The following is a 144179-nucleotide window of genomic DNA, read 5'->3' on the forward strand; positions in this document are numbered from 1 at the left end:
ACAAGAACTGGAAGCTATTGTCATGGACATGAAATCGGGCATGGCTCCTAGCCCAGATGGGTTCCCGGTGCACTTCTTCAAGAAATTCTGGGGCCTTGTCAAACATGGAATCCTTCACATTCTCAATGACTTCATCCTTGGGAGAATTTATATAGGGAGACTGAACTTTGGGGTCCTCTCGCTTATTCCAAAAATCCCAGGGGCCGACCAGATCACCCATTTTCGCCCACGGTTTGATCAATGTGATCTTCAAGATAGTATCCAAAACCATGGTCACCAAACTTGACCCCATTGCTAATCGTATCATCAATCCCAACCAAACTACATTTATCAAGGGCAGATTCATCCTAGACGGTGTCCTCGCTCTCCATGAGATTGTGCATGAAGTGAAATCGAAGAGACATGGGTGTATCTTGCTGAAATTGGATTTTGAGAAATCTTATGACCGCGTTAACTGTGATTTCCTCTTGGAGGTGCTGCGGGGGAAGGGCTTCGACTCAGGGGTGGTTCATCGCATCTCGCAGCTGGTCATGGATGGACAAACGACTATATCCATCAATGGAGAAGTAGGCCCCTTCTTCAGAAACAAGAGAGGGGTACGACAGGGAGACCCTCTCTCGCATCTGCTCTTTAACTTCATGGTGGAGGCTCTGTCGGTTATCCTCTCCTCTGCGGCGGTGGCGGGACATATTGCTGGGGTGGTTCCCCATCTCATTCCGGGAGGGATCACTCATCTCCAGTACGTGGAGGACACTTTGATTATGATACAAGATGTTGATGCAGAGATAGTCGATCTGAAATTTCTGTTGATGTGCATTGAGGACATGTCTGGATTGAAAATCAACTACCATAAATCCGAAGTGGTGGTCATGGGGACCTCCACCCACAGAAAACAACAAGTTGTTTATAGCTTAAACTACAAGTTAGGATCCTGCCCTTTCATTTATTTGGGACTGCCCACTTCTGATAGGAAGCTTACCATGGAGCAATGACTTTTCCTTGTCCATAAATTGGCGGGACGGGTGGAACCGTAGTGGGGCAAGTTTATGTTCTCGGGAGGACGCCTTATCCTATCCAATTCTTGTCTAGCCAGTTTGCCTCGGTTTGCAATGGGTCTGTTCTTATTGCAAGATGGGATACATGCAAAGTTTGACTCCCACCGAGCAAGGTTCTACTGGGAGGGTACTGGGCCTAAGAGGCGATATCATCTGGTCAGTTGGTCTGCGGTTTGTAGATCAAAGGAATGTGGAGGGTTGGGGCTCCTCAATTCCAAAAAGATGAACATTGCGTTGATGCTTAAGTGGGTATGGAAGTCATACCAACCTGAAAATCCGATTTGGGCACGGATTATTAGGGCTAAGTGTGAATCGGCTAACAACATCTTCACATGATCGGGATAGGGTGGATCCCAATTCTGGCATAGCCTTAACAAGATCAAGCACCTGTTTAAGCTTGGGGCAAGACACAACATTAGAGACGGGGATCGTACGCAATTTTGGATGGACAAGTGGACATGGGAAGTTGCCCTCAAGGACAGATTCCCTGAGCTGTTCAACATATCAAATATGCAAATGAGCACGGTGGCTCAGGTTTGCGGGGATGGGAGCCATATGAGCTTTCGCATATCGCTCGACCAACAGGGTACGAGGGCTTGGCGCCAACTGAGAACCATCATTGAAGGAACCAACCTCACACATGGCCAAGATAAGGTGACCTGGAGTTTGGAACCATCGGGGTGCTTTTCAGTCCGATCGATGTATCTGAAGCTAGCACAAGGTGCCTCCATCGCCCACTTCAGAGATGCCTAGGCAGCGCGCATTCCACTCAAGAACAAAATTTTCTCCTGGCAGTTGGTTCTTGACAAGTTACCCACGAGCTTGAACATTGCCATCCGGCAGGGGCTAGTAGGAAACGACTGTTGCAAGTTGTGTGGTAGACCGGAAGATGCTGCCCATATTTTCTTCGCGTGCTCAACGGCTGTTTTTGCTTTGAGTGTAACCCGACAGCTGTTGGATTGCAGCTGGTGTCCCGCTAACTTCGCTCAATTATTCGCTATCATCTCTAGTCTTTCGGGTAGATTTAGAAGATGTGTTTGACTCCTTTTCATTGCTCAATCTTGGTCACTTTGGCTCTTTAAAAACAAGATGACTATTGAATCCAAATTTATGAAACACCCTGCTAGTATTATCTTTAAAACAATGTTGTTTCTACAGCTGTGGATGCCCCTGGTAAAACCCCTGGACCGGCCCTAGATAGAGCACGCGATCGCCGAGCTCAAGCTTCTTCACGACGCAACCGCGCCAATGGGGAATGATCTAGCTGCTTGAGTTGCTGCTGCCACTCCGTCGGACCATGTTGGGATGGTAGTTCATATCAGTGTGTTTTCATTTGACAAAGTTGTCTGCCGCAGCATGTAATGATACTTGTGTTATCGAACCTGAGAGCTTTATTAATTTTAAGTCGGGCATCTCATGCCTTTTATCTAAAAAAAACATAGGGGAAAGACCCCCCTAAGGGGTTAGGTTCCTTACACACCCTTGGAGTGCTACTCATAGTAAATGTGGAAATCATACTTGCATTTAAGCCCGCGTTGCATGAATTTCCTCGTTAAAAACCACGTATCAAGAACTTCAGTAAATCTCGGACAATAAAAATCCAGTACTACATTCTTTACTTGTAGATGCAATGTTTCTCCTCCTGAACTATGCACTTCTCTAAGTCTCATCATCACAATTATTTAAACACGTCCTTCGTAGGTGGACGATGAGAATTACTCAGTGAACTTACCAGGAATTTAAAAAATGGAACGGAGTCCCAGCCTAGCTCTGTTTTAATTTTGTGTGACAACTTTACTATAGAGGAGTCCCCTACGATGTAATTTTATAAATATATAAATAAACACCCGAACTGTACAGGGATAAAGTGTCCAAAGTATAAGAACTTACATCAAGGAGGGAAAAATGAACAAGAAAAAACACCCACTATACTAGAACAGACAACACCTAGTCAAGAAGAGGTTGATCTGCAGCCGCCTTAATTCTGAACTGATGCACCAAAAGATCACTTCGAAACCCTATTCTCCAGCGAACAAACGAGGGTGGAATTTCATGGAAAATAAGATTGTTTCGCATCTTCCAAATATTCCAAGACACACAAGCACCACTTCCAAAAAAAAAAAAAAAACAGTTCTAACAAACAGGCACGCTGAAAGGTATCTCATGCTAGGAGGAGCATGTCCGAAATAGGCAAATTCGGAGGCCACTGAATGTTAACAACACTCCAGAAATTATTAGGCACGGATGGGTAAAACCATCGGAAGAATTTGTGGAGCTTAATGTTGATGCGGGTTTCTGGGCTGACACGGGCTCTAGTAGTACTAGTGCAATTATTCGAAATGACAGTGGGGGATTTATAGCAATTAACTGTTGTGGTATTCCTTTTATTTCTGACCCATCTTTTGCAGAAGCAAGAGCTCTACATGACGGTCTTATTCTAGCAGGACAAGTTGGAAGCAACATGATTGAAGTCAATTCCGATTGCATGGCTGGCTGCTGCTGACTATGAAAAAACACATGAAATTGTGTTTTTTCATAGTCCTAGGGAAGCTAGTACGGCAGCACATACTTTGGCTAGACATTCGGAGGGAGAGGTGCCAATTGTTTGGCACGAAGATCCTCCTGGTTTTATTGTAAGTGTGCTGGCGAACGATGTATCTGTGATGCATAATTAATAAAGTACGCCGCGGTGGCTTTCCCTTAAAAGAAACTCCAGCAATTGATAGCAAAATCACACTTAAAGAACAATTAAACCCAAGTATTACAGAACCATGATGTTTCATTGCTTGGCCAAGAGATAGTTTATGGTAGCTTGACATTTTTGAAGTTTTCTCAAAATATGTTAGTTTCCAAAAAAATCGTATCTTAAAATAATTTGAGGTGCTTGGCTGTAACAAATGTTGTAGTTTTAAAAATTAAAGTGTCTCTGAACTTGTGGGTTTTCTTTTAGTATTGGAGAAAGAGGTGTGACCCTCTTTTTATAAAACTAGGATTTTTTTTTAGTGTTGGTTAGCCCGGCGCTGTTTTTTCATTGTTGTGAAAAGTTCACTAATTTATTCATAATCCTCAAGAACAGTACAATAAAACTACAAAAAATTCTTTGGAAAAGCAACGACTACAACCACTCGTACGAGCCGAAGACGCACCGTCAACCTCGCGCTTTCTCATTGGAGCCAGACATAGCTTGTCGTAGTAGAGCTTGTTGTAGTAGGCATACAGAAACTCCTCATGCTAAGGCCCCAAAACACCAGCGCACGAGAGTAGGAGCCATCACCGATGAAGAGAAGCGTAGCTAGTTGGAAAGAACAAGGACCAAATCTGGAGATATCTGTCGGATAGAAACCTCCAGACCCCCTCCGGGGAAGCTAGGCGCAACACCAGGACGAGGAGGATTTTATTCCATCTTTAGCGAGTCACCACCGCCACGTCTTTCTAAATATGAAACAAAACCTAAATACATATTTTTGACTATACTAACCTTCTAAATGGAGAGTTAGTTTTTGTAAAACCCTGGTTGGGGATGGGGAGTGGGGAAGAGGTGGAAAACTCTTTTTCAATATTGTGAATACAACTCAGTTTTTGGGAAAACCATGGTATTTTAGTGTAACCAAACACCTCAAATTACTAAGCCTTTTTAAAAAATACTTTGCATCCAAAAGGTCCCTTAATGGCAAACATGACACCATCTCACCGGAAGGTGCATGCCGTGAGTTTCTGCTGGTAAACTTTTACACGGAGGCACATGACTCTCTACATATGGTGGTGCCCTTGCTTTCTTAACAAAGCAAATATATTGATACCGCAAAGATATCAATTGCACCTAGCCTTTTCAACAATAAAATATGTAAAGAAGGAATCCCCGCCACGGTGAACATCCACTCGTGCAGCAGCACACAGCCACCACGAAAGATAACACCTAGACTATAAAAGAGATTCTCCAAAATCTAGACCCTCAAGGGAACAATGTAAAAACATCATCGTCGCACGATCAATAGATCTTAGTTTTCACCCTGGAGGAAGTCTAAGATCCCAAAACAATGCCTTCATCAAAGTCACTGCTAGGTAAAATTTCTCCAGTCGCCTCCCTCAAACCATCCCCCAAAGGGATTTAGAGCGCGTCGGACGTTTGACCGCCCAGCCACGCACCCCAAAGCCCTTCTCAATTCAGCGTGGTCCAATACGCTGTCCGGCGCCCCGAGGCCATCCACGCTACACATGGGACGTTGTGGGGACGTCGGACGCAACTAAAAGCGACGCAGGTACCACAGCCGACACCGTTGCTTCCTTCCTTTCTTTCACGTCGCGCCTCCCAACCCTCCACCACTGCTCAGATCGGTGCCCCCCTCTGATGCAATATTTCACATGCGTTGGACTCGGCCATGACGCCTGACTCCCTCGCCGCCGTTTTCTCCGCAGGTGGTTCGCTAACTCGGGCTAGAATGTGGGGGGCCACTCCCCTCCACATGAGTGAGTCCACTGCCATTGAATGCATGTTCAAATTATACCGAGCAAAGGTGGGAAAGTTTGGCAAGTACTAATTGAGAGGGCCACTAAAGAAAACACTGCTAGGATCATGGCTCAAAATGCAGCAAGAGGATTTCCTGTGATGCTTGGAAGCATCGATTGTATGAATTGGTCATGGATTAAATGCCAGTTTGCTTGGAAATGTTTGCACAAAGGGTGTTATGGATATTGAAGTGTGATGCTTGAAGCTGTGGCAGGTTATGACCTCTGGATTTGGCATTCTTTCTTTGGCATGGTGGGATCGCACAATGCCATCAACGTGCTACAGTACTCTCTGGTGTTTTCGAAACTTGTGGAAGATCATGATCCACCATGCAACTGAGATCAAAGGCCAATAATATACTAAAGGCTACTATCTAGCCAATGGTATCTATCCGACACGGGCGGCTGATACCTCCGATCTGGATTATAGATTGTAGTATGGTAAACTTTTTTCCTAGAAGACCTAGGTTTAATCGAACCTTGGGAAGCACTGCTAAATAGTGTATGAAGGAAACGTCTACAAGACTTTACTAGTGTATTTTATCTTTAGTTTACCGGACCTATCTAATTTACTTTTGAGTGGGTTGTGTTCAATGATGGAAATAAGCCAGGGTTAAGGTTCCACCTGCAGCTATGCATACATATATAAATAAAACTCATATGTGTAATAAATAAAACTAGCACATTACCCGTGCTTCGCTACGGAATCACAATAATAACACTACAAAACCTATTTAATACAGGGCTCTTGAAAATATATAACTGTAATACCTTATACAATGCGATACCTTAGAACGAATGGTATTTGCGAGTGTGTATTTTGTAGCCCAAGCTCTACACCGGGTTTTTTTTTCTTTCAAAAGCCAAAACAGCATTTGAACTTGTTAAAAATTCAAAAAAATTTCTAAATGTAGATAATGAAGTCACCTATTATTTGTCTCGAAACGATCGACCCTTCCAGTTGCCACCGCCCTGGATAGGAGCCCGCCTGCGCTGCAGCAGCGGCAGGAGCCTGCCTCCGTTGTGCCCTTCGAAAACCGTCGCGTCATATGATCCCATTGATTGCCCCTCCCCAACTGAACGTTGTCACTGCATCTCGACACAGTCTATCATCCCCGGCGCAGCAGCAACGCGGCATTCTTGTCCATAGATTGGAAACCGACAACTGAAGGTAGTACGGTTCCATTGTTGATGTTGCCTTGAAGATTCCTCCAAGGGTTTCTGGTGGTAGTTCTTGTAAAATTGCCCATATTTCTGAGCATCCAATTAGAAGCACAGTGAATATTTAGAAAAAAGCAATCATAGTCAGGAGTTGCTCTTGGGTTGCACCTACCGGACAACAAGTGAAGCCAAAGCGCATGAGAAAGAAAGTTGTGGGCACTCAGCAGGATCGCGGGAGGGTGCTCATCCGGATCCAGGGTCATGACGACGGGGGCATGTTGCCGCCTCATTGCCATCGTCCCCGGCTGGCTCGCCGCAACAACGATGCCGGCATGCTTTTTTCCATTTTCTTCGGTGCGGACAGGTGTGACTGTGCGTGCGCGCAGTTCTGGTGAATCGCCACCGGCGTGGCTTCCTAAGGAAGCCCGACATCGTTCACGTACGATTCCAAACCCCACCTCATCCTTGTAGTATTATAGCACTCGTTATCGCTGTATGCCCGAACGCTGCTGGTGCGGGCGACGCTTCTCGCTCGCCATGGCAAGCCTCCGCGGGTGTGGCCTCCTTAAGCAGCCTGATGTTGGCCTCCTCTAGTTCCAATCTCACCACGTTCTAAACTTCTTGTAGCCTTAGATCCGCTGCTTCACTGTTTGCGATCGCGCGGGGGCGAAAAGGTTGCGAATCGTTCCAATCAATCCATTGTATTTTACCATAGCCATATAGTTATTTAAGAACACGCTACGATCGGTATTCAGGTTCAACCAGGACTCCACGACTCAGTTGCCGATCTGGTTTTTGGAAGGACCAGGTCTGTTTCTTTGCTTTTGGGCTGGCTTGAGATGATCGATCGTTCCAACGCGTGGAGGACAGTGTCACAGTCTCACAGATAGACATGTTCCATGGGATTGCACTGGGCCGGGCCAACGTGCATTGCGGTGGGCCGTGGGAGTTGATCGGGTGTCTACTTTGTGTACGATTCTGAATCTACATGACTTACATGACTCTCGACAAACCGATCGTCCACGAACCGGAAACAAATCGATCGAATCAATCTGGCGCAGCGACATACGACGTACGGGTCGCATTGGCGTTTAATAGTAAAGATATAGATAAGAGATTTGTGGGTAGCACATCCCTAAATACCCTTGCCCCTAAAGTCAGAGTTGACAAGAGCCTAATGGTCCAACCATTGTCCTCACAGTCGCAAGCAACAACAGTTATTAAGCAAATACAGACCAAAGCCTTAAGCTAGATGATTGTGCTATGATCACGACTGAATCACTAAACACGTACCGGTACTTTTCCCTTTGTGTCACTGAGGTTTCGCGAGAACACGCCGTTCTCCACTCATCCCACCTCTTCCCTTGATCCTCTCTAATGACATGGGTAGATGCAGATCATCAAAGACGAGGCAAAGAGATAAGGATACAAGATCGCAAAACTCATACTCAATCCTTACACATAACATAAGATTAGATGCACATAGTTGCTGTAAGGATTCACCCCAACCCGCAGCCCGTGAGGACTACTCACACATAATATCAAGATCAAGATCAAAGATATAAATCATTGTACAAAATATTTAGATTAAAATCACAATATTTTTACAATGATCGCTAATTCTCAAGGAGATCTCTATTGCAATGGTGATGGCTATGGCTATGGAGGAGATGAACTATGGGAATGGATCTCCTTCGGTGTGTTGCAGATGGATCTGGTCGATGGCAGCTCTGTTTTGCGACGAATGGCTCTCTTTTCAGGATCGGTCCCTTCACGGCTTTTATAGTGTTTGACCTCGGGAACGCAGCGGCGCATGGTACGGGCGGGCGGTACGGGCGGGGCTTGCCTGTACCGATACGCGTTAAAGCCCCTAGAACCGCCTTTCCGAGCGTAGTCAACTTTACATGCTCCTGACGCGATTTTCTTCAGTATTTATAGGTCCATTTGCCATTATGACGTGATATCCTGCACAACATCCAAAAATAGAAGAGATTGCATATCTTCGCATTGATTAGGCATTAGTGGCAAGTTGAGAGGTAAACTTAGTCAATTTTTTGACTTAGCTAGGGGTTTAAACGCAAGAAAATATAGCGTATTTCACAACCATCAGCGACGTTTGTCAAAACAAAACAATCTCCGTGCCAGTAGGTCAGACAAATTTCTACTTTGCTGAGCGCCAGAAGAGTCGCCGAAAGGATGTCGAGCGGGCATTTGTTGTGCTTCAATCTAAATTTTCTATTGTTCGGTATCATGCTCTTTGCTGGTCTCACGACCAAATGTAGGAGGTGATGCAAGCTTGTGTGAGCATGCACAACATGGTCATCGAGAATGACCGCGCAAGACTCCAGCCAGACATGTTGGTCCCTACGAGTGTCAGGATCCTCTTGCGGAGGTTGATCACCAGGTGCCTGCAGAGTTTGTTGATTTTCTGGTCTTGCATGCAGAAATCCGTGACACTAATGTTCACACTCAACCGCAATGTGATCTCGTAGAGCATCTATGGAGGCTCAAAGGAGATGCATCAAATGTGCCGACGCCTTGATCTAGCCCAATTTCTATTTGTTTGGTTTGTTGTTTATTAACTTTCAATTTGAAAACAATATGCCCAAACATATTTATTTGTGTGGTATATTTGGATTGGTTGTGTCTTCAAATACCCTAAACCCAAAAAAATGTGGCGGCCGTGTTAAGGGGACGCAGTTGGGTACAGACGCGCCCCATAAGTGGCACCACGTGACGGCCCCCAAGCGCTTGATCCAACGCTAATACCGGACGCGGTTTGGGAGACGCGGAGATGTTGTAATGAAGGTCATACCTTGGGTTGTCATCTTGAAAATCAAGACTCGGTAGTAGATGAGCACCACCAAAAGAAGTCATGCAATGCTTTCTGGCCCCCATTGGCCAATGCCTCTATTGCAAGTCATCGAACACCATGTTCTCTTCATCGCAACCAAGACCCCCTTCCCCCACCGCCATTACCAGTCCCGAACTCAACATGAGACACGAAAACCTTCTAGTCCTCCAATCATATCGGTTGTAACATTCTCTGCCTCAGTCAACACCATGTAAATCTAGATGTCGAGATGTCCCATATTCACTACGGGAAAAAATGCAGTTGCCGTGCATTGCATCTTTGCCGTGTGTTTCCGCACGGCAAAGATTTCTTTGCCGTGCGCACGTAGAAAAACGCACGGTAAAGATTTTGGCCACGGCAAACAGAGACACGAGCGCACGGCAAAGATTTGATTCACGGCAACGACGGAAGAGAGCGCACGGTAAAGAAAGTTGCATGGCAAAGGACCAACATAGCGCACGGCAAAGATAGACTACACGGCAAAGACGATGGCACACGGCAAAGCACAAAAGGCATCGCCGTGCACGCCTTTGCCTAGTGTTTTTAACAAACGCACGGCAAAGCAAGTCTTTGCCTAGTGTTTTTAACAAACACACGGCAAAGCAAGCCTTTGCCTAGTGTAAGCGCACGGCAAAGATGTAAAAACTGGATTTCTTCTCAGCTCAAAAGGTATGGCGTGGTATAGTTATCAACAAACGAACGCTTAGTTTAGTGGCAAGGTTGCACGCTTTCCCTAATTTGTGTCCTAGGTTTGAATCCCAGACCGATCAGTTTGGAGCTTTTTTTTAGATAAAACATATTTAGCACACGGCAAAGAAGCGACCTTTGCCGTGCGACGTCGCATGGCAAAGACCTTTGCCGTGCAACATTGACGAGGCGCACGGCAAAAAAGCCTTTGCCGTCAATGACTTTACCGTGCGGTCTTTGCCGTGCGGCAACGCACGGCAAAGCCTTTACCGTGCATATAAGGCCCTTTGCCGTGCAAATAGTTGCACGGCAAAGACAGTTTTTCCCGTAGTGATTGTCGATCGCAAGCGGATCATCGCTCTTGCCCTTTTGAACGCGCACGGGCTGATGATAGATATGTACAGGCATGATCATAACACATACCATAACACATACGATCTAGAAGATCAAGGGGCGCCAAGAGGATCTCCCGCGGAGATATCCAAATCTGAAACTCGTCAGCAAACAGATTGAGGACCAACATCAACAACAGGTACAATGACACTATGACACTAGGGTTGCCGGCCCAAGGTCTAGCTTCACCGGAGACCCCGAGAGGGGTGTCGGCAATGGCGGAGAGGAAGAAAGATGGATGGGCCCTCGATGGCGGTGCTAGGGTTGAGGCATGTCGCCACGAGATGGAACGCGGGGGTCGTGCGGTTGTGATACAAGTTGCAGTTTTCCGAGGTGCCATCACATAATCACTTTCTTTGAACCCGACGGTTACCGTACCAGTGTACCACTTATTTAGTTTTCACTTTCCTGGCGACAAAAAATTTGCGCGATCGATGCAGCAATGTGTCGCGCCTTAATGATTAAGCACGCACACAAACTCTGTATCGTCAAATCAACGGGACCGAGCGACACGGTGCAAATATCGAAAGCTTAGACCAAAAGCTTAGCACGTTCACTGCTACAAGTAACCGGCTGGCGGCCATGACATCGCTGCCACTCCATCCATCAACAAAATGAACCGCACTTCGTCAGACATTTACAACCGCCCACAAAACACAGTCTACCTACGTACCTTAGCAGTAACTACAAACCTGACACGTACGTGCGCATGCGGTAGCACGGAGGGGACTAGAGGTGCTGTGCATGCCGCCGTGGAAGTAGCTAGCGTCACGTCCATCACCGCCAGCGGCCCGACGCCAGCGAGCTGATGGTTGCGGCTGCAGCGGCGTCGTCGTCGCAGTGCACGCTCTCGATGTCGTCCTCGAAGCGGACGTCGGTCGGCAGGGGCGGGCGCCTGGCGTCGAAGTCGGCGGGGTCCATGGCGAGCGCATGCAGGAACTCGGCGACGGCGCGGTCCACGTCGTCGACGTCGTCGCGGAGCACCGGCGCCGCCGCGCCACCCTGAGAAGCTCCAGGTGCGTCGAACACCACGCTCTCGATGTCGTCCTCGAAGACGATGTCTGCGGGCAGGTCGCGCACGTCCTCGTAATCAGCCGGCCACCATGCTTGCCGCTGCCTGGAGTCGAAGTCGGCAGGGTCCATGCCGAGCGCCTGCAAGAACTCACCGAAGACGCGGTCCACGTCGTCGCGGAGCACCAGCTCGTCGTCCATGGGCTCGATCTTGGGCTGCAGCAGCATTGGCGCCGCCGGTTCCAGGACCTCTGGGTCGACCTTGCAGAGGGGCGGCTGCAGGTACTCCATGTAGCAGTCGAGGTCGAAGTTGGTGACGGCGGCGAGGCCCCGCATCCGTATCGCCGCGAGGTCGTAGGCCATGGCCGCCTCTTCCTGGGTATCTGCAGCCACGGGAGAACACACGCGCGCATGCATTTTAGCCAGGAAAGTCGTACATTCTGCTGTAGTTCAAGGACAGGGGAGAACGACGCACCGTATGTCCCCAAGTAGACGTATCTCTTGGCGGTATGGCGACGGTCACCAATCCTCGCCTCCCACCGGCCGTGGCCGTTGGCGTGATGCCTGCGGTGCCAATAACGTATTCTCGTCAGCAAAGAAATGCAGTGTTCTGAATTTGTCATCGCATACATGTCATTTGCATTGACCAATGGCAGTAACAATGTAACGGATGCAATGATCTGAATTTTCCATATGCGAACATATCATTTAGCAGAAGATTGCAGCTGGATTGAGGGAATGCGTGCAGCGTGCGTGCGTACTTTGCTACTCCCCTGTACTTGGAGGCGCCTCTGGTGAAGCCGCTGCTCTCGCGCTTCAGTCTGGCCAGGTACTCCTCTCGAGTCACGCACCGCATCCTCTCAAGCTCCTGCCTGTACGCTTCAACCTGCATTCATCGCAGATTCGCAGCGCAGTCTCAGATTCCAGCCTACTTCTCCGCTTACAGTTATATACTGGTAAGTTTCAGTGTACTGTAAACTTCAACGGAACTAGCAACGGAGTCATGGTACTGCTCCGTACTCCTGAACTTACCGGGAAGTTGAGCAGGTGGCGGCAGTCCGAGCCCCAGTACTTGAGCGCCGCAAGATCATAGGTGCGAGCTGCGGCCTCTTCCGTGTCATAAGCTCCTGCAAAGAGAACATGATTAATTAACGATCTAGCTAATCAAACCATGCATGTACTAATGATGCAAAGAAAGAACAAATTAATGGTTAATGATCTGAAATTCAAGATTAATGTTCAGGAAATTAAGCAATATATGCGCATCGTGGCATAACTTGTGAATCATAATAGCACTGAAAAGTAGTACTCACCAAGATAAACTGTTGGAAGCGACCAAAGAGACATCGATCAGACATGGATGCGTGCAAATCCCGAGGCGGACGAACACAAGGTTGCAAACAAAGTAGTTGAAGAACAAGAATGTCAGATAGCTAGCACACAAAACAGCAAAGTGACGAAGAAGAATAATCGTTGCAAATGCAACCAAATTGCCAAGCACGACAAATGAAATCCAAGCCTGTGCGTCTCACCTTGCCTGCCCTTCCTGCTCTGTTCCGTGCTCCGGCAATGCCCGTCCCACAGGTGCGCCTCGAACTTCCCTGAGGCTCTGTGCCTACAGTCGCCAGCAAACACAAGAACACCTCCCGGAAATCAAACACAAGAACACGAACGGCGCGCGTGGACAAGAAAGTAGTACTGCATGCGCACCTGCTCACGCCTCTGTAGATGGACGATCCCCTCGCCGCCGGGACAACGGCGGCGGCGTCGCCGACGCCGCTCGTAGCACTCTTCTTCTTCTTCTTGTGCGTCGGCGCGCATGACGAAGGCACAATGCGGGAGCCCGAGGAGGCCGAGGGGGAGGCAGGGGAGGGCGAGTTGGCTGCGGCGGTGCCGTGCCATGGCGTAGGCTTCTTCTTCGTCATGGCGACGATGACCGAGCCGGAGTTTGCTTTTGATCGCTCCTCCTCCGTCGTACTGCTACTACACCATGCGCCTCCTTCCTTGGTTAGGAACCGATGAGCCTTGGTTGGGTACTGGGTTAGTACTACTAATGGGAAGGGGAACAGACACCGACCAGGTGAGACTAGCTACTAATGGAAGTGGCAGTGACGGCCGGGTATAACCGTGGTTAGATCGGCGGTGGGGCTTTGGTAGAAACGATGAACCGCGGTTAAGCACAGACGTGGGTCCAGTATGTCACTGACCGGACATAGGAACAGAGCTAGGGGTTCAAGGAGCCACGTCGCGTGGTGCGTCGCATCACACGCATGCCGCTTCCGGCGACACTTGGCCTGGCACGGCGGTAGCCAGCGATTGCAACGAGAGAGGTGAGCATTTTTCATGGTCAAGTTCTTTTGGAACTTCATATCTCCAAACAGGGGTTTCGGTTGCAAAAGGAATTTTAACAAAGCCACGGGGCGACATAGTCAACTTTTGTGTGTGAAATAAACTACACCACAAAGCTCACAAATATTCATCTCTATGAACCTAACCTATGCACACACAATCTACCCGTAACTAAATCAAGAAATTGATCGGCATGTCTAGAAATTGACGAATACACCACAGGTACCTCCCTATCAATCGAAACAGAGTCTCCTACTCGAAAAATATTTTGTCTTTTATATAGTATACACCAAAGCATTAAACATGTGGTTTGATCTCATGGGCTAGGGATGCTACTATCCTCCTAACATAGTCACCCATGTATACATTCCACGTAGATGAAAGAAGTATTGCGAACATCAGTGGTTCTCCGTTAACTTTGTGGACGAGTACATAACTATATATACATTATTTTTTTAGAACACATGTCAGAGACGCAATCATCCCAAAGCCCTGAGGTCAACTTTTGGTCAACTTTATCGTCGAACTAATCGAAATCTGAATAGCCCCAAGGTTAAAAGTTGAATACCAAAGCTCGGTAGTTGGAGTGAAAACAAGATATCTTAACATCAGTTTGATCGCTACCAAGTGAATGTCCTTTGGAGCGGACTGAAAACGAGCACACATCTCTACACTTAACATGATATCCGATCTCTAAGTGCAAAGATAGAGCAAGGATCCTATCATGGATCGATATACCTTTTGGTCCGCTGCTTGATGTCCTTCTCTAAGGCCAAGTTGCCCATTAGCTGGCATGGGCATCTTCGAAGGGTTGACCTTGGTCATATCAAACTTCTTGATCATGCCCTTTAAATACTTCTCTTGGAATATGAAGGTGTTCTCGTCAAGTTGCTTCAGTTGGAAGTCAAGAAAGTACCTCAACTCTCCTATCCTGGACATCTCAAATTTCTTAGTCATCAAGTCGGCAAAAGCTTTGTTATATTTTTTGGTAGATCCAACAAAAATAATATTATCAACATAGATTTGACATATGAACAAGCCACCCCCTTTAACCCGTTTGATGAAAAGGTTGGACTTGACCTTACCCACACTAAACCCATTCTTGGGTAAGAAATATCTAAGGTACTCATACCAAGAATGTGGAGCTTGCTTGTGACCATAGAGTGCCTTATGGAGTAAATACACATGGTTGGGATGGTGTGGATCTTCAAAGCCCGGGGGTTGAGCAACATATGTCACCTCTTTCAAGGGACCATTTATAAAAGCATTTTTCACATCCATTTGATAAAGCTTGAAGTTATAAATTATAAGAAGATGCATAATCAAGAAAAATATGAATAGCTGAAGGAAAGCAACGGACGCGAAGGTGTCCTCATTGTCCATACCTTCTATTTGGGTAAACCCTTGTGCCAGTAACCCTACTTTATTTCTTGTGACAGACTACATTCCCGTCTTACTTGTTCTTGAACACCCATTTGGTTTCAATCACACTGATGTGGTGATCTTTGGGTCTCTCAACAAGAGACCATACTTCATTGCGGGTGAAACACTCGAGTTTTTATTGCATGTCAATCACCCAATCCGGATCGAGCAAAGCCTCATGTACCTTGATTGGCTCAAAACTAGACACAAAAGTGTGACGTTGACAAAACTTTGTGAGGGGAGATATACTCCTTTGGATATGCTTCTGAGGATCTTATCAACTTGGTTCCCACTAGATTTTGTGGCGGCCTTCGATCTTCCAGATGGTTTCTTAATATTAAACAATTCATCTCTTGGTAAATCTTGACCATGAACAACAACTTGAGTTTGATCTTGAGGTCTAGAAGAGTCTTGTTCTCCTTCTTGATCCTGCTCAAGTGGTTCAGGGCTTGGTGCTTCTTCTTCGGTATGCCCCCCTAGTGATTAGATCCACTTGTGATGTACTTGATGACTCAACTATAGTACAACTAGGCTCCACTTGAGTTGATCTTCGGTCTTATCCATCATTTCCTTCATCTTCAACTTCGTGGGTCGAAAAGATATGCCCAATGCCCATAGCCTTCATGGCTTGAGAACAAACCCCCTCTCCTACAACACTTGGAAGAACTTGCTCCGCTTGGGAGCCATTATTCTCTAAGACTCCACATCACAAGATACTTTAACACAACCATTGGTTTTGTTGTAGTATCTATAGGTGTGAGAGTCATCTGCATAACCAACAAAGATATCCTCGATAAATCTAGATTCAAATTTACTAAGCATTTCCTTCTTGTTCTTGACGATGCACTTGCATCCAAACACGCGAAAATAGATGACATTGGGCTTGTGTTCCCCGTGATGAGCTTGTACGGAGTCTTGTTGTGCAACAGGCAGAGGAACAAACTGTTCAAGTAATAAACCACGGTAGAGATGGCTTCTACCAAAAAGTTATAGGGGGCTTGAATTCATCCAACATGGTTATTGTCATCTCAATGATTGTCAAGTTCTTCCTTTCATGAACATTATTTTGTTGAGGGGTATAAGGTGAAGAGAACTCGTGCTTGATCCCCTCATCTTGAACAAACTCTCGCATGGTGTAGTTCTTGAACTTGGAGCAATTGTCAGTCCTAATCGCCTTGATCTCTGCTTCATATGTTTGCTGAGCTTGCTTGGCAAAGTATATGAAGTACTTGTGGGTTTCATGCTTAGTCTTGAGTAGAAACACCCAAATGTACCTTGAATAATCAATGAGGAGCACATACTTGCTTCCTACAAGAGAATCATAATTTGATGGCCCACAGAGATCCAAATGAAGGAGCTCCAAAGGCCGAGAAGTGGCGATAATGCTCTTGAAGATATGCATTTCCCATATTGCTTCCCGGCAACACATGCACACATTACACGATTCTTTTAAAAGTGACACCCGTTAGTACAACAATATGCCCACCATTTAGAAGTTGTTTAAGATTCATCATGTTGAAGTGGCCAAGGCTTCAATGAAAAAAGAAAACCCAAGTCAATAGTGGCCATTAGACATGTAAGAAGAGATGCACTCACTTTTGAGAGATCAACCACGTAAAGGTTGGCTTCCACATATCTAACAAGGACCAATTTGAGATTATCACTCCTAAATACTTTGACATAATGCTTAGAAAATTATGAATCATAGCCCGCATCCGCAAGATGATAGATTGAAAGCAATTTATAATAAAGGGATTTGAACAACATGACATTCTCGAGAGACAAGTCTTTCGTGATCACCACCTTGCCATACCATAGTACCTTTCATTTTAAATTATCCACAAAGGTTATGCTTTCCGTAGAGTTGATATCTTCAATGAATTGGTCAAGAGCCCATTTGCCTCCGGTCATATGCTTGGTGCATCCACTATCAAACAACCCTTTTGGAGCATCGTAGGCATAACCCTACAAAATAAAGTATTTTGTGTAGGAACCCATTGAGAAATGGGTGCCTTGACATTAGTAAAATGATCCTTTGGTACCAAAATTGAGTAGCAACGATAAGCATAACCATTGCGACGACCAATGATGCGTGCAATTAAAACACGTCTGTTGGGAACCCCAAGAGGAAGGTGTGATGCAGACAGTAGCAAGTTTTCCCTCAGAAAGAAACCAAGGTTTATCGAACCAGGAGGAGCCAAGAAGCACGTTGAAGGTTGATGGCGGCGAAGTGTAGTGCGGCGCAACACCAGGGATTCCGGCGCCAACGTGGAACCTGCACAACACAACCAAAGTACTTTGCCCCAACGTAACAGTGAGGTTGTCAATCTCACCGGCTTGTTGTGAACAAAGGATTAACCGTATTGTGTGGAAGATAATTGTTTGCGAAGAACAGTAAAGAACAAGTATTGCAGTAGATTGTATTTCAGATGTAAAGAATAGACCGGGGTCCACAGTTCACTAGCGGTGTCTCTCCCATAAGATAAATAGCATGTTGGGTGAACAAATTACAGTTGGGCAATTGACAAATAAAGAAGGCATAACAATGCACATACATATATCATGATGAGTATAATGAGATTTAATCAGGGCATTACGACAAAGTACATAGACCGCCATCCAGCATGCATCTATGCCTAAAAAGTCCACTTTCAGGTTATCATCCGAACCCCTTCCGGTATTAAGTTGCAAGCAACAGACAATTGCATTAAGTATGGTGCGTAATGTAATCAACACAAATATCCTTAGACAAAGCATCGATGTTTTATCCCTAGTGGCAACAGCACATCCACAACCTTAGAACTTTCTCACACCGTCCTGCACTTAATGGAGGCATGAACCCACTATCGAGCATAAATACTCCCTCTTGGAGTCACAAGTATCAACTTGGCCAGAGCCTCTACTAGCAACGGAGAGCATGCAAGAACATAAACAACTCATATATGATAGATTGATAATCAACTTGACATAGTATTCAATATCCATCGGATCCCAACAAACACAACATGTAGGATTACAAATAGACGATCTTGATCATGATAGGCAGCTCACAAGATCGAACATGATAGCACAATTAGGAGAAGACGACCATCTAGCTACTGCTATGGACCCATGGTCCAGGGGTGAACTACTCACATATCGATCCGGAGGCGATCATGGCGATGAAGAGCCCTCCAGGAGATGAATCCCCTCTCCGGCAGGGTGCCGGAGGCGATCTCTTGAATCCCCCGAGATGGGATTGGCGGCGACTGCGTCTCTGGAAGGTTTTCCGTATCGTGGCTCTCGGTACTGGGGGTTTCGCGATGGAGGCTTTAAGTAGGCGAAAGGGCAGGTCAGGGGGCCACACAAGGGCCCCACACAACAGGCCGGCGCGGCCAAGGCCCAGGCCGCGCCGCCCTAGTGTGGCGCCACCTCGTGGCCCCACTTCTTATCCTCTTCGGTCTTCTGGAAGCTTCGTGCGAAAATAGGACCCTGGGCGTTGATTTCTTCCAATTCCAAAAATATTTCCTTACTAGGATTTCTGAAACCAAAAACAGCAAAAAACAACAACTGGCTCTTCGGCATCTCGTTAATAGGTTAGTGCCGGAAAATGCATAATAATGACATATAATGTGTATAAAACATGTGAGTATCATCATAAAAGTAGCATGGAACATAAGAAATTATAGATACGTTTGAGACGTATCAAGCATCCCCAAGCTTAGTTCCTACTCGCCCTCGAGTAGGTAAACGATAACAAAGATAATTTCTGAAGTGACATGCTATCATAATCTTGATCATACTATTGTAAGCATATGAGATGAATGCAGCGATTCGAAGCAATGATGAAGATAATGAGTAAACAAATGAATCATATAGCAAAGACTTTTCATGAATAATACTTTCAAGACAAGCATCAATAAGACTTGCATAAGAGTTAACTCATAAGCAATAAGTTCTTAGTAGAAAGCTTTGAAACAACACAAAGGAAGATATAAGTTTCAGCGGTTGCTTTCAACTTTAACATGTATATCTCATGGATAATTGTCAACACAAAGTAATATAACAAGTGCAATAGGTAAACATGTAAGAATCAATGCACACAGTTGATACAAGTGTTTACTTCTAGGATAGAAAGAATAGGTAAACTGACTCAACATAAAGTAGAAGAATGGCCCTTCGCAGAGGGAAGCATGGATTACTATTTTTATGCTAGAGCTTTTCATTTTGAAAACATAGAAACAATTTTGTCAACGGTAGTAATAAAGCATATGTGTTATGTATAAGATATCTTATAAGTTGCAAGCCTCATGCATAGTATACCAATAGTGCTCGCACCTTGTCCTAATTAGCTTGGATTAACACGGATTATCATTGCATAACATATGTTTCAACCAAGTGTCACAAAGGGGTACCTCTATGCCGCCTGTACAAGGGTCTAAGGAGAAGGTTCGCATTGGATTTCTCGCTTTTGATCATTCTCAACTTAGACACCCATACCGGGACAACATAGACAACAGATAATGGACTCCTCTTTTAATGCTTAAGCATTCAACAATAGGTAATATTCTCATAAGAGATTGAGGTTTTGTGTCCAAACTGAAACTTCCACCATGATTCATGGTTTTGGTTAGCGGCCCAATGTTCTTCTCTAACAATATGCATACTCAAACCATTTGATCATGAAAATCTCCCTTACTTCAGACAAGACGAACATGCATAGCAACTCACATGATATTCAACAAAGGTAAAAGTTGATGGCGTCCCCAGAAACATGATTACCGCACAACAAGCAACTTATTAAGAAATAAGACACATAAGTACATATTCTTCACCACAATAGTTTTTAAGGCTATTTGTCCCATGAGCTATATATTGCAAAGGCAAAGAATGGAAGTTTTAAAGGTAGCACTCAAGTAATGTACTTTGGAATGGCGGAGAAATACCATGTGGTAGGTAGGTATGGTGGACACAAATGGCATGTTTTTTGGCTCAAGGATTTGGATGCACGAGAAGAATCCCTCTCAATACAAGGCTAGGCTAGCAAGGTTGTTTGAAGCAAACTCAAGTATGAAATGGTGCAGCAATACTCACATATAAACATATTGTAAGCATTATAAGACTTTACATCGTCTCCTTGTTGTTCAAACACCTCAACCAGAAAATATCTAGACTTAGAGAGACCAATCGTGCAAACCAAATTTTAACAAGCTCTATGTAGTTATTCATTAATAGGTGCAAGGTACATGATGCAAGAGCTTAAACATGATCTATATGAGCACAACAATTGCTAAGTATCACATTATTCAAGACATTATACCATTTACCACATGCGGCATTTTCCGTTTCCAACCATATATCAATGAATGAAGTAGTTCAACCTTCGCAATGAACATTAAAGATAAAGCTAAGAACATATGTGTTCATACGAAACAGCGGAGCGTGTCTCTCTCCCAAACAAAGAATGATAGGATCCGATTTTATTCAAACAAAACAAAAACTAAAGCAAACAGACGCTCCAAGCAAAGCACATAAGATGTGACGGAATAAAAATATAGTTTCACTAGAGGAACCTGATAATGTTGTCGATGAAGAAGGGGATGCCTTGGGCATCCCCAAGCTTAGACGCTTGGGTCTTCTTGAAATATGCAGGGATGAACCACGGGGGCATCCCCAAGCTTAGACTTTTCACTCTTCTTGATCATATTGTATCATACTCCTCTCTTGACCCTTGAAAACTTCCTCCACACCAAACTCAAAACAAACTCATTAGAGGGTTAGTGCATAATTGAAAATTCATATATTCAGAGGTGACATAATCATTCTTAACACTTCTGGACATTGCACAAAGCTACTGAAAGTTAATGGAACAAAGAAATCCATCGAACATAGCAAAACAGGCAATGCGAAATAAAAGGCAGAATCTGTCAAAACAGAACAGTCCGTAAAGACGAATTTTACAGGGGCACTTAACTTGCTCAGATGAAAATGCTCAAATTGAATGAAAGTTGCGTACATATCTGAGGATCACGCACGTAAATTTGCAGATTTTTCTGAGTTACCTACAGAGAATTCTGCCCAGATTCGTGACAGCAAGAAATCTGTTTCTGCGCAGTAATCCAAATCTAGTATTGACTTTACTATCAAAGACTTTACTTGGCACAACAATGCAATAAAATAAAGATAAGGAGAGGTTGCTACAGTAGTAACAACTTCCAAGACTCAAATATAAAACAAAGTGCAGAAGTAAAATAATAACATGGGTTATCTCCCAAGAAGTGCTTTCTTTATAGCCATTAAGATGGGGTCAGTAATTTTAATGATGCTCACATAAGAATGAGAGTTGAAGCAAAAGAGAGCATCAAGAAGTAAATTAGAAACACATTTAAGCCTAACCCACTTCCTATGAAAGGGAATCTTGTACACAAATAAATTCATGAAGAACAAAGTGACAAGCATAGCAAGATAAAACAAGAGTAACTTCAAGATTATCAACATAAAGAGAGGTGTTTTAGTAACATGAAAATTTCTACAACCATATTTTCCTCTCTCATAATAACTTTCAGAGGCATCATGAACAAACTCAACAATATAAGTATCACATAAAGCATTCTTATTCACATGCATAAAAGTATCATTACTCTCCCCATAAGCATAATCAATTTTATTAGTTGTAGTGGGAGCAAATTCAACAAAGTAGCTATCATTATCATTCTCATCAAGTGTAGGAGGCATAGTATAATCATAATAAAATTTACTCTCCATAGTAGGCGGCACCAAAAGACCACTATCATTATAATCATCATATATGGGAGGCATATCATAATCAACATAAACTTTCTCCTCAATACCCGGAGGACTAAAGAGATCATTTTCATCAAAACCGACCTCCCCAAGCTTAGAATTTTCCATAGCATTAGCAACAATGGTGTTCAAAGCATTCATACTAATAACATTCCCATTAGCATGCATATAAAGTTCCATGGGTTTTTTAATTCTCTCTTCAAACACATCATGTCCTAATTCAAGATAAAGTTCATAAAGATCTCTCATTTTGTTGTTGTTTTCCATTAAGCCTAACTAGTGAAGTCACACAACTTAGTGTTCTCAGGAGTATTCATTTTAACAGTAGTAAATAAAACAAACTAGATAAAGTAAATGCGAATAACTAATTTTTTTGTGTTTTTGATATAGAGAACAAGACAGTAAATAAAGTAAAGCTAGCAACTAATTTTTTTGTGTTTTGTTTTAGTGCAGCAAACAAAGTAGTAAATAAAATAAAGCAAGACAAAAACAAAGTAAAGAGATTGGAAGTGGAGACTCCCCTTGCAGCGTGTCTTGATCTCCCCGGCAACGGCGCCAGAAAATATGCTTGATGCGTGCAATTAACACACGTCCGTTGGGAACCCCAAGAGGAAGGTGTGATGCAGACAGTAGCAAGTTTTCCCTCAGAAAGAAACCAAGGTTTATCGAACCAGGAGGAGCCAAGAAGCACGTTGAAGGTTGATGGCGGCGAAGTGTAGTGCGGCGCAACACCAGGGATTCTGGCGCCAACGTGGAACCTGCACAACACAACCAAAGTACTTTGCCCCAATGTAACAGTGAGGTTGTCAATCTCACCGGCTTGCTGTGAACAAAGGATTAACCGTATTGTGTGGAAGATGATTGTTTGCGAAGAACAGTAAAGAACAAGTATTGCAGTAAATTGTATTTCAGATGTAAAGAATAGACCGGGGTCCACAGTTCACTAGCGGTGTCTCTCCCATAAGATAAATAGCATGTTGGGTGAACAAATTACAGTTGGGCAATTGAAAAATAAAGAAGGCATAACAATGCACATACATATATCATGATGAGTATAATGAGATTTAATCAGGGCATTACGACAAAGTACATAGACCGCTGATGTCTACGGGTGCTTCTATTCTTGTAGACAGTGTTGGGCCTCCAAGAGCAGAGGTTTGTAGAACAGCAGCAAGTTTCCCTTAAGTGGATCACCCAAGGTTTATCGAACTCAGGGAGGAAGAGGTCAAAGATATCCCTCTCATGCAACCCTGCAACCACAAAGTAAGAAGTCTCTTGTGTCCCCAACACACCTAATAGGTGCACTAGTTCGGCGAAGAGATAGTGAAATACAAGTGGTATGAATGAATATGAGCAGTAGTAACGGCGCCAGAAAAGTGCTTGCTGGCGTGCAGTTGATGATAGTAATATTGCAGGAAGTAAACAAGCAATAAAACAGTAAACAAGCAGCGATAGCAGTATTTAGGAACAAGGCCTAGGGATCATACTTTCACTAGTGGACACTCTCAACATTGATCACATAACAGAATAGATAAATGCATACTCTACACCCTCTTGTTGGATGATGAACACCACTAACTGTGTAGGATTACACGAACCCTCAATGCCGGAGTTAACAAGCTCCACAATATTCGATGTTCATATTTAAATAACCTTAGAGTGCACGACAGATCAACACAACTAAACCAAGTACTAACGTAGCATGCACACTGTCACCTTCACGCTACGAAAGGAGGCATAGATCACATCAATACCATCATCGCAATAGTTAACTTCATAATCTACAAGAGATCATAATCATAGCCTACGCCAAGTAATAACACGGATGCACACACTGTCACCATTACACCGTGCAGGAGGAATAAAACTACTTTAATAACATCACTAGAGTAGCACATAGATAAATTGTGATACAAAACACATTGCAATCATAAAGAGATATAAATAAGCACTTCACTATGCCATTCATAACAGTGAATAAGTATTCTGTGAAATATAGCCTAAGAGACCCACACGGTGCACACACTGTCACCTTTACACACGTGGGACAAGGAGTCTCTGGAGATCACATAAGTAAAATTCACTTGACTAGCATAACGACATCTAGATTAGAAGCATCATCATATGAATCTCAATCATGTAAAGCAGCTCATGAGATTATTGTATTGAAGTACATAGGAGAGAGATGAACCACATAGCTACCGGTACAGCCCCGAGCCTCGATGGAGAACTACTCCCTCCTCATGGGAGACAGCAGCGTTGATGAAGATGGCGGTGGTGTCGATGGAGAAGCCTTCCGGGGGCACTTCCCCGTCCCGGCGGCGTGCCGGAACAGAGACTCCTGTCCCCCAGATCTTGGCTTCGCGATGGCGGCGGCTCTGGAAGGTTTTTGCGGGTTTCGTCGATCGTGGTAGGGTTTTCGCGACGGAGGCTTTAAGTAGGCGGAAGGGCAAGGTCGGTGGAGTCACGAGGGACCCACACGACAGGCCGGCGCGGCCAAGGCCCAGGCCGCGCCGCCCTGGTGTCTGGCCACCTCGTGGCCCCACTTCGTAAGTCCTCCGGTCTTCTGGAAGCTTCGTGTAAAAATAGGCCCCTGGGCGTTGATTTCGTCCAATTCCGAGAATATTTCCTTACTAGGATTTCTGAAACCAAAAACAGCAGAAAACAGGAACTGGCACTTCGGCATCTCGTCAATAGGTTAGTTCCAGAAAACGCATAAATATGACATAAAGTATGCATAAAACATGTAGATATCATCAATAATGTGGCATGGAACATAAGAAATTATCGATACGTCGGAGACGTATCAGCATCCCCAAGCTTAGTTCTCGTCGTCCCGAGCAGGTAAACGATAACAAAGATAATTTCTGGAGTGACATGCCATCATAACCTTGATCATACTATTGTAAGCATATGTAATGAATGCAGTGATCAAAACAATGGTAATGACATGAGTAAACAAATGAATCATAAAGCAAAGACTTTTCATGAATAGTACTTCAAGACAAGCATCAATAAGTCTTGCATAAGAGTTAACTCATAAAGCAATAAATCAAAGTAAAGGTATTGAAGCAACACAAAGGAAGATTAAGTTTCAGCGGTTGCTTTCAACTTATAACATGTATATCTCATGGATAGTGTCAATGTAAAGTAATATAACAAGTGCAATATGCAAGTATGTAGGAATCAATGCACAGTTCACACAAGTGTTTGCTTCTTGAGGTGGAGAGAAATAGGTGAACTGACTCAACATAAAAGTAAAAGAAAGGTCCTTCAAAGAGGAAAGCATCGATTGCTATATTTGTGCTAGAGCTTTTATTTTGAAAACATGAAACAATTTTGTCAACGGTAGTAATAAAGCATATGTATCATGTAAATTATATCTTACAAGTTACAAGCCTCATGCATAGTATACTAGTAGTGCCCGCACCTTGTCCTAATTAGCTTGGATTACCGGGATTATCGCAATGCACATGTTTTAACCAAGTGTCACAAAGGGGTACCTCTATGCCGCCTGTACAAAGGTCTAAGGAGAAAGCTCGCATTGGATTTCTCGCTATTGATTATTCTCAACTTAGACATCCATACCGGGACAACATAGACAACAGATAATGGACTCCTCTTTTATGCATAAGCATGTAGCAACAATTAATTTTCTCCTATGAGATTGAGGATATATGTCCAAAACTGAAACTTCCACCATGGATCATGGCTTTAGTTAGCGGCCCAATGTTCTTCTCTAACAATATGCATGCTCCAACCATAAGGTGGTAGATCGCTCTTACTTCAGACAAGACGAACATGCATAGCAACTCACATGATATTCAACAAAGAGTAGTTGATGGCGTCCCCAGGAACATGGTTATCGCACAACGAGCAACTTAATAAGAGATAAAGTGCATAAGTACATATTCAATACCACAATAGTTTTTAAGCTATTTGTCCCATGAGCTATATATTGTAAAGGTGAAGAATGGAAATTTAAAGGTAGCACTCAAGCAATTTACTTTAGAATGGCGGAGAAATACCATGTAGTAGGTAGGTATGGTGGACACAATTGGCATAGTGGTTGGCTCAAGTATTTGGATGCATGAGAAGTGTTCCCTCTCGATACAAGGTTTAGGCTAGCAAGGTTATTTGAAACAAACACAAGGATGAACTAGTACAGCAAAACTCACATAAAAGACATATTGAAAACATTATAAGACTCTACACCGTCTTCCTTGTTGTTCAAACTCAATACTAGAAATTATCTAGACTTTAGAGAGACCAAATATGCAAACCAAATTTTAGCATGCTCTATGTATTTCTTCATTAATGGGTGCAAAGTATATGATGCAAGAGCTTAAACATGAGCACAACAATTGCCAAGTATCACATTATCCAAGACATTATAGCAATTACTACATGTATCATTTTCCAATTCCAACCATATAACAATTTAACGAAGAAGAAACTTCGCCATGAATACTATGAGTAGAAACTAAGGACATACTTGTCCATATGCAACAGCGGAGCGTGTCTCTCTCCCACACAAACATTTATTCAAACAAAAACAAAAAACAAAAGCACACAGACGCTCCAAGCAAAGTACATAAGATGTGACCGAATAAAAATATAGTTTCAGGGGAGGAACCTGATAATGTTGTCGATGAAGAAGGGGATGCCTTGGGCATCCCCAAGCTTAGATGCTTGAGTCTTCTTGAAATATGCAGGGATGAACCACCGGGGCATCCCCAAGCTTAGACTTTTCACTCTTCTTGATCGTAGTATATCATCCTCCTCTCTTGTCCCTTGAAAACTTCCTCCACACCAAACTCGAAACAAACTCATTAGAGGGTTAGTGCATAATCAAAAACTCACATGTTCAGAGGTGACACAATCATTCTTAACACTTCTGGACATTTCCCAAAGCTACTGGAAGTTAATGGAACAAAGAAATCCATCCCACATAGCAAAAGAGGCAATGCGAAATAAAAGGCAGAATCTGTCAAAACAGAACAGTCCGTAAAGACGAATTTTAAAAGGGCACCAGACTTGCTCAAATGAAAATGCTCAAATTGAATGAAAGTTGCGTACATATCTGAGGATCACTCACGTAAACTGGCATAAATTTATGAGTTACCTACAGAGAATTTTGCCCAGATTCGTGACAGCAAAGAAATCTGTTTCTGCGCAGTAATCCAAATCTAGTATGAACCTTACTATCAACGACTTTACTTGGCACAACAAAACACTAAACTAAGATAAGGAGAGGTTGCTACAGTAGTAAACAACTTCCAAGACACAAATATAAAACAAAGTACTGTAGCAAAATAACACATGGGTTATCTCCCAAGAAGTTCTTTCTTTATAGCCATTAAGATGGGCTCAGCAGTTTTAATGATGCACTCGCAAGAAATAGTAGTTGAAGCAAAAGAGAGCATCAAGAGGCAAATTCAAAACACATTTAAGTCTAACATGCTTCCTATGCAAAGGAATCTTGTAAATAAACAAATTCAAGAAGCATAATGCAACAAGCATAGAAAAACTAGACACGCTCAACTTCAAGATTTTAAGCATATAGAGAGGTGTTTTAGTAACATGAAAATTTCTACCACCATATTTTCCTCTCTCATAATAACTTTCAGTAGTGTCATGAGAAAACTCAACAATATAACCATCACATAAAGCATTCTTATCATGAGTCCCATGCATAAAATTATTACTCTCCACATAAGCATAATCAATTTTATTAGTACTAGTGGGAGCAAATTCAACAAAGTAGCTATCATTATTATTCTCAACATCAAATATAGGAGGCATATTGCAATCATAATCAAATTCATCCTCCATAACAGGTGGTAACAAAAGACTACTATCATTATAATCATCATAAATAGGAGGCAAAGTATCATCAAAGTAAATTTTCTCCTTAATTCTTGGGGGACTAAAAAGATCAAGCTCATCAAAACCAGCTTCCCCAAGCTTAGAATTTTCCATAGCATTAGCAACAATAGTGTTCAAAGCATTCATATTAATAACATTCCCATTAGTATGCATATAAAGTTCCATGGGTTTTTTAATTCTCTCTTCAAACACATCATGTCCTAATTCAAGATAAAGTTCATAATGATCTCTCATATTTTTGTTGTTTTCCATTATGCCTAACTAGTGTAAACAAGAAACAAAAAGTTGCAATTGCAGGATCTAAAGGAAATAGCTTCGAGCACAAATACAATGGCGCCAGAAAAATCTGTTACCTGGAACCGAAGTATGAGTGCCTTTTACCTTTCCTCCCCGGCAACGGCGCCAGAAAATAGCTTGATGTCTACGGGTGCTTCTATTCTTGTAGACAGTGTTGGGCCTCCAAGAGCAGAGGTTTGTAGAACAGCAGCAAGTTTCCCTTAAGTGGATCACCCAAGGTTTATCGAACTCAGGGAGGAAGAGGTCAAAGATATCCCTCTCATGCAACCCTGCAACCACAAAGCAAGAAGTCTCTTGTGTCCCCAACACACCTAATAGGTGCACTAGTTCGGCGAAGAGATAGTGAAATACAAGTGGTATGAATGAATATGAGCAGTAGTAACGGCGCCAGAAAAGTGCTTGCTGGCGTGCAGTTGATGGTAGTAATATTGCAGGAAGTAAACAAGCAGTAAAACAGTAAACAAGCAGCGATAGCAGTATTTAGGAACAAGGCCTAGAGATCATACTTTCACTAGTGGACACTCTCAACATTGATCACATAACAGAATAGATAAATGCATACTCTACACCCTCTTGTTGGATGATGAACACCACTAACTGTGTAGGATTACACGAACCCTCAATGCCGGAGTTAACAAGCTCCACAATATTCGATGTTCATATTTAAATAACCTTAGAGTGCACGACAGATCAACACAACTAAACCAAGTACTAACGTAGCATGCACACTGTCACCTTCACGCTACGAAAGGAGGCATAGATCACATCAATACCATCATAGCAATAGTTAACTTCATAATCTACAAGAGATCATAATCATAGCCTACGCCAAGTACTAACACGGATGCACACACTGTCACCATTACACCGTGCAGGAGGAATAAAACTACTTTAATAACATCACTAGAGTAGCACATAGATAAATTGTGATACAAAACACATTGCAATCATAAAGAGATATAAATAAGCACTTCACTATGCCATTCATAACAGTGAATAAGTATTCTGTGAAATATAGCCTAAGAGACCCACACGGTGCACACACTGTCACCTTTACACACGTGGGACAAGGAGTCTCCGGAGATCACATAAGTAAAATTCACTTGACTAGCATAACGACATCTAGATTACAAGCATCATCATATGAATCTCAATCATGTAAAGCAGCTCATGAGATTATTGTATTGAAATACATAGGAGAGATATGAACCACATAGCTACCGGTACAGCCCCGAGCCTCGATGGAGAACTACTCCCTCCTCATGGGAGACAGCAGCGTTGATGAAGATGGCGGTGGTGTCGATGGAGAAGCCTTCCGGGGGCACTTCCCCGTCCCGGCGGCGTGCCGGAACAGAGACTCCTGTCCCCCAGATCTTGGCTTCGCGATGGCGGCGGCTCTGGAAGGTTTTTGCGGGTTTCGTCGATCGTGGTAGGGTTTTCGCGACGGAGGCTTTAAGTAGGCGGAAGGGCAAGGTCGGTGGAGTCACGAGGGACCCACACGATAGGCCGGCGCGGCCAAGGCCCAGGCCGCGCCACCCTGGTGTCTGGCCACCTCGTGGCCCCACTTCGTAAGTCCTCCGGTCTTCTGGAAGCTTCGTGTAAAAATAGGCCCCTGGGCGTTGATTTCGTCCAATTCCGAGAATATTTCCTTACTAGGATTTCTGAAACCAAAAACAGCAGAAAACAGGAACTGGCACTTCGGCATCTCATCAATAGGTTAGTTCCAGAAAACGCATAAATATGACATAAAGTATGCATAAAACATGTAGATATCATCAATAATGTGGCATGGAACATAAGAAATTATCGATACGTCGGAGAAATTATCCTACTATGCACTCAAGAAATTATCCTACTATGCACTCAAGAAATTTCAGATCAAGATCACGTTCTGGTGATTTTTAAAATTTTCTACAGTGGAGCACAGGAAATCTGTTTTCTAGGCAGCATAGTGACAAACTTGCATAACAAACTAGGGGTTATCTATACATTCTATTTACAGCGAGATATGTACACTATATACACTATATACACTATTTACAAGTTTTTAATGAAAAGCTTTCATGGAAAGAATTGTTTTGGTTTCGCAGGCATGAACACAAGTGTTCAAGGTCGACCCCCACTTCACCATTACTCATCTCTCCAATCACTTTTCTTTTCTGAAAACATTTTTTTATTTTTTTATATAAGAAGTACAACTATTTTTTTTTGTAATTCGCATTCCCTATCCATACAAGAGATAGAGAACAACTAGGTACAGGAAGTAAAACTACTTAGAGATAAAGCAAACAAGTGCACACGAAAATATTCACCTACGCCATGGCTCCCCGGCAACGGCGCCAGAAAAGGTCTTGATAACCCACAAGTATAGGGGATGGCGTGTAGCCTTTTCGATAAGTAAGAGTGTCGAACCCAACGAGGAGCTAAAGGTAGGATAAACATTCTCTCAAGTTCTATCAACCACTGATACAACTCTACGCACACTAAGCGTTTGCAATATCTAGGAAATAAAACTAGAGCGATAACGGGTATGAGAGGTGACTTTGCAGAATAATAAAATACATGGAATAAATGTTAGTGCTGCAGCAATAAAACAAACTAAACTAACAGTACCATGAGTGTGAAAAGGCGGTGGTAATAGTGGTGGCTTTGTCCAAGATCAATTAGTGAAGATCTTGGGTTCAATGTCTTCGATGCAGCTTTCTATGTAGGAGAGGCTAAATATACATGCTCTCCCTCCGGGATTACAAGTACTATATGATTGGCTTGCTAGCAAACATCCGTAAATACTAGCAAGCATTAAGGTTTCCCCAACCATAGCCTTAAGTAAATGGTCCTCTTACTCCCATACATGCAACTATCCGGTTCGCGTCCTTAGGTTTCTGTCACTCCGGTAGAACTTCCCCCTTCTAGTATACAAGTACTACCAACCCTATGGTGCTTGATCCATGCGCGCACAAATATAATGGGCACCAAGGACGGTAACATATCAACATACAACTCTAATGAACCAAAGAGAAACAACCAATCAATCAAAGAACAAATAAACTATGGCAACATGACATAGATCATAGGATTCTAACTTATAGCATCAAACACCATGTTTACATAGGGCGGTACAGAGGTTTGTGAGATGATGGACCACTGAATACAATGAGGAGTTGGTGATGGAGATGGCGGTGAAGACGTTGGAGGGCTCAGCGAGGAGCGCCGGGAGGCGGAGGCGTGGGCGGCGCCGGCGGCGGCGCGGGGGACTCCTTCCCCGCCGCCGGCATCATGGGGGAGCACCGCCCCTTAGCCTTCTTCTTCCTTGAGTTGGTGCTGGTGTAGATGAGTGTTCCCCCCTCCTTGGCTGCTGCCAAGGAGGAGGATTTTCGTGGCAATGCTTGGGGGCCTCTAAAAATAGGTTTTCCCATCAATATATAGTGTTGGAGATGCAATCTAGGCCATGGGATGGATGCCCCTTTGATCCAAGGGCTCTTGGGTACCTCTAGAACCTTCCTAGGAATCCCCTCTGTCCTTCATGAGCCTCACAACTCGTGGCTGGGCCGAAATATCCAGGTATGGAAAGAGTTTGTGTCAAATACGTCACCAACTTTCGGAGTCCCGAGACTGCACGAACCTCCGCAGTAATTCTGCTTTCCCGGATGCATCCGTTGTCCGTTCTGGACGAATAAGATGTCCAAATTGTTCGGTTTGAAATTCTCTACAACTTTGTAGATTACGACTTTTCCATTGGACGTCGTTTTGATGGAGTTTCGAAGCGATCTTTGAAAAGTGTTCAGCAGGGACAGATTCCGGGAAATTCCAGATTTCACCATAATGAGCTATTTCCTTCCATATTTGCATATTTCCTGCACAACAAAATTGAAACCAAGAACTTGTGCACTTTTGCAACTATTAATAGGTTAGTCCCTTAAAACATATAGTAATTGGTGTAAAACAAGCATGGAACATCAAAAATTATAGATACGTTTGCGACGTATCAACATCCCCAAGCTTAACTCCTGCTCGTCCTCGAGTAGGTAAGTGATAAAAAGAATAATTTTTGAGGTGACATGCACCTTCAAAGTTCAAAGGATGACTAGATACAAATAATTTAAGAACAGTTAATAACACATTCATGATTCAATCAATAATAATTTTGGGACCATGCACATAGAACTAAGAATGACAACTATGCTCTCATAAGACGGTGCATATAACTTAGAAGATGAAGACTCAACATAAAAGTAAAAGAATGACCCTTCGCAGAGGGAAGCAGAGATTAAACATGTGCTAGAGCTTTTTATTTTGAAAACATAGAGATATAAAATTTTAAGAGAGGCAATTGTGTCAACGGTAGCAATAAGTAATATAGGTTATGTATAAAACTTTCTATAAGTTGCAAGCCTCATGCATCGAATACTAATAGTGCCCGCACCTTGTCCTAATTAGCTCGGATTTCCATGGATTATCATCGCATTACATATATTTCAACCAAGTTTCACAAAGGGGTACCTCCGTGCCACCTGTACAAAGGTCTAAGGAGAAAGTTCGCATTGGATTTCTCGCTTTTGATTATTCTCAACTTAGACATCCATACCGGGACAACATGGGCAACAGACAAATGGACTCCTCTTTAAGCTTAAAGCTTTTGGCAACATAAATTTCTCATAAGAGATTTTTGAGGTTTTAATGTCCATGCTGAAACTTCCACCATGTAAACATGGCTTTGGTTAGCGGCCCAATGTTCTTCTCTAACAATATGCATACTCTAACCTTTTATCATGGTTATCTCCTTTACTTCAGACAAGACGGACATGCATAGTAACTCACATGATATTTATAAAAAATATGATGATGGTGTCCCCATGTCATCATGGTTGCCACACAACAAGCAGCTTATAAGAACTAAGATACATAAGTGACATATTCCTCACCACAATATTTTTTTAGGCTACTTTCCCATGAGCTATGTATTGCAAAAACAAGGAATTATTTTGAAGGTTTTAAAGGTAGCACATGTAAATTTACTTGGAGTGGCGGTGAAATACCACATATAGGTAGGTATGGTGGACACTTTTGGGATATTTTGGTTTTTGGTGGTTGGATGCACGAGTAGAGATCATACTCAGTACAGAATGAAGGTTAGCAAAAAGAAAGATAGCGACCAACTAAGAGAGCAATAATGGTCATAATCATGCATAGCGACAAAACTTATTAATTAAAGCATATGGTGATATTAAAAGTCTAAACTAAATGATCAATTCAACCCAATTGAAACATCAGATGAGATCTTCCATTTGCATCACTATTAATATGAAACCTTTTTTACTCGTATCCAACACCAATCAACTTATTTGAAACAACTATCATTTATAATATTCATTAAAGATCAGAGAGCTAATCATATATAACTGAAGCATACTAACAAGTTCTGAACAAAATAGGAGTGAAAAACCAGAGCTAAACGCAGTACTAGCAAAAATAAAACGCTCGTTGAACAATAAGAGTGAAAACTAGAGTGTTCATACAATTAAAACGGAACGTGTCTCTCTCCCAAACAAACATGGTATGATGGTGCCTACTTTATTGAAAATAAAATACACAACAGAAAATAAAGATGCTCCAAGAATAACACATAGTATATGAAGCAATAAAAATATAGTGAATATAAATAGGACCTGATATTTTTATTGATGAAGGAGGGGATGCCTTGGGCATCCCCAAGCTTTGACGCTTGTACTTCTTGAATATATCTTGGGGTGACATGGGCATCCCCAAGCTTGAGCTTTTGTCCATTCTTTATCTCATCTCATCATTCTTCTTTCCTACACTTAAAAACTTCCTTCATACAAAACTCATCACAAATCTCATTAACAGCGTTAGTGCAATAATAATAATAATAATCAAATCTACAAAGTTCAGTATGACATATGAAAAGCATTTTAATAAGCATTAGCTACTGTAGCACAACTTTAATAAGGTTCTTTGATCAAGAAAACTCAAAAAGGTGAGCAAAAAGATGCAAATGCAAAACAGTGCAAGAATCTGTCAAAACAGAACAGTTCGTAAACATTGATTTTTGAAAAATAGTTACGCTACGTAACTCGAAAAACTCTGAACTAATGAAAGTTAGATAAATACCTGGGGAAGATGCTCATAAATTGGCAGCTCAAACTTACGTTCTGGTGATTGTTGGCGATTTTTCTCGTGACGAACCAGAAACAGTAAACAAGATTGCAAATCTCCCAAATACCACTTTCTTACCATTAGAGGCAATTCTTGGCACAAAAACAAAACAAACATGATAAGGAGAGGTCATTACAGTAGTAATGACTTCCAAGACTCAACAAAGCAGTAAATAACAGAAATATAAACATATTGGGTTGTCTCCCATAAAGCTCTTTCTTTATAGCCATTTAAGATGAGCATGATTATTTGATGGAGCTCTCAAACCCCCTTTTTTTTGTTGTTTTCCAATTATAAGTGAAACTGACAAAGAAACAAGAACCAAATAAAGAACCTAATAAAACTAAATAGGATAAAACCAAAGATAATAAAAGCAACTATATACAATGCTTACATGTGGATGGGTAATATTGAGTTTGAAGGAGACAACCTCATGTTGGTTGATGAATAGGGGGATGCCTTGGGCATCTGATACGTCTCCGACGTATCGATAATTTCTTGTGTTCCATGCCACATTATTGATGATATCTACATGTTTTATGCACACTTTATGTCATATTCGTGCATTTTCTGGAACTAACCTATTAACAAGATGACGAAGTGCCAGTTGCTGTTTTCTGCTGTTTTTGGTTTCAGAAATCCTAGTAACGAAATATTCTCAGAATTGGACGAAATCAACGCCCAGGGTCCTATTTTGCCACGAAGCTTCCAGAAGACCGAAGAGGAGACGAAGTGGGGCCACGAGGTGGCCAAACCATAGGGCGGCGCGGCCCAAGCCCTGGCCGCGCCGACCTATAGTGTGGGCCCCTCGTGACGCCCCTTGACCTGCCCTTCCGCCTACTTAAAGCCTCCGTCGCGAAACCCCCAGTACCGAGAGCCACGATACGGAAAACCTTACTGAGACGCCGCCGCCAATCCCATCTCGGGGGATTCTGGAGATCTCCTCCGGCACCTTGCCGGAGAGGGGATTCATCTCCCGGAGGACTCTACGCCGCCATGGTCGCCTCCGGAGTGATGAGTGAGTAGTCTACCCCTGGACTATGGGTCCATAGCAGTAGCTAGATGGTTGTCTTCTCCCCATTGTGCTTAATTGTCGGGTCTTGTGAGCTGCCGAACATGATCAAGATCATCTATCTGTAATTCTATATGTTGTGTTTGTTGGGATCCGATGAATAGAGAATACTTGTTATGTTGATTATCAATTTATATCTATGTGTTGTTTATGATCTTGCATGCTCTCCATTACTAGTAGATGCTCTGGCCAAGTAGATGCTTGTAACTCCAAGAGGGAGTATTTATGCTCGATAGTGGGTTCATGTCTCCGTGAATCTGGGGAAGTGACAGAAATCTCTAAGATTATGGATGTGTTGTTGCCACTAGGGATAAAACATTGGTGCTATGTTTGAGGATGTAGTTACTGATTACATTACGCGCAATACTTAATGCAATTGTCTGTTGTTAGCAACTTAATACTGGAGGGGGTTCGGATGATAACCTGAAGGTGGACTTTTTAGGCATAGATGCATGCTGGATAGCGGTCTATGTACTTTGTCGTAATGCCCAATTAAATCTCACAGTACTCATCATAATATGTATGTGCATGGTCATGCCCTCTTTATTTGTCAATTGCCCAACTGTAATTTGTTCACCCAACATGCTGTTTATCTTATGGGAGAGACACCTCTAGTGAACTGTGGACCCCGGTCCTATTCTTTACATCGCATACAATCTACTGCAATAGTTGTTTTACTGTTTTCTGCAAACAATCATCTTCCACACAATACGGTTAATGCTTTGTTACAGCAAGCCGGTGAGATTGACAACCTCACTGTTTCGTTGGGGCAAAGTACTTTGGTTGTGTTGTGCAGGTTCCACGTTGGCGCCGGAATCTCTGGTGTTGCGCCGCACTACATCCCGCCGCCATCAACCTTCAACGTGCTTCTTGACTCCTACTGGTTCGATTAAACCTTGGTTTCTTACTGAGGGAAACTTGCCGCTGTGCGCATCACACCTTCCTCTTGGGGTTCCCAACGGACGTGTCAACTACACGCATCAAGCAAATTTCTGGCGCCGTTGCCGGGGAGATCAAGACACGCTGCAAGGGGAGTCTCCACATCCCAATCTCTTTACTTTGTTTTTGTCTTGCTTAGTTTTATTTACTACTTTGTTTGCTGCACTAAACCAAAATACAAAAAAATTAGTTGCTAGCTTTACTTTATTTACTGTCTTGCACTCTATATCAAAAACACAAAAAAATTAGTTACTCGCATTTACTTTATCTAGTTTGCTTTGTTTACTACTGCTAAAATGGCCACCCCTGAAAATACTAAGTTGTGTGACTTCACAACCACAAATAATAATGATTTCTTATGCACACCTATTGCTCCACCTGCTACTACAGCAGAATTCTTTGAAATTAAACCTGCTTTACTGAATCTTGTTATGCGAGAGCAATTTTCTGGTGTTAGTTCTGATGATGCTGCCCATCTTAATAATTTTGTTGAACTATGTGAAATGCAAAAATATAAAGATGTAGATGGTGACATTATAAAATTAAAATTGTTCCCTTTCTCATTAAGAGGAAGAGCTAAAGATTGGTTGCTATCTCTGCCTAAGAATAGTATTGATTCATGGACTAAATGCAAGGATGCTTTTATTGGTAGATATTATCCCCCTGCTAAAATTATATCTTTGAGGAGTAGCATAATGAATTTTAAACAATTAGATACTGAGCATGTTGCACAAGCATGGGAAAGAATAAAATCTTTGGTTAAAAATTGCCCAACCCATGGACTGACTACTTGGATGATCATCCAAACCTTTTATGCAGGACTGAATTTTTCTTCGCGGAACCTATTGGATTCAGCTGCTGGAGGTACCTTTATGTCCATCACTCTTGGTGAAGCAACAAAGCTTCTTGATAATATGATGATCAACTACTCTGAATGGCACACGGAAAGAGCTCCACAAGGTAAGAAGGTAAATTCTGTCGAAGAAACCTCTTCCTTGAGTGAAAAGATTAATGCTATTATGTCTATGCTTGTGAATGATAGAATATTGATCCTAATAATGTTCCGTTAGCTTCATTGGTTGCACAAGAAGAACATGTTGATGTAAACTTTATTAATAATAATAATTTCAACAACAATGCTTATCGGAACAATTCTAGTAATAACTATAGGCCATATCCTTATAATAATGGTAACGGTTATGCTAATTCTTATGGGAATTCTTACAATAATAATAGGAACACACCCCCTGGACTTGAAGCCATGCTTAAAGAATTTATTAGTACACAAACTGCCTTTAACAAATCTGTTGAGGAAAAACTCAATAAAATTGATATTCTCGCTTCTAAGGTTGATAGTCTTGCCTCTGATGTTGATCTTTTGAAATCGAAAGTTATGCCTAATAGGGATATTGAAAATAAAATTGTTACTACAGCAAATGCCATCCAAGTTAGAATTAATGAGAATATAAGATTAATGGCTGAATTGCGTGCTAGGTGGGATAGAGAAGAAAATGAAAAACTAGCTAAAGAGAAGAATGTAGCTAAAGTTTGGACTATTACCACCACAAGTAATGTTGATTCTTCACATGTTGCTGCACCTCCTACTATTAATGGTAAAATAATTGGTGTTGGCAATGTTTCTACTCCTAGTGCAAAGCGTACAAAATTGCCTGAAACTGCTAAAACTGCTGAAACTGCCTGTGATAAAGCTGCTGAATTTTTTTCCAACATTGGGGATGATGATCCCATTGATTTAGATTATAATGGTTTGAATTTTGATGATTGCCACATCTCTGAAGTTATAAAGTTCTTGCAAAAACTTGCTAAAAGTCCTAATGCTAGTGCTATAAATTTGGCTTTCACGCAACATATTACAAATGCTCTCATAAAAGCTAGAGAAGAGAAACTAGAGCGCGAAGCCTCTATTCCTAGAAAGCTAGAGGATGGTTGGGAGCCCATTATTAAGATGAAGGTTAAAGATTTTGATTGTAATGCTTTATGTGATCTTGGTGCAAGTATTTCCGTTATGCCTAAGAAAATCTATAATATGCTTGACTTGCCACCGCTGAAAAATTGTTATTTGGATGTTAATCTTGCTGATCATTCTACAAAGAAACCTTTGGGGAAAGTTGATAATGTTCGCATTACCGTTAACAATAACTTTGTCCCCGTTGATTTTGTTGTCTTGGATATTGAATGCAATGCATCTTGCCCCATTATATTGGGAAGACCTTTTCTTCGAACCGTTGGTGCTACTATTGATATGAAGGAAGGTAATATTAAATATCAATTTCCTCTCAAGAAAGGTATGGAACACTTCCCTAGAAAGAGAATGAAGTTACCTTTTGATTCTATTATTAGAACAAATTATGATGTTGACACTTCGTCTCTTGATGTTACTTGATATACACTTTCTGCGCCTAGCTGAAAGGCGTTAAAGAAAAGCGCTTATGGGAGACAACCCATGTTTTACTACAGTACTTTGTTTTTATTTTGTGTCTTGGAAGTTGTTTACTACTGTAGCAACCTCTCCTTATCTTAGTTTAGTGTTTTGTTGTGCCAAGTAAAGTCGTTGATAGTAAAGTTCATACTAGATTTGGATTACTGCGCAGAAACAGATTTCTTTGCTATCACGAATCTGGGCAAAATTCTCTGTAGGTAACTCATAAAATTATGCCAATTTACGTGAGTGATCCTCAGATACGTACGCAACTTTCATTCAATTTGAGCATTTTCATTTGAGCAAGTCTGGTGCCCCAATAAAATTCGTCAATACGAACTGTTCTGTTTTTGACAGATTCTGCCTTTTATTTCGCATTGCCAGTTTTGTTATGTTCGATGGATATTTCGATTCCATTGACTTTCAGTAGCTTTGTGCAATGTCCAGAAGTGTTAAGAATGATTATGTCACCTCTGAACATATATATTTTGATTGTGCACTAACCCTCTAATGAGTTGTTCTAAGTTTGGTGTGGAGGAAGTTTTCAAGGATCAAGAGAGGAGTATGATGCAATATGATCAAGGAGAGTGAAAGCTCTAAGCTTGGGGATGCCCCGGTGGTTCACCCCTGCATATTCTAAGAAGACTCAAGCGTCTAAGCTTGGGGATGCCCAAGGCATCCCCTTCTTCATCGACAACATTATCAGGTTCTTCCCCTGAAACTATATTTTTATTCCATCACATCTTATGTGCTTTTCTTGGAGCGTCGGTTTGTTTTTGTTTTTGTTTTTGTTTTGTTTGAATAAAATGGATCCTAGCATTCATTGTATGGGAGAGAGACACGCTCCGCTGTAGCATATGGACAAGTATGTCCTTAGGCTTTACTCATAGTATTCATGGCGAAGTTTCTTCTTCGTTAAATTGTTATATGGTTGGAATTGGAAAATGATACATGTGGTAATTGCTATAATGTCTTGGATAATGTGATACTTGGCAATTGTTGTGCTCATGTTTAAGCTCTTGCATCATATACTTTGCACCCATTAATGAAGAAACACCTAGAGCATGCTAAAATTTGGTTTGCATATTTGGTCTCTCTAAAGTCTAGATAATTTCTAGTATTGAGTTTGAACAACAAGGAAGACGGTGTAGAGTCTTATAATGTTTACAATATGTCTTTTATGTGAGTTTTGCTGCACCAATTCATCCTTGTGTTTGTTTCAAATAAGCCTTGCTAGCCTAAACCTTGTATCGAGAGGGAATACTTCTCATGCATCCAAAATACTTGAGCCAACCACTATGCCATTTGTGTCCACCATACCCACCTACTACATGGTATTTCTCCGCCATTCCAAAGTATATTTCTTGAGTGCTACCTTTAAAATTCCACTCTTCACCTTTACAATATATAGCTCATGGGACAAATAGCTTAAAAACTATTGTGGTATTGAATATGTACTTATGCACTTTATCTCTTATTAAGTTGCTTGTTGTGCGATAACCATGTTTCTGGGGACGCCATCAACTATTCTTTGTTGAATATCATGTGAGTTGCTATGCATGTCCATCTTGTCTGAAGTAAGGGAGATCTACCACCTTATGGTTAAGCATGCATATTGTTAGAGAAGAACATTGGGCCGCTAACTAAAGCCATGATCCATGGTGGAAGTTTCAGTTTTGGACATATATCCTCAATCTCATATGAGAATAATAATTGTTGCCACATGCTTATGCATTAAAGAGGAGTCCATTATCTGTTGTCCATGTTGTCCCGGTATGGATGTCTACGTTGAGAATAATCAAAAGCGAGAAATCCAAAATGCGAGCTTTCTCCTTAGACCTTTGTACAGGCGGCATGGAGGTACCCCATTGTGACACTTGGTTAAAACATGTGTATTGCGATGATCCGGTAGTCCAAGCTAATTAGGACAAGGTGCGGGCACTATTAGTATACTATGCATGAGGCTTGCAACTTGTAAGATATAATTTACATAACTCATATGCTTTATCACTACCGTTGACAAAATTGTTTCATGTTTTCAAAATAAAAGCTCTAGCACAAATATAGCAATCGATGCTTTCCTCTTTGAAGGACCATTCTTTTTACTTTTATGTTGAGTCAGTTCACCTATTTCTCTCCATCCCAAGAAGCAAACACTTGTGTGAACTGTGCATTGATTCCTACATACTTGCATATTGCACTTATTATATTACTCTATGTTGACAATTATCCATGAGATATACATGTTATAAGTTGAAAGCAACTGCTGAAACTTAATCTTCCTTTGTGTTGCTTCAATGCTTTTACTTTGAATTATTGCTTTATGAGTTAATTCTTATGCAAGACTTATTTATGCTTGTCTTGAAGTGCTATTCATGAAAAGTCTTTGCTTTATGATTCACTTGTTTACTCATGTCATTACCATTGTTTTGATCGCTGCATTCATTACATATGTTTACAAATAGTATGATCAAGGTTATGATGGCATGTCACTCCAGAAATTATCTTTGTTATCGTTTTACCTCGCCGGGACGAGCGTAACTAAGCTTGGGGATGCTGATACGTCTCCGACGTATCGATAATTTCTTGTGTTCCATGCCACATTATTGATGATATCTACATGTTTTATGCACACTTTATGTCATATTCGTGCATTTTCTGGAACTAACCTATTAACAAGATGCCGAAGAGCCAGTTGTTGTTTTCTGCTGTTTTTGGTTTCAGAAATCCTAGTAACGAAATATTCTCGGAATTGGACGAAATCAACGCCCAGGATCCTATTTTGCCACGAAGCTTCCAGAAGACCGAAGAGGAGACGAAGTGGGGCCACGAGGTGGCCAAACCATAGGGCGGCGCGGCCCAAGCCCTGGCCGCGCCGACCTATAGTGTGGGCCCCTCGTGATGCCCCTTGACCTGCCCTTCCGCCTACTTAAAGCCTCCGTCGCGAAACCCCCAGTACCGATAGCCACGATACGGAAAACCTTACTGAGACGCCGCCGCCGCCAATCCCATCTCGGGGGATTCTGGAGATCTCCTCCGGCACCTTGCCGGAGAGGGGATTCATCTCCCGGAGGACTCTACGCCGCCATGGTCGCCTCCGGAGTGATGAGTGAGTAGTCTACCCCTGGACTATGGGTCCATAGCAGTAGCTAGATGGTTGTCTTCTCCCCATTGTGCTTAATTGTCGGGTCTTGTGAGCTGCCGAACATGATCAAGATCATCTATCTGTAATTCTATATGTTGTATTTGTTGGGATCCGATGAATAGAGAATACTTGTTATGTTGATTATCAATTTATATCTATGTGTTGTTTATGATCTTGCATGCTCTCCGTTACTAGTAGATGCTCTAGCCAAGTAGATGCTTGTAACTCCAAGAGGGAGTATTTATGCTCGATAGTGGGTTCATGTCTCCGTGAATCTGGGGAAGTGACAGAAATCTCTAAGATTATGGATGTGCTGTTGCCACTAGGGATAAAACATTGGTGCTATGTTCGAGGATGTAGTTACTGATTACATTACGCGCAATACTTAATGCAATTGTCTGTTGTTAGCAACTTAATACTGGAGGGGGTTCGGATGATAACCTGAAGGTGGACTTTTTAGGCATAGATGCATGCTGGATAGCGGTCTATGTACTTTGTCGTAATGCCCAATTAAATCTCACAGTACTCATCATAATATGTATGTGCATGGTCATGCCCTCTTTATTTGTCAATTGCCCAACTGTAATTTGTTCACCCAACATGCTGTTTATCTTATGGGAGAGACACCTCTAGTGAACTGTGGACCCCGGTCCTATTCTTTACATCGCGTACAATCTACTGCAATACTTGTTTTACTGTTTTCTGCAAACAATCATCTTCCACACAATACGGTTAATGCTTTGTTACAGCAAGCCGGTGAGATTGACAACCTCACTGTTTCGTTGGGGCAAAGTACTTTGGTTATGTTGTGCAGGTTCCACGTTGGCGCCGGAATCTCTGGTGTTGCGCCGCACTACATCCCGCCGCCATCAACCTTCAACGTGCTTCTTGACTCCTACTGGTTCGATTAAACCTTGGTTTCTTACTGAGGGAAACTTGCCGCTGTGCGCATCACACCTTCCTCTTGGGGTTCCCAACGGACGTGTCAACTACACGCATCAGCATCCCCAAGCTTAGATATTTGCATCGTCTTGAATATTCTCTTGGGATCCATCTACACATCTCCAAGCTTGAGCTCTTGCATCCTCTTGCTCATCTCATATCACCATATTGATTGAAACTTAAAAACTGCATCCACATAAAGCTTCACAAAACTCATTAGTAGGTTAGTACTCATTAAATAATCCACAAGTGTTCAAGTATCCCTAATTTATATAAAATCTATCAAATATTTAGCCACTGTAATACTGAGGTTTCTTAATATTTCAATCGTACGTCGAAAACGAAGGAAACTTTTGAATCCTAAGTACAATATTTAAACAAAGAGAATAGAAATCTGTCAAAACTGAACACTCTGTAAAGATGTCACTCAATGAGATAGTTACGTAGCTCAAATCGAAAAACTCATGATTAATGAAAGATAGATCATAACCTCAGGTCTATGCACAAAACATTTCAGATCAAAATGCCATACTGAGATTTTTCACGAATTTTTGCAGCACATCACAGGAAATCTGTCTCAACAGAATCAGTCCGTAAAGATTGAATTATTAGATCTGTCTACGTACCTCAAATCAGAAAAGTCGGAACTAACGAAAGTTAGATAGCAAGCACTACTATGCACTCAAGAAATTTCAGATCAAGATCACGTTCTGGTGATTTTTAAAATTTTCTACAGTGGAGCACAGAAAATCTGTTTTCTAGGCAGCATAGTGACAAACTTGCATAACAAACTAGGGGTTATCTATACATTCTATTTACAGCGAGATATGTACACTATATACACTATATACACTATTTACAAGTTTTTAATGAAAAGCTTCCATGGAAAGAATTGTTTTGGTTTCGCAGGCATGAACACAAGTGTTCAAGGTCGACCCCCACTTCACCATTATTCATCTTTCCAATCACTTTTCTTTTCTGAAAACATTTTTTTATTTTTTATATAAGAAGTACAACTTTTTTTTTGTAATTCGCATTCCCTATCCATACAAGAGATAGAGAACAACTAGGTACAGGAAGTAAAACTACTTAGAGATAAAGCAAACAAGTGCACACGAAAATATTCACCTACGCCATGGCTCCCCGGCAACGGCACCAGAAAAGGTCTTGATAACCCACAAGTATAGGGGATCGCGTGTAACCTTTTCGATAAGTAAGAGTGTCGAACCCAACGAGGAGCTAAAGGTAGGATAAACATTCTCTCAAGTTCTATCAACCACTGATACAACTCTACGCACACTAAGCGTTTGCAATATCTAGGAAATAAAACTAAAGTGATAACGGGTATGAGAGGTGACTTTGCAGAACAATAAAATACATGGAATAAATGTTAGTGCCGCAGCAATAAAACAAACTAAACTAACAGTACCATGAGTGTGGAAAGGCGGTGGTAATAGTGGTGGCTTTGTCCAAGATCAATTAGTGAAGATCTTGGGTTCAATGTCTTCGATGCAGCTTTCTATGTAGGAGAGGCTAAATATACATGCTCTCCCTCCGGGATTACAAGTACTATATGATTGGCTTGCTAGCAAACATTCATAAATACTAGCAAGCATTAAGGTTTTCCCAACCATAGCCTTAAGTAAATGGTCCTCTTACTCCCATACATGCAACTATCCGGTTCGCGTCCTTAGGTTTCTGTCACTCCGGTAGAACTTCCCCCTTCTAGTATACAAGTACTACCAACCCTATGGTGCTTGATCCATGCGCGCACAAATATAATGGGCACCAAGGACGGTAACATATCAACATACAACTCTAATGAACCAAAGAGAAACAACCAATCAATCAAAGAACAAATAAACTATGGCAACATGACATAGATCATAGGATTATAACTTATAGCATCAAACACCATGTTTACATAGGGTGGTACAGAGGTTTGTGAGATGATGGACCACTGAATACAATGAGGAGTTGGTGATGGAGATGGCGGTGAAGACGTTGGAGGGCTCAGCGAGGAGCGCCGGGAGGCGGAGGCGTGGGCGGCGGCGGCGGCGGCGCGGGGGACTCCTTCCCCGCCGCCGGCATCATGGGGGAGCGCCGCCCCTTAGCCTTCTTCTTCCTTGAGTTGGTGCTGGTGTAGATGAGTGTTCCCCCCTCCTTGGCTGCTGCCAAGGAGGAGGATTTTCGTGACAATGCTTGGGGGCCTCCAAAAATAGGGTTTCCCATCAATATATAGTGTTGGAGATGCAATCTAGGCCATGGGATGGATGCCCCTTTGATCCAAGGGCTCTTGGGCACCTCTAGAACCTTCCTAGGAATCCCCTCTGTCCTTCATGAGCCTCACAACTCGTGGCTGGGCCGAAATATCCAGGTATGGAAAGAGTTTGTGTCAAATACATCACCAACTTTCGGAGTCCCGAGACTGCACGAACCTCCGCAGTAATTCTGCTTTCCCGGATGCATCCGTTGTCCGTTCTGGACTAATAAGATGTCCAAATTGTTCGGTTTGAAATTCTCTACAACTTTTTAGTTTACGACTTTTCCATTGGACGTCGTTTTGATGGAGTTTCGAAGCGATCTTTGAAAAGTGTTCACCAGGGACAGATTCCGGGAAATTCCAGATTTCACCATAAATAGCTATTTCCTTCCATATTTGCCTATTTCCTGCACAACAAAGTTGAAACCAAGAACTTGTGCACTTTTGCAACTATTAATAGTTTATTCCCTTAAAACATATAGTAATTGGTGTAAAACAAGCATGGAACATCAAAAATTATAGATACGTTTGCGACGTATCAGTTATTCTTCCGAGAAACTTGAGGTTGGGTTTTTCCCTTTTAAGTCCCCCATTGTCAAGCACCTTCTTCACATTTCCATCCACCTTGTGCCCTTTTTGCAAAAAGTTCACATTGGTGGGTGGAATGGCACCATCCTTGGGTTGTACCACTACTAGAAAAAGGCCTAGCCATAGGATGACTAGCAAAGGAGAACCACTATACTGGTGAGCCACTGCTATATATATAGCAGTGGCACACCAGAAAGAGGTGCTCCACTGCTAGCCATGTTACCAGTGGCACACCCGGTAGTAGTGCGCCACCACTAGAGCTCTGGCTGGTTCCCACCCTCACCCTGCATTACCAGTGGCTGTCACTGCTATTTTACATAGTTGTGGCGTACCATGCCAATGGTGCGCCACTCTGGACCTCTTTTGAAAATCTGAAAATATGCCCCCACCCCCCACTTAGAAATGGTGCACCCTGGCATGGTGCGCCATTGCTAAGGGGGCATATTTTCTGCCCCCCACCCCCAAGGATCGCTTTCTAGTTTTTTTAAAAAAAATGATAAAAAAATTTAAAAATAAAATCCTTTTGAGGCTTTTTCAGCCTTAAGATTTTGATGATTTTAAAAAAGCAGTGGACTTTTTAAAAACTTTTTTCAACTAACTTTCCCTCCATCTAAATTAAAAATGGTCGGCCACCACCTATCCTAGTACCATCTTATCTACCTCCCTCCTCCCTCCTCCACAGATTCCTCACCTCCTCCGTCCTCTCCTCCTCCTATCCTCCATCATCTCCTCCTCCTCTCCTCATTACTCTCCTCCTTCTCATGTCCTCCTCCTCCTTCCTCTCCTCTCCTCCTCCTCTCCTCCATCCTCTCCTCCTCCTCCTCCTCTCCTCCTTCCCCTCCTCCACTCCGGCGATCCTTCCTCCTCTCCGATGTCCTCTCCCCCAAGAACTCCGGTGACCCTCCTCTCCTCCATCCTCTCCTCTCTTCTCTTCTCCTCCATTCTCCATTCTCCCTCCTCTTCTCTCCTCAACATCCTATTTTGTCTCCATCCTCTCCTCCATCTCTTATACATGCTCCAACCTTTCCCATGGCCCATCTAATTGGGAAAACAAAACCAAAAAAAAATGGTGCTAGATGAACAGGACAAATAATTCAGAAAACAAAAAACAAGCAAAAAAATGAGAGAAAAAATCGCAAAAATATGGTGCTAGATCCAGATCTAGATCTAGATTCAAATTTCAAAATTTTACTAGTGGCGCACTCTTAAGATTAGTAGTGGCGCACTGCAGAGTTAACAGTGGCGCACCATAAATATAGCAGCAGCGCACCAAAAAGAAAAAAAAAATCAAATTTCAAAATTTCAAGAATATAGCAGTGGCGCACCAAAAATGTAGCGGTGGTGCACCAGATGGTGCGCCACTGGCAGGGCCACATACCAGTGGCGCGCCACTTGGTGCGCCATTGCTAATAATTAGCAGTGACGTGATAGCAGTGGTGCACATTGGTGTCCCACTGATAGGCAATATAGATGCACCACTGAATAGCTTTTATCTAGTAGTGTACCCAATTAATTGCATGTGAGCTCTCACGCTTTGTTGAGCAAGAACATCATCAAGAGTGTTGCCCTTCAATAACAAAAAAAGTTTTCATTGGCGATGAAACTCAGTTCCGATTGTGGTTGTTGATGCACCATCCCAACGATTTTTGCTCTTTTCGTAGTACATCTCAAAACTTATTTTTTTTTTCTCTTTTTTGACGCCATCTAGCACCACGGAATTGGGACAAAAGTCGTGCATGGTGGCCCAGAACGTGGTGCATGATAAATTCTCGGGTGCGCCAACCAAGTCAATGCAAATCCGCACTCCCGCGGAAGGTAGGGTCCAAATGGCTGCGTCTCAGCGCTATATTTTTTTCGATCCTGCCCTCTCGTTCACGGTTCTCCGATCGAGTCGTTTAGGCTGTTGGCTCATGGGTCCGGCATGCCATTTTCTCTAGACGATAAATGTTTCCTTTCTTAGATTTTATGACCCCTAATTTCTGGCTACTTGCGTTTTTTTCGATCCTCTGCCGCATTTGAAACGTTGAGGATGCTGCTGGCTCATGGGTCCCACATGTTATCTTCTGTGACAATAAATATTGACTTTCTTGAATTTATTTTTGACCCCAGATTTCTGGCTACTTGTCTTTTTTCGATCCTCTGCCGCCTAGTTAACGTTGAGGACGCTGATGGCTCATGAGTCCCGCATATCATCCTCTATGTACAATAAACATTGCATTTATTGGATTATTTTTGGCACCTGATTTTTGGCTACTTGGCCTTTTCTTTCGATTCCTAGCCGCCTGGTTAACGTTGATGACATAGCCGGCTAATGGGTCCCACATGTCAGCTTCTCTAAACAATAAACGTTTGCTTTCTTCGATTTAATTTCTGGCTACTTGCATTTTCTTTCAATCTCCTATCGTCTGGTTAACGTTGAGGACATTGATGGCTCATGGGTCCCACATGTCATCCTCTCTGAACGATAAACCTTTCCTTTCTTCGATTTTTAAACCATGATTTCTAGATACTTAGCTTGTTTCTTTCGACCCCTACCGCCTTGTTAACGTTTAGGACGATATCGCAAAATGGGTCCCACATATCATCCTCTCTAAAAGATAATGTTTGCTTTCTTGGATTTTTTTTACCCATGATTTCTAGCAACTTGACTTTTTCTTTGGATCCCTTGCCGTCTTGTTAACATTGAGGACGTTGCTGACTGATGGGTCCCATATTTTAGCCTTTATACAAAAGAAATCTTTCCTTTCTTGGATTAGTTTTGACCCCTAATTTCTGTCTAGTTTACTTTTTTCTTTCACTCTTGTATCGCCTTGCTAACGCTGAGGACGTTGTTGCAAGATGGGTCCCATATGTCGTCATGTATGAACGGTAAATTTTCCTTTCTTGGATTGGTTTTAAACCTATGTTTTCCTGCCTACTTGACCATTTCTTTCGACCCCATACCGCCTTGTTGACGTTGCAGGATGATGGGTCCCTAGTGTCAGCCTCTATGCACAAGGTGTGATGTCTCGATTATTTTTATTGATATTGTGGGATACTTGACTTTTTTATGTCTTCCGTTTGATTTTACCTTTTTTATAGAGGGATGTTGCTAGCTGATGGGCCCCCGATGTCAGCCTCTCTATAGAAGAAACTTGAGAAGTCTTGATTTTTTTACTCGTCATATTGTGGCATACTTGCCTTTTTTATCCCTTCTGTTTAATTTTTACCTTGTTATAACTTTGAGGGACGCTGACGCCCTGCTGGCTGATGGGTCCCAGATGTCAGCCTTATTGTGCGATAAAATTGTTGAGTATCATACATAAGGATGTATTGGATTTCAGCAAGTAGTGGATATCATTGTTTCATAAACTACATTGTTGATTTACGTAAATATATGTATTTTCTAAATAAAACATAAGTCTGAAACTATTTGATAGGGTCAAGGAATTTCAGAATGAAGAAGGGTATTAAAGTAACGAGAGAACCGAGTCTCTGCGATTTCATCAAGGTGACAAAATATTTGAGTTATATTTTATGCTAACAAAACTTGTGAAAGGTGTTCCACAAATTGCAATACTTGAAATATATCAATGTGTTGATATGTCTAAAGTGTTGTAATCATACTCCATCAAATATAGAGAAGACAGAACCGAAAAGGATTCCAGGAGGATGTTCGGAGTGGTCCAAGAGGGGTCTCGGATCATTCAGGAATTAAATAATATGTATATGTATTAATTAGGTGAATTAATAATTAATGATATATTTATTTAATAATAAAAGGTGCAGGCCGCCTTAAGGGCCCCTCCCTGAGGGGAGCCCATTAAGTGGCCGGCCACCCCCCATGGGCTTATGGGGAGGCTAGGGTTTTGGAGGTAGGGGTGCATGGGCCATTAGTGGCCCAGCGGGCCAACCATGGCCCCCTTTTAGTTCCACATTTCCTAGCTGTGAGTCTCCACCCATTTCCCCCTATATATAGTGGGGCATATGGAGGGATGAGAACATACAATTTGGCTTGAGGAAAAGGAGAGCCCCCTTGGGCGCCTTCTCCCATGTTTGGCTCTTGTTCACTCTCTCTCCCGTACGCGGTTCCTCGAACATCTGCGCACGTAGGGATTCCACTTCACCCGGTACCTAGGAGCGCTGCCGGCATCCGAATCCAGAAGATCTACTTCCGCACATTCGTTGGATCGAAGACGGGAGCGTCGTTTACAACCATATGCGTGCGAAAGTACGAGGTGTTGCACTTGCGACACTAGACGGTGTGCCAGGAGGAATTAACTCGACTTCGAGGTTGGTGACGAGTGCAACTACATCATCCACATTCTAGCGGAAGATTAATCGCTTTTGGTCTACGAGGGTGCGTCACCGAAATCATCTTAGTTACAGCATTACTCCTAGATAGAACTGGGCAAACAGGATGCGCTAGTTAGAGTTTTTTTGTTTTTTCTGCTACGAATCCCTACAGGGCAGAGGAACCAGCAGCGGTGGCCTAGGGGAGAGTTGATCGCCTCCTATGAAACCCTAAAAAATTGCTCCTCTTTATTGCCTAAATCGTTTTCGTTGTAAGAAATTAAGTTGATTTTGGAAATTAAATTTGTTGTGAAAAGTTGGTGACCTCGTACACCACTACATGTTTTAGTGTACAAGTCGGTGGCATAACACTCACAGAACACCATTCCATGAATATTACGCCCAACAAAGTGACAACAGAAACATCTTCATATAAAAAGTGTTGGGGAACGCATATAGGAAACAAAAAGAAATTCCTACGCATAACCAAGATTATATGCGAGAGAGGAGGCAATGGAACATACCCGCATAGATCAAACTAGAGGAAGTTGTCGATGACGAGGTTGATGAAGGCGCAAGTCGATCCCCGCAACTAGACTCGTATAGTAACGAGGAGATGTATTATCCCACGAACTAGTGTTGCATGTGAAACACCTCCACAGTATCCGCACATACTAGATTAGCAACACCTCTTCAAAGTGTGATCAAGCACACCATTGAAGTGGGAACGCTTCGATAAAGATCCGGCAGCGCTTCCGCGATCCTAACTAGATTAGATCTAGACTAGAGTAGAACTCAGACAACACTCCATGAAGAAGTCAAAGTATATCTCCGTGGCGGTCCTCCGGTGTCGATGGCTAGAGCTGCAGCAACGGGCGAGGTAGGTCCGATGGTGGTGGTGGCTGCCGGCGGCTTGTGCGGTGGCGGCGCAGCTAGGGTTTGGGGAGAGGGGCAGCTTGGGGTGTTAAGGTCAGCCCCTCTCATCCCCTTTAAATAGGAGGCGGGCTGGCCCTTGCCCCCATAATGAACACTATATTTATGGTACTCCCTCCGTTCCATTCTATAGTGCCTATAGTCTATCTATGAAGTTTGTGAAGTTATTGTTGCTGCAATCTTGTTGTGTTTAATGCTTGTAACTCCAAGAGGGAGTATTTATGCTCGATAGTGGGTTCATGTCTCCGTGAATCTGGGGAAGTGACAGAAATCTCTAAGATTATGGATGTGCTGTTGCCACTAGGGATAAAACATTGGTGCTATGTTCGAGGATGTAGTTACTGATTACATTACGCGCAATACTTAATGCAATTGTCTGTTGTTAGCAACTTAATACTGGAGGGGGTTCGGATGATAACCTGAAGGTGGACTTTTTAGGCATAGATGCATGCTGGATAGCGGTCTATGTACTTTGTCGTAATGCCCAATTAAATCTCACAGTACTCATCATAATATGTATGTGCATGGTCATGCCCTCTTTATTTGTCAATTGCCCAACTGTAATTTGTTCACCCAACATGCTGTTTATCTTATGGGAGAGACACCTCTAGTGAACTGTGGACCCCGGTCCTATTCTTTACATCGCATACAATCTACTGCAATACTTGTTTTACTGTTTTCTGCAAACAATCATCTTCCACACAATACGGTTAATGCTTTGTTACAGCAAGCCGGTGAGATTGACAACCTCACTGTTTCGTTGGGGCAAAGTACTTTGGTTATGTTGTGCAGGTTCCACGTTGGCGCCGGAATCTCTGGTGTTGCGCCGCACTACATCCCGCCGCCATCAACCTTCAACGTGCTTCTTGACTCCTACTGGTTCGATTAAACCTTGGTTTCTTACTGAGGGAAACTTGCCGCTGTGCGCATCACACCTTCCTCTTGGGGTTCCCAACGGACGTGTCAACTACACGCATCAGCATCCCCAAGCTTAGATATTTGCATCGTCTTGAATATTCTCTTGGGATCCATCTACACATCTCCAAGCTTGAGCTCTTGCATCCTCTTGCTCATCTCATATCACCATATTGATTGAAACTTAAAAACTGCATCCACATAAAGCTTCACAAAACTCATTAGTAGGTTAGTACTCATTAAATAATCCACAAGTGTTCAAGTATCCCTAATTTATATAAAATCTATCAAATATTTAGCCACTGTAATACTGAGGTTTCTTAATATTTCAATCGTACGTCGAAAACGAAGGAAACTTTTGAATCCTAAGTACAATATTTAAACAAAGAGAATAGAAATCTGTCAAAACTGAACACTCTGTAAAGATGTCACTCAATGAGATAGTTACGTAGCTCAAATCGAAAAACTCATGATTAATGAAAGATAGATCATAACCTCAGGTCTATGCACAAAACATTTCAGATCAAAATGCCATACTGAGATTTTTCACGAATTTTTGCAGCACATCACAGGAAATCTGTCTCAACAGAATCAGTCCGTAAAGATTGAATTATTAGATCTGTCTACGTACCTCAAATCAGAAAAGTCGGAACTAACGAAAGTTAGATAGCAAGCACTACTATGCACTCAAGAAATTTCAGATCAAGATCACGTTCTGGTGATTTTTAAAATTTTCTACAGTGGAGCACAGAAAATCTGTTTTCTAGGCAGCATAGTGACAAACTTGCATAACAAACTAGGGGTTATCTATACATTCTATTTACAGCGAGATATGTACACTATATACACTATATACACTATTTACAAGTTTTTAATGAAAAGCTTCCATGGAAAGAATTGTTTTGGTTTCGCAGGCATGAACACAAGTGTTCAAGGTCGACCCCCACTTCACCATTATTCATCTTTCCAATCACTTTTCTTTTCTGAAAACATTTTTTTATTTTTTATATAAGAAGTACAACTTTTTTTTTGTAATTCGCATTCCCTATCCATACAAGAGATAGAGAACAACTAGGTACAGGAAGTAAAACTACTTAGAGATAAAGCAAACAAGTGCACACGAAAATATTCACCTACGCCATGGCTCCCAAGAACGGCACCAGAAAAGGTCTTGATAACCCACAAGTATAGGGGATCGCGTGTAACCTTTTCGATAAGTAAGAGTGTCGAACCCAACGAGGAGCTAAAGGTAGGATAAACATTCTCTCAAGTTCTATCAACCACTGATACAACTCTACGCACACTAAGCGTTTGCAATATCTAGGAAATAAAACTAAAGTGATAACGGGTATGAGAGGTGACTTTGCAGAACAATAAAATACATGGAATAAATGTTAGTGCCGCAGCAATAAAACAAACTAAACTAACAGTACCATGAGTGTGGAAAGGCGGTGGTAATAGTGGTGGCTTTGTCCAAGATCAATTAGTGAAGATCTTGGGTTCAATGTCTTCGATGCAGCTTTCTATGTAGGAGAGGCTAAATATACATGCTCTCCCTCCGGGATTACAAGTACTATATGATTGGCTTGCTAGCAAACATTCGTAAATACTAGCAAGCATTAAGGTTTTCCCAACCATAGCCTTAAGTAAATGGTCCTCTTACTCCCATACATGCAACTATCCGGTTCGCGTCCTTAGGTTTCTGTCACTCCGGTAGAACTTCCCCCTTCTAGTATACAAGTACTACCAACCCTATGGTGCTTGATCCATGCGCGCACAAATATAATGGGCACCAAGGACGGTAACATATCAACATACAACTCTAATGAACCAAAGAGAAACAACCAATCAATCAAAGAACAAATAAACTATGGCAACATGACATAGATCATAGGATTATAACTTATAGCATCAAACACCATGTTTACATAGGGTGGTACAGAGGTTTGTGAGATGATGGACCACTGAATACAATGAGGAGTTGGTGATGGAGATGGCGGTGAAGACGTTGGAGGGCTCAGCGAGGAGCGCCGGGAGGCGGAGGCGTGGGCGGCGGCGGCGGCGGCGCGGGGGACTCCTTCCCCGCCGCCGGCATCATGGGGGAGCGCCGCCCCTTAGCCTTCTTCTTCCTTGAGTTGGTGCTGGTGTAGATGAGTGTTCCCCCCTCCTTGGCTGCTGCCAAGGAGGAGGATTTTCGTGACAATGCTTGGGGGCCTCCAAAAATAGGGTTTCCCATCAATATATAGTGTTGGAGATGCAATCTAGGCCATGGGATGGATGCCCCTTTGATCCAAGGGCTCTTGGGCACCTCTAGAACCTTCCTAGGAATCCCCTCTGTCCTTCATGAGCCTCACAACTCGTGGCTGGGCCGAAATATCCAGGTATGGAAAGAGTTTGTGTCAAATACATCACCAACTTTCGGAGTCCCGAGACTGCACGAACCTCCGCAGTAATTCTGCTTTCCCGGATGCATCCGTTGTCCGTTCTGGACTAATAAGATGTCCAAATTGTTCGGTTTGAAATTCTCTACAACTTTTTAGTTTACGACTTTTCCATTGGACGTCGTTTTGATGGAGTTTCGAAGCGATCTTTGAAAAGTGTTCACCAGGGACAGATTCCGGGAAATTCCAGATTTCACCATAAATAGCTATTTCCTTCCATATTTGCCTATTTCCTGCACAACAAAGTTGAAACCAAGAACTTGTGCACTTTTGCAACTATTAATAGTTTATTCCCTTAAAACATATAGTAATTGGTGTAAAACAAGCATGGAACATCAAAAATTATAGATACGTTTGCGACGTATCAGTTATTCTTCCGAGAAACTTGAGGTTGGGTTTTTCCCTTTTAAGTCCCCCATTGTCAAGCACCTTCTTCACATTTCCATCCACCTTGTGCCCTTTTTGCAAAAAGTTCACATTGGTGGGTGGAATGGCACCATCCTTGGGTTGTACCACTACTAGAAAAAGGCCTAGCCATAGGATGACTAGCAAAGGAGAACCACTATACTGGTGAGCCACTGCTATATATATAGCAGTGGCACACCAGAAAGAGGTGCTCCACTGCTAGCCATGTTACCAGTGGCACACCCGGTAGTAGTGCGCCACCACTAGAGCTCTGGCTGGTTCCCACCCTCACCCTGCATTACCAGTGGCTGTCACTGCTATTTTACATAGTTGTGGCGTACCATGCCAATGGTGCGCCACTCTGGACCTCTTTTGAAAATCTGAAAATATGCCCCCACCCCCCACTTAGAAATGGTGCACCCTGGCATGGTGCGCCATTGCTAAGGGGGCATATTTTCTGCCCCCCACCCCCAAGGATCGCTTTCTAGTTTTTTTAAAAAAAATGATAAAAAAATTTAAAAATAAAATCCTTTTGAGGCTTTTTCAGCCTTAAGATTTTGATGATTTTAAAAAAGCAGTGGACTTTTTAAAAACTTTTTTCAACTAACTTTCCCTCCATCTAAATTAAAAATGGTCGGCCACCACCTATCCTAGTACCATCTTATCTACCTCCCTCCTCCCTCCTCCACAGATTCCTCACCTCCTCCGTCCTCTCCTCCTCCTATCCTCCATCATCTCCTCCTCCTCTCCTCATTACTCTCCTCCTTCTCATGTCCTCCTCCTCCTTCCTCTCCTCTCCTCCTCCTCTCCTCCATCCTCTCCTCCTCCTCCTCCTCTCCTCCTTCCCCTCCTCCACTCCGGCGATCCTTCCTCCTCTCCGATGTCCTCTCCCCCAAGAACTCCGGTGACCCTCCTCTCCTCCATCCTCTCCTCTCTTCTCTTCTCCTCCATTCTCCATTCTCCCTCCTCTTCTCTCCTCAACATCCTATTTTGTCTCCATCCTCTCCTCCATCTCTTATACATGCTCCAACCTTTCCCATGGCCCATCTAATTGGGAAAACAAAACCAAAAAAAAATGGTGCTAGATGAACAGGACAAATAATTCAGAAAACAAAAAACAAGCAAAAAAATGAGAGAAAAAATCGCAAAAATATGGTGCTAGATCCAGATCTAGATCTAGATTCAAATTTCAAAATTTTACTAGTGGCGCACTCTTAAGATTAGTAGTGGCGCACCAAGCAGAGTTAACAGTGGCGCACCATAAATATAGCAGCAGCGCACCAAAAAGAAAAAAAAAATCAAATTTCAAAATTTCAAGAATATAGCAGTGGCGCACCAAAAATGTAGCGGTGGTGCACCAGATGGTGCGCCACTGGCAGGGCCACATACCAGTGGCGCGCCACTTGGTGCGCCATTGCTAATAATTAGCAGTGACGTGATAGCAGTGGTGCACATTGGTGTCCCACTGATAGGCAATATAGATGCACCACTGAATAGCTTTTATCTAGTAGTGTACCCAATTAATTGCATGTGAGCTCTCACGCTTTGTTGAGCAAGAACATCATCAAGAGTGTTGCCCTTCAATAACAAAAAAAGTTTTCATTGGCGATGAAACTCAGTTCCGATTGTGGTTGTTGATGCACCATCCCAACGATTTTTGCTCTTTTCGTAGTACATCTCAAAACTTATTTTTTTTTCTCTTTTTTGACGCCATCTAGCACCACGGAATTGGGACAAAAGTCGTGCATGGTGGCCCAGAACGTGGTGCATGATAAATTCTCGGGTGCGCCAACCAAGTCAATGCAAATCCGCACTCCCGCGGAAGGTAGGGTCCAAATGGCTGCGTCTCAGCGCTATATTTTTTTCGATCCTGCCCTCTCGTTCACGGTTCTCCGATCGAGTCGTTTAGGCTGTTGGCTCATGGGTCCGGCATGCCATTTTCTCTAGACGATAAATGTTTCCTTTCTTAGATTTTATGACCCCTAATTTCTGGCTACTTGCGTTTTTTTCGATCCTCTGCCGCATTTGAAACGTTGAGGATGCTGCTGGCTCATGGGTCCCACATGTTATCTTCTGTGACAATAAATATTGACTTTCTTGAATTTATTTTTGACCCCAGATTTCTGGCTACTTGTCTTTTTTCGATCCTCTGCCGCCTAGTTAACGTTGAGGACGCTGATGGCTCATGAGTCCCGCATATCATCCTCTATGTACAATAAACATTGCATTTATTGGATTATTTTTGGCACCTGATTTTTGGCTACTTGGCCTTTTCTTTCGATTCCTAGCCGCCTGGTTAACGTTGATGACATAGCCGGCTAATGGGTCCCACATGTCAGCTTCTCTAAACAATAAACGTTTGCTTTCTTCGATTTAATTTCTGGCTACTTGCATTTTCTTTCAATCTCCTATCGTCTGGTTAACGTTGAGGACATTGATGGCTCATGGGTCCCACATGTCATCCTCTCTGAACGATAAACCTTTCCTTTCTTCGATTTTCAAACCATGATTTCTAGATACTTAGCTTGTTTCTTTCGACCCCCTACCGCCTTGTTAACGTTTAGGACGATACTGCAAAATGGGTCCCACATATCATCCTCTCTAAAAGATAATGTTTGCTTTCTTGGATTTTTTTTACCCATGATTTCTAGCAACTTGACTTTTTCTTTGGATCCCTTGCCGTCTTGTTAACATTGAGGACGTTGCTGACTGATGGGTCCCATATTTTAGCCTTTATACAAAAGAAATCTTTCCTTTCTTGGATTAGTTTTGACCCCTAATTTCTGTCTAGTTTACTTTTTTCTTTCACTCTTGTATCGCCTTGCTAACGCTGAGGACGTTGTTGCAAGATGGGTCCCATATGTCGTCATGTATGAACGGTAAATTTTCCTTTCTTGGATTGGTTTTAAACCTATGTTTTCCTGCCTACTTGACCATTTCTTTCGACCCCATACCGCCTTGTTGACGTTGCAGGATGATGGGTCCCTAGTGTCAGCCTCTATGCACAAGGTGTGATGTCTCGATTATTTTTATTGATATTGTGGGATACTTGACTTTTTTATGTCTTCCGTTTGATTTTACCTTTTTTATAGAGGGATGTTGCTAGCTGATGGGCCCCCGATGTCAGCCTCTCTATAGAAGAAACTTGAGAAGTCTTGATTTTTTTACTCGTCATATTGTGGCATACTTGCCTTTTTTATCCCTTCTGTTTAATTTTTACCTTGTTATAACTTTGAGGGACGCTGACGCCCTGCTGGCTGATGGGTCCCAGATGTCAGCCTTATTGTGCGATAAAATTGTTGAGTATCATACATAAGGATGTATTGGATTTCAGCAAGTAGTGGATATCATTGTTTCATAAACTACATTGTTGATTTACGTAAATATATGTATTTTCTAAATAAAACATAAGTCTGAAACTATTTGATAGGGTCAAGGAATTTCAGAATGAAGAAGGGTATTAAAGTAACGAGAGAACCGAGTCTCTGCGATTTCATCAAGGTGACAAAATATTTGAGTTATATTTTATGCTAACAAAACTTGTGAAAGGTGTTCCACAAATTGCAATACTTGAAATATATCAATGTGTTGATATGTCTAAAGTGTTGTAATCATACTCCATCAAATATAGAGAAGACAGAACCGAAAAGGATTCCAGGAGGATGTTCGGAGTGGTCCAAGAGGGGTCTCGGATCATTCAGGAATTAAATAATATGTATATGTATTAATTAGGTGAATTAATAATTAATGATATATTTATTTAATAATAAAAGGTGCAGGCCGCCTTAAGGGCCCCTCCCTGAGGGGAGCCCATTAAGTGGCCGGCCACCCCCCATGGGCTTATGGGGAGGCTAGGGTTTTGGAGGTAGGGGTGCATGGGCCATTAGTGGCCCAGCGGGCCAACCATGGCCCCCTTTTAGTTCCACATTTCCTAGCTGTGAGTCTCCACCCATTTCCCCCTATATATAGTGGGGCATATGGAGGGATGAGAACATACAATTTGGCTTGAGGAAAAGGAGAGCCCCCTTGGGCGCCTTCTCCCATGTTTGGCTCTTGTTCACTCTCTCTCCCGTACGCGGTTCCTCGAACATCTGCGCACGTAGGGATTCCACTTCACCCGGTACCTAGGAGCGCTGCCGGCATCCGAATCCAGAAGATCTACTTCCGCACATTCGTTGGATCGAAGACGGGAGCGTCGTTTACAACCATATGCGTGCGAAAGTACGAGGTGTTGCACTTGCGACACTAGACGGTGTGCCAGGAGGAATTAACTCGACTTCGAGGTTGGTGACGAGTGCAACTACATCATCCACATTCTAGCGGAAGATTAATCGCTTTTGGTCTACGAGGGTGCGTCACCGAAATCATCTTAGTTACAGCATTACTCCTAGATAGAACTGGGCAAACAGGATGCGCTAGTTAGAGTTTTTTTGTTTTTTCTGCTACGAATCCCTACAGGGCAGAGGAACCAGCAGCGGTGGCCTAGGGGAGAGTTGATCGCCTCCTATGAAACCCTAAAAAATTGCTCCTCTTTATTGCCTAAATCGTTTTCGTTGTAAGAAATTAAGTTGATTTTGGAAATTAAATTTGTTGTGAAAAGTTGGTGACCTCGTACACCACTACATGTTTTAGTGTACAAGTCGGTGGCATAACACTCACAGAACACCATTCCATGAATATTACGCCCAACAAAGTGACAACAGAAACATCTTCATATAAAAAGTGTTGGGGAACGCATATAGGAAACAAAAAGAAATTCCTACGCATAACCAAGATTATATGCGAGAGAGGAGGCAATGGAACATACCCGCATAGATCAAACTAGAGGAAGTTGTCGATGACGAGGTTGATGAAGGCGCAAGTCGATCCCCGCAACTAGACTCGTATAGTAACGAGGAGATGTATTATCCCACGAACTAGTGTTGCATGTGAAACACCTCCACGGTATCCGCACATACTAGATTAGCAACACCTCTTCAAAGTGTGATCAAGCACACCATTGAAGTGGGAACGCTTCGATAAAGATCCGGCAGCGCTTCCGCGATCCTAACTAGATTAGATCTAGACTAGAGTAGAACTCAGACAACACTCCATGAAGAAGTCAAAGTATATCTCCGTGGCGGTCCTCCGGTGTCGATGGCTAGAGCTGCAGCAACGGGCGAGGTAGGTCCGATGGTGGTGGTGGCTGCCGGCGGCTTGTGCGGTGGCGGCGCAGCTAGGGTTTGGGGAGAGGGGCAGCTTGGGGTGTTAAGGTCAGCCCCTCTCATCCCCTTTAAATAGGAGGCGGGCTGGCCCTTGCCCCCATAATGAACACTATATTTATGGTACTCCCTCCGTTCCATTCTATAGTGCCTATAGTTTTTTGGCACGGAAATTAGTGCAAGAGTATTCTTTACATAAGACTCCCTGGCTTAACGATTTGAGATCAGAGTAGAATGAGGGAAATCGATAATTTCCTAAATTGACATAACAAATCCCACAAATCTCTCTGGTTGAATCTCCATATATGTGCAGCCAGGTTCTACTATTAAGGAACGAAAAACAATGTTTCCTAAATCTAAGGAATCATTGGGGTCATGTGATATGTCTCCAACGTATCTATAATTGCTGATGTTCCATGCTAGTTTTATGACAATACCTACATGTTTTGCTCACACTTTATAATGTTTTTATGCATTTTCCGGGACTAACCTATTAACAAGATGCCGAAGTGCCAGTTCTTGTTTTCTCCTGTTTTTGGTTTCAGAAAAGCTGTTCGGGCAATATTCTCGGAATTGGACGAAACAAAAGCCGAACCTCGTATTTTACCGAGACGGACCCAGAACACCGAAGGAGAGACGGAGAGGGTCCAGGGGGGCCCCACACCACTTGGCGGCGCGGCCAAGGAGGGGGGCGCGCCCAGCTATGGGGTGGACCCCTCTGGCACCCCCTCGCGCCGCCCTTTCGCCTATATAATCCCTCGCGACGCGAAAACCCTACAACAATCAATCATATTCCAGAAAGACTCTAGGGGCGCCGCCGCCATCGCGAAACTCCGTTTCGGGGGACAGAATCTCTGTTCCGGCACACCGCCGGGACGGGGGATTGACCCCCCGGAAGCCTTCTCCATCATCGCCACCGCCTCCATCATGCTCCGTGAGTAGTTCCCCCATGGACTACGGGTTCTAGCTGTAGCTAGTTGGTACTCTCTCTCCCATGTACTTCAATACAATGATCTCATGAGCTGCCTTACATGATTGAGATCCATCTGATGTAATCGGTGTTGTGTTTGTTGGGATCCGATGAATTGTTACATTATGATCAGTCTATCTATGAAGTTTGTGAAGTTATTGTTGCTGCAATCTTGTTGTGTTTAATGCTTGTCACTAGTGCACGAGTGGCGTGATCTTAGATTTAAGCTCTATAATTATTGCTTAGATTGTATCTACAAGTTGTTTGCACATGTCTATGTCCGGAACCCGAGGCCCCAGAGTGACAGTAACTGGGATAACTCGAGGGGAAGGCTTAGATATGAGGATCACATGTTTTCACGAAGTGTTAATGTTTTGCTCCGGTGCTCAATTAAAAGGAGTACCTTAATTACCAGTAGATTCCCTTGAGGCCCGGCTGCCACCGGCTGGTAGGACAAAAGCTGTTATGCAAGTTTCTCATTGCGAGCACGTATGACTATATATGGAAAACATGCCTACATAATTAATAGACTTGATATTCCGTCTTAATGCTATTTCAATCCTATCAATTGCCCAACTGTAATTTGTTCACCCAACACTTGTCACTTGTTATTGGAGAGTTACCACTAGTGTAGATAGCTGGGAACCCCGGTCCATCTTTCATCATCAAATACTCAGTCGGTCCTATATGTCATTAGAAGTAGTATCAACTATTTTCTGGTGTCATCACCTCTGTGTTACTGTTACTGCTGCTGTGGTACTGTTACTATTGCTCTCATATTACTGCTGCTTTCACATCACCCCTATTACTAGTGCTTTTCCAGGTGCAGCTGAATTGACAACTCAGTTGTTAAGGCTTATAAGTATTCTTTGTCTCCCCTTATGTCGAATCAATAAATTTGGGTTTTACTTCCCTCGAAGACTGTTGCGATCCCCTATACTTGTGGGTTATCATCATGCATTAGGAATCTTAATTAATTGTTTCCCTTTTGTATGGATTTTTTTCATACATGTCGTGTGGAAGCTGACTGGTAGAGGGGATAATTGAAAAAAATCCAAGCTACAACCTTATATTCTGAAACAAATACCAAAAATCTATAGGCATTATAGAAAGAAACGGAGGGAGTATTACATAGTCTATATTACTACATATGTTTTTATGGATAAGTACCACAAGATATCACCACATTGCAACTGATCAATTATATGGTGAGACCAAGAGTACTTGCCCATCTTGCTTATTGATCCTCTCTCTCTCTCATCCTCATTTAACATCTAGACCTACTGTATGATCACTAGCACTACTCACCTTCCGATCGAGTAGTACAACTAGGAGAGAACAGAGAAAGAGACAGCCTAGTAGCAGTAGTGCTCTCCTCTTCTTCATCGCCACCGACCTGATGATCATCGCCATCGTCTTGTTCCTTCCTCTTCATCTCCCACCGTGGCCCGCCGGTATGGAGCGAGAGGCTGAGATCTAGATCATCGTCACCATGGCTAGGATCATCGTTGCACACCGTCGCCCGAACAGCTTCCGGCAGCCGCCTTTCGTGATGGTACATGTTCATGGTGTGATGAGGATCATTTCTTGGTCGGCAGCTGCCTTGGATCATCAAAGCTGGGTTGGTTGATGCAGTTCCTGATCTTGCTACATGTTCAGCACGAGTTCGACGGAGAGCTTCGGCGTGATGGGATGCTGCTCCTGATGAGTAGTGGTAGGGCTTTGATGCAGGAAAGCGGCCATGGAGCCAGTATGGTTGATGGTAGCTCCTCCTCCATGGAGGACATGGAGCAGTGCCAAACCTAGTTCGTAAATCAAGGAGGTTAATCAGTCAGAATTAGTAGTCTAGGCTCATTTTGCTACGAGCAGGGATTTTCTTTTTTTTTTTGCTGTTTTCATCCTATAGATGATGGAGAGGACCGGGTAAATAAAAATCTCCCCACACTAGGCCATAACGAAAACTCAAAGATGTAGAGGCCAATGAACTATCTTGAGAACATTTTAGCAAATTACCTTGAGAACATTGTACCGGGAGCACTCAGACGATGATGGAAGGGAAGATGGGCGAAGTTGTAGGCGTGTCCCCCCTGTTCCAAGTGACCTATGATGACTGCACAAATTCGACCAAATCATATCAATGGACAAAATATGCAGAATCCATAGAAAAAAACAAGGAATCGAAAATTCATGAATTCGTCGACATACCCTGGCCAGAGTCGTCAATCTTCTTACTCCTGTACATCTGAATACCGATCATTAATTAATGGGAGAATACAGCATCATGCATGAGAAGGAGGCAGTTTAATTAAACAAGAACTTGCAGAGGATGGTTGAAAAGTAAGAATTGGCAAATGTTGTATCCATACCTGGAGATGGCTCTTTACATGGCCTATGCTAAGCCCTCTGACATTCATAAACTGAAGAACGAGCTTAGGAGTTGCACCTATACGCTCAAGATTCACAAGTTAACATGAAGCTGACAATCAGATCGGTCGATCCAGAATCGAGGAATACGTACCTAGTATCATGGAAATGATTTAACATAGGCAGTATAATTATGGAAATGATTGAACGCTTACGATCTTGGCCGCCGAGCCTTTCAACGGCGCGAACGAAGCAGTGGTGGAGCTCCGGCGTCCAGCGGAGGCGGGGGTTCTTGGAGCGGACGTAGGGACGCACCGACGACGAGGAGTCGCCGGCCTTGGCCGTGTCCTGGCCTCCTTCCTCCTCCACCGTGCTATCATCGTTGCTTGCAGCTGAGCTCCCATCGTTGCCCTTGTTGCTTGTCCCCATGATCGTCCAAACGAATGGCGATATACCTGGTTGATGGTCGAGGACGAGGTTGAGAGCTACTCTTATTTCTGTGTTGCGTCCATCTCATCGTGTCGTCAGTGATGTAATGAACTGCGGAGAAAGGCGGAGGTCGGGCCAAATTAACGGTGATGTCACCATTGAATTCTATCTATCTACATATGCTGTCTGGATGCATATATGTGAAGCTAGCTTGCGTGTATGAGATAACAAAAGTGAGCTCATGCATATATGTGGGTTTTGGAAAGAAGCATACTAAATGCATGGCAGATCCAAACTAATAAAGGTGAAAGGTGAAAGATTGGATTAACCCCTACCCTTTACGGTACTGGTACTAGTGATCACTGGTTAAGTGTTAGAAAGAAGTGTTTGGATTAAAGTAGTCCAAAGTACGTCATCGGCTGATAACTAGCTAGCACTTTGGTGCGTGGCTTTCTCTTTCTGTAGTAGGTGTGAAAAGGAGAGATCTAACGAGAGTAGATTCCAGGACTAACTAACAAGTCCGGCAAGGTACTTGCACATGCAATTAATCACAAGTACATACGTACATGAAAATGTTTCACTTCTTATGTAGTGTGAGTTTAAGAAAAGAAAAGAATGCACGAGCTTAAGAAAATAAGGCATGAATATTCATTTTTTTAGGCCAGCGTAGTCCATTCATCAATGGCTAAGTATTTTCTTCACAAAAGTGGTGTTCAATTTAATTGTACGTAGTGGAAATGGACACCTCAAGTTTTTGCCAAGATCAAAACGTACTTTGTGTTGTACTGCTAGCCTAACTATGTATGAAAGAGGGACACAATTCAAAGAAACAATTTGCACCATATGCAAATATAGGAGTTCTTAGCATATTACTACCATTTTTGTGCTCAAATTTCGGAAAACTAACACTTTTATAAAAAAAAATCGCATAAATCTGCCACTCTACAGCAGATTTTTGCATTGTGCACTAAAACGAATTTTTTTTTTTTGAGAAACACAGTACAAACGCAGACGCTCACATACACGTGCATACACTCACCCCTATGAACGCACACACGCACACCCCTACCCCTATGAGCACCTCCGGAAGACTGAGCCGGCGGATTGGATCTTGAAATTGACGAAGTCACCACAGGTGCCTCGCTGTCGACGGGAACGTCGCCTCCCACTGAATGAATATTCCGCCTTTATGAGACACACAGATGTCAAACCTGGGGTTTGAACTCTGGTGGGCTGGGGTACAACCACCCTCCTAACCACCCAACCTCAGGTTGGTTCTCGCACTAAAACGAAATTAATCTCGAATTGACAGCCTTTCTGGCAAGTGGGACCCACCTGCAGGGATGACATGGCAAAAATCTGAGCAATTTCCTGAATTGAGAATATCTAAATATATAAAATAAATTAAAATTATTAAAAAAGGAAAATAAAAAATTCTCAGTCTCGACGTGCCCATACGCAGCCTGACTTGGCCGGCCGCCCGTCCCCTCCTCGTAGTCCCGGTGGCTCGCCCTTACTCTCTCCAACTTCGGACGCTGTCGGATGGCCGCTTCCCCATTGTCAACACCCGGATTTTTAGGTCCGGATGCCTATTATGTCATTCATCGCAATCCCAGGATAATGTTGTTGCGAGGCATAATAGTCGAATATCACAGTCATTATTTATTACAAGCCATAATGTCTTACAATATTGAATCACATGATTCATCTTACATAAATAGTTGATCTCTCAATCAACATACATACACAAGTTCATACATAGCGGAAGCGTAACAGCAAATGGACTCTCTAGTCCACAGGCCAACATTTGACGTCAGAAACCCCTAGTTGTCGTAGGCGTCCTGCTGGTCATCCTCGTGATAGTTCTGTTCATCATCGTACTCTGGCCATTTGAATAGCCAGGGACAAAGCCGTAAGTACTTTAAGTACTTGCAAACTAATACTAATGTAAATGCCAACTCTTTGAATACAGGTACTAAGCTTTAGTTTAATTTGCATAAGCCATATTTTAGTTCACTAGTATTTGATCATGTGCTAACTAACTCAAGTGGGAACATTAGTGTCATTCCCACAACATTGGTTGTAATTCCAACAAGTCACCAAGTCACCATTCATATTCACTAAAGTTTTCAAAAACTGACACCGGAAACTGTATGGCCCTTCCAACCGTCCGTAACCGTGGACACGGCTATTCGAATAGATTTACACTCTGCAGAGGTTGCACACTTGTGCCACAACATTTGATTTCATCCGTCGGAAAAACTCCGAATCATCGTAACACAGTACGTGGATCATCAACCATAACCTTTCACTTACAAATCCTAGTATGAGCACCTCTCCCCATGAGCTTGGCCTCCCAGTGAAAACCAACTGTTAACCTGGGAACTGCACAGGGCTTGGCCGTACAATTCACCTCAATTCACATCATTTCTCAACAACGGAGGCAGCCTCGGCATAACCCCTATGACGTGTGTTTAGAGGGAACTCATACTAAAATTTATAAACTTCCAGCTAAGCCCTACCCATAATCAGGTATTGTGGGGGTACTCAAAAATTGGAAAGGTATCGCATTCAAACCAATATCAGGGTTTTATCAAAAATCACTATCTTCTCTTGTTCATATTCAACTTCAAATCATTCAATGGAATGTCTCATCATTCCAAAGTTTCAGATTCAACAAGTCATATGTTCCCATCTAGAGTAGTCAAGTTTTAGTATTTTAACACTAGCACTAATCATGAGGGGTGCTACATTGCTTTGCTATCTATAAGACTAACTTTGCTACTCTAGTAATTTTATTCACCTATATCATTTTAAATCAACTCTTTGAAAACACAACAAGTAAGACTTGTATGGTATGAATGTAGGATAGGTTGGTATGAAGAAAGATAAGAATCATGATGCCTTGCCCAAGGAGGGCTTTGCACTTTGCAAGAGTATTAGCTTGCCTTGGTAGTTCTCTAGGTTTTCTTCTTCCTCTTCTGGGTAGAATTCTCCTTCCTCTTGGAAATCTCTGGTGCTAGCGTCTAAATTTGAATACGAGGTATAATCACTAAACAAGCTCAAAGACTATACTAAGCACATCATTACTTCACACAAACTATGCTAAGCACACACATAAAATAATTAGGAGCATTGGTTTTCTTTATTAAAGAAAAGTAATTTCCTCCCATTATATATGTAATTAATAATTTACATTTAGTTCTTGAGAAAAATAATTTCCTCTCATTGAAATCTTCTTAAGATTTAACTTCTCAAATAATCCTACATGAATTCATATTGACCTAAGTCAAACATTCATTATCATTATTTGAGAAAATGATTTAAATGAGGTAGATCACCTCATACCATTTTATAATTTCACAAATGATTTAACTCTCCAAATATTCATATAGGAGTGTTTGGGCCAGGGGTGAAAACATCACATGAATTCATTTGGGACAAGATTTAAATGAAGTAAACTACTTCATATGACTTACATAATAGTTTTGGACAATATCTCTAAACTAAACTAGCCATATTGTCCATTAATTAATCTAGGGCATGATCATGCAAAGTGACCACACCATTTTCTTGCAGAAGCAATTAGTGTAAGTCAAATGTGAGCTATTGGAGTTGGAATTAATTCAATATCTATTCTGGTTGATTTTTAATAATTATTTGAATATGAAAAAGTCCCTGCCTTCTTCTTTTTATCATTTTATTCCTACAACAAATCTCGAGGTGAGACCAGTGGCATATTGTAGATCGTTTTACTAGCTTTCCAATAATATAAAGTTTGTTAAATTTGGCCAAGCCAAACAGATTCTATGAATTTTCAAAGTTGGGTTCAGTATTGAATTCAAACTAAATTTATTAAACGAAGTTTGAATTAAAAAGGCCGGCGGGAAAACTAACTGGGCCCAAACGTTTAAAACGGCCCAAGGCCAGCCCACCACGCATCCACGCACGCGCGGGCCGCCTGACAGTGGGCTCCACTCGTCAGAGACTCATAACGCCCGAAGCGGTATGGATCAACGAGGCGCGTTGGATTAGAATAGGATCTAACGGCGCACATCCATCGTCGTCGACGGCGAGAGAGGGGCTCGCCGGCGGCTCGGGTAGGGGGTCGGAGGCTCACCGTGGCTCCAGCTAGGGTTGGGCAATGTGCGCGGTGAAGTTGTGGACGACGGCGAAGCTCCTGGTACCGGCGGCAGCTCCAGGGGCGGCGTCCTTCTCCGGCGATCGTCGGCTACTGTGGGCGGCGGCGATCTTGCAATTGGGAGCTTCTAGTGGCTAATCGAGCATGGTGAGGTGCTGAGGCGGTCGAGGAAGGAGAGGGGAGGGTGGTGGTGTGAAGAGATGGTCGAGGCGAGGCCTCCTTTTATAGGCGCGATGGTGGCCGTGGTGCTGCGGCGAGGTCGACAAGGGCGCGGCTTCTCCGGGGGTCTAGAGAGCTAAGCGGTGACGCGGTCGTGTTCACGACGTCACGGCGAAGCTACGAGCATGAACGGCGCGGCAAGAGGACGCGTAGGATGGTCGGTTCCGTGCGTGTACTGTCGCGGCCGCGGCGGGCGCGTTTGTCCTCTCCGGCGACCGTGGTCGCCAAGGCGTGACGCACGCATGTCCGGCGAGCTCCGCGTGGCGAGTAAGGTACCAGGGCGCGCGGGCTTGGTCGGGGTACGGCGGTGTGCTGCGAGCGACGTGTGGCCGTGTCGCGCGCGTCCGTGCACGGTGACGTCGCCCATGCCGCTCGCGGCGTACCTGGGCGTACCTGGGCGTGACCGTGGCAAGTCATGGCATCGTCCTCGCGGTCAAGGGCGTGTACTGGCGGATCCAGGAGATCTTTGTCGACGCGTTTGGCACGGTGGCGAGGGCTGCCGTGGAGAGAAGAGAGGGGAGGCGCGTCGGTGGCGAACGTGGCCGGCATGGCCATGTCCACGCCATGTCTGGCCCTCTCCTTGGCTTCCCTTGCATGGGCTCGGTGTAGGAGGGTCTAGGGATCATTGCTAGTGCAAGTGATGGTCAAGTGGTGGCCTGGTTTGATCATTTTTGAAAAATGAGGAATGTTGTATTTGTTTCAATGTCTCTTCTTCACTTGATCATAACTCTTGATCCATACTGAATTTGATATCATGATCTTTACAAAAGTTGTTCACCTTGTTGTGTACTTGGATGACATGCAAAGATTTGGATTTGTTTAGTTTAGAAATTTTGAAATATAGAGGCTCAAAGTGGTGACCAGAATATAAAACTCAGAAATGACCATTATCTCATGTGATCACATTTTAACTTTTGAATTTGGTTTAAATAGTATGTCTTTGATTCTCAAAGTTGTAATTACTCTTTAATATCATATTACAAGTATTGGTGAAGATCAAATGGGTCTAGGGTCAAATTTACAAAAATGACATAGGTCATATGTTAGGGTTTTTAGGGTTTTAGTAATATTTGATTTCTTTCTCTTTTTGATTGATTTGATTAGTGATCATCACTTGATCACTTTAGGGTTTTGGAGTTCATCACATACACAATATAACAATCATCATGGCATATCACTCAAAATGCACAAGTCCTATGCAGGGTACTATATGCAAAGTAAAAGTTTTTGTTGGTTCTGAAATTTGGATATTTGGAAATCTTCTTCTTCCTTTATTTGAAATTTGGGATGTTACAAACCCTTCCCCCTTACAAAAGATCTCGTCCCGAGATCTTAAAGAAATTTAGGTGCTAAAGAGATCTGGGTATTCCTTCTTCATGTCTTCCTCTCGCTCCCAAGTAGCTTCATCTTCGGTATGATTGCTCCACTGTATCTTCAGAAACTTGATGCTTCGGGTGCGGGTGGTCCTGTATGCTTCTTCCAAGATGCGAATCGGCACTTCGCGGTACGTCAGGTCCTGATTGATATCCACCGAACGGTGATCGATGTTCTTGAACACTTCGGTCTTCTCAGGGACTTCAAGACACTTCCGAGGAGTGAGATGTGAAACACGTTGTGCACAGCCGACATTTCTTCAGGCAATTCCAGTTGATAAGATACTTCTCCTCGGCGACTCGGAACTTTGAAGGGTCCGACATATCGGGGTGCGAGCTTTCCCTTCAGCTGAAATCTCTGCATTCCTTTCAGGGGGGATACTTTGAGATAGACAAAATCTCCGATCTCAAAGGTCATTTCTCGGCGTCTCTTGTCGGCGTAACTCTTCTGCCTGGATTGCGCCGTCTTGAGGTATTCGCGGATCTTGTGCACCTTCTCTTCCGCTTCACGAAGAACATCGGGTCCAAAGACTTGACTCTCTCCGACTTCCGACCAATTCAGGGGGTACGGCACTTCCTTCCGTACAGTGCTTCAAAGGGGGCCATCTGTAAACTGGCTTGGTAACTGTTGTTGTAAGAGAATTCTGCGTAAGGCAGATAGTCTTCCCACTTAGATCCATATTCTAGTACACAGGCTCTCAGCATGTCCTCCAATATCTGGTTGACTCTCTCAGTCTGTCCATCGGTCTGCGGGTGATAAGCGGTGCTGAAATTCAGGCGGGTTCCTAGTCCTTCATGCACCTTCTGCCAGAATCTTGAGGTGAATTGTGAACCTCTATCTGACACTATTGACTTCGGGGTTCCGTGCAGAGCGACTATTCTAGAGATGTACATCTCAGCTAACTTTGGGCCTTGGTAGGTGGTCTTGACAACGATGAAATGGGCTACCTTGGTCAGTCTATCAACAACTACCCATATGGAATCATTTCCTTTGCTGGATTTGGGCAAACCTGTGATAAAGTCCATTCCTACAGAGTCCCACTTCCATTCTGGAATCTGTAGTGGTTGCAGCAGTCCTACGGGTCGCTGATGTTCGGCCTTGACTCGCTGACAGATATCACACTTAGCGATGTAGCTTCCGATCTCCCTCTTCATTCCATGCCACCAAAATTGTTCCTTCAAGTCTTGATACATCTTGGTACCTCCGGGGTGAATAGAGTATAAGGTGTCATGGGCTTCCTTCAGAATCACTTGCTTCAACTCTGAGTCTGACGGTACACACAGGCGTCCGTTGTACCACAGAACTCCTTCTTCATCTACGGTGAATCCCGGTGCTTTTCCTGCGGCTATCTGGGTCTTGATTCCATCAATGCTGGCATTTCCCTTCTGAGCTTCCTTGATCTGACCAATCAAGGTGGGTTGTAGCTCCATGCTGGCTAGGAATCCTTCACTGACTAACTCCATTCTAAACTGCTCAAACTCCTGGTATAGGCTGGGTTGTTCCTCGGCTATCATTGAGTTCAACTGACACGGCAGTCTACTCAACGCATCCGCTACCACATTGGCCTTGCCGGGGTGGTAGTGAATCTCCATATCATAATCTTTGATCAATTCTAACCATCTTATTTGTCTCATATTCAGTTCCTTCTGGGTAAAGATATACTTCAGGCTCTTGTGATCCGAATAGATCTCGCAGCGATTACCCATGAGGTAATGACGCCACACCTTCAGTGTTAAAACTACGGCTGCGAGCTCGAGGTCATGGGTTGGGTAGTTCTGCTCATGCTGCTTCAGTTGCCGGGATAGATAAGACATCACTTTGCCTTCTTGCATAAGCACACATCCGAGACCAATCTTGGATGCATCGCAGTAAACGTCAAAGGGTTTGGTGATGTCCGGCATGATCAGAATTGGGGCTGAGGTCAGTCTAAGCTTGAGTTGTTGGAAACTCTCCTCACATTTGTCAGTCCATTCGAACTTCTTGTCCTTCTTCAGCAGTTGGGTCATTGGTCGAGCGATGCTCGAAAAGCCTTCTACAAATCGGCGGTAATATCCGGCTAATCCAAGAAAAGCGCGAACCTCGGTCTGGGTTATGGGGGCTTTCCATTCTGCAACAGTCTTGATCTTGGCGGGATCTACGGCAATTCCTCCTGCAGACAAGATATGTCCTAGGAATCCTACTTCCTTCCGCCAAAACTCACATTTGCTGAACTTAGCATACAGCTTATGCTCTCTAAGGGTCTCCAGGACAGCTTCTAGATGTTGCTCATGTTCTTCCTTAGACTTGGAGTAGATTAGGATGTCATCGATGAAAACGACAACAAACTTATCCAGAAAGTTCATGAAGATCTTATTCATGAGATTCATGAAATAAGCGGGGGCATTGGTCAATCCGAATGACATGACATTGTACTCGTACAATCCATATCTGGTGGTAAAGGCAGTTTTAGGAATATCCGAGGCACGAATCTTCAGCTGGTGATATCCAGTCCTGAGATCAATCTTTGAGAATACTACGGCACCGGTCAGCTGATCAAACAGGTCTTCTATCTTTGGCAAGGGGTATTTGTTCTTGATGGTGACATCGTTAAGCTTACGATAATCCGTACATAAACGACTGGCACCATCCTTCTTATCCACAAACAAAACTGGGGATCTCCAAGGTGACGCACTTGGTCGAATCAGACCTTTGGCTAACAGTTCATCCAGTTGCTTCTTCAGTTCCACTAGCTCTGCTGGGTTCATACTATAGGCTCTCTGGGCTATAGGTCCGGTTCCGGGAATTAACTCGATGATAAACTCGATATCCCGATCTGGGGGCATACCGGGTAAACCATCAGGAAACACATCAGGATATCGGCAAACGACCCTGATCTGATCCAAGGTTGGCTTGGCTACACTCTGGTTGCAAGTAAATTTTCTGGGTAGCAGTTCAGAGACATGTTCTACTATGATACCGGTGCTACTGGTCATGGTGATGGCTTTCTTGGCACAGTCAATCATTCCATGATGCTTGGCCATCCAATCCATACCCAGCACTATTTCCAAACCTTTGGTTCCCAGAATTATCAGATTGGCATAGAAATCTACTTCATGTATTCTGATGGGTACATTTTTACAAAATTTTCTGGCTTTAGTGGTTGATCTGGGGATTTGAACTATCATGACATGTTTCAAACTGAGAGGTTGAATTTTACTTGTTGATGCAAAGTCTTCAGTGACAAAAGAATGAGATGCTCCGGAATCAAACAACACTCTGGCAGGTACTGAGTTGACAGGAAACATACCCGGTACAACATCTGGTGCTTCCTGGGCTTCTTCGGCGTTCATGTGGAAGAGACGGCCGTTGCGGTTATTGGGGTTGTTGGGGGCGAACTTCTTTCCGGTGGAGACGCGGCGTTGCTGCTGAACGGGTGCAGCGGTGGTGCCGGCGAGCTTGGCGAGTCTCTTGGGGCACTCGTTGGAGTAGTGTCCCACTACACCACACTCATAGCAAGTGATGGTGGACTTATCCTTGGTTGCGACGGGGATGGCGTTGCTCCCAGTCCTTGGAGCGGTGTTGGTGTTGTTGTTGTTGGGGTTGGGGGCTCTCATTGGGGCACGGTTGAAGTTGTTGGTGTTGCTCTGGTAGTTGTGGTGGTGGTTGTGGTTGGGGTGGCCTCCTGTCCTGGGGTTTCCTCCACTCCGGTTCTGAAAACCGGGGTGTGAAGTCTGCATCTGGGACTTGTTGTTTCTGGGGGCAAAACCTCCGCTTGAGCTGGGGCGATACTTTGGAGTATTGTTGGGCCCACTCTGGTGCATCATGCGGCGTTTGCGGTTCTCGTTGGCTTGGTTTAACTTGCCCTCCATCTGAATGGCGGAGTCAACAAGGGCTTCAAGGTCGGCAAAGGGGATGTTGACTAGGACAGTCTGCATCTCATCATGCAGTCCGTTCAGGAATCTCTCCTGCCTCTTCTCAGTGGTGTCAGTCTCATCGGGGGCGTACCTTGACAGTGTAAGGAACCTGTCGCGGTATTCTACCACCGTCATCCGTCCTTGCTTGAGTTCGCGGAATTCATCCCGCATCTTCTTGATAAGACCCGGGGGCACATGGTACTTGCTGAACTTGAGCTTGAAATCTGCCCAAGTCATGACTTGACCTCCGTTCATGGCACGGGTGCTGGTCCACCAGGCTCGGGCTGGTCCGGCAAGGTAGTGGGTTGCAAACAGGACCTTCTCGTTGGCTTCAACTCCGGCGACCTCCAAGTTGTTCTCCATAGTCTGGAGCCAGTCGTCGGCGTCGAGGGGTTCTTCAGTCTTGCTGAACACCGGAGGGTTGGTATTCTGGAAGTTCTTGAGTTTGGATCCGGGATGATCATGATTCCCATGGCCTTGGTTAGCAAGGTTTTGGAGTGCGGCGATGTTGGCTTGACGTTCAGCTCTTTCAGTCTCCCTGTCTTGAAGCAGGGTTTGCAGCAGTTGCATCATGGCATCGTTGTTGTTGCGATTGGGAGGGGCCATCTGAATATACAGGAGATCATAAGATAAGAGGGAAATTCTATGGTTTATTTTGAATGAGTTCAAAAACTTGTAAAAACTTGAATGCTTTGGATGACACACACAAACATTCATTCATTCATTCCACATAACACATTACAAACTAACAGTTCAACACTTCCAATGGTTTTAAGAACCATTTCTCATGCTACGATACAAATGACGGGATACAACTTATGCCTACATCAGTGATCAGGTGTGGCTACCCTCATCCTCAATGTCGATGGGAACGACATCATCAGGTCCTGGCTCCAGGAACGCGTAATCCTCCTTCTCAGTGAACTCGTCCTCCTCGAAGTCATCATCGTCACTCAGGAAGGCTCCTCCTCCCTGAATATCGATACCGGCCTCGTCTTCCTCCATCTCCTGCAGCTGCTCCTCCTGAGCCTTGACAGTGGTCTCAAGTGACGCTATCTGAGCGCGAAGGCGCGTGATAGTAGCATCCTTCTTCGCACACCGCAGGCGAAGCTTGTTGCGGTCCCTGGACAGCATCTTGATAGCATCGCCATGAGTGGCCAGTGTGAGGTGAGTCTGGTTCGCGTACATCCGGGCGTTATCCAGATCCTGCTGAGTATGATACAGCATGAAGTCTAGATGCTCGGCGTGGTGCCTCAACTCAGGGTGAGACTGCAGAGCCATGGGTATTCCTGCGGCATCATGCTTCACTAGGTGAGCGAAACGGGATGCAAGCAGGCGCACCGCGTTCTGTCCGCAGAGGCGTGCCAGTGCCTCCTGCAGGCCTCGTGCAAGCCCATCGAGCCAGTTGCTCTCACGGAAAGAGAACAGGATTCTCTCCGAGGTGGGAGACTCCATGTTTCCCCTCAGATCTGCAGTAATGATCCATTGCAGCTCGCCGCCAGGCTGATCATTCACCTGGATCCCATGGAACTCAGGCTGGAGGCGTCCCAGAAAGTTCGAGACCGCGGTGAGATCGTGCTCGAAAATCAAGCTGCCTCCGTTACCAAGTTGATAAAACTTGGTGTTGACGGGTGCGTTGGGCTCCATCTGAAAGTGAATTGGGAGAGTAAGTTAGAGATTGAACAAGTGTGGCAAAATTTTAAGTAGACATAATAAGAAAGAGCATGATTTATCAAATTTCGAAAAAGCCTCCAAGACAAGAATATGAGTAACTTTTCATAAATACTCTCTTCATTTTGATTTCAAAGTTAGGTTTTTATGAACGCCCATTCTAACTAAGGTTTTCTAAGGTCAAATAATGGCTCTGATACCAACTTGTCAACACCCGGATTTTTAGGTCCGGATGCCTATTATGTCATTCATCGCAATCCCAGGATAATGTTGTTGCGAGGCATAATAGTCGAATATCACAGTCATTATTTATTACAAGCCATAATGTCTTACAATATTGAATCACATGATTCATCTTACATAAATAGTTGATCTCTCAATCAACATACATACACAAGTTCATACATAGCGGAAGTGTAACAGCAAATGGACTCTCTAGTCCACAGGCCAACATTTGACGTCAGAAACCCCTAGTTGTCGTAGGCGTCCTGCTGGTCATCCTCGTGATAGTTCTGTTCATCATCGTACTCTGGCCATTTGAATAGCCAGGGACAAAGCCGTAAGTACTTTAAGTACTTGCAAACTAATACTAATGTAAATGCCAACTCTTTGAATACAGGTACTAAGCTTTAGTTTAATTTGCATAAGCCATATTTTAGTTCACTAGTATTTGATCATGTGCTAACTAACTCAAGTGGGAACATTAGTGTCATTCCCACAACATTGGTTGTAATTCCAACAAGTCACCAAGTCACCATTCATATTCACTAAAGTTTTCAAAAACTGACACCGGAAACTGTATGGCCCTTCCAACCGTCCGTAACCGTGGACACGGCTATTCGAATAGATTTACACTCTGCAGAGGTTGCACACTTGTGCCACAACATTTGATTTCATCCGTCGGAAAAACTCCGAATCATCGTAACACAGTACGCGGATCATCAACCATAACCTTTCACTTACAAATCCTAGTATGAGCACCTCTCCCCATGAGCTTGGCCTCCCAGTGAAAACCAACTGTTAACCTGGGAACTGCACAGGGCTTGGCCGTACAATTCACCTCAATTCACATCATTTCTCAACAACGGAGGCAGCCTCGGCATAACCCCTATGACGTGTGTTTAGAGGGAACTCATACTAAAATTTATAAACTTCCAGCTAAGCCCTACCCATAATCAGGTATTGTGGGGGTACTCAAAAATTGGAAAGGTATCGCATTCAAACCAATATCGTGGTTTTATCAAAAATCACTATCTTCTCTTGTTCATATTCAACTTCAAATCATTCAATGGAATGTCTCATCATTCCAAAGTTTCAGATTCAACAAGTCATATGTTCCCATCTAGAGTAGTCAAGTTTTAGTATTTTAACACTAGCACTAATCATGAGGGGTGCTACATTGCTTTGCTATCTATAAGACTAACTTTGCTACTCTAGTAATTTTATTCACCTATATCATTTTAAATCAACTCTTTGAAAACACAACAAGTAAGACTTGTATGGTATGAATGTAGGATAGGTTGGTATGAAGAAAGATAAGAATCATGATGCCTTGCCCAAGGAGGGCTTTGCACTTTGCAAGAGTATTAGCTTGCCTTGGTAGTTCTCTAGGTTTTCTTCTTCCTCTTCTGGGTAGAATTCTCCTTCCTCTTGGAAATCTCTGGTGCTAGCGTCTAAATTTGAATACGAGGTATAATCACTAAACAAGCTCAAAGACTATACTAAGCACATCATTACTTCACACAAACTATGCTAAGCACACACATAAAATAATTAGGAGCATTGGTTTTCTTTATTAAAGAAAAGTAATTTCCTCCCATTATATATGTAATTAATAATTTACATTTAGTTCTTGAGAAAAATAATTTCCTCTCATTGAAATCTTCTTAAGATTTAACTTCTCAAATAATCCTACATGAATTCATATTGACCTAAGTCAAACATTCATTATCATTATTTGAGAAAATGATTTAAATGAGGTAGATCACCTCATACCATTTTATAATTTCACAAATGATTTAACTCTCCAAATATTCATATAGGAGTGTTTGGGCCAGGGGTGAAAACATCACATGAATTCATTTGGGACAAGATTTAAATGAAGTAAACTACTTCATATGACTTACATAATAGTTTTGGACAATATCTCTAAACTAAACTAGCCATATTGTCCATTAATTAATCTAGGGCATGATCATGCAAAGTGACCACACCATTTTCTTTCAGAAGCAATTAGTGTAAGTCAAATGTGAGCTATTGGAGTTGGAATTAATTCAATATCTATTCTGGTTGATTTTTAATAATTATTTGAATATGAAAAAGTCCCTGCCTTCTTCTTTTTATCATTTTATTCCTACAACAAATCTCGAGGTGAGACCAGTGGCATATTGTAGATCGTTTTACTAGCTTTCCAATAATATAAAGTTTGTTAAATTTGGCCAAGCCAAACAGATTCTATGAATTTTCAAAGTTGGGTTCAGTATTGAATTCAAACTAAATTTATTAAACGAAGTTTGAATTAAAAAGGCCGGCGGGAAAACTAACTGGGCCCAAACGTTTAAAACGGCCCAAGGCCAGCCCACCACGCATCCACGCACGCGCGGGCCGCCTGACAGTGGGCTCCACTCGTCAGAGACTCATAACGCCCGAAGCGGTATGGATCAACGAGGCGCGTTGGATTAGAATAGGATCTAACGGCGCACATCCATCGTCGTCGACGGCGAGAGAGGGGCTCGCCGGCGGCTCGGGTAGGGGGTCGGAGGCTCACCGTGGCTCCAGCTAGGGTTGGGCAATGTGCGCGGTGAAGTTGTGGACGATGGCGAAGCTCCTGGTACCGGCGGCAGCTCCAGGGGCGGCGTCCTTCTCCGGCGATCGTCGGCTACTGTGGGCGGCGGCGATCTCGCAATTGGGAGCTTCTGGTGGCTAATCGAGCATGGTGAGGTGCTGAGGCGGTCGAGGAAGGAGAGGGGAGGGTGGTGGTGTGAAGAGATGGTCGAGGCGAGGCCTCCTTTTATAGGCGCGATGGTGGCCGTGGTGCTGCGGCGAGGTCGACAAGGGCGCGGCTTCTCCGGGGGTCTAGAGAGCTAAGCGGCGACGCGGTCGTGTTCACGACATCACGGCGAAGCTACGAGCGTGAACGGCGCGGCAAGAGGACGCGTAGGATGGTCGGTTCCGTGCGTGTACTGTCGCGGCCGCGGCGGGCGCGTTTGTCCTCTCCGGCGACCGTGGTCGCCAAGGCGTGACGCACGCATGTCCGGCGAGCTCCGCGTGGAGAGTAAGGTACCAGGGCGCGTGGGCTTGGTCGGGGTACGGCGGTGTGCTGCGAGCGACGCGTAGCCGTGTCGCGCACGTCTGTGCACGGTGATGTCGCCCATGCCGCTCGCGGCGTACCTGGGTGTACCTGGGCGCGACCGTGGTGAGTCATGGTGTCGTCCTCGCGGTCAAGGGCGTGTACTGGCGGATCCAGGAGATCTTTGTCGACGCGTTTGGCACGGTGGCGAGGGCTGCCGTGGAGAGAAGAGAGGGGAGGCGCGTCGGTGGCGAACGTGGCCGGCATGGCCATGTCCACGCCATGTCTGGCCCTCTCCTTGGCTTCCCTTGCATGGGCTCGGTGTAGGAGGGTCTAGGGATCATTGCTAGTGCAAGTGATGGTCAAGTGGTGGCCTGGTTTGATCATTTTTGAAAAATGAGGAATGTTGTATTTGTTTCAATGTCTCTTCTTCACTTGATCATAACTCTTGATCCATACTGAATTTGATATCATGATCTTTACAAAAGTTGTTCACCTTGTTGTGTACTTGGATGACATGCAAAGATTTGGATTTGTTTAGTTTAGAAATTTTGAAATATAGAGGCTCAAAGTGGTGACCAGAATATAAAACTCAGAAATGACCATTATCTCATGTGATCACATTTTAACTTTTGAATTTGGTTTAAATAGTATATCTTTGATTCTCAAAGTTGTAATTACTCTTTAATATCATATTACAAGTATTGGTGAAGATCAAATGGGTCTAGGGTCAAATTTACAAAAATGACATAGGTCATATGTTAGGGTTTTTAGGGTTTTAGTAATATTTGATTTCTTTCTCTTTTTGATTGATTTGATTAGTGATCATCACTTGATCACTTTAGGGTTTTGGAGTTCATCACATACACAATATAACAATCATCATGGAATATCACTCAAAATGCACAAGTCCTATGCAGGGTACTATATGCAAAGTAAAAGTTTTTGTTGGTTCTGAAATTTGGATATTTGGAAATCTTCTTCTTCCTTTATTTGAAATTTGGTATGTTACACCCATCCAACCTGGCGTCCCCCCCCCCACCCGGCGACCCACTCCACCTGGAGGCGCCGCTGCTCACCTCCATGGTCCATGTGGTTGCAGCCGTGGAAGGCTACAAGGCGCAGGCAGGCCCAACCTCCATCCTCGTGCCGCCGCCAGGGAAGGAGGGGTTCCTGCAGACCGTCGAGCTTCCCCCTCCAGCCTGACTTGTGCTAGGGGAGGACGTGTCGCTGGCCGACCACCGCTGCTAGGGAAGGAGAGGTTCCTGCTGGCCGTCGAGCTACAAGCTCCGACCGGACCTGCGCTAGGGAAGGACGGGCCACTGCTGACTGTCAGCTCCCTACTCCGGCCGGCCACCACCACGGACAGACCTACTCCAAGGGAGAGAGGTCGATGTCTGCTCCGGTCGACCGCCGCCTTGGACTCCCCGGAGGAGGAAGGGGCTCGATGATGTCTACGCATGCTTCTATTCTTGTAGATAGTGTTGGGCCTCTAAGTGCAGAGGTTTGTAAAACAGCAGCAAGTTTTCCTTAAGTGGATCACCCAAGGTTTATCGAACTCAGGGAGATAGAGGTCATAGATATCCCTCTCAAGCAACCCTGCAATTACGATACAAGAAGTTTCTTGTGTCCCCAACACACCTAATACACTTGGCAGGTGTATAGGTGCACTAGTTCAGCGAAGAGATAGTGAAATACAAGTAATATGGATGATTATGAGTGGTAATTGCGATCTGAAATAAAAATAGCAGCAAGCAAACATGTACTCCGTAGCAGATTTGGTTGTAAACGGTGTTTCAATGCTTGGAAACAAGGCCTAAGCATCATACTTTCACTAGTGGACACTCTTAACAATGATATCATAATTGAATACATAGATATTATCACTTCACTATGCTACTCTTAACCACTCTCCGGTTTGATAATAAACACAAATTCACTGTGTAGGTCTGCATAAGCATTCCTTAAAGTTCGCATTCCCAATCTATGGACACCACACGTTGTCACTTTGAGCATACAAAGATGGTACTAACTAGTCACCACAATTCATAAGTATTTCTATAAATTAAGCATAAGAAATAAACACGGTGTGCACACTGTCACCTTCACAACGTTGGACAAGGTGTCCCCGGAGATCACATAATAGAACCACTTGAGTAGCACAATAGTTGAAGAATAGCATCTACTTATTCAACTAGATTACAAAGCTCATGATCACATAAAGATCATACATGGAGAAATAGATGGACCCCATAGCTACCGGTAAAGCCCTCAGCCTCGGGGGAGAACTACTCACTCCTCATCATGGGAGTCAGCAATGGCGATGAAGATGGCGGTGGAGTCGATGGAGATGGCTTCGGGGGCAATTCCCCGTCCCGGCAGGGTGCCGGAACAGAGACTTGTGTCCCCCGGATCTTGTCTGCGACGACGGCGGAGCTATGGAACTTTTCGTGGACGGAGGCTTATTGATTTAGGGTTCACACGTCAGGAGGCTTCTTATAGACGGAAGGGCGAGGTCGGTGGAGTCCAGGTGGCCCCACACCACCCCTAGGCGCGGGCCAGGGCCAGGCCACGCCTAGGCATGGTCTGGCCACCCTGTGGCCCCCCTTCGTCTCTCCTCCGGACTTCGTCTTTGTTACGGAAAAATAAGATCTTCGGCTTTAATTTCGTCCAATTCCGAGAATATTTCCTGTACAACTTTTCTGAAATACAAAACATCAACAAAAAAAAAGGCTGTGGCACCTTATCAATAAGTTAGTGCCAAAAAATGTATAAAAGTGCAAAGAAGTGTAAACAAAACATATAGAAATCGGTGTAAAACAAGCATGGAGCATCAAAAATTATAGATACGTTTGCCACGTATCACTCGACGTATCACTCGACGTATCACTCGACCGACACCATTCTTGGCCATGGGGCGCCGGTGCTCCGGCCATGCCCGGTTGACTTTTTATTTATTACTTTTACCTTTTTTCAGTTAGCTGCTGTCCACATCAACGGGTTCGCTAAGTTTTGTGTCACGTCATCCTTACATGTGGGCCTCACTTGTTAGTAGCGTTGTTAATTTCTGTTTTAGTACACATTACCAAAAAAAAAAGCTGTTTTATAGTGGCAGATTTATGAGAACTTTTCAAAGCGGTAGTTTTTTTAAAATTTAAGCACGAAAGTAGTAGTTTTATGTGAAGAACTCGCAAATATAGTAATATACGAATATAGGACCAGCCCTGAATTCTACAGTTTGTTTGGTCATTCAACGCAGACTACGACTAGCTAGAGCACAAGCACACTTTTGATTATGCCTGCGCAAAAGCAGATCAACGCATCTCTTTTACATTATGTCCCAGTGCTCTGACCCCGCAACATCTATATCATTCATTGGCACTGCTGGGACCCACTTCGTCTTCGCTCCTTTTGTGTTCGGCTACAAAGGCTAGACATAGTTATAGGTCAATCATTTGTTTAGGAGTAGTAATCTGTTGTCATCAGAAACCCACCGGCGGGCAGCGACGGGCAACACCGTAGAGCCGGGAACAACCTAGAGCTGCGGCTGGCTGAGGTCCCTCCGAGCGACGGCCCGCAAAGCCTTCTGGTCACACGTCCGATGCTGATGCAAGGGCGTGCCACCTGACCTATACCTGGTCAGGAAGGTGATGGAGATGCCTCGCTTAGTTTCCTGCATGGCATACACGTAAACATTAAATACGAGCCTCGATCGGCTCTCAGGTTATCCTGTGAATCGGCTCAAGGAGCCGATCCACCCATGATTCGTACGGGGTGCACGAATATATGGTGGTCCTGCTTGATCAAGATAAAGCTAATTAGATCTACGACGATTTAGGGTTTTCATCGCATAATCGGATCATCCTACTCCAGGTTGGGCCTCGCGGCCACGCACGGTGATCGTAAGCCGATCCTAAACAAGGCCTAGAAACCAACACGAAGTTGATCCCCGGAACATCCTGTTTAGGACTAGCGAACGACACCCTACGTGCCGCTGGATCCTCCCCCCCTTTGTAAGGCCTAACTATTGCAGATATTAAACTAATCCTTGTAGAACAAGGAGCAATCGTAACGGATCAGATCTACTAAATAATGATCAAGCGGTGCCGCTACACCTAAGATAGGTGTAAGGGCGGCTAGATATGCAAGGGTTGCACTACGACAGCATATGATACGAAGAACAATGCTAACCCTAACATATCTATGATAACTACGTTGCTCGCCATCAAAAAGGCTTCAGTACGAGCAACGCATGAACAACGTGGAGCTTGTGCTGCCTAGATCGCAAGATGCGATCTAGGCAGCATGTTGCTTACCGGTAGAAACCCTCGAGACGAAGGAGTTGGCGATGCGCCGAGATTGATTTGGTTGGTTGAACGTTGGTTGTTGTTTATTCCATAAACCCTAGATACATATTTATAGTCCAGGGGACTTTCTAACGTGGGAATAATCCCACCGTGCACGATACAAACTCTAACTTTTAATCTAAGATATAATCTACCATAACTAAAGATACACGGGCACTCTAGCCCAAACTCTTCGTGCGAGGCCGCTTCAAAGATCTCCCACGTGTAATCTTCCAAGCCCATCTCTCGTACGGCCCACCTCCTGATTTGGCCAAAATCTGGTGATAACACATGCCCCCCTGGTTTTGGCAATGATAATTTCAAAACCACTCTGTTTTTCCTTCGAAGGGTCATGTCGTGGCAGAGCAGACCTGGCGCAGTATTCCTCATCATGATGACCTGTCTTTCAGCTTCTCTGCCAAATTCGATAACTTTGGCATCACTTCCTCGGAAACTGCAATGGCATTAAATTTCCACCAGGCTTCTCATTATTTAACTGTGCCGATTGATTAGCTCTCTTCATCCCCTTCCTCTGTTCCAGCCATCGGCACCCAAAAAACCCTCTTCTCCCTCAGCCATGTCTTCTTCTTCCTCCTCTTTCGTCTCTCTCCAATCCTTCTCTTCAAGCGAGCCGGAGTGGAACTCCGATCACGCGCCAGAGAGCAACCTGCCTCTGACCGATGGGGAAGAGGACCTCAAATTCCTCATCGATGGGGAGCTGATGAGCGAAAGTGAAGACGACCTCCATCCTTGGGCGAAACCCACCTCCCCCAACGGGAAGGGGGAAGAAGTAGAGGAAGAAGAAGAAAAAGAGGAGGGCGGCCCCTCTTCCCCCGCTAAGCTTCTGCCGGCCAAGCGATTCCGCGCTTGGGCGGACAGCGAAGACGATGATGATGACGAGGAGGAAGAGGAGGAGGATGAATCCTCCTCCTCCATCGGGTATCCGCCGACCAAGCGCTTCCGCTCCTGGGCGGACAGCGAGGATGATGATGATGACGAGGAGGACGAGGCTCCGGCCAAGGGCTGGGGCAGCAGCGACGAGGAGCTTCCTGGGAGCAGCGCCGACGACATCGATGGCGGTGATGACGAGGACAGCGACGACTAGTAGAATAGGACTAGTAGTAGCAGTGCGCTAGGCACCAGATCCCTCTTTTGAGAGCCATCGGCTCTTTCTTGTAAAGCCGCTCCTTTGAATTAATGAAAATTGTTCTTTCAATTTATCTTTCAATTAATCCAATTTCATTCCTTCCGCCTGTCATGCCAAGACCGATAGCAACGTATCGGATTTCTTTTCTTTTGGACCCCCGTGACGCCGGACTCTCATGCCGATTAGCCCGTCGGTCAAGCACTTCTCAATTTCAGGCTGCGATTTGATATTTGACCATAATTTTTCGCAATCCCTTAGCCGATGACTATTCATCGGCTATTTTGAGAATCCAGTCCCTTTCCTTCTCTTGCAGCGACAGGACGGTCCAAACCTGTAAAAGCCGACGGCCTCCTTTTCCGATTCCTCTCCATAGCTTCAGTAGTCTTCTTTTGGCAACACCTTACTACTCCAGAGAAGATCACAATGTAGGGTCAGTCGATGCGACTCCAATCGGCTCCCAAATCAGAGCATCTACCAAGTTAACTGCCCCCCGAGCCTTAATCAAGGCGAGAATACCGGTGAGGATGCACAGGTTATCGATCAGCTTTCTTCCGCTGAACGACGATGTTGCAAATGACCCCAAGCCGGAAACCATCTTGGCGTCCATGTGAGCCCTGAGCACATAACTAGTAGGTCTTGGTCTTTGTGCAACTGTACTAGAGTCGATGGCTGCGCATCGGCTGTACGTCATAATTTTTTTTTTATTTGCCCGATTTTCCTAATCGGCCCCAGAATGTTTCACTGCACGCATGTTTACACATGTTTATCTGCACATGTTCATCTGACTATATGCCCCCCGAGCCGAATCTGTCAGATGACTGCAGATATCGGCTTTTATGGTTAGCCAGGGCACTGCACTTGCACGTCGGCTCCGCGAGGATTCGTGCTGACTTTCATCCGCCGACGTGGCTGCTGCCCAATAGATTGATGTTGAACACAAGCAGCAGTAAGTGGTGAAGATAATTTTGGCCGATTGCTGGAATCGGCCTCCATATCCATTGAAGCGCTGACTGAAGGTTCTGTAATGCTCCTTCATAATTTTGGGGGCCGATCATAAAGATCAGCCTCGCCCCGTTTGCTCATTGGTTTGTTCTTACTACTCGGTCAGGCTGGTGGATAAAACCAGCCCAACCTCTGACTTGATGCGCCTGCTGTCGTCCACCTTGAGTGCATCGTAGAATCGTGGAGCACTAAGCTCTGTCGGAAGGACAAGCACCATGTTTGTGCCAGCCGATGTTTCATCATCGGCTTTCCTTTGCTTGGGGCGCCACTCCATTTTCCGTGGACGACCCTCTTCGTCCAGGGTTCGCTGAACTTTCGCAGCCAGATCAGGTCGTGCCTTCCTTAAAGTATGCAGGTATAACCTTTCGGCTTCCTCCAGGCCGCGCAATCGCTGAACCCTGCGCTTTTGGGAACGGCTGAGTCCATCAGGGCACCACCTTGGACGGTGGTACCTGTCTTCTTCTTCTTGTCCCTCGTCTTCGGAATCCTCGAGATCTGCCCATCGAGGGGACTCAGCGCGTTTGCTTTGTGGCGGGAGAGGCCCTAGGCGCTTGAACACAGACACGTTGGCTGCCTCCTTCTTCTTCTGGTTGCATTCTGGGCAATTGCCGATTGTGGGCAATCGGCTCATTCCTGAATCCCAGCAGTGTCTGAAGAAGGGGCAGTCCCAGTGCCTGTCGTTGTCATCTTGCTCCCTTGATTTTTCCGTGGCACGGCGCTCGTGCTCCTCCTCATCGCGATCGTGCCGACGATGTCTTCTGGCTTCTCTAGCCAGACGATCTCTCTCATCATCATCGGTGGATCGTCGGCGTTGGTCATACTGACTCACATACTTGTTGAGGAGGTGGTCAGAGAGGGGTCGCTGATATCTCATGTTCTTCACTTCTCCCTCTGTGACGTAGCGCTTGCCATCATGACGGAGCCGATCGTGTGGAGCGGCCTCCTCTGTGTCCTTGCTACGAGAGCAGCTGCCCTCGTCTCCATCTTCGCCAGAGTGGTTCCCAGGTCCTACCATGTTGATGCTGAATGAGGATCCTGGCTGGCAACCTTCAGGGTAAGTGCATTCTACCATGTTAACGGCGGGGAAGGGCTGGGTGTCGACCTTCATAGCGTACTGGTTGAAGATTAGACGCCCTTTTTCTATCGCCGCTTGGATGTGCTGACGCCATACCATGCAGTCGTTGGTGGCATGGGAGAGCGAGTTATGCCATTTGCAGTATGGCTTTCCGTTCAGCTCTTGCACCGTGGGGAATTTGAGACCTTCAGGAATCGTCAACTGCTTCTCCTTGAGCAGGAGGTCGAAGATTTGCTCAGTCTTGGTCACGTCAAAATCAAATCCCCTGGGTGGGCCTGGTGGCTTTACCCATTTGCAGGACACGGGGGTTCCTCCCCGAGCCCACTCAGCCACTGCTACCTCTTGGTCTCCCGCAGGAACTTCGTCTTCCTCTGCATCGACCAGGACTACTGCACGCTTGAACTTGTCTTGGTACAGGTCCGGGTGGCGCTGTTCATATGCTGACAGTTTCTGAACCATGTGCGCCAATGAGGGATAATCTGCTTGGGAGGCCATGTCCTTGAGCTGTGTTGCAAGGCCTGCTACTGCCAACTCGACTGCTTCTTTTTCAGTTATACGAACCGAATAACATCGGTTCCTAAGATTCCTGAAGCGCTGGATGTATTCTGTCACAGTTTCTCCGCGCTTCTGACGTAGTTGTGCTAGATCGGCAATGCCAGACTCGGAAGCCTCTGAATGGTACTGCATATGGAACTGCTCTTCCAACTGCTTCCAAGTCCGGATGGAGTCTGGTGGCAAAGAGGTGTACCATCCGAAAGCCGATCCCGTGAGGGACTGTGAAAAGAGCCTCACGCGTAGTTGATCCGACACTGAAGCCGGTCCTAGTTGCGCCAAATATCGGCCCACGTGCTCGATGGAGCTGGAACCATCTGATCCACTGAATTTGGAGAAATCAGGGAGCCGATATTTAGGTGGTAGCGGGATCATCTCGTAGTCATCGGGGTATGGCTTGGAATAGCCGATGGCCCTTCTTTTCGGCACCATGTCGAACTGATCTCTCAGTATGGTAGTGATCTGATCCGCTGTGCTGGCTGCAGGAGTTGAATTCTGAAGATTCGCCGGGGTGGCGTACTTAGCCAGCCATGTTTGCTTTTCCAGCTCTGAGCCAACTGCAGGAGCTGAGCTCTGGAGGTTCGTCGGGGTGGCGTACTTAGTTAGCCACGTCTGCTTCTCAAGCTCTGTCGCTGACGTCCCTCCTGTTTTCCCAGAAGTCCCTGATGTTGTGGCCTGGTTTGTGAGTGCCCAGTTACCACAATCTGGCACATACGTGCACGTGTACCCGTGAGGGATCTCCTTAGGCGCCTCGGGCAAGAACTGGTAGTCACTAGGGTCACCACCGATCTTGTAGACGACGAATGCCGGTGTAGCCGACACTTCTGGTGCTGCCAACGCATATGGCAGCGGTGGACGGGACTGGAGTGGCAACTCTCCTTGATGCGTCCCGAGAGCTGGTCCTGACGGCGAGTACTGGTGCCTCATGATCTCCTGGATCACGCGAAGAGCGACACGCTCCAACGTGTTGACCAGGTTCTCAGAGTGGCGGTGTAGCGAGTGAGCCACCAAGTAGTTGATCTCCTGCCGCAGGGACCTGGTGCGTTCTTCCGACGGGGCAGAGAGGTCTATCCCATCTAGTGCACCATTAGGCGAGAACCCCTTCCACCTGATGCCATGTGAACGGGTTCTGTGGAAAGAGCCGATGAGGTCGGCTTCGAGGATGACTTTGATCTCGTCATACTTCTTCTTGAGCTCGTCCGTCAGATCCTCGTACGTGACTGGCGTGCCGTCCGCCATCTCAGATGTAGATGGCGATGTGGTTGATGTAGAAGCTTGTCCCACCGGGCGTGCCAGAATGTGTTGTCGTCAGAAACCCACCGGCGGGCAGCGACGGGCAACACCGTAGAGCCGGGAACAACCTAGAGCTGCGGCTGGCTGAGGTCCCTCCGAGCGACGGCCCGCAAAGCCTTCTGGTCACACGTCCGATGCTGATGCAAGGGCGTGCCACCTGACCTATACCTGGTCAGGAAGGTGATGGAGATGCCTCGCTTAGTTTCCTGCATGGCATACACGTAAACATTAAATACGAGCCTCGATCGGCTCTCAGGTTATCCTGTGAATCGGCTCAAGGAGCCGATCCACCCATGATTCGTACGGGGTGCACGAATATATGGTGGTCCTGCTTGATCAAGATAAAGCTAATTAGATCTACGACGATTTAGGGTTTTCACCGCATAATCGGATCATCCTACTCCAGGTTGGGCCTTGCGGCCACGCACGGTGATCGTAAGCCGATCCTAAACAAGGCCTAGAAACCAACACGAAGTTGATCCCCGGAACATCCTGTTTAGGACTAGCGAACGACACCCTACGTGCCGCTGGATCCTCCCCCCTTTGTAAGGCCTAACTATTGCAGATATTAAACTAATCCTTGTAGAATAAGGAGCAACCGTAACGGATCAGATCTACTAAATAATGATCAAGCGGGGTGCCGCCCCTACACCTAAGATAGGTGTAAGGGCGGCTAGATATGCAAGGGTTGCACTACGACAGCATATGATACGAAGAACAATGCTAACCCTAACATATCTATGATAACTACGTTGCTCGCCATCAAAAAGGCTTCAGTACGAGCAACGCATGAACAACGTGGAGCTTGTGCTGCCTAGATCGATCTAGGCAGCATGTTGCTTACCGGTAGAAACCCTCGAGACGAAGGAGTTGGCGATGCGCCGAGATTGATTTGGTTGGTTGAACGTTGGTTGTTGTTTATTCCATAAACCCTAGATACATATTTATAGTCCAGGGGACTTTCTAACGTGGGAATAATCCCACCGTGCACGATACAAACTCTAACTTTTAATCTAAGATATAATCTACCATAACTAAAGATACACGGGCACTCTAGCCCAAACTCTTCGTGCGAGGCCGCTTCAAAGATCTCCCACGTGTAATCTTCCAAGCCCATCTCTCGTACGGCCCACCTCCTGATTTGGCCAAAATCTGGTGATAACATAATCATAATTAGTTCCATCCGACACCTTAACTAAAATTTTGACGAATATTACGAATTAAATTGGTAAGCACTTTAGATTTTAGGTACATTTGTACACAATTAGTTGTGCTTCCTTGTAAAATAAGAATCAATTCTTCTTTTTGACTCCACCTGTTTCGGTTTATAGGGCCTGTACGTACCACTAGACTGTTAATTTGACCAACATAGTATAAATTATACAATAAAAACATATCATTAGAACGAAAAACATCTGCACTTTTTGATCATATATATTTAATAATATATATCTTGTATTATGTTGGTTAAATTTATAGCATAGAAATATGTGTAGGATCTATAAACTGGGACGGAGAGTACTATTTGGCCGTGCAAAAGTTACTGCTTCCTGCTTTGGTTATGTCCTACTCTGCTGGTGCAGTTATATATTTTTCTCTAAGAAATTTGAAGCTGACTGCAGCATCGTTTTAAGAAATAAATGCAGAAAAAAGCTCTTACAAGCATCATTCAAGAAGAGACCTATACATGTTAGCTATGTTCGCCATAAAAGAAGCTCTAAATCCGAGTGAAATGATAAATACAATCTTGGAACTATTAACCAACGTAGAATTCGAAACCAAAATGTAAAATGCAGGCAATATACTTATATTTGGTGCAACAAGTAGCCTCGATGGTGGACGATTAAACAATCTCTAAGCGGGGAGAGGGCGATCAAGCATTACCAGATTCTTCTAGAATGCCGACGAAGGCCATAATACACTCAACATAACTACTACTACTATATTAAAGGGTAATAAACATCTTTTTTCTCACAATTTTGAGGAAGGCTGGTAATTAAGGTGATGCTGACACGTTGTGCTTCGGTTGGTTTAATTCCCGCTGGGATTTCTGTGTGTACAGTTTTGATGCTTTCTAGAATTTAAGTGTACAGTCTTTCATTTAGTGGTAAATTTGTGCCGGGATGCTCTGGTGCCTTCCTCATGTGGCTGTAGCTGGACGAGGCTGGGACTGTGGTGGGCCACCGTGGGTAGGCACTTGCACGGTGGTTTTTTACTTAAGCGGTTTCAAGTTCTTATCCACGAACAATCCAGAAGAAATTCGTGGCATTGTTGGATGCATCCAGTTCAACACGTCCCCATCTAAAATTCATTTTCCTCTGTTCTTCCCCATGATCTTATCCATTAACCCCTCTCTACTCCGCCGCCGGTCTCCCATGGAGATCTCCTCCATGGCTGCATCGGTCACGAACCCACCAGCACCATACCGGAGACCCGCGTGAGCAGGCCGAGTCCGGCGTGCTGGCTACAAAAACGAGGCTCTGCGGCGGAGGATGCCGACGCGGTGCCGTATCGTGCCGGTGAGGAGCAGCGTGGGAAGAGGTCTGAGCTCGCCGAGATTGTGGTGACGGCGACGGTGATGGCGGCGGCGGCGGCAGCGGCGATGACGTTTCTTTCCCGGAACAGAGGGAGAGGCTTAGGTTCGCCAAACCGCTGCCCCGCCGAGCCGCCCCTCCCACGTTGAGCGGCGGCGGGATACGCGCCACAGCGGAGGCTCAAGGGCCGATCCTCTGCCCCTCGGAGCCACCTCTCCCGCGTGTTACGGACGCTATCCCCCCACCTCCACCGGCCTGCCCCTTCCCGTGCCCGACCCTCCCGCCCCGGTCTCTTCTCCGCCCTGATCTCCTCTGATGCGGCGGTTCACTTGCGGAGGGAAACGCTGGAAGCGCTCGCCGACGTCTTCGATGCCGCAGCGGCTGCGGCAGGTGGCCGGCGCTGTCCAGGGCCGGTGCGCGGAAGAGGTCGGACAGTTACCTGTACGTATTATGACATATTATTTTCTCTGTATTTTAATATTGATTGTGTTCGTTGCCGCAGATAAGCCCTGACTCCTGGTGCTTTGACTCTGTTCTCCTTGAGGAGATCACGTTTCTTAGGTTTGCACTTTGCAGGCAGCTAACTAGAGTGTGCGTGGGCACAAGTGGATGTGTGTGTCAATTGATATTCAGCATCCACGACTGTCAACAGAAGTGCAAGAGCCTACCTTCCAGCTGTGTAATGCAAGACACTGACATAAGGCTACAGCCTACAGCAAGGTAACCAATACCAAGTTAGTCCTCTAACACGAATATAAATAAGTAATAATTATATGGGGCTGTCAAATAGTGATACCACTTCATTGCAAAAAAATGTTGGAACATACAAAGCTAACAGAGACGTCATTGTATTTCTGGGCTTGAATTTCTACACAGAAGTAACTGATCCAAGTTTACTTTGTAGCACTAGAAGTAGCAATGTTACTTCCACTACTTCTGCTCTGCCGCTTTGCCTTCTCTCACAACCTGGGGACAAATTGTTGAATCTAACATACTTGAATTTTCTGATCGAATGAACCTATACTACTGTTTTTCTACACTATACATCAGTTCAGAATAGTGTTTCAATTTTTCTTCCACAAAAGTTATTTCAGTAAAAAGCACCAAACTACTACACCAAATATAAATCCTTAAGAATATTTAGCATTGAATATGGCTCAGTTAGTTGTTAATTATCCATTTCTTCTAGGATGGGGATCTCTATTGAATGGGTATATGAATCGATAATACATTACTCTATTTTCAAGTTTCGGTGAACCTGAACTCTTTTGAATTGTTTCGTCATAACATAAACTCTTGGTAGACAGAAAGTTCACACCATACTTCCTTTGTTTTCAGTTATTCCACTAAATAATCCTTAGTTAAAGAATAGCCAGTGCAGCTTGATTGGTCTTAAATATCTGTATGAATTTTACCAACACCACTGTCATTCTCGTGACACTTACCATTTTTATGTTGAGGGAACCTCGCTTTCTGCTACATACCGGTTGACAGTTCAAATTTGGTAAACTGGAGTTCTTTGCCGGTTTGCATGGTTCTGAATTAAGATATATGTCAACAATAATACTTAGAAGATCAAATATAGCTATTACTGATAATTTCGTATATTTCATTTTCTTTTGTGCTTTGCCAAATTTACTCAATATATGTTGTGTTCACTATAAATCATGCAAACCCTAATTCCATATTCAATCCATGGTCTTTTTTTCTTACAGCTTCTGTAGTTTTCTATGTGCCACAACCAGCCGAAAGATTCTTTGTGGAAAAAGGGAGGTAAGATTTCAAAGCAACCTACATTATTTAAAGAGCAGTGTTTCTTAATATATAGGGTCATGCGATTGTCTCTCAAGCCTTTCGTCAAGCCACTTACTTTCATGTTGCTCCCAGGTTGTGTAATTTTGGCAACCTTCAAAATTTGAAAGTAAATTTCCATAGATTAATCAAATTCAGTGGATAACACACCACTTTGTATATGGGTTTCTTTTCCTAGCACTAGCTTTTACATATGCCCATCCCACCTTTATGCTGACATTTAGAGATATTCTTTAAAACATATGCTTACATGTGTTCTTTGAATTCGGCGAATGATGCATCAATTTGTTTACAATATTCTTTGCCTAGCATTAACTTTATATGCGTTAGTTTTCTCCATTGCCCATTCCAATTTTTATGCTTATGTTAAGATATATGTAACCTTTAGTTATAATTCACAGGCTTGAGACTGCACTTTTCCTGTTGGCCTGAAAGTGCATAAATATTCGTTATTTCTATTTTAAGTCTCTGAAAAATAGATACATGACTTTTCGAGGAAAACTAGGTATAAAGCAGCGTATGTTTTTCTTCTTGGTGCCTATTGTAACAAGTCATCCCAAGCAACATTCGTCGAAAATAAGAAGTCATCCAAGCAACATTCCTCGAATGAAAGGAAGTAAGCACAGCATCTAATTGGCTACATCTAACTGCTGGCAAAACCCGCATGGCAGGCTAACTGGTTTTGGACATCACTTTGACTACTATAGAATTAGGATAGTCGATCGTTTCTGCCAAGACTCACTCTGACGTCAGGTCTAATGTTTTCAGGTCTTCAATCTGGGCATGATAACTATTATGTTTGAGAAATCAATATGCTAGGGATTATGCACGGTGGTGGTGGTAAGGTATATTCAGTAGCTCCTTCGTTGCTGCAAATATTGGAGGGTTTTCAAATGAGATATGCTATCATAAGTTGGAATGGTAATTTTTAAAAGTGTAGCATGGTGACCATTTCTCTGACCATCTGCCTATAGATTTTATTAACTCCTCCGACTTTTCGGTTTTAATCAGCGCATGAACACAGGACAAACGAACTAGCAGTGGTTCCAATTGAAGTCAATTAAATGGGAGCGGAGTGAGTATTATAGATCTTGCAAATGAAGTATTCTCTGTAGAGCTACTTGAGTATTCTAGAGAAAATATTGTAGCCCTTGCCATTTTTTCATAGATGTTCACGACATATCTGACTAAATGGATTCTTGTTGTGATTGAAGCTGGGATTCATCCTGTATGTACCTGCCATCGCTTCATCTGCTCCTCTCATCTTGTGATACTACACAGTTTTTCCGATCTCTGTCACCTAATTGTCCTCCTGCAGGTACACCAGAAGGAGATCAAGGCCGAGAAAGGATCTCTGCTGATGTCACCACCGACAATGAAGGAGGAGATGCAGAGCGCAATTGGAGCTCCGCCTGGCTCTCCACCGTTTTAGAGCTCCATTGCGAAACGACCAGCTGCACAACCGAGCGCAAAAGGCAATAAAAGGAAGGCCGGCAAGAATCCGAAGGGAGTAGGTCAGGAACAGGTTACACCGTTGTTTCAAATGCAGTCACCGACAACCCTTATGATACACTCAAGATTCCAAAGGCGTTCTGTCTGTACGTCATCAGTGATTTTCCACAGAATGTCATGCTCGGCAACACCATTGGAGACACATGGAGTGTTCGACTGGTGAAATGGAGGAACCACATCTTCATTGAGCACGGATGGGATGCATTCGCGGAGGCCAACAACATTGCGGAAGGTGATACTCTGTTCTTTACTTACACCTGACGTAGACAGCGAGATAGTTAATCATATGTGCTAAGGTCTGGCCACATGTTCACCTAAATGTTCAATTACTTGGTCCATCTGATGCTGCATTGTATGAATAGCTATTTGTGTTTATGCTCTTCTAAATGAGGTGGAAATATTGCCAGTTCACAACAAAATGATGTTAGCCTGTATGAAAACTAGGTGGTGATTTGCCTCTCCCTCACTCTCATTTGCACTGATCCTTATGTATCCCTGTATAGATAGGCTCCTTTAGCGCTGATGTCTGTTTCACGGTACCATATTATAAGACGGCATGCTCCTTCCATCCTGAGCACTTGATTGATTTGTTCAATGCAACCTGCCATTTTGTTTGAGACCTATCTTTTCAATTATAGCATGCAAAAATTACCTATATCGTACACCTGCAGCTAAAGAGAAGATCTTAGAATCGGCTTCCAAGTTATTAGAATTTATTTCTTGACGAGTCCATAAAGTTAAATACCCTGTACTTTTCACCTGCAAGAAATATACCATGAATTGTTTTATTCTGCTCTTAGATTTGATCTGGGTGCCATTGTAGACCTTGATATGTTTCAGGACATCGGCTACAGGGAAGAGAATGGGAGGATGCCTTTGGCGATCAGGTGGAGCTGTAATTGTCACGCAAGGGGACAAAGTTTTTGGAAGAAACCATATCTAGGCTGAATATAAATTGTACTCTATGCGATAGTATAGATCTTGAATTTTGCTTAGCAACTCCGTCCTTTCCTTTGTCAGTGGAAGGGGAAAACGGGCCACAGCTGGAGATTTTGTAGCTTACATATGAGGTTGGAACATAACCTCTGCTTTATTTGTGTTGATTATTTGTAGTTCTTGGTGACTCACCAGAATGAACACTGCTTATATGTCTTGTATGGCTGTATGATTTGATAGAATTCCACCATGGTTTTGTGACCAAAAATATTGAAATACACGTCGCCACAGGCCTACTAGCTTGCAGCAAAAATACTTTTAGTTCTTCAGCCCATGTTTACAAGAAAGGCGCGGTGTTATCAAGAAACTAGAAGTACTTTTTCAAGCAGTTTGTTGGTGCATATTAATTTTGATAATTAAGGTGTTAGAGATTTCCCTGCAAAATAATTCGGTACAGAAAACAAGTGTCTTGACTTTGTTGACAATTGCATGAGTTCGTAAAACTCATACTTTGCTGACTTCAGTAAGTCACTACGGTAAATCATCGACTATGTACCTTTTAATTCCCACACCAAATTGTGATATACACTAAATCCATGATGCTACCCTCTTTAATTATAAACTTGATTTCTCTTGCATGGTATGCTTCCTTGATTTGTTGGTACTTCACAGCGGATAAGCAATATTTTCTCAATTTATTTTAGCATTCTACGGAAGTTTAAATTAAATTTGCATGTTCAAGGAGCAATCAGGTCGCAAGGCCAAATATTATATTCACTTTCCTTGGCTTTCAGGAACAAAATGCATTGGTCTCCATGCACTAATCCATGTCTCAAACAATACTATAGATCTGAATGAAAATAAAATTACTCTTAATGCAAGAGAGGTCAGCCATTTCCACATAGGGGAACTTTAGGAAAGAAGATCACGTGAGTACATGAATAATGCTGGGTACTGCACACATTTTATGCAACACATGCACATGGAACAAATGGATTATTTAAATTCTCTCTGGATGCATTTCCCATAGCATTGAGAAGGAGAAGATCCTCTTCTTGCCTGAAAATTATTGGTATGTTAGTTATACCTTGGTACTATCCACTGACGAGTTTTGTTGTTGATTGTCACATGGTATTCAAGCCTTACTTTCTTTGAGTTATACAACAATTGTCATCACACAGGTCCACGATGTCACTGATCGGATGAGAACCGAGAAGCTTACCGCGTCAAAGAGTATTGGCTTCTTTGACGGTTGAGGACACTGATAATGTTGAGCAACTGATAAGGGAAACAATAGTCCTCCCAGTCATTTACGTCTTGGTTAGGGGAAAGGCAATCATTGTTCTTTATTCTGGCAACGAAGATTACTGGTGGGGAAAGCTGGGGCTGACGATACAAGGTACAGGAAAAGCGATCGTGCGTGTATATCATACATATATCATGTGCAGGCAAAATACAACTTAGTTTATCTCCCTGCTCTATAATAATGCCTTACAATTAAATTATTGTGATGGCAGTCACGACCGTGGGGTAACTTATCATTTATTTGATGGTTGGCTCCAAAGCATGCATGCACTGGACAGCAAGCCATTGTTCAGAAATGATGATGGAATGCACATGTGATTGCTTCAAATCATGTTGGCTTACTGATCTATGTGGCTGAATCAGCTAATAAATTTGTTCAAACTTTACATGTATTGCCTAGGATAAACAACTGCTTTATCTACCACTGAACTATAGATTTTGACTCATAGTTGTGTGCATCAGATATATATTCATGAAATTTTTATCCATAATCACTGCCACATGCATTGTAACCGCTATCGTCTCATCGGCGCGGCGTGCCGCCGCGCCACAGCTTGCTAGTTGGGTTAATTTGCCGACTGCCACACTCACTGTATGACACTCGACAATCTATTGCTGGGCATCTAGGTATTTGTCGAGTGCCCTCCACGTGACATGGCAATAGTATATAAAAATTACGCTTGGCGAATTTTTTTAAAAAAATGGTTATTTGACGACGGGCCGTGTTCGAGCACTCGGCAAATAGCAAGAAAAGCTCGGCAAAGATATGGCGTAGAGGCTCCCAGCTGTGACCATCCAGATGGGATGTTTTTCGAGTGTATGCACTCATCATTCCTTCGGGGTGTATGTCGAGTGTATACGCTCGGCACACTCGGCATACGGCACAAAAAAAAAATCTATTCTTGGACATTCCTGTATTCTGAAACAGGTATATATCTTTTATAGGCATCTGACCATATACATCACATCATCAGGTTTCTCATCTTTACAGCAGCCTTATATACATGTATGAGGACCCCATGCAAGAGGGGGAAGATTTCGGCCCTTGGTCAGGTGATTTCATACAAACCCATGTTTTGTGGGCCTGCAACATCTAATCTTTGTCTTTTGGTCAAAAGTGGTGATGTGGCATGATTTTACTCTGTATTTGTGTTAAGATAGGTCATAGGGGTATGAACAACCACAAATTAAAAGAGCCCAAGCTCGTACAAAAGTTGGGTCAGTGTGACCTCAAAGTAAGTTCAGATTTCCTGCTGTATAGTCTCATTTGTGAAGTTAGTGTCATTTCAGAATTTTATATTGATTTTTTCTCTTTATGTTATCTATATATAATCATATTAGACCTCGTGCAAAAGAGAGAGGGTTTCCAATACTTCTCACGCGATTTTAGGCACAACCATGTTTCCTGGGCCCCACGATGGGTACCCTTAGTTTTTCGGTCCCACGATGGGTACCCTTAGTTTTTCGGCTAAAGTGATGATTGCATATAATTTCTTTTTTGTGTCACTATGGATTATAGTAACATGAAAAATCTATAAAGATGATGATGATCTACATAAGAGTGAAATATAAACTTTTGTGTCTACGGGCAACACCTCGGAGCCACGCTGTGCATATCCAGTCTCTACAATCTACATTGGCATTCATCGATCATAATGGATTGTACAAAATAAACTCTTCAAAGTTGGCACATCAGACCTTGCGTACACAACAAAGGTGACTGACCATTCCAACGTGTGTAGCTTTGGAGTGCTCGTGGTTAACTTGTTTATGGGACATCATCTAGTCGATTTTTATTTTCCCCTCCCTCTCTTCCACCAAGGAATGGAAATCAGCCAATAACTTGTTGGACATTTGGAACAGTTGGCTTGAACGAGTGCTTGTAGTCTTGTTAGACAGTAATTAATTAAGAGTCCATTATTAACGCTCAAAGGAGCAATCTCACAGAGGGTGAGCTAGAGCACCTCGACCAAATCTTTCCTCCAGCTGATAGCTACCTTGGGTACCTTTTGTGACGCGTTTAACTACTACCAATATGGCTACGTTTTTGTCTAAACTTGTAGGATCTAAAAATCTATTTATAATTTTTATAATATTTTTGTATTATTATTTTAAATAGAGTTCTTTATACTACTGTTGATGTTTATTAACATATCGGCGAACTTTTCGTTAAAAAAAAACTAAGATAGAAATATGCTTGAGCCAACAGAAGATAGGCTTATGGGGTGGTTGATTATCCGGAGGTATCCATCAAATAAACTTGATTGATCTTAATTCTCAATTCGGGTGTTTGGTCTAGTGGTATGATTCTCGCTTCGGGTGCGAGAGGTCGTGAGTTCGATTCTCGCAACACCCCTAAATTTTTTGCCTTTTTTACATCCACGTCCCATTTTAGGTTACCCTGCCTTCGCTGTTGTTTGTTTCAGTTTGCGCCTCGCATATAATTTTTAAGCACCGTTATCGCACTGATGCTTCGTCCTGACATTTCTGATTGTGTTGAAAACTGGACAGGCGCCTCGCGTAAATTAAAGGAACTAACAACAAGCATCTCTCAAATGGTAGACAAGGCCACGTTCACGAGGAGAGTATGGACAAACGAAACCATGCAAAATGCATGTGCCATATTGAAGGTAAGAGCATCCCATATAACAAACAAATATCCCCCCCCCCCCCCCCCCCCCCTTCCCCCTCTCGTGAGTCTACAGTAACTTGAGAGCCCCTTCTTTTTCGCCGGCTCCCCTCTCCCTCTCCTCCGGCCGGCACCCCTCTGTATATAGTAGCCTAGGAGTAGTTTATGTTCCCTTTGTGGTGTCTGGCGATATGCCGGCGGACGGAGAGCTCCCGGTGTTTCCAAGCGGCGCTGGGTGGCCGGTGACGAAGATCTGGATGGTGGCAGCGGCGTGGTGCTGGTGGCCACTGCTCAATCTTCTTCTTTCCCCATCCAAGAATAAGCTTGAAGGCCCTAGATCTTGGATTTCGGGCCATGGCTGCTGCTATCTGCAGATCTGCGGCGGCGGCCCGTGGTTGGTGCCTCCTGCTCGATGCTCGCCGTGGTGGTGAGAAAGGCAGCAAGGCCCTTCCACGGATCTCTCTTCTCCTCGATCTGCGCCAGTGGAGTTTGCAAGCTTCTCGTCGGAGGACTTCCACGGCGCCACTGTCGCCGTACCTAATGGCCGAAGGGCGGCCCCTCTACCCTTGGAGGTTCATCACGGCGCCGCCGTCGCCGTATTCGTTGGTCGTAGGGTGGCCCCTCCATCCTGAGGTGACGACGCTCGTTCTTCGTCCTCATGTCTTCCTCAACCTCCAATCATCTAGACGGAGGCTCAATAGCATCGTCGGAGTTAGCTCCCGCCTCCATGCCCCAAATGGTTCTGTCCCCGGTGGCATGGAGGTTGGCTCCGACGACCTTGACGGCGGTGGATCTGGAGCTGGCCTAGATCGCGTTTCCTTTTTTCAGTATAAGGTCCTTAGTGCAAAATGCTTGGGTCGATTTGTAATTTCTCTTTTCTTCAGGACCGTTTATGTAATTTGTACTGCCACCGCTCATATGTCAACGAAAAAAATATATATATAACAAACAAATAATACATACAATCAAAAATTTAAAATATATTTTATTACATATGCGATTTTAAGAACTAGTACATGTCTTCGTAATCGTTGTAGTCATCGTCGTCGTTGATCGGTGCGCTCGGCTGGAACCTCTTCGGCAGCGGTGGTTGTGCACGCTGCGGGGACCGGTGGCCATAGGGGTGCAGCCTTGGTTGTAGTCACCACGGCGCGCACGGTAGGCGTGCTCCTCCTTTTGCCATCAGGACCGAGCGTAGTCCACCGGCATCGGCGGTTTGGGTTCCAGGGAGCCGCGTATGGTAGCATGCTGGCCGGATACTCCTCCGGGTCGTCGGCGCGTGTAATGGTGTGCGGCCATGGCGTACTCCGAAGGCACCTACCACTCCGGTTGCGATTGCACGACCCGCAGATGATCGCGCGGGGACGAGGGTTCTCAGATGGCGACGCCACCACGCCCACTGTCGCCATTCTTCGGATGGAAGTGGGGGTATCGCATGCGGGGGTAATCTCCCGCCATGATGTGGCCCATCACGCTTTCAAGAGTTCGGAAACCCAAACATAGCCGGCGGTCTGCCTCGTTGTTGTTCACAGGAGGTGGCCCATCTCCCTCGTACCCGGCGAGCTCACTCTCTTGTCGATTGGCGAAAAAGGGGTCCCAAGTCGCATTGTTGTGAGGATCCTAGTGGGGATACATCAATTGCTCGTGTGTGAGATCAACGTTAGTGGTGGGTGATGGCTGCACGACGACCCGCACCTTGTGAGCCGAGGGAGACCGTCACGGCTCCATCCAGGGGGGACACCGGTAGCCCGACGGGCAGCGGTAATTCGAGGCGTGCAGTGCCTCTGCCTCCGCGTAGGTTGGAGCTAGATCGGTAGAAGCCCTGAGAGAGCAAATTTGCAAACCTGAGTATAGATGTGCAGTACCAGTGACAGCCGCGTCTACATATAGTGAGAAAAGGTGGGACGAGGGTTCTCGGATGGCGACGCCGCCGCGCCCGATGTCGCCATTCTTCGGATGGCACATGCGGGGGTAATCGCCCGCCATGATGTGGCCCATCACAAGATAGCCGGCGGTCTGCCTCGTTGTTGTTCACAGGAGGTGGCCCATCTCCCTCGTACCCGGCGAGCTCACTCTCTTGCCGATTGGCAAAAAGGTGTCTCAAGTTGCATTGTTGTCAGGATCCTAGTGGGGATACATCAATTGCTCGTGCGTGAGATCAACGTAGTAGTGGTGGGTGATGGCTCGACGAGCCGCACCTTGTGGGCCGAGGGAGACCTTATAAGCACCTCCGAGAGATTAAATTCAAGAAATTAATCTTAGTTTTTAAGATTAACGAAGTCACAACATGCACATCGTTGTCGGCAGGGATGGTAATAATTAGGCTGCTCAACCCAATTAAACGCACTCACCCGCACCCTGCCCTTATAAGCACCTTCGAGAGATTAAATTTAAGAAACAGATCTTAGTTTTTAAGATTAACGAAGTCACCACATGCACATCGTTATCGGCAGGAACATCGACTCCCGCTAAAGAATATTTCGCTTTTACGAGACATTAAAGGGTCAAATATGAGATTTAAACTCTGGCAGATTAAAGATGTCACTGAATTCATATTCGAGAAATTTTTGGGCCCTGGCATTTCTAGGATGCTTCTACCTAACCAACGAATTGCATTACGACTTGGTTTTACTCTAAAATTGGGAGTTACCCTTGTTTGCCTTGTGCTAGACTTCTTCACGGCGCACAGTGTTCATCCAGCGAGCATGCATGTTGAGTTGTATATATACACTACTGCCGCAAACTGACCAAGAAACAGGCGTAATCCCTCTAGTGAAACGGTATCATGCATCAATTATCAAGGTGGCATGGTAATCAAGTTCAATACCAAATCTTCCCGAGGATATGAACTGAGCTCTAGCGAGACGGTACATAGGATAAACAGTGACGTTGCTTAGAACACAGTAAAAAACTAAAGGTAACTCATATAGCCTTCCATTCTAGCACGAAAGACACAAGACCATGTAAATTCAGGGGAGCCCTTCACCGGAAGTAGACGGATACGAGTGGGATGTCGACGTCATTGTCATCATCATCCTCACAGGCCACCACAACATCCAGATGGCGCCGGTACGAAGGCACCTCCATCTTGGCCACCTCCCTGGCAACATCGACCACCTTCCTGTCAAGCCGCTCCTTGTGCCTGGGGAACATGGAGTTGTACAGCAGCGAGGTACCGCACGATATGCTGTACGCGTTCAGGCCTTTCTCCTTGAGCCACCCCAGGAGCTCCCGTAGGGTGATGTTGCCAGTCACGGTCCACCGGTCCCAGACTGTCCACGTCATGTCTTGGTGCTTGAAGGTCTTAGGTGGGACCGGCTCAGCAATGGAGAATAGAGGGATGGCAAGATTTGCAAACGTGTTTCGGTAGTCTTCGACCTTGTGCCCACCGGCAAGGGCTTTGTAAAGCTCCAGGCAGACGAGGCCAGTGGCCATTGCAGTTGATGTGGCAATGGCAGGGATGATCCTGCCAGCTATGAATTTGGCCTTCAGTTTGTCCACTTCAGGAATGCTGTAATTCCTTGCCCTCATGTTAGCAAAACCAGCTATCACGTCCATATGGAAATTGGTGTCATCATCCTGCACATGCAGAAAAGCATATCAGAGACTCTCAAACTTGTATGGAACTTTGGACTACATGTGTTAATTCTAGAAATATATGACTGCCTACCCAGGGAAAACCTAAGACAAATAAGGCTTCACGTTTCAGAAGAAAAGGAAACCCTACTGAAGAAGAGTTATACACGATTAACAGGATATGCTGACCTTCTCAAACTGTATTGGGTTCATGTGGAACCCTGATGGCAGAGTTTTGGAAATTGCTTCTAGCTTCGCAATAAGCTCTTCAATGACAGCAGCATCATCCACAGATGCAGACGATATACTAGTTGCCTTCTCATCTGTTACAATCTTAACTCCCTGTTTTGGTTGGAATTCAGGAACAATCACCTTGTCGACAGCTTCAGCAGCCACTTTGTTTGGGGTTTTGGCCCAGTCAGGTATCGGTATTCCAAATGTCTCCGCCCTCAGTATCGAAGCAGCCAAAATAAAGTTAAGCTGTGTTGGATCTGTGGACGAGAATTCCAGAGGTCGTGGAAACCGCTTCGGTGCAGACCAGAATGGCGCACCAGAGCTCGTCATCGAATCTTCTGGGAAAGTAAAAGTCAGCTGCTTCACACGGTTGGCGAAATAATCCTCAAACCTAAGATACACCATCAATAAAACAGTGGTGAGTAACATGAAATCTAAGATTCAAAGAAAGGCCATGAAGAACCATAGTCCTGAAATCTAAAATTCAGAGAGGAAACCGGGAAGACCCATAGTCAAAAATAATGTGTTGGTTGCAGTATTCCATAATGTAAAGTGAAGCAGGTGTACACAGGTCAATGATACGATATCCCATGTTAAGCTAAGTGTAGAGACAGGTGATTGAAACTTACTTAAGCCGGGCCCAGGTAATACAGTCTTGGAACGTCTCACACTTGTCTCCATCAAGGCATTCAATAACACGCTCAAGCTGATCCCTAGCCTGCGCATCACCAGCAGTTCTTGCTGCACTTACATATGAGCTAGGATTTGACAGGAAACCATTTACTTCAGTGGGGGTCTTCTCAAATAAACCCTCAAACTCAGACCTAGCCCAGGTAAGGCAGTGATCGATGTTATGAGGAAATGAATGTACGGTACACATAGGTGCCTGCTTTTCAGGTGGATCTCTGGACGCCCCATAGTTCTCTGTCAGGTGAGGTATGACCATCTGTGTATTGCATTTAGCACCAAGAGTTCCAGATTCTAGAAGTGGCTTCTGGAAATATACACACCTGGAGTCTATGTACATTCTTGCAGTCACATTGTCAAGGGCATTGACAACAGCATCAAGGTTTTCCCAAAAGGCATCGTTAAACACATTTTCGGTCTCAGGACTTGCTCTGTTCTGAAGGGCCTCGACATGAAGCTTTGGATTAATTGCCATAGCAGCGGTAGCAGCAACTGTGGACTTGGGCTGCCCAATGTTCCAGTCACGGAAAAGAAACTGGCGACTGAGATTGCTCTTTTCAATAATATCATCGTCTGTGACAGTCAGCCTCCCATTCTGGCTGCAAGAAATGCCCATTAGTGCCAGGTTCTTCAGGAACTCACATCCAAGCGCCCCTGAACCAACCATAAAGATTTTTGCCTGCTCCAGTTTGCTTTGAAGCTTAGACCCAAACACACTGATCTGTGCATCATATCTACTGTTCTCTGGCTTCAAATCACCAGGCTCCAAAGGCTCAACAGGGAGAGACTCAACAGAATCAAAATAGAAGAACTGCAAAATCAAGACAAAAAAACATTATAAAATTTCGGCAAACAAACAGGATTCGTCGTTCAAGAACTGAGAAGGCGGATCCTAACCTGATAAAGAGGATGGAATTTCCCTGAGCATGCTTTCACAACCTCCTGGCCTACAATTCCACCAAACATTGCAGCCATAGGATTCAGAACAGCCCTGGAACCACTTGCGAAATGGTGCAGAAGCTTTTTGTCAATTTCTTCGAGTTTCCCATCACCTAGAGTTTCATTAATGCTTGTGGCAAAATCTATCAGCCTTTGCACATCATCAGTAGACCCAGCAACAGGGAATCGCTTCAATTCATTCCTGAACTTATCCAAAGCTTGGAAGGCCAAATGCAAAAGAGGAGGGCGGTCAAACTTAGAGAAATCGCTCATAAGAAATTCTCCTGGTTCTTTCATGGCCTCTTTCAAGGGCTTGAATTTAAGAACCTTTGGTGGCTTAACCTGTGTGACAATACCACCTCTGACATATGTGCCAAATGAGGAAGTGTCTTCTTCTAGGAAGAAAGAGTAAGGCCTGGCATTCTTGACCTTTCTTGGTTTTCCATCATTAAGCTCGGTCATTCCATGTACTTCAGAGAACACAACTAAATCACCATCCTGGAACTCCAGTCGTTCATCATCAACACATGAGACTAGTGCTGGGTTGTCATTACTGATCGATGCCACAATTCCTGTGTGTGGTTCCTCCCCGTCAACATCCAAAACAGTAAACTCAGGACCAAAATCACAAAAGACGCTGCCAAAAAGACCACGGACTTCAGACTTAATGAAAGCAATGGGTGGCTGATGACTGTGGCAGTAATCGTCAAACTCAACTGCCTTTTCTAAGGTGATATCAGTAAAGACAACAGCCTGTAAGGTCACAAGGAAACGATTATTGTGAGGATAAGAAATGACACAAAGAAGTACAATATAGACATACCAAGTGGGCAATATATATCATTTAATGCTCCTACGATGTTAAAAACATGTGTCGAACTAATATGCAATGCAAAAAAAAAACAGTTCACTGGCAAAAGCAACATGGCAACCTCTTTGTGGATCATACTGCATTGAGTATATGTCAAAAAATTCAAAGCAAACAAATAATGTGTTGGGAGAAAACAAGAAATGCTGATACATGTTTATCTTCACATCAGTTTGCACACTTTAATGGTGCTAGGCTTTGGTGTAGCTATTACTAGGTCCAACAGTCACTTACAATTCTATGTCATGGACAACGTTGCACAGGTTCTAATAGTGGGAAATGCAGCTACGGTAGCACCTCGGGGTTGGAGCCTGATCTCCCTTTAAGGGCATACAACCTTCAGTGCCTCGGTTGCCATGGCGGAAACAGCTAGTGCAGCCCCTTGTCTGATTTCCTTATTGTATCTAGACTGAATTACAACAATGGCCTCTCATTCTATAGAAGTCTTTTAGATAAGGATAGATTGAACAAAGTCATGTGGATAAGGCAAAAAAACTAACAAGGAAACAGAAGAAATCTAATCAAACTAATCTTAAGCATAACAGTACAAGGCTGCCTTGGAGACTAAGCTGCCAGCCTTATAGGTAAATAGCGCACATAGGACAGGCTCTAGATGACACTGAACAATGCACATTGGTAAATACAAAACTCAGATGACAAATAATGAGTGTGGCATTTTGGACAAAAGCCATGCAATTAAGGGAGCATAGAAGATACAGAAACCTGAGGGCATCTGAATGAGCTTACTTTTATGCTATTTCTCAAAAAGAAAATGATCATATAGACATCATATCTTGATCATCAAATCCTAAGCATGATTAGTAGTTTTCACTTTATTACTACTTTATTTATCCAAAGAGATATTTGCTAAAGCTAATATTCCTGAGCTAAGATCTATAGTTATTTACTTAATTACTTTGCATGTTAAGTTGTTTTAAAAATCTGATTTTAAACAAATACTTGTTGCAAAATTTGTATACTAAAACCAAAAGACTGTAGAAGCATAATAGGCACATAAATTAGATGGAAACACACAGAAGTAGAGGCATAATAGGCGCATAAATTAGATGGAAACACACAGAAGTAGGAAGAACATCAAGGAAGGGCAGATATCAATTTTATGCTCAAATACCTGGAAGTTAGAAAGCTGTTCCTTGGTGACTTCACCAGTTAAAGTAGATATAATAACAGCATTGTTAAGCTCTTGCAGCTTCTGAACACAGGCTTGAGCACGGTTTTGCCCAACATCCTTCTCTGAGAGGAAGAAGTTGCTTGACAAGTCCCATAGCTCCACATTACCATCATCGTGCAAAGTTACGGACTTGACACCCGCAAGGGCAAGGTTCTTTGCTGCAATACATGGATAATTAAGTAAATAAACTAGTTGTAAGACCACATTTGATTGTTTAGATAGCACAAAGCCACTTCAGATTTCACACGAGAATTTAAAAAGTACTCACCACCGCATGCCTCATATATTATACATATGAAACAAGTAAGACACAGATAATAAAATCTAGACAATCCTAAGAAAAAGAATAATTTCTAGAAAGGCGAAAGGCTCAAATAATAAAACCAATCCACCCAGATAAGCATGTAACTTAGTTTGATATAGATTAAACTATGAATAAAACTAGCTGAGCCAATAACTCTGTGTACCTGGCGCATCCACAACACTAACCGAGTGTTAACTTGTGTAGCCAGTCACATAAAGGACATCGCTAGTTCTAACCCAACGCAGTGTTGTCCATGGTAGTATAAGTTGAGAACTGAACTTCTGGAAAGAAAAGTTACAGAAGGGGAAACGGAGCGGTCCTCACCGATCTCGGCGCCGAGGCCCTGGAGTCCGGAGACGAGAACGTTGGAGGCGAAGAGGCGCTTCATGGTCTCGCGGCCGTAAACGGCGAGCTGGCGGCTGTGGAGGTCCTCGTCGATCTCCGTTGCCTTCCCCGCCATGGCCATCGCGTCGTCCTTGGCCTGGGCGTCGGCGCGGGCCTTCTTCTGCGACTCCTCGACCTCGCTGGCGGCGATCTCCCGCTTCCGGGGAAGCATATAGTGCGCAACGCCGCCGATGAGTCCGATGGCCGCCGCGAAGAACAGGCAGTAGTAGTATGCGGCGGGCGGGACCTTCGGTGCCAGATCCAGCGCGCGGAGGGACCTGCACCGGCCGTCGTCGTCAGGCGGGGAGCGCGAGGAGGAGGAGGAGGATCGGAGGGAGGGCGGAACCGCCGGAACGGAGCTCACCTTGGTTGGATTCGTCGAGCGCCGGCGGCGAGGAGCCTCTAGGGTTCTGGGGAGAACGAGAGACTTATGAGTCTTGGAAGGACCCAACTGCAAAATATTAGGGCTGGTCACCTATCTGCGACAGAATGACAAGTGGGGCACAGGGTTCCCGGGCCCACCTGGCGGTGGGAGCGACGGGGGCTGCTAGGGCTTTGCTTGTAGGCCGAGAGAACCTGATTCTTCCTTCCTCCACTTGGGCTCTCTGGGAGGAAGGAAAGATGGAAGATGCTGCAAAGTGGCCCCAAAGGTAAGGTGACACGTGGGCCCATTGTGGTATAAATGTTACTCGTATAAAGGTAAGGAGTTAGCAAGTCAAGGCAACAATAATTTATTGAGCAAGTCAAGGCAACAACAATTATTGTTGCCTTGACTTGCTCAACAATTATACCATGGTTTTAAATGTTGCTCAACAATTATACCGCCTCGTATGAGGTTCTAGGAAAGAAATATTGCTGCAAAGGGTGGTGAGTTAGGGGGTGCTTTCTCCAACCTCCCCTTTGATAGTTTGCAAACAATTCAGAATAATCCTGCAACAAGACCTCCTTACTCCTCATTTGGACCTTCCAAGTTGTCATAATTTTCCAGTGGTACATTATGCGCAAAAATAATTCTTCCTCAAAGCCTTATTGCAGAATTCTGCTGATTATAGAGGCCTAAAGGTCAATTTCTCAAATTAGTCATGGTTCCATTAAATGTGGATGGGGATAGAGCTAGACATTTTAGAAGAAATATAATTGTAAAAATAACTTTTCATGTCACTTATCTTGGGCTTTCCTTATGAAGAACCAAACCTACATCGGAATGTTTTCTTTGCCTGGTTTAAAGGGTAGAAACAAGGCTATGTGGCGTTGCAAAATTCTTGACTTATGCAAGGAAAGCTATAAATGGTTGAATCATTATTGTCATGTATTATTCATGTGCTTATTACATGTTGATGTCACAATAAAGTAGCGGGTACCTTTGGAAAAGCCCACATATGGATAATAAAAGTCCAACTTGGTAGCATTAAAAGTGGGACAGGGGGTCGTAGGACCCACTTGGCGGTGGAAGTGATGGGTGATGCTAATGTTTTGCTTGTTGGCACAGAAACCTAGTTATTCCTCTACTTGGGCTCTCTTGAAGGAAAGATGTGGAAGATGATGCAAAGTGGCCCCAAAAGTAGGGTGACATGTGGGCTCATGTGGGATGTAATTATTACTTTTTAAAACTTGGTATAATTAAGAAAACCACACTTTAAAATAAAGGATATAATGTATCCAAATGATAATCATCCAAAATTTAGATGATATTTTCTATGAATATTTTGGACAATGGTCTAGTTTCTACAATTGTTATAGAATTTATATCCACCGACTCGATTACACTCTAATTCATTAAAAAATGAGTAAGAGACAATGTTGTCTCATAAACTCGTGCTCAAAGACAGTTGAGTACACTACTCCATCTAGAAATATACATTAAGGAGAAATCCACACATGGATTGATAAAGTCACATTAAGTGAACCACTTTGGTAAGAAAATCCCGAACATGGACACCGAACAACAACGTGGTATCATGATGTGGTTGGGGGACCATTTTGTTCTTATAGTGGTAGAAGTGCGATAGGTGTTGGTGTGTGATACGTCTCCAACGTATCGATGATTTCTTATGTTCCATGCTTGTTTTATGACAATACCTACATGTTTTATACATACTTTATGTCGTATTTATGCATTTTCCAGCACTAACCTATTAACGAGATGCCAAAGAGCCGATTCTTGTCGTTTTTCTCGCTGCTTTTTGGTTTCAGAAATCCTAGTAAGGAAATATTCTCGGAATTGGACGAAATCAACGCCCAGGATCTTATTTTTCCACGAAGCTTCCAGAAGACCGGAGGAGATACGAAGTGGGGCGACGAGGCGACGCCACACTAGGGCGCCGCGGCCCAGGCCTTGGCCACGCGGCCCTAGCGTGTGGGCCCCTCGTGGCGCCCCTGACCTACCCTTCCGCCTACATAAGCCTTCGTCGATAATAGTTCCAGTACCGAGAGCCACGATACGGAAAACCTTCCAGAGACGCCGCTGCCGCCAATCCCATCTCGGGGGATTCAGGAGATCGCCTCCAGCACCCTGCCGGAGAGGGGAATCATCTCCCGGAGGACTCTTCACCGCCATGGTCGCCTCCGGAGTGATGTGTGAGTAGTTCACCCCTGGACTATGGGTCCATAGCAGTAGCTAGATGGTCGTCTTCTCCTAATTGTGCTATCATTGTTGGATCTTGTGAGCTGCCTAACATGATCAAGATCATCTATTTGTAATGCTACATGTTGCGTTTGTTGGGATCCGATGAATAATGAATGCTATGTTATGTTGATTATCAATCTATCATCTATGTGTTGTTTATGATCTTGCATGCTCTCCGTTATTAGTAGAGGCTCTGGCCAAGTCATTACTTGTAACTCCAAGAGGGAGTATTTATGCTCGATAGTGGGTCCATGCCTCCATTAAATCTGGGACAATAAATAATTGTTGTTGCCTTGACTTGCTAACTCTTTGCAACAATAAATAAAGGTAAGGAGTTAGCAAGTCAAGGCAACAATAATTTATTGAACAATAACCTTTGCAGCAGTATTTTTTTTAAACCATGGTATAATTGTTGAGCAAGTCAAGGCAACAATAAATAATTGTTGAGCAAGTTATTTTGGGACGAAAGGAGTATAATATATTGCAATGCTTCGACAACAAGGACATGGGGCCATGTGTGGTATAATTGTTACGCGTATTTTATATACTATTGCATATTCCAATACTTCAACATAAGGATATCTTTTATCCAAATGGTTTTCTTCCGAAATTTGGATGATTGTAATTTTTAATGAATGTTTCTGAAGCTTGGGTAATTGTTATAGGATTTCTATCCACTTACTTTCTTAAACTCTATTTCAAAAAAAGTAGAAAATTGAGTAAAATATATCATTGGTCCATAAACTCGTGTTAAGTACATTAACCGGAGGAATGCTCCGATTTTTTATTTTTGTGTGCCAAGTCAAACAAAGAACTTTTTGTTCTGAATTTGGATATTGAAAATGCCTTTGCCAAAACTGAGGATTCACATATAATCAATATCATGCATGTGAAAGGCTTTGGAAGGGAATGGATACGGTGGGTTTCATTACTCGATGGCTCTGACACGTCAGTTGGTCTTCTGAAATGAGGTTCTAGGAAAGAAATATTGCTGCAAAGGGTGGTGAGTTAGGGGGTGCTTTCTCCAACCTCCCCTTTGATAGTTTGCAAACAATTCAGAATAATCCTGCAACAAGACCTCCTTACTCCTCATTTGGACCTTCCAAGCTGTCATAATGTTCCAGTGGTACATTATGCGCAAAAATAATTCTTCCTCAAAGCCTTATTGCAGAATTTTGCTGATTATAGAGGCCTAAAGGTCAATTTCTCAAATTAGTCATGGTTCCATTAAATGTGGATGGGGATAGAGCTAGACATTTTAGAAGAAATATAATTGTAAAAATAACTTTTCATGTCACTTATCTTGGGCTTTCCTTATGAAGAACCAAACCTACATCGGAATGTTTTCTTTGCCTGGTTTAAAGGGTAGAAACAAGGCTATGTGGCGTTGCAAAATTCTTGACTTATGCAAGGAAAGCTATAAATGGTTGAATCATTATTGTCATGTATTATTCATGTGCTTATTACATGTTGATGTCACAATAAAGTAGCGGGTACCTTTGGAAAAGCCCACATATGGATAATAAAAGTCCAACTTGGTAGCATTAAAAGTGGGACAGGGGGTCGTAGGACCCACTTGGCGGTGGAAGTGATGGGTGATGCTAATGTTTTGCTTGTTGGCACAGAAACCTAGTTATTCCTCTACTTGGGCTCTCTTGAAGGAAAGATGTGGAAGATGATGCAAAGTGGCCCCAAAAGTAGGGTGACATGTGGGCTCATGTGGGATGTAATTATTACTTTTTAAAACTTGGTATAATTAAGAAAACCACACTTTAAAATAAAGGATATAATGTATCCAAATGATAATCATCCAAAATTTAGATGATATTTTCTATGAATATTTTGGACAATGGTCTAGTTTCTACAATTGTTATAGAATTTATATCCACCGACTCGATTACACTCTAATTCATTAAAAAATGAGTAAGAGACAATGTTGTCTCATAAACTCGTGCTCAAAGACAGTTGAGTACACTACTCCATCTAGAAATATACATTAAGGAGAAATCCACACATGGATTGATAAAGTCACATTAAGTGAACCACTTTGGTAAGAAAATCCCGAACATGGACACCGAACAACAACGTGGTATCATGATGTGGTTGGGGGACCATTTTGTTCTTATAGTGGTAGAAGTGCGATAGGTGTTGGTGTGTGATACGTCTCCAACGTATCGATGATTTCTTATGTTCCATGCTTGTTTTATGACAATACCTACATGTTTTATACATACTTTATGTCGTATTTATGCATTTTCCAGCACTAACCTATTAACGAGATGCCAAAGAGCCAGTTGCTGTTTTTCTGCTGTTTTTGGTTTCAGAAATCCTAGTAAGGAAATATTCTCGGAATTGGACGAAATCAACGCCCAGGGTCTTATTTTTCCACGAAGCTTCCAGAAGACCGGAGGAGATACGAAGTGGGGCGACGAGGCGACGCCACACTAGGGCGGCACGGCCCAGGCCTTGGCCACGCGGCCCTAGTGTGTGGGCTCCTCGTGGCGCCCCTGACCTACCCTTCCGCCTACATAAGCCTTCGTCAATAATAGTTCCAGTACCGAGAGCCACGATACGGAAAACCTTCCAGAGACGCCGCCGCTGCCAATCCCATCTCGGGGGATTCAGGAGATCGCCTCCGGCACCCTGCCGGAGAGGGGAATCATCTCCCGGAGGACTCTTCACCGCCATGGTCGCCTCCGGAGTGATATGTGAGTAGTTCACCCCTGGACTATGGGTCCATAGCAGTAGCTAGATGGTCGTCTTCTCCTAATTGTGCTATCATTGTTGGATCTTGTGAGCTGCCTAACATGATCAAGATCATCTATTTGTAATGCTACATGTTGCGTTTGTTGGGATCCGATGAATAATGAATGCTATGTTATGTTGATTATCAATCTATCATCTATGTGTTGTTTATGATCTTGCATGCTCTCCGTTATTAGTGGAGGCTCTGGCCAAGTCATTACTTGTAACTCCAAGAGGGAGTATTTATGCTCGATAGTGGGTCCATGCCTCCATTAAATCTGGGACAGTGACAGAAAGTTCTAAGGTTGTGGATGTGTTGTTGCCACTAGGGATAAAACATCAATGCTATGTCTAAGGATGTATTTGTTGATTACATTACGCACCATACTTAATGCAATTGTCTGTTGTTTGCAACTTAATACTGGAGGGGGTTCGGATGATAACTGATGACCCACAAGTATAGGGGGTGTATCGTAGTATTTTCGATAAGTAAGAATGTCGATCCCAACGAGGAGCAGAAGGTGTTGACAAGCAGTTTTGATGAAGAATTCACTGTAAATGTTCACAGACAAGTATTCAGGGGGTTTTGATGTAGCAGATGAATAAAGTACGAGTAAGTAAAGTGCGAGAGTAACAATTGCAGTGAGTGGCCCAATCCTTTTTAGCACAAAGGACAAGCCGGTTTGTTTACTTATAATGACCAAACGTTCTTGAGGACATACGGGAATTTAGTCTAGTGCTTTCGCTTCATATAGCTGATTAATCTTCATTGTTTTGATAAGTGTTGTGTGGGTGAACCTATGCTAATGCACCGCCCTTCCTAGGACTAATACATACTTGTGATTATACCCCTTGCAAGCATCTGCAACTACAAGAAAGTAATTAAGATAAATCTAACCACAGCCTTAAACTCTGAGATCCTGTTATCCCTCCTGCATCGATATACCAACGGGGGTTTTGGTTTCTGTCACTCCGGCAACCCCGCAATTAGCAAACGAGTACAAGATGTATTCCCCTAGGCCCATAAAGGTGAAGTATCATGCAGTCGACGTTCACATGATACCACTAGAAGAATAACACCACAACTTAAATATCATAACATTGAATATTACTCAACCATAATTCACTACTAACATTTAGACTTCACCCATGTCCTCAAGAACTAAACGAACTACTCACGAGACATCATATGGAACATGATCAGAGGTGATATGATGATGAATAAGAATCTGAACATAAACCTTGGTTCAATGGTTTCACTCAATAGCATCAATAACAAGTAGAAATCAATACCGGGAGAGTTTCCCCTATCAAACAATCAAGATCCAACCCAAATTGTTACAGCGGTGACGAGGTGCAGCGGTGGAGACGGCGGTGATGATGATGGAGATGATGATGATGGTGATGGAGATGATGTCCAGCTCGATGATGGTGACGATGGCGTCGATTTCCCCCTCCGGGAGGGAATTTCCCCGGCGGATCTCAGCCTGCCGGAGAGCTCTTTTCTCTCTGGTGTTTTCCGCCCCGCAGAGGCGGTTGTGACTCTTTGCGACTATCCCCCGGAGCTTAGGTTTTCGGGGCGAAGATGTACGCAAAGGAGAGGAGGCCAGAGGGGGCTGTGGGGCCCCTCCTCACAAGGCGGCGCGGCCAGGCCTTGGCCCGCGCCGGCCTATGAGGTGGGCCCATGGCGGCCCTCCTCGGCTCCTCCTTCTGGCTCCCTTCGTCTTCTGGAAAAATAGGATTTTTCATATAAATTCCGTCAATTGTTGATCTTCCGAAATATTGCATTCTGACGGCGCTTTTTCCAGCAGAATCCTGACTCCGGTGCGCGATCCTCCAATAATCATGAAACATGCAAAATAGATGAAATAACATAAGTATTACCTCTAAATATGAAATATATCAATGAATAACAGCAAATTATGATATAAAATAGTGATGCAAAATGGACGTATCAACTCCCCCCAAGCTTAGACTTCACTTGTCCCCAAGCGAAACTGAACTCGGTAAACAGGACCACATGTTTATGGAGTGAAGAGTCGATAAATAAAATACGGACAAGAAGCATCATATTAATTCACACAAGACATTCTAGTGAACAACTTCCTCATATAATTCAACTTGAACCAAGTAGAAGGTAATCACAAATAAAGGTGCATAAGAAATCATAATTGGTGTTGGCAAACTTCGTTCTTGGTCAGAGAACAATTAACAGGTTATACTTATCTATCGAGCAGCGCTCTCATGTTAAAGTTTATATGGCACAACTTGCATACTCAATCATAATAATCTCCTCATAATCATTGATAACTTTCAAAGCTATATTCATTCGGATAAAACTTGTACTAAACAAGGAAGAGTAAAAGACATGATGAAGTAAATCACAATATAGATGGTTTGATCACAACAACTCAAATGCTTGCTTGAGATGGAGGGAAATAGGTTTACTGACTCAACATAAAGTAAAAGACAGGCCCTTCGCAGAGGGAAGCAGGGATTAAATCATGTGCTAGAGCTTTTTCAGTTTTGAAATCATATAAGGAGAGTAAAAGTAACATTTTGAGAGGTGTTTGTTGTTGTCAACGACTGGTAGCGGGTACTCTAACCCCCTTGCCAGACAAACTCTTGAAGAGCGGCTCCCATAAAGTTTTATTTTTGGTTGGCACTCCTCCCGACCTTTGCTTTCACAAACCATGGCTAACCGAATCCTCGGGTGCCTGCCAACAATCTCATACCATGAAGGAGTGCCTTTTTATTTTAGTTTTATTTAGATGACACTCCTCCCCTCCTTTGCTTTCTCAAGCCATGGCTAACCGAATCCTCGGGTGCCGTCCAACAATCACATACCATGGAGGAGTGTCTATTTGTAAAATTATGAAGGTTAATTAATCGGGGCTGGGAACCCCATTGCCAGCTCTTTTTGCAAAATTATTGGATAAGCGGATGAAGCCACTAGTCCATTGGTGAAAGTTGCCCAACAAGATTGAAAGATAAAACACCACATACTTCCTCATGAGCTATAAAACATTGACACAAATAAGAGATAGTAAATTTTGAATTGTTTAAAGGTAGCACACGAAGTATTTACTTGGAATGGCAGGAAATACCATGTAGTAGGTAGTTATGGTGGACACAAATGGCATAGGTTTGGGTTAAGGTTTGGATGCACGAGAAGCATTCCCTCTCGGTACAGGTTTTTGGCTAGCAAGGTTGATTAGCAAGCATAAGAGTTGAGGGAAACAAACAAATATACATGTGATAGAAACAATCATGCATCTTCCTTGTAAGCACAAACAATTTTAACTTCAGAATAATAAGCTAAGGAGCTAACAAGAAAGAAAGACAATGAAACAACATATCTACATGTATTCTCTTTTCTACTTAAACCTCAAAGTGTTGTTGCTATTGACCAATGCTAAGTTTGCCAAAACCAAATAGATTTACTCAATGCTCCCAAAGTGATACCAATACTAATAACAAGATCAATCATATAATAGAGATTGCAAACTAAAATAAGATGTGCAATATGTAAATGATAAGACTTCTCATTAATATTCCATAACGATAACTCACACCAAGGGATATGATACGTCTCCGACGTATCGATAATTTCTTATGTTCCATGCCACATTATTGATGATATCTACATGTTTTATGCACACTTTATATCGTTTTTAGAGAGTGGATTTGGTGACCGGGTGTATACGTGAGCATGCCCTAGCCACCGTTGGATCAACACTGGGATTCAGTTTGTGGCTCACGGCGACGATACGGCGTGAATCGCTTTAAAGCGCAGCTGTGCCCATATGACAAATCGAGCGCACCCTGTCTCCTCCCGTCAGCCATGTGAACCACGCAAGGCTCCAGCAGCTGGGCTGGAACCGCCGGATGCGCAGCCGGGGCCAGCGGGCGGCGGCCGCCATGCGCGAGCTTCTCCCTGGGTAGCTACTGCCGATGTCCGCCACCTTGCCCTAGACCACGAGCAATGTTACTCGCCGCGGGGGAATCCGAGATGGGCGACCAGTCGTCCTTGATTTGGGGAAAATCCGGCTCCTCCTCCTACTAAAAAATCGAATCGAAATTAATCAATCAAGCCAGTCAAATGTCGCCGAACGACTACTGATTGATGGTAGAGGGGAGGGGATCGAAGTGGCATGTGGGGGGGGGGAGCGGGGCACGTCGGCGGAGCTCACCCTGCCTCCCCGCCCTGACCACCACCGACGGGGGTTGCTGTGTGTGGGAGCTTGGCATCCTAGGACGATGGAGGGGAATGGAGGCTCACCATCGAGAGGATGGTCGACGCGTCCGTGTCGAGGCCATGGACGCCGCCCTTCCCAAGCTCGTGCGGCGGCCGTGCACGTCGCGCGGCCCCTGCCGCACACGCGCCTGCGAGCGCTGACCCTATGCCGCCTCGAGCCTCCCAATTTCCTCCGCCGCCGGCAGCCGCACGACGCCGCCCTTCCCAAGCTCGGCTGCCGCACTTCTGTCCGGTCATGACCCTGCACGTCGCGCGCCGCCTGCTCGAGCGGATGGATAGAGGGGCAACGGCAGCAATCCGGCGATGTAGCCTCCGCCTCGATGCCTTCCTCCGGCAAGAGAGCCCCCTCCTCGTGGCCCAACTTCGCGCCGCCACCTCGCGCAGACCGGCACGGCCCCGCCTTGAGCCCTCCGCGCGCGCGCCGTGGTTGGTAGGGTTTGCTTGTCCGCGGCTTCCTCCGGCGCTGGCGCGGGAGCCACGGTCAGGGGCAACATTGCTTTTTCTTTCTGCGGCGACCGTACGTACTTGATTTGGGAATCGGAGATGAACTGATTTGGGAATCGGAGATGAGCAGTGTTCGTCGGTGTTAGTTACTTGGCGACCATACGTCCTTGATTTGGGAATCGGAGATGACCAGGGGAATCGCACTGTTACTCGCCGTGGGGGAATCAGAAAAATCATCTCACGGTAACACTAACACCGTTGGACACGTGTTAGTCTCTCACCGCGTGCTCACGTATACACCCGGTCACCAGGCTTCATCCGATCGTTTTTATGCGTTTTCTGGAACTAACCTATTAACAAGATGCCGAAGTGCCAGTTCCTGTTTTCTGCTGTTTTTGGTTTCAGAAATCCTAGTAAGGAAATATTCTCGGAATCGGACGAAATCAACGCCAAAGATCTTAGAATCCCCGAAGCATCCAGAACACACGAGAGAGGCCAGAGGGGGGGCACAGGCCCACCAGAGCATAGGCTGGCGCGGCCTAGGGGTGGCCCGCGCCCCCCTATGGTGTCGTCGCCTCGTTGACCTTCTGACGCCGCCTCTTCGCCTATTTAAGCCCCCTCGACCTAAAACCTCGAGACGAAAAAGCCACGGTACGAGAAACCTTCCAGAGCCGCCGCCATCGCGAAGCCAAGATCTGGGGGACAGGAGTCTCTGTTCCGGCACGCCGCCGGGACGGGGAAGTGCCCCCGGAAGGCTTCTCCATCGACACCACCGCCATCTTCATCAACGCTGCTGTCTCCCATGAGGAGGGAGTAGTTCTCCATCAAGGCTCGGGGCTGTACCGGTAGCTATGTGGTTAATCTCTCTCCTATGTACTTCAATACAATGATCTCATGAGCTGCCTTACATGATTGAGATTCATATGAGTTTTGTATCACTATTCATCTATGTGCTACTCTAGTGATGTTATTAAAGTATTCTATTCCTCCTGCATGATGTAAAGTGGACAGTGCGTGCATCATGTAGTACTTGGCGTAGTTTATGATTGTGATCTCTTGTAGATTATGAAGTTAACTATTACTATGATGGTATTGATGTGATCTATTCCTCCTTTCATAGTGTGATGGTAGTAGTGTGCATGCTATGTTAGTACTTGGTTTAGTTGTGTTGATCTGTCGTGCACTCTAAGGTTATTTAAATATGAACATTGAATTGTGGAGCTTGTTAACTCCGGCATTGAGGGTTCGTGTAATCCTACGCAATGGTGTTCATCATCCAACAAAAGAGTGTAGAGTATGCATTTATCTATTCTGTTATGTGATCAATGTTGAGGGTGTCCACTAGTGAAAGTATGATCCCTAGGCCTTGTTCCTAAATACTGCTATCGCTGCTTGTTTACTGTTTTACTGCGTTACTACTGTTGCGTTACTACTGCTTGTTTACTGTCCTGGGCAAAGCACTTTTCTGGTACCGTTGCTACTACTTATTTATACCACCTGTATTTCACTATCTCTTCGCCAAACTAGTGCACCTATTAGGTGTGTTGGGGACACAAGAGACTTCTTGCTTTGTGGTTGCAGGGTTGCATGAGAGGGATATCTTCGACCTCTTCCTCCCTGAGATCGATAAACCTTGGGTGATCCACTTAAGGGAAACTTGCTGTTGTTCTACAAACCTCTGCTCTTGGAGGCCCAACACTGTCTACAAGAATAGAAGCTCCCGTAGACATCAAGCACTTTTCTGGCGCCGTTGCCGGGGAGGAAAGGTAAAAGGCACTCATACTCCGGTTCCGTGTAATGATTTTCTGGCGCCATTGTGTTTGTGCTCGAAGCTATTTCCTTTAGATCCTGCAATTGCATCTTTTTGTTTCTTTTTTACACTAGTTAGGCATAATGGAAAACAACAAAAATATGAGAGATCTTTATGAACTTTATCTTGAATTAGGACATGATGTGTTTGAAGAGAGAATTAAAAAACCCATGGAACTTTATATGCATGCTAATGGGAATGTTATTAATATGAATGCTTTGAACACTATTGTTGCTAATGCTATGGAAAATTCTAAGCTTGGGGAAGCTGGTTTTGATGAGCATGATCTTTTTAGTCCCCCAAGCATTGAGGAGAAAATTTACTTTGATGATACTTTGCCTCCTATTTATGATGATTATAATGATAGTGGTCTTTTGGTGCCACCTGTTATGGAGGATAAATTTGATTATGATTACAATATGCCTCCTATATTTGATGATGAGAATAATAATGATAGCTACCTTGTTGAATTTGCTCCCACTACAACTAATAAAATTGATTATGCTTATGTGGAGAGTAATAATTTTATGCATGAGACTCATGATAAGAATGCTTTATGTGATAGTTATATTGTTGAGTTTGCTCATGTTGCTACTGAAAGTTATTATGAGAGAGGAAAATATGGTTGTAGAAATTTTCATGTTACTAAAACACCTCTCTATATGCTTAAAATCTTGAAGCTGCACTTGTTTTATCTTTCTATGCTTGTTGCATTATGCTTCTTGAACTTGTTTATTTACAAGATTCCTTTTCATAGGAAGCATGTTAGGCTTAAATTTGTTTTCAATTTGCCTCTTGATGCTCTCTTTTGCTTCAAATACTATTTCTTGCGAGTGCATCATTAAAACTGCTGAGCCCATCTTAATGGCTATAAAGAAAGAACTTCTTGGGAGATAACCCATGTGTTTATTTTGCTACAGTATTTTGTTTTATATTTGAGTCTTGGAAGTTGTTTACTACTGTAGCAACCTCTCCTTATCTTAGTTTAGTGTTTTGTTGTGCCAAGTAAAGTCGTTGATAGTAAAGTTCATACTAGATTTGGATTACTGCGCAGAAACAGATTTCTTTGCTGTCACGAATCTGGGCAAAATTCTCTGTAGGTAACTCCGAAAATTATGCCAATTTATGTGAGTGATCCTCAGATATTTACGCAACTTTCATTAAATTTGAGCATTTTCATTTGAGCAAGTCTGGTGCCTCAATAAAATTCGTCTTTACGGACTGTTCTGTTTTGACAGATTCTGCCTTTTATTTCGCATTGCTTCTTTTGCTATGTGGGATAGATTTCTTTGTTCCATTAACTTCCAGTAGCTTTGGGCAATGTCCAGAAGTGTTAAGAATGATTGTGTCACCTCTGAACACGTGAGTTTTTGATTATGCACTAACCCTCTAATGAGTTTGTTTCGAGTTTGGTGTGAAGGAAGTTTTCAAGGGTCAAGAGAGGAGGATGATATACTACGATCAAGAAGAGTGAAAAGTCTAAGCTTGGGGATGCCCCGGTGGTTCATCCCTGCATATTTCAAGAAGACTCAAGCATCTAAGCTTGGGGATGCCCAAGGCATCCCCTTCTTCATCGACAAATTATCAGGTTCCTTCTCTTGAAACTATATTTTTATTCGGTCACATCTTATGTACTTTACTTGGAGCGTCTGTATGTTTCTTGTTTTTGCTTTTGTTTGAATAAATGCTTGTTTGGGAGAGAGACAAGCTCCGCTGGTTCATATGAACACATGTGTTCTTAGCTTTTAATGTTCATGGCGAAGGTTGAAACTGCTTCGTTAATTGTTATATGGTTGGAAACGGAAAATGTTACATGTAGTAATTGCTATAATGTCTTGGATAATGTGATACTTGGCAATTGTTGTGCTCATGTTTAAGCTCTTGCATCATATACTTTGCACCTATTAATGAAGAAATACATAGAGCATGCTAAAATTTGGTTTGCATAATTGGTCTCTCTAAGGTCTAGATAATTTCTAGTAAAGTATTTGAACAACAAGGAAGACGGTGTAGAGTCTTATAATGTTTACAATATGTCTTTTATGTGAGTTTTGCTGCACCGGTTCATCCTTGTGTTTGTTTCAAATAGCCTTGCTAGCCTAAACCTTGTATCGAGAGGGAATACTTCTCATGCATCCAAATACTTGAGCCAACCACCATGCCATTTGTGTCCACCATACCTACCTACTACATGGTATTTCTCCGCCATTCCAAAGTAAATTGCTTGAGTGCTACCTTCAAACAATTCAAAATTTATTACCTCTGATTTGTGTCAATGTTTTATAGCTCATGAGGAAGTATGTGGTGTTTATCTTTCAATCTTGTTGGGCAACTTTCACCAATGGACTAGTGGCTTCATCCGCTTATCCAATAATTTTGCAAAAAGAGCTGGCAATGGGATTTCCGGTCCCAAATTAATTAACAAAAAAATAGACACTCCTCCATGGTATGTGATTTTTGGACGGCACCCGAAGGATTCGGTTAGCCATGGCTTCAGAAAGCAAATGTGGGGAGGAGTGTCATCATAATAAAACTAAAATAAAAAGGCACTCCTTCATGGTATGAGATTGTTGGCAGGCACCCGAGGATTCGGTTAGCCATGGTTTGTGAAAGAAAGGTTGGAAGGAGTGCCACCCAAAAATAAAATAAAATGGGAGCCGCTCTTTGAAGGTTTGTCTGGCAAGGGGGTTAGAGTGCCCACTACCATTCGTTGACAACAACAAACACCTCTCAAAACTTTATTTTTATGCTCTCTTTATGTTTTCAAAATAAAAGCTCTAGCACAAATATAGCAATCGATGCTTCCCTCGTCGAAGGGCCATTCTTCTACTTTTATGTTGAGTCAGTTCACCTATCTCTCTCCACCTCAAGAAGCAAACACTTGTGTGAACTGTGCATTGATTCCTACATATTTGCATATTGCACTTGTTATATTACTTTGCATTGACAACTATCCAAGAGATATACATGTTACAAGTTGAAAGCAACCGCTGAAACTTAATCTTCCATTGTGTTGCTTCAATGTCTTTACTTTGAATTATTGCTTTATGAGTTAACTCTTATGTAAGACTTATTGATGCTTGTCTTGAAGTACTATTCATGAAAAGTCTTTGCTATATGATTCATTTGTTTACTCATGTCATTTACATTGTTTTGATCGCTGCATTCATTACATATGCTTACAATAGTATGATCAAGGTTATGATGGCATGTCACTCCAGAAATTATCTTTGTTATCGTTTACCTGCTCGGGACGAGCAGAAACTAAGCTTGGGGATGCTGATACGTCTCCGACGTATCGATAATTTCTTATGTTCCATGCCACATTATTGATGATATCTACATGTTTTATGCACACTTTATATCGTTTTTATGCGTTTTCTGGAACTAACCTATTAACAAGATGCCGAAGTGCCAGTTCCTGTTTTCTGCTGTTTTTGGTTTCAGAAATCCTAGTAAGGAAATATTCTCGGAATCGGACGAAATCAACGCCAAAGATCTTAGAATCCCCGGAAGCATCCAGAACACACGAGAGAGGCCAGAGGGGGGGGCACAGGCCCACCAGAGCATAGGCTGGCGCGGCCTAGGGGTGGCCCGCGCCCCCCTATGGTGTCGTCGCCTCGTTGACCTTCTGACGCCGCCTCTTCGCCTATTTAAGCCCCCTCGACCTAAAACCTCGAGACGAAAAAGCCACGGTACGAGAAACCTTCCAGAGCCGCCGCCATCGCGAAGCCAAGATCTGGGGGACAGGGGTCTCTGTTCCGGCACGCCGCCGGGACGGGGAAGTGCCCCCGGAAGGCTTCTCCATCGACACCACCGCCATCTTCATCAACGCTGCTGTCTCCCATGAGGAGGGAGTAGTTCTCCATCGAGGCTCGGAGCTGTACCGGTAGCTATGTGGTTAATCTCTCTCCTATGTACTTCAATACAATGATCTCATGAGCTGCCTTACATGATTGAGATTCATATGATTTTTGTATCACTATTCATCTATGTGCTACTCTAGTGATGTTATTAAAGTATTCTATTCCTCCTGCATGATGTAAAGTGGACAGTGCGTGCATCATGTAGTACTTGGCGTAGTTTATGATTGTGATCTCTTGTAGATTATGAAGTTAACTATTACTATGATGGTATTGATGTGATCTATTCCTCCTTTCATAGTGTGATGGTAGTAGTGTGCATGCTATGTTAGTACTTGGTTTAGTTGTGTTGATCTGTCGTGCACTCTAAGGTTATTTAAATATGAACATTGAATTGTGGAGCTTGTTAACTCCGGCATTGAGGGTTCGTGTAATCCTACGCAATGGTGTTCATCATCCAACAAAAGAGTGTAGAGTATGCATTTATCTATTCTGTTATGTGATCAATGTTGAGGGTGTCCACTAGTGAAAGTATGATCCCTAGGCCTTGTTCCTAAATACTGCTATCGCTGCTTGTTTACTGTTTTACTGCGTTACTACTGTTGCGTTACTACTGCTTGTTTACTGTCCTGGGCAAAGCACTTTTCTGGTGCTGTTGCTACTACTTATTTATACCACCTGTATTTCACTATCTCTTCGCCAAACTAGTGCACCTATTAGGTGTGTTGGGGACACAAGAGACTTCTTGCTTTGTGGTTGCAGGGTTGCATGAGAGGGATATCTTTGACCTCTTCCTCCCTGAGATCGATAAACCTTGGGTGATCCACTTAAGGGAAACTTGCTGCTGTTCTACAAACCTCTGCTCTTGGAGGCCCAACACTGTCTACAAGAATAGAAGCTCCCGTAGACATCAGGATACATAGACAACCAACTAAAGAGAGATACTTCCATACTGCAACCCATCTTATATGATAACTTCCCTACTCATGATATGACACTACTTGATAGTAAAAAGTAAAAGATAGTGATGATGTGATACCGCGGCACTCCCCCAAGCTTGGAACAAACCAAGGGGGTGCCAATACCGATGATGAATTACTCCTTCGGCGGTGGTGATGATGAATTCTTGACAAGCTTCTCAACAAGCTCCTGAAGCTCATCAATCTTGTACATGAGGTTGCGGATCATCTCCGAATTGTGCTCGACGCGGCTAAGAAGTACGTCCGACGGCGAGTCCCAACTCTTGGAGTTATTTCCCCACTCTTCAGCTTCAGGCTTCATCCTTCCTGCAGTGTTAGAACGATCTATATCCCAATTGCTAGGCAATGCTTCCTTGGGAGTCCTTTCAATTTGACTATTGTAAATTAGATTGCGGAAGGGATGCTAAGTGCCTGGAGAAGATGTCTTTGGAGCTAAGTAGTGACGTGGAACCCTTCCTCCGGTGCGAATTCTTGCGCTCCTCGTGGCACTGGAAGGGTTTTCAACCACCTCGATGCTTGCGACGGCAGCACGCGGGTACGCACGCGAGTCTTCCTCCACTTCTTCTTCATCTTCTTCCTTCACGCTCTCGTCCACCTCTTTCCACTCGAGATCTTGAATATCTTCATCTGAAAGCCCCTTGCCCTTGTTGTTGGAGACCATGGTGCTTCTAGATTGAAAACAGATCCTGGCGGAAACAGCTCGAAACAAAAACACGTCGAGAAAATGATATACGGACCTCCAGGGGTCCGGGAGATTATATAGCAGGAATTTTCACGACACAAGGTAAGTACCAGGTCGAACCAGAGTCGGAGAGGGGCAACGAGGGAGCCACCTCATAGGGCGGCGCGGCCAGGCTGGGGCCCGCGCCGGCCTATGAGGGCACGCCCTCGTGCGTCTCCTCCACTCCGTTTCGATCTCGTAATTTTTCATATTTTCCAAAAACAGCAAAAACATTGTTCGGAAAGTAAAACACGAACTTTTCATTACCAGTATTGTTACCTATTCAAAGTCGAATTCTGCTGGACTGTCAATTTGTCCTTTGATGAAAGCTTCCGGAGTTTCCACTCGAATAACATCAACATCTTCATTATAAGAATCACCTGAGATATAATGCTTGAGTCTTTGTCCATTCACCACTTGTGAGGCATCGCCTTGGAGAGAACTAATTTTAATCGCCCCTGAGCGATATACCTCCTCAACGACATATGGTCCTTCCCATTTTGAGAGTAATTTCCCTGCAAAGAATCTGAGACGAGACCGATACAATAGGACTTTATCCCCAATATTAAATTCTCTTTTGATAATTCTTCTATCATGCCATTTCTTAACTTTCTCTTTAAAGAGTTTAGCATTCTCATAAGCTTCACTTCTCCATTCATCTAGAGAACTCAGTTGTAGCAATCTTTTCTTACCGGCTAGTTTAGGATCTTTATTTAGTTCTCTTACAGCCCAATAAGCTTTGTGCTCTAGTTCTAAAGGTAAATGACAAGCTTTTCCATAAACCATTTTATACGGTGACATACCCATGGGATTTTTATAAGCAGTTCTATAAGCCCATAGTGCTTCCTTCAATTTACTAGCCCAATTCTTTCTAGATTTATTAACAGTCTTTTGTAAGATAGATTTAATCTCTCTATTTGATAGTTCTACTTGCCCACTAGTTTGAGGATGATAAGCAGAAGCAATTCTATGATTAATACCATATTTAGCAAGAGTTTTTCTAAAACCACCATGAATAAAATGAGAACCTCCATCAGTCATAATATATCTAGGAACTCCAAATCGAGGAAAAATAATATCTAAAAGCATTCTTAAAGAGGTCTCACTGATACGTCTCCAACGTATCGATAATTTCTTATGTTCCATGCCACATTATTGATGTTATCTACATGTTTTATGCACACTTTATGTCATATTCGTGCATTTTCTGGAACTAACCTATTAACAAGATGCCGAAGTGCCAGTTGCTGTTTTCTGCTGTTTTTGGTTTCAGAAATCCTAGTAACGAAATATTCTCGGAATCGGACGAAATCAACGCCCAGGTTCCTATTTTTCCCGGAACCATCCAGAACACACGAGAAGGATCAGAGGGGGGCACAGGGCCACCAAACCACACCCCGGCGCGGCCCAAGGGGGGGGCGCGCCCCCCTATGGTTTGGGCAGCCCGTGGCCCCTCCGACTCCGACTCTTCGCCTATTTAAGCCGTCGTGACCTAAAACTTCGACACCGATTGACGAAAACCACAGAAACCTTCCAGAGCCGCCGCCATCGCGAGGCCAAGATCTGGGGGACAGGAGTCTCTGTTCCGGCACGCTGCCGGAGCGGGGAAGTGCCCCCGGAAGGCTCCTCCATCGACACCGCTGCCATCTCCACCGCCATCTTCATCACCGCTGCTGCTCCCATGAGGAGGGAGTAGTTCTCCATCGAGGCTCGGGGCTGTACCGGTAGCTATGTGGTTCATCTCTCTCCCATGTACCTCAATACAATGATCTCATGAGCTGCTTTACATGATTGAGATTCATATGAGTTTGTATCACAATTTATCTATGTGCTACTCTAGCAAAGTTATTAAAGTAGTTCTATTCCTCCTGCACGTGTGTAAAGGTGACAGTGTGTGCACCGTGTTAGTACTTGGTTTATGCTATGATCATGATCTCTTGTAGATTGCGAAGTTAACTATTGCTATGATAATATTGATGTGATCTATTCCTCCTACATATGCATGAAGGTGACAGTGTGCATGCTATGCTAGTACTTGGTTTAGTCTTTTGATCTATCTTACACTAAAGGTTACTAAAATATGAGCATTATTGTGGAGCTTGTTAACTCCGGCATTGAGGGTTCGTGTAATCCTACGCAATGTGTTCATCATCCAACAAGAGTGTAGAGTATGCATTTATCTATTCTGTTATGTGATCAATGTTGAGAGTGTCCACTAGTGAAAGTCTAATCCCTAGGCCTTGTTCCTAAATACTGCTGCGTTACTACTGCTTGTTTACTGTTTCACTGTGTTACTACTGCTGCAATACTACCACCATCAACTACACGCCAGCAAGCTATTTTCTGGCACCGTTGCTACTGCTCATACTCATTTATACCACCTGTATTTCACTATCTCTTCGCCGAACTAGTGCACCTATTAGGTGTGTTGGGGACACAAGAGACTTCTTGCTTTGTGGTTGCAGGGTTGCATGAGAGGGATATCTTTGACCTCTTCCTCCCTGAGTTCGATAAACCTTGGGTGATCCACTTAAGGGAAAACTTGCTGCTGTTCTACAAACCTCTGCTCTTGGAGGCCCAACACTATCTACAGGAAAGGAGGGGGAACGTAGACATCAAGCTATTTTCTGGCGCCGTTGCCGGGGACCAGAAAGCTACACAACGGGATTTCCTCCCTCGTCAACCACGCGCCAGTCCTGGACAGCATCAAGTATTTTCTGGCGCCGTTGCCGGGGAGGAAAGGTAAAAGGTGCTCACACTCCGGACCTTGGCTACCAAGCTATTTTCCGCCGTTGTAAGTACTCAAAGCTATTTCCTTTAGATCCTGCAATTGCATCTTTTTGTTTCTTGTTTACACTAGTTTGGCATAATGGACAAGAATGATCTTCTTATTCTATTTCCTGATTTAAAACATGGATTGTTTGATGCGAAAATTAAAAAACCTATGGAATCTTATTTGCATGCTGGTAGTAATATTAGTATGAATGCTTTGAACACCATTGTTGATAATAATATAGAAAGTTCTAAGCTTGGGGAAGCTGGTTTTCATGATCTTTTTAGTCCCCCAAGAATTGAGGAGGAAATTTACTTTGATGATTCTTTACCTCCTATTTATGATGATTATAATGATAGTAGTCTTTTGTTACCACCTGTTATGGAGGATGAATTTGATTATGAATACAATATGCCTCCTATATTTGATGATGAGAATAATAATGAAAGCTACTTTGTTGAATTTGCTCCTACTACAATTAATAAGAATAACTATGCTTATGTTGGGAGTAGTAATAATTTTATGCATGAGACTTATGATAAGAATGTTTCATTTGATAGTTATATTGTTGAGTTTGCTCATGATGCTACTGGACATTACTATGAGAGAGGAAAATATGGTTGTAGAAATTTTCATGTTACTAAAATGCCTCTCTATGTGCTGAAATTTTTGAAGCTACACTTGTTTTATCTTCCTATGCTTGTTACTTTGCTCTTCATGAACTTGTTTATTTACAAGATTCCTTTGCATAGGAAGCATGTTAGACTTAAATGTGTTTTGAATTTGCCTCTTGATGCTCTCTTTTGCTTCAACTACTATTTCTTGCGAGTGCATCATTAAAACTGCTGAGCCCATCTTAATGGCTATAAAGAAAGAACTTCTTGGGAGATAACCCATGTGTTATTTTGCTACAGTACTTTGTTTTATTTTGTGTCTTGGAAGTTGTTTACTACTGTAGCAACCTCTCCTTATCTTAGTTTTGTGTTTTGTTGTGCCAAGTGAAGCCTCTAATCGAAGGTTGATACTAGATTTGGATTTCTGCGCAGAAACAGATTTCTATCTGTCACGAATCTGGGCTGTTTTCCCTGTAGAAAAATCAGAAAAATATGCCAATTTACGTGCGTGTTCCTCAGATATGTACGCAACTTTCATTAGTTTTGAGTTTTCTGATCTGAGCAGCGGAAGTATTTATTAGAAATTCGTCTTTACGTACTGTTCTGTTTTGACAGATTCTGCCTTTTATTTCGCATTGCCTCTTTTGCTATGTGGGATGGATTTCTTTGTTCCATTAAACTCCAGTAGCTTTGAGCAATGTCCAGAAGTGTTAAGAATGATTGTGTCACCTCTGAACATGTGAGTTTTTGATTATGTACTAACCCCTCTAATGAAGTTTATGAGAAGTTTGGTGTGAAGGAAGTTTTCAAGGGTCAAGAGAGGAGGATAATATACTATGATCAAGAAAAGTGAAAGCTCTAAGCTTGGGGATGCCCCGGTGGTTCATCCCTGCATATATCAAGAAGACTCAAGCGTCTAAGCTTGGGGATGCCCAAGGCATCCCCTTCTTCATCGACAAATTATCAGGTTCCTTCTCTTGAAACTATATTTTTATTCGGTCACATCTTATGTGCTTTACTTGGAGCGTCTGTATGCTTTTATTTTTGTTTGTGTTTGAATAAATTGGATTACATCATGCTTGTGTGGGAGAGAGACACGCTCCGCTGTTGCATATGAACACATGTGTTCTTAGCTTTTAGTATTCATGGCGAAGTTTCTTCTTCGTTAAATTGTTATATGGTTGGAATTGGAAAATGATACATGTAGTAATTGCTATTAATGTCTTGGGTAATGTGATACTTGGCAATTGTTGTGCTCATGTTTAAGCTCTTGCATCATATGCTTTGCACCCATTAATTAAGAAATACATAGAGCATGCTAAAATTTGGTTTGCATATTTGGTTTCTCTAAGGTCTAGATAATTTCTAGTATTGAGTTTGAACAACAAGGAAGACGGTGTAGAGTCTTATAATGTTTTCAATATGTCTTTTATGTGAGTTTTGCTGCACCGGTTCATCCTTGTGTTTGTTTCAAATAAGCCTTGCTAGCCTAAACCTTGTATCGAGAGGGAATACTTCTCATGCATCCAAATTCTTGAGCCAAACAACACTATGCCATTTGTGTCCACCATACCTACCTACTACATGGTATTTCCTGCCATTCCAAAGTAAATTGCTTGAGTGCTACCTTTAAACAATTCAAAATTTATCACCTCTGATTTGTGTCAATGTTTTATAGCTCATGAGGAAGTATGTGGTGTTTATCTTTCAATCTTGTTGGGCAACTTTCACCAATGGACTAGTGGCTTCATCCGCTTATCCAATAATTTTGCAAAAAGAGCTGACAATGGGATTCCCAGTCCCAAATTAATTAACAAAAATAGACACTCCTCCATGGTATGTGATTGTTGGACGGCACCCGAAGGATTCGGTTAGCCATGGCTTGTGTAAGCAAAGGTTGGGAGGAGTGTCATCATAATAAAACTAAAATAAAAAAGGCACTCCTTCATGGTATGAGATTGTTGACAGGCACCCGAGGATTCGGTTAGCCATGGTTTGTGAAAGAAAGGTTGGAAGGAGTGCCACCCAAAAATAAAATAAAATGGGAGCCGCTCTTTGAAGGTTTGTCTGGCAAGGGGGTTAGAGTACCCGCTACCATTCGTTGACAACAACATACACCTCTCAAAACTTTATTTTTATGCTCTCTTTATGTTTTCAAAATAGAAGCTCTAGCACAAATATAGCAATCGATGCTTTTCCTCTATGGAGGACAATTCTTTTACTTTCAATGTTGAGTCAGTTCACCTATTTCTCTCCACCTCAAGAAGCAAACACTTGTGTGAACTGTGCATTGATTCCTACATACTTGCTTATTGCACTTATTATATTACTCTATGTTGACAATATCCTGAAGGAGATATGCCCTAGAGGCAATAATAAAGTGGTTATTATTTATATCTTTATGTTTATGATAAATGTTTATATATCATGCTAGAATTGTATTAACCGAAACATTAGTACATGTGTGATATGTAGACAAACAAGAAGTCCCTAGTATGCCTCTTAAACTAGCTTGTTGATTAATGGATGATTAGTTTCATAATCATGAACATTGGATGTTATTAATAACAAGGTTATGTCATTGTGTGAATGATATAATGGACACACCCAATTAAGCGTAGCATAAGATCTCGTCATTAAGTTATTTGCTATAAGCTTTCGATACATAGTTACCTAGTCCTTATGACCATGAGATCATGTAAATCACTTATACCGGAAAGGTACTTTGATTACACCAAACACCACTGCGTAAATGGGTGGCTATAAAGGTGGGATTAAGTATCCGGAAAGTATGAGTTGAGGCATATGGATCAACAGTGGGATTTGTCCATCCCGATGACGGATAGATATACTCTGGGCCCTCTCGGTGGAATGTCGTCTAATGTCTTGCAAGCATATGAATGAGTTCATAAGAGACCACATACCACGGTACGAGTAAAGAGTACTTGTCAGGAGACGAGGTTGAACAAGGTATAGAGTGATACCGAAGATCAAACCTCGGACAAGTAAAATATCGCGAGACAAAGGGAATTGGTAATATATGTGTATGGTTCATTCGATCACTAAAGTCATCGTTGAATATGTGGGAGCCATTATGGATCTCCAGATCCCGCTATTGGTTATTGGTCGGAGTGAGTACTCAACCATGTCCGCATAATTCTCGAACCGTAGGGTGACACACTTAAAGTTGGATGTTGAAATGGTAGCACTTGAATTATGGAATGGAGTTCGAATATTTGTTCGGAGTCCCGGATGAGATCCCGGACATCACGAGGAGTTCCGGAATGGTCCGGAGAATAAGATTCATATATAGGATGTCATTTTATGTGAAATAAAATGTCGCGGAAGGTTCTATGGAAGGTTCTAGAAGGTTCTAGAAAAGTCCGGAAGAAACCACCAAGGAAGGTGGAGTCCACAAGGGACTCCACCTCCATGGCCGGCCAGCCCTAGTGGGGGTGGAGTCCCAAGTGGACTCCACCATCGGGGGCCGGCCCCCCCCCCACATGGGAGGTGGGAATCCCACCTTTGGGTGGGAGTCCTAGTTGGGCTAGGTTTGCCCCCTCCTATGGAAGGTTTTGGTTTCGGGTCTTATTCGAAGACTTGGACACCAATACTTGGGATCCACCTATATAATGAGGGGCCAAGGGAGGGGGCCGGCCACCCCAAGACCACAAGCTGGCCGCCCCCCTTGAAGTGGCCGGCCACCCCCTCCCAAACCCTAGCCGCCCCCCTCTCCTCCATATCTCCCGCGTAGCTTAGCGAAGCTCCGCCGGACTTCTCCACCGCCACCGACACCACGCCGTCGTGTCGTCGGATTTAAGAGGAGCTACTACTTCCGCTGCCCGCTGGAACGGGGAGGTGGACGTCGTCTTCATCAACAACCGAACGTGTGACCGAGTACGGAGGTGCTGCCCGTTCGTGGCGCCGGAACCGATCGTGATCAAGATCTTCTACGCGCTTTTGCAAGCGGCAAGTGATCGTCTACCGCAGCAACAAGAGCCTCATCTTGTAGGCTTTGGAATCTCTTCAAGGGTGAGACTCGATACCCCCTCGTTGCTACCGTCTTCTAGATTGCATCTTGGCTTGGATTGCGTGTTCGCCGTAGGAAAATTTTTGTTTTCTATGCAACGTTATCCTACAGTGGTATCAGAGCCGTGTCTATGCATAGATGGTTGCACGAGTAGAACACAATGGTTTGTGGGCGTTGATGCTCTTGTTATCTTTAGTTTGAGTACTTTGCATCTTTATGGCATAGTGGGATGAAGCGGCTCGGACTAACTTTACATGACCGCGTTCATGAGACTTGTTCCTCGTTCGACATGCAACTTGTATTGCATAAGAGGCTTTGCGGGTGTCTGTCTCTCCTACTATAGTAAAGATTCAATTTACTCTTCTATTGAAAACATTAGTATCAACGTTGTGGTTCATGTTCGTAGGTAGATTAGATCTCTCTCGAAAACCCTAAACCACGTAAAATATGCAAACCAAATTAGAGACGTCTAACTTGTTTTTGCAGGGTTTGGTGATGTGATATGGCCATAATGTGATGATGAATATGTATGAGATGATCATTATTGTATTGTGGCAACCGGCAGGAGCCTTATGGTTGTCTTTAAATTTCATGTTGAGTAGTATTTCAAAGTAGTTGTAATAGTTGCTACATGGAGGACAATCATGAAGACGGCGCCATTGACCTTGACGCTACGCCGACGATGATGGAGATCATGCCCGAAGATGATGGAGATCATATCCGTGCTTTGGAGATGAAGATCAAAGGCACAAGAACAAAAGGGCCATATCATATCACATATGAACCGCATGTGATGTTAATCCTTTTTATGCATCTTATTTTGCTTAGATCGCGACGGTAGCATTATAAGATGATCCCTCACTAAAATCTCAAGATAATAAAGTGTTCATCCTTAGTAGCACCGTTGCCAAGTCTTGTCGTTTGAAGCACCTCGTGATGATCGGGTGTGATAGATTCAATAAGTACATATAACGGGTGCAAGACAGCTTTTGCACATGCGGATACTAAGGTGGCCTTGACGAGCCTAGCATGTACAGACATGGTCTCGGAACACGTGATACCGAAAGGTAGAGCATGAATCATATGGTTGATATGATGAACACTTTGAGTGTTCGCCATTGAAATCACACCTTTTCTCGTGATGATCGGGTTTAGGTGCGGTGGATTTGGTTCGTGTGATCACTAAGACAATGCGAGGGATATTGTTTTGAGTGGGAGTTCACTTAGGTTTTTAATTATGTTGAATTAAAATTTGAACTCAATTTGTCATAAACTTAGTCTAAACTATTGCAAATATATGTTGTAGAGATGGCGTCCCCAATCAATTTTAATCAGTTCCTAGAGAAAGAGAAACTTAAGAGCAACGGTAGCAACTTCACCGACTGGTTCCGTCATGTGAGGATCTTCCTCTCGCGGAAATCTGCAATTTGTGCTTGATGCACCGCTAGGTGACCCTCCCGCAGAAGATGAATCCGATGAAGTAAAAGCTGTTTACGCGACTCGGAAAACTCGGTACTCTCAAGTTCAGTGTGCCATCCCGTGCGATCTGGAATCCGATCTTCAAAAACGTTTTGAGCACCATGATCCTCATGAGTTGATGAATGAGCTGAAAGCTATATTCGAGACTCATGCGGCAGTGGAATGCTTTGAAGCATCGAAACATTTCTTCAGCTGTATGATGGAAGAAGGCAGCTCCGTTAGTGAGCACATGCTCGCCATGACCGGGCATGCGAAGAAACTCAGTGACTTGGGAATAGTGATTCCTAACAGACTGGGGATTAATCGTGTCCTTCAATCATTGCCACCAAGTTACAAGAACTTTGTGATGAACTACAATATGCAGAACATGAACAAGGAGTTACCTGAACTTTTTGGCATGCTAAAAGCTGCTGAGATTGAGATCAAGAAAGAGCACCAAGTGTTGATGGTCAACAAGACCACCAGTTTCAAGAAACAGGGCAAGTCTAAGGGAAAATTCAAGAAGGGTGGCAAGAAAGCTGCCACGCCTCCTATGAAACCTAAGAACGGCCCTAAGCCTGATGCTGAGTGCTATTATTGCAAGGAGAAGGGACACTGGAAGCGTAATTGCTCCAAGTATCTGGCTGATCTGAAGAGCGGCCTTGTCAAGAAGAAGAAAGAAGGTATATTTGATATACATGTTATAGATGTTCATTTCACTGGTTCTCGTTCTAGTACCTGGGTATTTGATATTGGTTCGGTTGCTCATATTTGTAACTCGAAACAGGAACTAAAGAATAAACGATAACTGCTGAAAGATGAAGTGACGATGCGCGTTGGAAACGGATCCAAGGTCAATGTGATCGCAGTCGGCACACTTCCTCTACATCTACCTTCGGGATTAGTTTTAAGCCTAAATAATTGCTATTATGTACCTGCGTTGAGCATGAACATTATATCTGGATCTTGTTTAATGCAAGACGGTTATTCATTCAAGTCTGAGAATAATGGTTGTTCTATTTTTATGAATAATATCTTTTATGGTCGAGCACCACAAAAGAATGGCTTATTTCTATTAGATCTCGATAGTAGTGATACGCATATACATAACATTGATGCTAAGCGAATTAAACTTAATGATAATTCTACTTATATGTGGCACTATCGTCTTGGTCATATTGGAGTGAAACGCATGAAGAAACTCCATACTGATGGATTACTTGAATCACTTGACTTTGAGTCACTTGATAGATGCGAAGCATGTCTAATGGGTAAAATGACAAAGACTCCATTTTTTGGTATGATGGAGCGAGCTACTGACTTATTGGAAATCATACATACAGATGTATGTGGACCAATGAGCGTAGCATCGCGCGGTGGTTATCGTTATGTTCTAACCTTCACAGATGATCTGAGTAGATATGGGTATATCTATTTCATGAAACATAAATCCGAAACTTTCGAGAAGTTTAAGGAATTTCAAAGTGAAGTAGAAAATCAACGTAACAAGAAGATCAAATTTCTACGATCTGATCGTGGAGGTGAATATCTGAGTTATGAGTTTGGCATGCATTTAAAGAAATGCGGAATACTTTCACAATTGACACCGCCGGGAACACCTCAACGAAACGGTGTGTCCGAACGTCGTAATCGAACTCTCTTAGATATGGTTCATAGTATGATGTCTCTTACTGATTTGCCGTTATCATTTTGGAGTTATGCATTAGAGACAGCCGCATTCACTTTAAATAGAGCACCATCAAAATCCGTAGAAACGACACCGTATGAATTATGGTTTAACAAGAAACCTAAGCTGTCGTTCCTGAAAGTTTGGGGTTGCGAAGCCTATGTAAAGAAGTTACAACCGGACAAGCTAGAACCCAAAGCGGAGAAATGCGTCTTCATAGGATACCCTAAGGAAACTATAGGGTACACTTTCTATCACAAATCCGAAGGCAAAATCTTTGTTGCTAAGAACGGAACCTTTCTTGAGAAAGAATTTCTCACTAAAGAAGTGACTGGAAGAAAAGTAGAACTCGATGAGATTGATGAATCTATACTCGTTGATCAGAGTAGCGCGATCGGAAGTTGTACTGTACCGCCTACACCGGCAACAGAGGAAGCTAATGATAATGATCATGAAACTTCGAACGAGGAAACTATCGAACCTCGCAGATCGACAAGGGAACGTGCCACTCCTGATTGGTATGATCCTTGTCTAAATGTCATGATTGTAGATAACAATGATGAGGACCTGCGACGTATGAAGAAGCGATGATGAGCCCAGATTCCAACAAATGGCAAGAAGCCATGAAATCCGAAATGGGATCCATGTATGATAACAAAGTATGGACTTTGGTAGACTTACCTGATAGCCGAAAGGCTGTCGAGAATAAATGGATCTTCAAGAGAAAAACAGATCTTGATGGTAATATTATCGTCTATAAAGCTCGACTTGTCGCAAAGGGTTTCCGACAAATTCAAGGAGTTGACTACGATGAGACTTTCTCACCTGTAGCGAAGCTAAAATCTGTGAGGATTTTGTTAGCAATAGCTGCATTTTTCGATTATGAGATTTGGCAGATGGATGTCAAAACGGCGTTCCTTAATGGAGATATTGAGGAAGAGTTGTATATGGTACAACCCAAAGGTTTTGTCGATCCTAAAAATGCTGACAAAGTATGCAAACTTCAGCGTTCAATCTATGGACTGAAGCAAGCATCAAGAAGTTGGAACCGACGCTTTGATAAGGTAATCAAAGACTTCGGGTTTATACAGTGTCATGGAGAGGCCTGTATTTACAAGAAAGTGAGTGGGAGCTCTGTAGCATTCCTGATATTATATGTAGATGACATATTATTGATCGGGAATGATATAGAACTATTAAGCAGTGTTAAGGGTTATTTGAATAATAGTTTTTCAATGAAAGACCTTGGTGAAGCATCGTATATATTAGGCATCAAGATTTATAGAGATAGATCAAGACGCCTAATAGGGCTATCAGAGTACATATCTGGACAAGATTCTAAAGAAGTTTAGAATGGACGAAAGTAAGAAAGGGTTCTTACCTATGTTACCAGGCAAGGTATTGAGTAAAACTCAAGGACCGGCTACGGTAGAAGAAAGAGAAAGGATGAGTAACATCCCCTATGCCTCGGCAGTAGGATCTATCATGTATGCCATGCTATGTACTAGACCGGATATAGCACATGCTGTTAGTTTGACTAGCAGATATCAAAGTGATCCAGGAATGGAACACTGGACAGATGTCAAGAATATCCTGAAGTACTTGAAAAGAACTAAGGATATGTTTCTTTGTTATGGAGGTGACCAAGAGCTCGTTGTAAACGGTTACACCGATGCAAGTTGGAACACCGATCCCGATGACTCTAAGTCACAATCTGGGTACGTGTTTATATTGAATGGTGCTGCGAAGCTGGGCAAGCTCGAAGCGGTGCACGGTGGCGAAGTCTTCAACGGAATCAGAGTACATAGCGGCTTCAGAGGCTTCATCGAAGCGGTATGGATGAAGAGGTTCATTGTAGAGCTCGGTGTGGTTCCTAGTGCATTGGACCCATTAATCATTTTTGTGATAACATGGGTGCCATCGCCAATGCACAAGAGCCAAGGTCACACAAGAGGCAGAAACATATCAAGCTGCGTTACCACTCGATTCGCGAGTACATCGAAGATGGAGAAGTAAAGATTTGCAAAGTACACACTGATCTGAATGTAGCAGATCCGTTGACTAAAGCTCTCCCTAGGGCAAAGCATGACCAACACCAGAATGCCATGGGTGTTAGGTATATTACAATGTAATCTAGATTATTGACTCTAGTGCAAGTGGGAGATCAAGGAGATATGCCCTAGAGGCAATAATAAAGTGGTTATTATTTATATCTTTATGTTTATGATAAATGTTTATATATCATGCTAGAATTGTATTAACCGAAACATTAGTACATGTGTGATATGTAGACAAACAAGAAGTCCCTAGTATGCCTCTTAAACTAGCTTGTTGATTAATGGATGATTAGTTTCATAATCATGAACATTGGATGTTATTAATAACAAGGTTATGTCATTGTGTGAATGATATAATGGACACACCCAATTAAGCGTAGCATAAGATCTCGTCATTAAGTTATTTGCTATAAGCTTTCGATACATAGTTACCTAGTCCTTATGACCATGAGATCATGTAAATCACTTATACCGGAAAGGTACTTTGATTACACCAAACACCACTGCGTAAATGGGTGGCTATAAAGGTGGGATTAAGTATCCGGAAAGTATGAGTTGAGGCATATGGATCAACAGTGGGATTTGTCCATCCCGATGACGGATAGATATACTCTGGGCCCTCTCGGTGGAATGTCGTCTAATGTCTTGCAAGCATATGAATGAGTTCATAAGAGACCACATACCACGGTACGAGTAAAGAGTACTTGTCAGAGACGAGGTTGAACAAGGTATAGAGTGATACCGAAGATCAAACCTCGGACAAGTAAAATATCGCGAGACAAAGGGAATTGGTAATATATGTGTATGGTTCATTCGATCACTAAAGTCATCGTTGAATATGTGGGAGCCATTATGGATCTCCAGATCCCGCTATTGGTTATTGGTCGGAGTGAGTACTCAACCATGTCCGCATAATTCTCGAACCGTAGGGTGACACACTTAAAGTTGGATGTTGAAATGGTAGCACTTGAATTATGGAATGGAGTTCGAATATTTGTTCGGAGTCCCGGATGAGATCCCGGACATCACGAGGAGTTCCGGAATGGTCCGGAGAATAAGATTCATATATAGGATGTCATTTTATGTGAAATAAAATGTCGCGGAAGGTTCTATGGAAGGTTCTAGAAGGTTCTAGAAAAGTCCGGAAGAAACCACCAAGGAAGGTGGAGTCCACAAGGGACTCCACCTCCATGGCCGGCCAGCCCTAGTGGGGGTGGAGTCCCAAGTGGACTCCACCATAGGGGGCCGGCCACCCCCCACATGGGAGGTGGGAATCCCACCTTTGGGTGGGAGTCCTAGTTGGGCTAGGTTTGCCCCCTCCTATGGAAGGTTTTGGTTTCGGGTCTTATTCGAAGACTTGGACACCAACACTTGGGATCCACCTATATAATGAGGGGCCAAGGGAGGGGGCCGGCCACCCCAAGACCACAAGCTGGCCGCCCCCCTTGAAGTGGCCGGCCACCCCCTCCCAAACCCTAGCCGCCCCCCTCTCCTCCATATCTCCCGCGTAGCTTAGCGAAGCTCCGCCGGACTTCTCCACCGCCACCGACACCACGCCGTCGTGCTGTCGGATTTAAGAGGAGCTACTACTTCCGCTGCCCGCTGGAACGGGGAGGTGGACGTCGTCTTCATCAACAACCGAACGTGTGACCGAGTACGGAGGTGCTGCCCGTTCGTGGCGCCGGAACCGATCGTGATCAAGATCTTCTACGCGCTTTTGCAAGCGGCAAGTGATCGTCTACCGCAGCAACAAGAGCCTCATCTTGTAGGCTTTGGAATCTCTTCAAGGGTGAGACTCGATACCCCCTCGTTGCTACCGTCTTCTAGATTGCATCTTGGCTTGGATTGCGTGTTCGCCGTAGGAAAATTTTTGTTTTCTATGCAACGTTATCCTACATATCCATGAGATGTACATGTTACAAGTTGAAAGCAACCGCTGAAACTTAATCTTCCTTTGTGTTGCTTCAATGCCTTTACTTTGAATTATTGCTTTATGAGTTAACTCTTATGCAAGACTTATTGATGCTTGTCTTAAAGTGCTATTCATGAAAAGTCTTTGCTTTATGATTCACTTGTTTACTCATGTCATATACATTGTTTTGATCGCTGCATTCACTACATATGTTTACAAATAGTATGATCAAGGTTATGATGGCATGTCACTCCAGAAATTATCTTTGTTATCGTTTTACCTGCTCGGGACGAGCAGAACTAAGCTTGGGGATGCTGATACGTCTCCAACGTATCGATAATTTCTTATGTTCCATGCCACATTATTGATGTTATCTATATGTTTTATGCACACTTTATGTCATATTCGTGCATTTTCTGGAACTAACCTATTAACAAGATGCCGAAGTGCCAGTTGCTGTTTTCTGCTGTTTTTGGTTTCAGAAATCCTAGTAACGAAATATTCTCGGAATCGGACGAAATCAATGCCCAGGTTCCTATTTTTCCCGGAACCATCCAGAACACACGAGAAGGATCAGAGGGGGGGGGGGGGGGGCACAGGGCCACCAAACCACACCCCGGCGCGGCCCAAGGGGGGGCGCGCCCCCCTATGGTTTGGGCAGCCTGTGGCCCCTCCGACTCCGACTCTTCGCCTATTTAAGCCGTCGTGACCTAAAACTTCGACACCGATTGACGAAAACCACAGAAACCTTCCAGAGCCGCCGCCATCGCGAGGCCAAGATCTGGGGGACAGGAGTCTCTGTTCCGGCACGCTGCCGGAGCGGGGAAGTGCCCCCGGAAGGCTCCTCTATCGACACCGCTGCCATCTCCACCGCCATCTTCATCACCGCTGCTGCTCCCATGAGGAGGGAGTAGTTCTCCATCAAGGCTCGGGGCTGTACCGGTAGCTATGTGGTTCATCTCTCTCCCATGTACCTCAATACAATGATCTCATGAGCTGCTTTACATGATTGAGATTCATATGAGTTTGTATCACAATTTATCTATGTGCTACTCTAGCAAAGTTATTAAAGTAGTTCTATTCCTCCTGCACGTGTGTAAAGGTGACAGTGTGTGCACCGTGTTAGTACTTGGTTTATGCTATGATCATGATCTCTTGTAGATTGCGAAGTTAACTATTGCTATGATAATATTGATGTGATCTATTCCTCCTACATATGCATGAAGGTGACAGTGTGCATGCTATGCTAGTACTTGGTTTAGTCTTTTGATCTATCTTACACTAAAGGTTACTAAAATATGAGCATTATTGTGGAGCTTGTTAACTCCGGCATTGAGGGTTCGTGTAATCCTACGCAATGTGTTCATCATCCAACAAGAGTGTAGAGTATGCATTTATCTATTCTGTTATGTGATCAATGTTGAGAGTGTCCACTAGTGAAAGTCTAATCCCTAGGCCTTGTTCCTAAATACTGCTGCGTTACTACTGCTTGTTTACTGTTTCACTGTGTTACTACTGCTGCAATACTACCACCATCAACTACACGCCAGCAAGCTATTTTCTGGCACCGTTGCTACTGCTCATACTCATTTATACCACCTGTATTTCACTATCTCTTCGCCGAACTAGTGCACCTATTAGGTGTGTTGGGGACACAAGAGACTTCTTGCTTTGTGGTTGCAGGGTTGCATGAGAGGGATATCTTTGACCTCTTCCTCCCTGAGTTCGATAAACCTTGGGTGATCCACTTAAGGGAAAACTTGCTGCTGTTCTACAAACCTCTGCTCTTGGAGGCCCAACACTGTCTACAGGAAAGGAGGGGGAACGTAGACATCAAGCTATTTTCTGGCGCCGTTGCCGGGGACCAGAAAGCTACACAACGGGATTTCCTCCCTCGTCAACCACGCGCCAGTCCTGGACAGCATCACTCACCATCAGCACTTTTTGTGGGTATGGCTTCCACCCATTTAGTAACATAATCAACAGCGACAAGTATATGAGTGTTACCTTCTGAAGAGGGAAAAGGTCCCATGAAGTCAAATCCCCAACAATCAAATGGTTCAATAACAAGAGTATAATTCATATGCATTTCATTGCGTCTGGAGATATTACCAACCCTTTGACATTCATCACAAGATAAAATAAACTTCCTTGCATCCTTGAAGAGAGTTGGCCAATAAAAATCTGATTGTAGAACCTTTTGCGTGGTTCTATCTCCGGCGTGATGTCCTCCATAAGCACTACCATGACATTTACTCAATATCTCTTGTTGTTCATATTCGGGAACACATCTTCGCAGAATACCATCCACTCCTTCTTTATATAAGTGTGGGTCATCCCAGAAATAATGCCTCAAGTCATAAAAGAATTTCCTCCTTTGCTGGGCTGAAAAGGTTGGAGGCAAGTACTTGGAAACAATAAAGTTAGCATAATCAGCATACCAAGGGCTATTTCGCGAGCTCACCTTTATTACATCCAATTGTTCATTTGGAAAACTATCATTAACAGGAACAGGATCATAAGCAATATTTTCCAATCTAGACAAATTATCAGCAACAGGATTATCAGCACCTTTCCTATCTACAATATGCAAATCAAATTCTTGCAACAGAAGCACCCATCTAATAAGCCTTGGCTTAGCATCTTTCTTTTGCATTAGGTATCTAATTGCAGCATGATCAGTATGAATTGTAACTTTTGAATCAACAATATAAGATCTAAACTTGTCACAAGCAAAGACTACAGCTAACAATTCTTTTTCAGTAGTAGCATAATTTCTTTGAGCAGCATCAAGAGTTTTACTAGCATAATGAATAACATTTAATTTTTTATCTACTCGCTGTCCAAGAACAGCGCTGTAACATCCCAAAAATTTCAAAATAAAACAAATGAACTTCCCTAGTTCCAAATTTTGGAACCAACAAAAACTTTTATTCAATTAAGTTTGATCCATAGTAATCTTGCTTAATCCTTGTGCTATTGCCATGATTGCTTGTTATAGTACTTTGAATAATCTTAAAACCTAAACCTCACCCCTCTTTTCATCACCCTAGTTAAAATAAAATAAAAGGAAATTAAATAAGAAAAAGGTATATGTGCCTATGGCTATTTTTACAAATCTTTACCCTAGACCTTTCTACTTTGTTTAGAGGTTTGGAAAACCTTCATAAACCTTGTCTAGTACTTCTCAAACCATTTCCAAGTTGAAACCAAAGAAAATAAAAAGAAACTAAAAATGCCATAGAGGCATATGAGAGTAAAATAGCAAATTTGTGAAATTGAGGACCTTGACCCTAGGACTTGTGATGCATGGTTGGATCACTCCTATATACCATTTCAACACTCAACAACCCCAATTGGGTCAAGCCAAGTCAGAGTAAAAACCAAATGCAACATATGCATTGATGCATATGTGGCACTTAGCCATTTTTCCCAAATCTTGTCCTAAGCATCTAGACCTTACCCAAATGGTGTGAAACCATCTTTAAACTTAATCTCACATCACATGGACCCTAACCCATGCCTAAGTAAAGCAAGGGAAAACAATTTCCAAGTTTAGCAAATTTGACACTTCACCTCTTATGCATTAAGGCCAATTTTGCAAATCTTTGAGCAAGACCATTTGAATTGGTTTCAATGGTTGGAAAATGTTTCTAAACTAATAAGAATCACCTTAGAGTCAAGAAAAGTCAAATCAAATGGAGAGAAACCAAATAGTGAGAAAATCCCAATTTCACTCCCATACACATAAGGCCAATTTTGCAAAACTTCACCAAAGGCCACCATTGCTTGATCTATGGTTTGTAAAACTCTTATATATGAAAAACAAACACAATTGACCCAAAGAAACCAGAATCAAACCAAGAGAAAAATCAAATTTCAATAACATGTGATAATGGTCATTTGGGCCATTTATAATTTCTTCCCCACTTTGCACCCATCTATCTTTTGTTTCTGCAACCAAATTTGGTCAACCATTGCCATGTCATCCAAGACCAAGTGATGGTGAACAACTTTCATGTTGACCATTAGTACTGATGTTGACCAGGTTGACCAGAATAGAGGAGACAAGTAGGGACTTTGAAACAATGAGAAGATCATACCAAATTTGAAATCTTGCAAATCTCTACCAAAATGACCACCACCACCACCATTCTACTGCAAATAAGATATGATTCAAGCCCACCAAAATTCACTCCAAATTTCCAAAGTAAAGTTCTTTCGGCCATTAACACAAACACCTTGTGTGCAACACTTCTACCAACTCCCTACATGCTAAAACCCAGCAGATTCTTGCCCTAACCATCCATCCTAGCTCAGCACTGGTACCCTCTTACCCCTCTGGCAGCATTGCAGTACCAGAGACATCATCGTTTGAGCAAAATATTGCACCACCATGTCATGCCGTATGTGCATGACACACACACATGCCCAAACCATCTCTGGTCAACTCCTTGGCGCCCAACCATGTCACAGCCCTTCTCCCCACTCCCCTGAACCAGATGGTACACGCCCACACACGAGACAAGCACCACACCGACCGCCCCGTACGCGCCCAGGACACCCAGAACACGACGGGACGCGCATGGTGACGTCCCAGAGCGCGCCAGTCCGTCGCCCGTTTCCGTCGACCCTGACCACCCCCAGCCCTCTCCTCTCTCCTGCAGCCTTCCCTCGACGTCAACAACGCAGTGGACACGCCCATTGGCCCTAGCAAGCCCTGTAGACAACGACACGGTCGACGTCCGCCGCCACTGTCCGCCAGTACACGATGACCGCCCACCTGCTCTCGTCCACCCCTGTCCTCGCCAGGACGCTCGTCGTGACCGCCTCGACGTCGCCAACACCTCCCTGACGTCGCCCTACCCCTTCAGCCACCGTAGCATCATGTCCATGGTCGACCTGCCCCGCACCCTCGGCCTCGACCGCCAGCTATAAAAGGAGGGCGCCCCGGCCTCAAATCTCCACCCCACCTCACTCCCCTACCTCTCCTTGCTCTTCTTGCACCTCTTCCCCTTCACATTAGCCACCACGCCGCCCCAATTTCACCGCCAGAGCTCGCCGGAGACGCGAAAGATGGAGCCGTCGAATTCGTCCACCTCAAGAGCTGCTGCGACCACCGTCTGCCTCGCCGTCGTCTCCACCATCGATCGCCCGCCTCGCTGACCCCGCTGGACCACGGTAAGACCCCTCTCTAGACCCCCATGGCCGCTAGTAGGGTTCGGACCTCGCCGGAGCTCGTCGACGACGAGGACAAACCACGGCCGTCCGATCTCCTTAAATCCCACGGCCCCCATTCACGCATACCGGTTCGGCGATTTAAAACGACTGACGCTGGGTCCCACCAATCCGGCGGCCCGCTGCGTGCGTGGCACGCTAGCTGGGCT

At 43.8% G+C, this 144179-nt stretch overlaps 3 protein-coding genes, 1 non-coding gene and 1 pseudogene across 37 annotated transcripts; 2 read left to right on the forward strand and 3 right to left on the reverse strand.

The window, feature by feature from the left end:
• Nucleotides 1-11433: 11433 nt before the first annotated feature.
• LOC127347430 (uncharacterized) lies at nucleotides 11434-13592 on the reverse strand (annotated as a pseudogene).
• A 2822-nt stretch (nucleotides 13593-16414) lies between these two features.
• Nucleotides 16415-64095, reverse strand: LOC127348791 (uncharacterized). The gene is made up of 6 exons (XM_051374695.2): nucleotides 63687-64095; nucleotides 63474-63550; nucleotides 63313-63349; nucleotides 63121-63217; nucleotides 62416-62909; nucleotides 16415-16746 (listed from the first exon to the last, which is right to left on the reverse strand). Exons 1-6 carry the CDS (start codon nucleotides 63898-63900, stop codon nucleotides 16415-16417), a joined length of 1251 nt encoding a protein of 416 aa, XP_051230655.2. The 5' UTR covers nucleotides 63901-64095.
• A 26049-nt stretch (nucleotides 64096-90144) lies between these two features.
• On the forward strand, nucleotides 90145-94964 carry LOC127294702 (uncharacterized). Of its 34 annotated transcripts, none has more exons than XR_011743043.1 (7): nucleotides 90146-90862; nucleotides 90939-91156; nucleotides 92152-92209; nucleotides 93017-93169; nucleotides 93260-93323; nucleotides 93463-93476; nucleotides 93567-94964. XR_011743043.1 is itself a non-coding variant. In XM_051324573.2 (5 exons), the coding sequence occupies exons 1-4, from the start codon at nucleotides 90752-90754 to the stop codon at nucleotides 93065-93067; spliced, it is 438 nt and encodes a 145-aa protein (XP_051180533.1). In that variant the 5' UTR covers nucleotides 90146-90751; the 3' UTR covers nucleotides 93068-93093; nucleotides 93260-94964. The 34 variants fall into 34 exon arrangements, 5 of the variants coding, with proteins under 5 accessions (XP_051180535.1, XP_051180533.1, XP_051180534.1 ...); XR_011743046.1 differs by having other exon boundaries at nucleotides 93017-93093; XR_011743048.1 differs by adding an exon at nucleotides 92650-92864 and having other exon boundaries at nucleotides 90145-90862; nucleotides 93017-93093; nucleotides 93260-94964.
• A 3321-nt stretch (nucleotides 94965-98285) lies between these two features.
• TRNAP-CGG (transfer RNA proline (anticodon CGG)) lies at nucleotides 98286-98357 on the forward strand. The gene has a single exon. It is a non-coding gene; the product is annotated as a tRNA-Pro (tRNA).
• A 3043-nt stretch (nucleotides 98358-101400) lies between these two features.
• LOC127294701 (ubiquitin-activating enzyme E1 2) lies at nucleotides 101401-107320 on the reverse strand. Its single transcript, XM_051324570.1, has 7 exons — nucleotides 107179-107320; nucleotides 106755-107092; nucleotides 106067-106284; nucleotides 104025-104819; nucleotides 103070-103938; nucleotides 102396-102831; nucleotides 101401-102209 (listed from the first exon to the last, which is right to left on the reverse strand). Exons 2-7 carry the CDS (start codon nucleotides 106984-106986, stop codon nucleotides 101613-101615), a joined length of 3147 nt encoding a protein of 1048 aa, XP_051180530.1. The 5' UTR covers nucleotides 106987-107092; nucleotides 107179-107320; the 3' UTR covers nucleotides 101401-101612.
• Nucleotides 107321-144179: the final 36859 nt, after the last annotated feature.

The sequence above is a fragment of the Lolium perenne genome, chromosome 4 (genome assembly GCF_019359855.2).
Source record: "Lolium perenne isolate Kyuss_39 chromosome 4, Kyuss_2.0, whole genome shotgun sequence".
NCBI lineage: Eukaryota > Viridiplantae > Streptophyta > Magnoliopsida > Poales > Poaceae > Lolium > Lolium perenne.

Coding starts and splice junctions, on each gene's coding strand:
- LOC127348791 (XM_051374695.2), bottom strand. CDS start 63,900: ATGGGGACAAGCAACAAGGGCAACGATGGGAGCTCAGCTGCAAGCAAC. Junction 63,218..63,312: donor GATTGACGACTCTGGCCAGG/GTATGTCGACGA, acceptor GAATTTGTGCAG/TCATCATAGGTCACTTGGAA. Junction 62,910..63,120: donor CCCGGTACAATGTTCTCAAG/GTAATTTGCTAA, acceptor TTTACGAACTAG/GTTTGGCACTGCTCCATGTC.
- LOC127294702 (XM_051324571.2), top strand. CDS start 90,752: ATGCGGCGGTTCACTTGCGGAGGGAAACGCTGGAAGCGCTCGCCGACG. Junction 91,157..92,151: donor AGGCTACAGCCTACAGCAAG/GTAACCAATACC, acceptor TTTTTCTTACAG/CTTCTGTAGTTTTCTATGTG. Junction 92,210..93,566: donor TTCTTTGTGGAAAAAGGGAG/GTAAGATTTCAA, acceptor GTCCTCCTGCAG/GTACACCAGAAGGAGATCAA.
- LOC127294701 (XM_051324570.1), bottom strand. CDS start 106,986: ATGCTTCCCCGGAAGCGGGAGATCGCCGCCAGCGAGGTCGAGGAGTCG. Junction 104,820..106,066: donor AACAGCTTTCTAACTTCCAG/GTATTTGAGCAT, acceptor GTGACCTTACAG/GCTGTTGTCTTTACTGATAT. Junction 102,210..102,395: donor ACCCAATACAGTTTGAGAAG/GTCAGCATATCC, acceptor CTGCATGTGCAG/GATGATGACACCAATTTCCA.